General features: G+C 45.4%; 10 protein-coding genes across 21 annotated transcripts in view; 4 read left to right on the top strand and 6 right to left on the bottom strand.

Annotated features, from left to right (window-relative positions):
• Positions 1-5,614, top strand: part of KDELR3 (KDEL endoplasmic reticulum protein retention receptor 3) — an 8,003-nt gene extending 2,389 nt beyond the window's left edge. For both annotated transcript variants that reach the window (XM_062587997.1, XM_062587989.1), the window contains 4 exons: positions 110-210; positions 889-1,047; positions 1,362-1,614; positions 4,781-5,614. In XM_062587997.1, coding sequence (XP_062443981.1) covers positions 110-210; positions 889-1,047; positions 1,362-1,614; positions 4,781-4,821 — 554 coding nt within the window. In that variant the 3' untranslated portion in view covers positions 4,822-5,614. The remainder of the gene's footprint in view (positions 1-109; positions 211-888; positions 1,048-1,361; positions 1,615-4,780) is intronic.
• On the bottom strand, positions 5,615-26,594 carry DDX17 (DEAD-box helicase 17). Its single transcript, XM_062587978.1, has 13 exons — positions 26,255-26,594; positions 22,003-22,153; positions 19,798-19,897; positions 19,514-19,647; positions 18,677-18,742; positions 18,252-18,393; positions 15,703-15,863; positions 15,438-15,610; positions 14,990-15,100; positions 14,448-14,509; positions 14,025-14,084; positions 9,592-9,831; positions 5,615-8,903 (listed from the first exon to the last, which is right to left on the bottom strand). Exons 1-13 carry the CDS (start codon positions 26,296-26,298, stop codon positions 8,380-8,382), a joined length of 1,968 nt encoding a protein of 655 aa, XP_062443962.1. The 5' UTR covers positions 26,299-26,594; the 3' UTR covers positions 5,615-8,379.
• Positions 26,595-29,966: 3,372 nt separating this feature from the next.
• Positions 29,967-41,093, bottom strand: DMC1 (DNA meiotic recombinase 1). Of its 2 annotated transcripts, XM_062569084.1 has the most exons (13): positions 41,037-41,093; positions 40,367-40,411; positions 37,310-37,456; positions 36,932-37,014; positions 36,284-36,336; positions 35,335-35,376; positions 34,389-34,461; positions 33,594-33,685; positions 32,631-32,704; positions 32,418-32,532; positions 31,399-31,459; positions 30,705-30,821; positions 29,967-30,036 (listed from the first exon to the last, which is right to left on the bottom strand). In XM_062569084.1, exons 1-13 carry the CDS (start codon positions 41,091-41,093, stop codon positions 29,967-29,969), a joined length of 1,029 nt encoding a protein of 342 aa, XP_062425068.1. The 2 variants fall into 2 exon arrangements, with proteins under 2 accessions (XP_062425068.1, XP_062425077.1); XM_062569093.1 differs by lacking the exons at positions 33,594-33,685; positions 34,389-34,461.
• A 22,332-nt stretch (positions 41,094-63,425) lies between these two features.
• On the top strand, positions 63,426-68,027 carry CBY1 (chibby 1, beta catenin antagonist). Of its 3 annotated transcripts, none has more exons than XM_062569063.1 (5): positions 63,426-63,506; positions 64,497-64,620; positions 65,807-65,912; positions 65,992-66,107; positions 67,180-68,027. In XM_062569063.1, the coding sequence occupies exons 2-5, from the start codon at positions 64,543-64,545 to the stop codon at positions 67,258-67,260; spliced, it is 381 nt and encodes a 126-aa protein (XP_062425047.1). In that variant the 5' UTR covers positions 63,426-63,506; positions 64,497-64,542; the 3' UTR covers positions 67,261-68,027. The 3 variants fall into 3 exon arrangements, with proteins under 3 accessions (XP_062425047.1, XP_062425039.1, XP_062425056.1); XM_062569055.1 differs by lacking the exon at positions 63,426-63,506 and adding an exon at positions 63,632-63,747; XM_062569072.1 differs by lacking the exons at positions 63,426-63,506; positions 67,180-68,027 and adding exons at positions 63,632-63,747; positions 67,053-67,172.
• A 335-nt stretch (positions 68,028-68,362) lies between these two features.
• TOMM22 (translocase of outer mitochondrial membrane 22) lies at positions 68,363-70,704 on the top strand. Its single transcript, XM_062569043.1, has 4 exons — positions 68,363-68,499; positions 68,583-68,701; positions 69,019-69,136; positions 69,990-70,704. Exons 1-4 carry the CDS (start codon positions 68,389-68,391, stop codon positions 70,062-70,064), a joined length of 423 nt encoding a protein of 140 aa, XP_062425027.1. The 5' UTR covers positions 68,363-68,388; the 3' UTR covers positions 70,065-70,704.
• Positions 70,705-71,004: 300 nt separating this feature from the next.
• Positions 71,005-81,036, bottom strand: JOSD1 (Josephin domain containing 1). The gene is made up of 4 exons (XM_062587964.1): positions 80,640-81,036; positions 75,303-75,431; positions 74,994-75,188; positions 71,005-73,486 (listed from the first exon to the last, which is right to left on the bottom strand). The coding sequence occupies exons 1-4, from the start codon at positions 80,822-80,824 to the stop codon at positions 73,387-73,389; spliced, it is 609 nt and encodes a 202-aa protein (XP_062443948.1). The 5' UTR covers positions 80,825-81,036; the 3' UTR covers positions 71,005-73,386.
• Positions 81,037-83,712: 2,676 nt separating this feature from the next.
• GTPBP1 (GTP binding protein 1) lies at positions 83,713-103,436 on the top strand. 4 transcript variants are annotated; one of them, XM_062587943.1, is made up of 13 exons: positions 85,325-85,381; positions 86,652-86,799; positions 89,561-89,672; positions 92,084-92,264; positions 93,271-93,619; positions 94,074-94,197; positions 96,103-96,217; positions 96,647-96,791; positions 96,928-97,110; positions 97,935-98,070; positions 98,656-98,834; positions 99,363-99,560; positions 101,173-103,436. In XM_062587943.1, exons 3-13 carry the CDS (start codon positions 89,567-89,569, stop codon positions 101,263-101,265), a joined length of 1,809 nt encoding a protein of 602 aa, XP_062443927.1. In that variant the 5' UTR covers positions 85,325-85,381; positions 86,652-86,799; positions 89,561-89,566; the 3' UTR covers positions 101,266-103,436. The 4 variants fall into 4 exon arrangements, with proteins under 4 accessions (XP_062443909.1, XP_062443927.1, XP_062443936.1 ...); XM_062587925.1 differs by lacking the exons at positions 85,325-85,381; positions 86,652-86,799 and adding an exon at positions 83,713-83,910; XM_062587952.1 differs by lacking the exon at positions 86,652-86,799 and having other exon boundaries at positions 85,342-85,381.
• A 2,023-nt stretch (positions 103,437-105,459) lies between these two features.
• SUN2 (Sad1 and UNC84 domain containing 2) lies at positions 105,460-119,721 on the bottom strand. 2 transcript variants are annotated; one of them, XM_062587912.1, is made up of 18 exons: positions 119,610-119,721; positions 117,828-117,991; positions 117,303-117,475; positions 117,063-117,209; positions 116,863-116,958; positions 116,194-116,287; positions 115,894-116,036; positions 115,429-115,565; positions 114,898-115,116; positions 114,708-114,785; positions 114,073-114,116; positions 113,366-113,531; positions 112,953-113,180; positions 111,354-111,438; positions 110,910-111,025; positions 109,801-109,968; positions 109,249-109,341; positions 105,460-108,879 (listed from the first exon to the last, which is right to left on the bottom strand). In XM_062587912.1, the coding sequence occupies exons 2-18, from the start codon at positions 117,953-117,955 to the stop codon at positions 108,766-108,768; spliced, it is 2,229 nt and encodes a 742-aa protein (XP_062443896.1). In that variant the 5' UTR covers positions 117,956-117,991; positions 119,610-119,721; the 3' UTR covers positions 105,460-108,765. The 2 variants fall into 2 exon arrangements, with proteins under 2 accessions (XP_062443896.1, XP_062443887.1); XM_062587903.1 differs by lacking the exon at positions 119,610-119,721 and adding an exon at positions 119,446-119,564.
• A 2,641-nt stretch (positions 119,722-122,362) lies between these two features.
• LOC134136831 (extracellular serine/threonine protein kinase FAM20C-like) lies at positions 122,363-134,085 on the bottom strand. Its single transcript, XM_062569033.1, has 11 exons — positions 133,687-134,085; positions 132,025-132,587; positions 130,293-130,468; positions 130,112-130,190; positions 129,298-129,390; positions 128,677-128,792; positions 127,992-128,172; positions 127,566-127,675; positions 123,088-123,169; positions 122,850-122,909; positions 122,363-122,726 (listed from the first exon to the last, which is right to left on the bottom strand). Exons 2-11 carry the CDS (start codon positions 132,501-132,503, stop codon positions 122,468-122,470), a joined length of 1,635 nt encoding a protein of 544 aa, XP_062425017.1. The 5' UTR covers positions 132,504-132,587; positions 133,687-134,085; the 3' UTR covers positions 122,363-122,467.
• Positions 134,086-137,419: 3,334 nt separating this feature from the next.
• Positions 137,420-138,521, bottom strand: part of DNAL4 (dynein axonemal light chain 4) — a 5,004-nt gene continuing 3,902 nt past the window's right edge. For all 4 annotated transcript variants that reach the window (XM_062568996.1, XM_062569012.1, XM_062569022.1 and 1 more), the window contains exon 4: positions 137,420-138,521. This exon is cut by the window's right edge and continues 20 nt beyond it. In XM_062568996.1, the coding sequence (XP_062424980.1) occupies positions 138,377-138,521 (145 nt within the window). In that variant the 3' untranslated portion in view covers positions 137,420-138,376.

The raw sequence follows: 138,521 nt of genomic DNA, 5'->3' as shown, positions 1-138,521 counted from the left end.
AATACACATGTATACCACAGTTTTCAAAGAAGATGTAAGGGAAAACCTGCCATCCTAAAGATTTTTCCCCTCATCTACCTTACCTTACTTTCTTCTCCCTGTGCTGCAGGTATCTCCGGGAAAAGTCAGATTCTTTTTGCCCTTGTCTTCACAACTCGCTATCTGGACCTGTTCACAACCTTCATATCTCTCTATAACACCGTGATGAAGGTAAGGAGAAGGAGAATTTCTAGTGCAAGCAGCCATATCAGCTCATCATGGTTCCTTAGGGAAGGTGACAGTAAACATCCACTAAGTCATTTTTTCAGCCAGTGGAGGGAAAGAGCAATTGCATCTTCTTCACTTATCTCTCACACGTCTCATGAGGCCACTGAAGCCGCAGCAGGCTGTACACAGGCAGGTCAGAGAAAGACTCTTCCTTCAGGGTCACCGTGCCTCTATTGACAAGCCCAGCCAGCAGAAAATCTCTTTTCCATGGTAAATGAACAAGCTGACCCCACTATGCTGTACTACCAAGACCAGAAGCAAGATACTGAATCAATCTTGAGCGTCCTTCCACAGCAGAAGCATTAATAGTTGGCTGCCACCAAGCTAACATCTTCACATAGTGCCTTAAAGAGCTCAAATGCGCATGATTCTCATGGTGGGACTGAATGCCAATCTTCAGTTAACTTGACCACGGGGATACCTCTAGCAGTAGGAGGGAGGGAAAGGAATCTGCAAGTCAGTGTAGAGCAAGAGTTCACTCCAATCTCACCTCAGCACAGGCCCGCCAGAACCAGGTTAACAGATTTTGACTTTGGCAAAACTATGCTAAGTCAGGCCTCTCATCAAGCACAGAAGATGTGATCAAAGGTAAGATCTTGCCATCTTCCTTCTCCCTCTCAGGTCATTTTCTTGATATGTGCCTACATCACTGTGTACATGATCTACGTGAAATTCCGGAAAACATTTGACAGTGAGAATGACTCCTTTCGCCTTGAATTCCTCTTGGTCCCTGTCACAGGCTTGTCGTTTCTGGAGAATCACAGCTTTACACCCTTGGAGGTAAGGAAAACACGGAAGGGGATGGGGAATGGCAGTCCGATATTATACAGCAAAGTTAGAAGGATATTCAACAGTTAAGATTTTTAACAGTAAAACCATACAGAAAAGGCAAGGTTAGCAGTTCTTGAAGAGCATACTACAAAGAGCACCGTCTTCTCTCAGTCTCAACAAAGCAGGTTCATTTTTTACAACTCTAAAGGCACTACTTGTCCTGCTTTGCATATCAGTGCTCTGATTGCTAAATTAAATCTTTAGGCCCTACTGCAAATTAACCAGCATCAAGATTCTCCACTGTCTCATTTTTCATCTCACAGATACTCTGGACTTTCTCCATCTACCTGGAGTCAATAGCTATCCTTCCTCAGCTCTTCATGATCAGTAAGACGGGGGAAGCTGAGACCATCACAACACACTACCTTTTCTTCCTGGGCCTCTACCGTGCTCTCTACATTGCCAACTGGATCTGGCGCTACCACACAGAGAAATTCTATGACCAGATTGCAGTAGTTTCTGGGGTGGTACAAACCATCTTCTACTGTGATTTCTTCTATCTCTACGTTACCAAAGGTAGGTATAGGATTTTGTTCAAAGTTCACAACATGCATTCAACATTCTTGCAATATATGGTGGAGCTGCAGCTTGCCATTGGTCAGTCCTTAGATTACTTTACTGATCCTGTATTGTATTTGTGATGTGTATTATCCACCTAAAATCCATTTTAAAAACACATCTGATAGAAGCAAATGGTTATCTCTGTTCACAAGGTTCTAGCTATGCATGTGAAACAAAATAGAAATTTAACCATAAATAAGTCTGCTTTAACTCCCCCCCCAGGAAGTTAACGATTTAGGTATATTTATTTCCAATTACATTTGAAAGATTATGAATCATACAAAAAACCTTAGAGGGAAGAAGAAAGTAGTGAGAGGCAGAAAACATACCTGAGTAAGCAACTACACACATTCAGAGATTTTATTAAGACTACCTTTTCTTTTGGTGGGAAAGATAAAACATTCTCAAGAATTGATTCTGTAGAAAGATAGAAGGGTGTTTACAAGTACAAGACACCTCTTTCTGTTTTCCAAAACAAGATGCCCCTTCCTCTTCAGTGCTGTGTTTTGGTAAATGGTTATGCGCCAGTGCTCACAGACCTAACAAGCTCATCAAGAGCATAAAATTATATAGAAAATGCTATGTTTTGTTTAAGCTAAAGTATGCTTTAAAATGCTTTTATGTTTAGTAGGATGGAATACGATGAAATCTAGCTGAGTGAACACTTTCTTCCTTCTTCGCACTCCTGAATTGGTCTGCCAAAACCAGTGGTGACAGCATGTGTTAGTTGTTTAGATAAATGGATCTTTAGCAGCTTCACTCAATACACCTGCTGATAGAAAGATGACAGGAGCATTGAGCAGGTGGCTGGCCTTTATGGATTAAGTCTTCCTTCTGTCACGAAAACACATCTGTAGCCAGAAGATTACTTTGTAAAACTGCCATCATGGTGCTCCACATCAATTCTTTTATTTACTAATTCTTTTTTTCAGCTTCACTCAGTTAATGTGTCCTGTGCCCTTCTATATTCTGTTAAAATTCCACACCCCTTGCAGCTGTGGAGAACAGGGAACAAAAGGGAAAAAAAACAAAACTGCTGGCTTTCAGTCTTGCATCACTAGTAGTAAGATCACAAAATTTAGACGATAGAGAAGGCAGAAGAAAAAACATTTATCCTGGGATATCACAGCAGGAAGAGAACATTTTTTTTTCTCTTCCACAAATGTTCTGAATCACAGGAAAAAAAGGGGGACTGAAGATAATGCAAATGTTTTGCAGTCATTTATGAAAACTAGCAATATTTTAGCAGGTTGCATCTATCTTCCATTCTTGTAAAAATTTCAGCTTTTCAATACATTGTTTACATAGAAGAACTCAGACAAAATCCCAGTGATTCTCGTAAGAAAAGCAATGCGTTACCTAAGTAAATATATTTAGTAAGACTTCGGCACCTATACCACGTATAGGTATTGTTATATAATGCAGCTTTTCTTGTTTTCAAAACTCGCTGAGCTGCTTTCAGTTTAACACAAGAAGGGCCTGAAAGATAATTCTGTGGAAGTTTTCAGCCCACACAAGTTTGTATTCTACAGAACTGCTGAGGTTCAAAGGTACCTTTGAAGACTGTCTAGTCCAATGCTCCTGCTCAGGGCCTTGCCCAGTCATGTTCTGAGTATTTCTAAGGATGGAGACTGGGCAACCTATTCCAGTGTTTGACCACCCTCCCAGTGAAAGAATTTTGTGTTTAAATGGTATTTTCTGTATTTCAATCTGCACCCATTGCCTTGTCCTGTTACTGGGTGCCACTGAGGAGCCTCGTTCCATCCCCTGTACTTCCCCCATCAGGTATTTATACATTGATATGATTCCCCCCCCCAAGCCTTTTTCTCTCCAGACTCAGTAGCCCCAGCTTTCTCAGCATCTCCCTGTACGACAGACACTCCAAGCCTTTAATCATCTTTGCAGCCCTTCGCTCCAGTACATCCATGTCTCAGCTCGGAACTGTAGACAGCACTCCAGATACGGGGAAGGATCACCTCCCTCGATCTGCTGCCACCTCTCTTCTTCCTCATGCAGCCCAGGAGGCTATTGGTCTCCTCAGCTGCAAAGGGACTTTTCTGGTTCCTGTTCAACTTCCCATCAGGATGCCCAGGTCCTTCTCTGCCCAGCTGCTCTCCAGCCAGTTGGAACACAGCTTGTACTGCTGCCTGGGGTTGTTCCTCCCCAGCCACAGGACTTGGCATTTCCTTTTGCTAAAGTTCACGTGGTTCCTCTCTGCCCATTTCTTCAGCCTCACAAAGTCCCTCTGAATAGCAGTACAATTGTTATCAGCCACTCCTCCCTGTTTTGTACGGTCTCCAACGTTGCTGAGGGTATACTCTGTCCTGCTGTCCAGGTCATTAATGAAGATACTAAACACTGTGAGCCCCAGTGCTAACCCCCAGGGGACACCACTAGTGACTGGCCTCCTGGATCACCACCTGCCCAGGCAGTCTCCAACCCACATAACAAACCAGGCCCACCCTGCTTGCTTTCCAAGATTAGGTGAGATTGTGCATGTCCAGTGCAGCTACAGGCCCTTTGTTTGTGTAATGCTCTTTCTATACAAGGAGAGCGGAGGTTGCTCTCCCACTGTCAAAGGCACAACAGCAGACCTCATATTACAGCATCAAGGGAAAACTGGGGTAATTAAGTCCATGCATGAGCAAGAGCAACTACACAAGAGCAAACATTAAGTACTTCAGGTTACCTTCTCCTTTTGAGTCTCCCACCCTTAGAAGCAATGCTTTAGACATCATCTCCTTCCAGGGATCAAATATAAATGCTTCTCTTCTCTGGGCTCTTAAATTTTACCATTCTCACTGAATTCTTCTATATACTGTTTCCACAGTGAACAAAGCAGCAGCATTTTCTGGAGTTATTAGCATACAGTAGTAACTGAGGACTACTTTCTTACCTGAAGACAACATGACTTTATTCCTATTTCAGTAATAAGGAACTAGTATCACAACAGGATTGCTTGAAAATGCCTCATTTGGTATTTGTGATTTCACCATCCTTTGCAAGCCTAATAATCCACTATCTAGCACTAAGTAGCCATCTCAAAAAAAAATATTTGCTGAAACAATGAAACAGTTTAATTCCCCGAAGTTCCTTCATTATGTTCTCTTTCTTTGCACAGTCCTAAAAGGAAAAAAGCTAAGTCTTCCAATGCCTGTTTGAAGATGTTTCCACAAATACAAGAAACTCCTGAAGATGAAGCTCTGAGATCGCAGCTTTCCTTTCCTGCCCCTTGTTGATCAAACGAATGGCTCAGCTGAGTTTCAGTTCCATGCCAGAAAGACACTGAGGCTTGGAAAGCTGGCATGCTTTTGACCTGTATGGGATTTGCCTCAGTTTCCCCCCTCACCCACTGCTTTTCTTCTTACCTGAATCTAGTGCTAGTAAATAGTGCTGGCCAATACTACAGTACCACAAGCTATTCTCTCCCCACCTCTCTCCACAGCACCCACCTCCAAAACATGCCTCTACCTTGGCCCCGAGACACTACAAGGAATAAAAGGGAAGCTGTCACTACCCGTTTAGCCCTAAAAACGGCCTATGGTAAAGGGAACATGGTATTATCAAGTCTGGTAATACACAAAGGCCACTGACCCACTTCATGTGTCACCACGTATGATGTGGCAGACACTACAAACTATTGCCTATGAACTACTATCCACCTGCAACTTAAATGGTGCCTTATCCTCATTCTGTTCAGGTCCTGTAAGATTCAGGAAAAATGCAATCCCTTCAAATGACAAGAATCTTCCAATTCTACAGATACTCACACATCTTATCACTTGTTTTCTTTCAGTGACAGTTCTTAATGCTCTACAGATGGGCAAAGTTTTTACTAAAATTCAGTATGTTGCCAATAGATGTTTCCAACTCCTTCAACTTGATTTTTATATTAACTGGGGAAAACGAGTTAAAGACTTGTTTTACGCTCCAAAAATAAAGACAAAGTTCACAATTTATTGACAACAGTGTTTTTATTTATACCTACAAAAGAAAACAAGATGGTATCAAAAGGACAATTTACAAACTAAGAATAGTAACATAGCTCTTAGTATCCTGTGTCTGAACACCACAAATCTATCAGTCGCTCAATTCAAGTCTTCATTAATACAACAGGAATGTGTTCAGAGACCAGCAAATGTGTGAAACAAAATGCTGATCCCACACAAAGCCACTAACCTTTCCATTGTTCAGAGAAGTCCAAACAACAAATTGCTTCAGGAAGTGGGAGGGGAGGAGACACCCAACTCATATGACATTCCCACAAACTTTTACAGATTGGAAACAATGCAAACAATACTAGACGCTAATGCTTTATCCATAAGGGCCCTTCAGCTGGTATATGGAACAGAGCAGCGAGCACCAGGTGGGACAGGGGCAGCACATGCCATGGTGCACTGATGCCTTCAATCTGGTTAACACTCTCAACTGAATATGAGACCCTGGGCTTCAGCTGACCTCAACTTACAATAAAGCACTGCTAGACTTGGCATATATGTTTACATGTGCACAAGTCCCCCCAAAAAGAAGTGAAAGCTGTAGCAGACTATAAGGCAGCCTTGGTGGTCCAGAGACCCCTTCTAAAGCCATCTAGCCAGATGTCCCACTCCTACATCCCTCAACACATTTCTGCATTAAACTCACAAATAAAATAAAATAAAATGAAATAAAATAAAATAAAAAGATAGCCCCACAACTGCTTGTGAGGGAGGCCAAAGACACATCAGTCAGTGCCTGGCTAAAAGAAGTGTTTCTGGCTTTCACTTAACACAAGCAAAGAAACTTCCTGCTCAAGCCCTAGAATTTGAAGATGGGATGAGGGAAGCAAGGTTCTGAAGATCTCTCCCTTTTCCCTCTGATGCTGTCAATAACCTACCTGTGTATCATACAAACAATGCATTCATCCCCCAAAATTATACTGTGGCAAGAAATTAAAAACAAAAGACCCTCTGCATAAGCAAGCTCCTTTCCTGGGCTGTTAGAAGTTCCACTCTGCTACAAAAGTAGGCTGCCTTGTTCATCCATATGTAAGAACACCAACAGAAAAAATCTGCACTTTCATAATGCAAGGATTATGCCTCCCAAACCAGGAGATGTATCCATTCTTTTGCCACATTATTAGATCAAGAACAGCCAACTCCTATTACCATCTACTGTCTCTGAACCATCTGCTATTAAGAAATCACAAGTCGACAACATGCTTTACTAAAGGGGAAAACTCTTCACATCCACCTTAGCCTGTAAAATAAACAAATTTTATTTATTTACTAAAATTTCACTCTTTTCTAAGATTTTCTAAAATGCTACCTACCTGCAAGAGATGAGCTCAAAGGGACCAATGGAATGGGGAAATGCATTCAAAAGCCAGGAAAAGCAATAGTCAGATCAAGGTACAAAAGAAAGCAAGCTTCAGAATCAAGATGCACTAACCAGCTCACTCCTTACCTCATGAAGAGGGGATTCCAGGCAAATCTCCTCCTCTTCCATTCCTCCCCTTGCCCTCCCCCCACAGCTCACCCTATTCAAACCTCTTAAATTTAAGTGTGGAAAACTCTGTAACATTCTTTTCAGCACAGCAGCATTCAGAACATTCCCCATGGCAAAGCTGCTATGTTCATGAAGGACAGACAAGTGATAACCTAACCATCATCTCAGTTACGGCTAGTTTCTGGGATCTCAAATGAGAATAATCTTAATAACCCCAACGACAGGAATCTGAGAGCAGAAACTAATTAAAGTGTAACCAGACTCCATACACTTGTGATGTTACAATTTAACAATCACTGGGGGGGTGGGGGAATGGGGGGTGGAGGGAGGGAAACAAAAAAAACCCAAAAAATTATCTCCCTAAACATTACAGCAGTAGTTTCTACAGCGACTTTATCTGATTTTCAAACATCAAATCCAAGTCAGGTTGGTCTCTGACACCAAAGATTTTAATCCCATTTTTTCCTACTGCAGGCTGCTACAGGTACCTTTAAGGTCATCTCAGAAGAGGGACTGCTGCTTCCAGAGCTGCAGAAAATGACAGCCAGAATGTACATGGGGCATTACTTGGAATGCTGCCAAGCTGAGACAAATGAGCAGACTTTTCCTGTAGAAAGTCACCTATGGTAGATTACAAGCAACAGTAGTGAGCTATTAAGAAAAAAAGAAAAAGAAGTAAGATTATGAAAAAAAAAAAAAAAAAAAAAGAAAGAGCATTGCTCCCTTGCATTTATCATGTTAAATGAAGTGCTTTTTGGCTTCCCAAAGTTTCCCACCTCTCTTGATACTTCCTGAAATTAAGTTAAAGTATTACAGAATAGAAACTTCCTCCCCTCAAAAGCAAGTTTTCACACAAACCTTAGACACCAAGATGATCGAGCTGGGACCTATCTGCCTTATACCCATTTCTTTTAGCGAAAATAAAATTTCCAATTTCCTCAACATGCAAGACAAAAAATAATAAATTTTCCAGTCAACTATATATATCTCTTAAAAAAAAAAAAAAAGAGAGAGAGAGAGAGAGAGAGAGAGAGAGAGAGAGAGAAAAGAAAAAAAAAGGAAAGAAAAAAAGGGTCAGTAATGTGGACTAGGGGGCATTTTTGACGGGCTTAAGGAATTTGAATAGTGAATTCTAAATCTAACCTGCATGAGACATCACAATGGGAAAGAAGAGAAAGAAAAGGTTCCTTTAAATGCAAGAGGTCTACACTGGTCACCAGCAGGCGAGTGGTCTCATTTGCGTGAGGGGGGTGGGGGAGGGGGTGGGGGTGGATACTGGTAGGTGGCAGTCTGTCCCATATAGCCCATCACATTAGTGGCAGGAGGCTGAGGAAACTGTTGTGACATGAGAGGCTGTGGCTGCTGGCCAGAGCGCCCCACCATCCCTGCATACTGCTGTTGGGTAGTGCTTTGTGAGGTTCTCCCAGCGGTGGCAGCTGTGGTGCTGGCACCATAGCCACTAGCACTGTACTCTGCAGTGCCATAGCCACTCGTGCCATAGGCAGCTGCTCCATAGCTCCCTTGAGTGTAGCCATACTGGCTCTGTGCTGCCCCAAAAGCAGAATTTGGGCTCCCATAGGCACTGCCATAGGTCTTGTTGGCTCCGTTGGCATAACTGTCACCACGCTCACGGTCTCTGAAGCCACCTGAGTCTCTCCGGCCTTCCTTCACTCCCCGAAGCCTCCTGTCACACTCTTCCTGGTACATCAGGTTAGGGTTGTTTACTGAACTGCTTGTACGGTAACGAGAACGACCTCCTGGTGATGGATATATCAAGATTTACTACCACAAACAAATCTCAAACAACAAACTCTCGTAATTGTGTTAACCTCTCTCACCCTTCTACTCATTGCATCTACAATTTTGCCCATAAGGAGCAAATTCTTACGAATGGTTATAAGTTCCCTGCACAGCTGGGCATACATCTCTTCATTTTATTCAAGATGTAGATACCAAGTTCAAGGAATACTCTTAATGCAAACACTCAGCAACACAGAAACAGAAAAAAAGCCAGTACTAACTTGCAAGTTTATCAACACTTATTATTCCATCAGGGAAGCAGGAGGAAAAATAGTCTCAACCCCTAAAATTAAGTCAATGTATCACCTCATGGACTTCAGTTTTGCTTGTGCATGCACACACATCTCTTGCCTATCTCCAGGAAGGAGCTGCTAGCAATTAGTAACTTGAGCAAAATCAGCTCCACGAGGAGTTGATGAGATGTAAATTTTTTTCTGAGATAAAACAGTGATCTATCTCTCAGTTGGAAATACTACATTTATGTAAGGTTTTGAGACCTCAGGTGCAAAAAGCTTTATTACTAATCTATTGTTTATTACCTTAGACTTGTGCATATTGAGATCATTTCCTTATCCTCTTTTAATCCTCCATCCCTCAAAATAGGAAATCTATTCCCTTTATAGCCCTTCTCCCATGTGCCTTTACCTCCACCACCACCTCCACCTCCTCTGTGGTCGACAAGTTGCATCAGTTTTGGGTTGATGGCTTGATTGGCTTCTTCCAACACTTTGATAAGCTCCCTGGCCTGTTTCAGGTTTCCTGGTGTGAAGAACGTGTAGGCAGTACCCTTGTTGGTACTACGTGCGGTACGGCCAATACGGTGGACATAATCTTCAGAGCTGTTCGGATAGTCGTAGTTTATCACAAATTTAACATCTTCCACATCTTGTGAGGCGCCCAGGTGCGAAGCACAGTGAAGGGGTGGGGTTGAGGAAAGGGGAGAAGAAGAGAGGACGTGCCAACGAAAGGTGGGGAGCACGAATGCAGGTGACAGTAATAAGAAAAAAAAACAAAGTTAGTAATTGCATGGAATAAATACAAGACTGACTCATCCCAAAAGAGTAGAAGACTGAAATTTAAGATCATCAGGAACAAAGATCAGTGTCCTGAAAACCAGTGGTAATTTTAAAGCAGTTCTTCCCTGCATTCAAATTCATCCTCCCCGGAATGCATTTCTCTGTCTTCATCTGTTAAAGACATTGCTGTTTATGAACTAGCTAATTGAATTTAGTACTCTTTTTCAAAGCACAATCTCAGAAGTGAAAATGCCACCATCTGATACAGCAAACTGGGGTGGAAGAAGGGTAGAACTGCCATAGTAAGAGCTTTTACTCTGTTGGGAGAAGTCTAGCAAGTAACAACAGTAATGAGATCACTTACCTTCCACTTCGTAACATGAAATAAAATGCAAGCCTTTAAAATTTTACTTTTCTTTTATAATCCTAATAAAATTCAACTACTTTCCTAGCCTCAAGCTGACAACATCTCAATTAAAGTAGTAGTATTTAACCAACTTATGAAAAATTCTTCAGATCAGAGCTAGAGCATCTTTAACTTGGTTTCCTAGTTATCACAAGAACGCATTGCACTAACATTTCACCATGCTGTTCAGTCCAGCTCCAGAAAGCTTTCGTACTCTGAATAATCCTAAATTCTATCAGCAATTCCCTACTTCCAATATCAGACACGAGGAAATTAAATGCTCAAACTTGCTCCAGTGTGCAAAATAATATTAAAATTTAGAAGAGATTCAAACTGCAGGCCTTTAAAGTCAGACTTCATAAACTTATAGGACTGAAACAAAGTAAATGTTAGTGTAACACTTCAGTGAAAGCACCTAAAGTACAAAAGCACCTATTTGCTATAAAATGCCATTTTTTAAAAAAGCATAGTATTACAGTAAGTGCCCTAACTCATGAAAAAAAAATCTGCATTTTAAGAAGAATATTCTGAAAATATCCAAGATAAAACACAGATTTTTGAGATTTTTTTTTTTTTTAAAGAGAGAAACATTCTCTGTTTGTTACCAGACCGATGCACACTCCCTCCTCCTGTGGGAAACCGCTGCAGCCGATCCCGTCTCTTTGCCTTTTATTTTTGGCGGCCTCCTTTCGAAAACTCCGCCCTCTGACACGGGACCACTGGAGCGCGGGGAGCATGCATCAAGGGTCCATGGCAGCGAGAAGTCCCCACACACGCTCGCTCTGTGAACTGGCTTAGACGCTTCTCTGTAGCCCCATTTGGTTGTGAAGCGCCGGAGAACCTGGGTTCAGGTAAAAGTTTCAGGTCCTCCAACGCTTTTTGTCCCCTATTCGGGGTTCTTTGGGGCAATTGTCAAAAAAATGAAAATACAAAAATTACATCCAAAGGGTCAGCTGCATCTATTGCCCAGACTGTATCAATTTCAAAGGGGATGTAGGAAAAATAAAAACAAGAGGGTCATAGTGGCAAGAGGGGGACTTTATGTCTGTTTCTTATTACAGCAAAGGGGGGGGCTCCTCAGTCTTTGCTGACTCCAAAGTCCTGAATCACACCAAAAAAAGGGAGTGAGAAGGCAGGTTTCACAGGGGGCTGCGCGAGTCTCCAGCTAGGGTCCTTGGTACAACAGGTTTTTGTAAAAAGGGGAAAGTAAAATAAAGAGAGGGGTACATATGACAGATTGCATCTTCACAGCCGAGGTGCAACTAGTCTGACAAGCAGCAGGCTAAATGATCCTTAGACAGTACCATTTTGCACATTCATCAGTAGCAAAGTAAGCTGAATTACCACAGAGGATACAAGGATGTACTTTCCTGGCAGAAAGCACAAGGAATTGCAGCTACCAATGTAGACAGTACTGACTTGACTGGGGAGGAGTGGGAAGAATGCAAAGGCAGGAAAAGGAAAATGGAAGGGTGTTTTCCAGACTAGGAAGTGGTCCTGGTAGAGTACATAGCTGGCTGAAGAAAGACCAGCGCAAGTACAAGATTTGGCTTCTCCAGTCTAGCATGCTCCAAGGTGCGTGTGCACAGTCACAATTTTCCTGCCCTTTTAGAAGATAATGTAGCAGGATCAGGAATTGAAACTATAAATCATTTTTGAGAGCTACCGGGGAAACAAGCCCTTTGGCAGACCATCAAAACACCCTACGGCACGGACAGTCTCTGATTATTAATCAGGAAAGATATAAACTAGCAAACATGCTAGTCTAGAGAGCTGCTTCGACCATCAGTGTAGATATGCCCCCACCCCTGCACTGAGAATGATCTGCAGCTGATATCAAAGCTTCTGTTAAAGAAAACAAAACAAAAGAAATTCAATGTTTTTAGTTTAATAGAGTGAACAAAAAATAAATAATTAAAAAAAAAAAAGAAAATCAGTGCAGAGACAGGACCTCACTCCAGGGAATTATCACAAAGAAGTCATTATGGGACTCAGAACTTACCTGGAAGAAGCTTTTTTGAAACCAATGTTCCATTAGGAAGAGGGAAAGCCCTGGTGACTCAGCCAAAAGGCGCGCGCCCCTGTTTTATGTTATTTAGGTAGAAGCCTTCACTTTCCAGGATCTTGGAGGAAGTCGTCCAGAAGTTTGCCAGTTAAGTGACTTATTTTAAGAAGCAGCAAACTCAGGGCCCCAAAACAAGCAGAGATGTTGTTCAGTAACAAGAAACAGACTCTGGTACCTTTTCCCCACAGCTCAGGTGAAGTGGAGAATGGGAAGTGGGAGACTGTTTTCTGGAGTGTTATCCAATCGTGTAGTTTTGGGGGAGTGTTTTTTGGAAGGGGTGAAACTGTTTTAATGTCTAGGCAAGATGCACAAAGAAGCTACCAGCACATAGCAAGCCTGTTTAAAAAATGCTGCTACAGAAGCAGCTCTCTTTCATACAAACTTGTTTCAGGCCTCAGTCCCTTCTCCCAACAGGCCCAAGTTCTAACTGCACAGGTCCAGACATGACCCTAGAGGGCAGAGACTGAAGTCCATATAAGCACCTCTCCGAGGAAGTGTTTGGACATTTTTTGAGGGGGCAGGGGAAGGAGGGGTGAATATTATGTGAAAAAAAGCTGCCAAGTCTAATAATGGTCTGCCTGTAATTAAGTGATCATATGATGCACAGTGCAGCCACCCTTTCAAGCATATGTAAAAATAGAGCTCATGTAAATGAAAACTTTAATAAACTAAAGATTTTCCTGAGCTTATTTGCAATGACTTGCAGAAGTTTTTTCTAAAGTTTACCATAACAACACATCAAGCCCCAAGTAGTAGCTTCTACCAAACTCAGGTAGCACGGTATATTCAATGCTCATTATTAAAGTCAGAGCACTTTATAAGTCACCTTTCTCTTCTACAGTGGGCAGATGTATAAGGACTGTGATTGGCACACAGTGTTTCACAATACAAATATGCTTATTTAAAGAAGGGGGTACAACTGATGCATCCAGACAGATCATTTTCATCCACCAAAATAAAACTGTGCAATTTTGATTCAATTACACATTTGGGTAGTATTATGTTAAAGGCTTATATAATCTCAGTGGTCCTGCCTAGAAGGAACACAGAGGAGGGAAGGCTACATGTCAAGACCAAAGATCTGGAGTAGTGCTTTCTCAGATGTGAATACATCTGCTGGGTAAACACACGTGCACATTGGGGTTTGTATGTACAAATCTGTGATGTAGCATACAGGGAAAATATTAACTATTTGCTGTTGAACTGCTCTATCACAACTTATTTCAACTTTATCTGACACCCTCTGAACTGAGAGCAATCCATCCCTACCATCCAGCAACAAAAGCCGGATTTGGGGAAGAAGTGAGTGTGATGGAAGGATTGGGTTGCATAATTGGACGTCTCTTCTCCCTCTTGGCGATCGATTAGTCATGCCTAGGCCTTGCTGCAGACCAAAGCCTGTTCATTAGGAGCAGGAAGAGACTTTGAATATGAAAGAAAAAAAAAAGATTAATGTTAAAAAACGTATTTCACATGTGGGGGAAAATCACGCTTTGTTTTTTTTTTTTTTTTTTTTTTTTAAAGAAAACATATTTCAGTCCAAAGAAGAAAAATATGCAGCAGTAGGCAACAGTGGTCTATGGGTACAAACCTAGCCCACGAGATGCCACGTCGGTAGCAATGAGGATGGGAGCCTTTCCAGAACGAAATTCTGCAAGACAAAGCACGCTATGAAGCAAGACTTTTTAAAAATATAGTTATCTAAACCTGATTTATGCTAAATGCTCATTTTCCAGAATTTAGATTTCAGAACCCCAGCAAGTCATCATATAAACTGTCAACGATTTTGAAAAGTATGTTTTTCTGGGTTAAGCAGTCTTTAGAGTTTCCCATTGCATTTTTGCCAGAAAAAAGTCAGATACAAATATTGAAATTAACAGTACAAAAGCAAAAAAAAGTTCTTTGAAGTGTCTGCAACTTTTATAAAGTACGGGGTAGAGAAAAAAGACTGCAGAGAAGCATCACAGTAAACTCTGTACAGTAGCCTGAGTTATTCTTCCATTACCAGACTCACCATTAAGCACCCAATCTCTTTCTGGCTGACTCTTGTCTCCATGGATACACATAGCTGGCCAACTGCCAAACAGAAATGCACATTAGTATAGACAGAAAGTACATACATTAAAGGCAACAAAATGCCTTTTACGTTTTGGCATTTCTGTTTAAAAAAAAAATATTCCCTGTCCTCTGCCTTACACCTTCATCTAAATACAACATATGCTTTTCACTTCTGTACATGTTAAAACCCCTGGCTATATAAGAAGCATCTAAGCCAAACTGCACCCACTTTATTCATACAGTCCTTATCACTTCATTTGAGTCGTTTTATATATATTCCGACATACTGAAAGTGTCACTGCTCACAAATATACTGTCTTGCACTAATGCTTTGATGCACTGGAACCTTCCAGGAAACTAAGATTGAATTCAGCCAAAGAAAAGAGCGGACAAGTTGTTCCCAACAATAGCATTATTAACATTTAACCTTAGTGCATTTTACTACCATTTCTGTTTCTCACTAGAAACAAATGGGGAAAGGGAAGAGGAGCTATTCACCCATCTCTGCGCATCCTTCGAGTGAGATCATCACATCGCCTCTTTGTCTCCACAAAGATTATAGTCTTATTTTCCTTTTCTGCCATGATCTCTTCCATCAGCTGTATCAGTCTAAAACAGATACGAAAACTAAGATGTATATCCACATATACAAGAATGTAGGAGTACTGTCTCAACTTGCATTGAGAACATATACAATAAGTATCCACGAATATAAAGCCAGTATCATTTGTACGGAATTTAAGTCTGTTGTACAGTGTTATGGTTAGAATACATGTAATTGATTAGATGATTACAAGGTAGACGATTACAGGGCTTAGTTGTCTGGTATGATTCAAAGGTTAAATAATACTGCAACTAACATCACTAATCAGAATTCCTATTTTGCTTTAGGGGCAATTAATATTTTTAAGTGAAGCAAAAAAAATAATAATGAGAACTAGCATACTTATGGTCTTTCTCGCTTTCCATGCACACATCCACTATCTGCAGGATATTGTGGTTGGCACTCAGTTCTAAGTTTCCCACATTGATCTGAACATAGTCCTGAAGGAAGTCCTCGGCAAGCTGGCGCACTTCTTTTGGCCAGGTAGCACTCCACATCAGAGTCTGTCTGTCAGGCTTTAAAAAAAAGTGGGGGGAAAGACTTATTTAAGGTAATGGACTCTGAATGAGAATCTGTAGGAAGCTGTGCTTTTAAAAGGTTCACACACCCTTATCTGGTCAACAATTTTACGAATTTGAGGTTCAAATCCCATATCCAACATCCTGTCTGCTTCATCCAGAACCAGGTAGGTACACCGACGAAGGTTGGTTTTTCCGGCCTCAAGAAAGTCAATCAAACGACCTGGTGTAGCAATGCAGATCTCCACACCTTCAACAAACAATGAAGAAAGAGAGTAAGGCTCTTCATTTGAATGTCATTTGATATTTTTAGTCAGAATGAATCACCTTCCAGAGCGAAACTGTTTAAAAAGAAATAAATAAAAATTACTTCCCCCATCCATACCCAAGCTTGAGTCATTACTTCAGTAGGAGCCCTAGTTTCTTTTAATAATTCATTTCGCTTTCCATTCCAAAATTACTGTTAAAATGCCAAAAGAATAATGAACGTAGTGTAGGAGCTTAAAGCTTACTGACTGAGAATACCAGTGAGAGAAAGCTGTCCAGAATCAAAAGTAAATTACAGTGTCACTCAAGCCTGACCCACACCTTCATCCAGGACTATAAGGTCTAGTGAGCTCTCTAGAAAGATAAGAACGAACTCCAGCTAAATTCTGCATGTTCAGCAAACACAAAGTGTTCTTCTTGTTGTACCCGTCATGTTACTTTAATTTCCACTTCTTTAAAAGATTGCCAAAGTGTGTGCTTTAACGCTGAATAATTACATGCTAACTATGAGAGACATTCATCTTGTACAGATCTGTTTCTATACAGACAGAATACAGATATGCAAAAGCTAGCATCAGGTATGGCAAATTTCGTATTTTTTTTGAAAGGAAGGACTGATTTGCACTAAGATCTTAGAAATGCCCACAGTAAGTTTAAAGAAGTGCAGAGTGTAGGGAAAGGGGGAGGGACAGACAGACAAAACCTCAACAGTTTTCTCCTTACTTTCACATGCACAACATTTTGTGGCAGCCTAGATCCTTTTGTCTGTGTCAGATTAGATTCCTCAAAGCTGATGAAGTTGGGCATACTTTCAGTTTCTATAAAGCTAATACAAGAACAGGATTTCTAATGGAGCCACTGGTCTGCCAAAGAAACTGAAGAAACTGCAGTCTCTATGGTCAATGATGCATTCCTCCAAAGTAAGCTCACTGAAATTCCTGAAAGATCACAACTGAGAGAAAAACATATGTATATACACACACATATAAACATATATATATATATATGTGTGTGTGTGTGTGTGTGTGTGTGTGTATAGTATGCATATAAATACCTAAGTAATATTTTTAATGTATTTATATAAAATCTTCTCTGGACTCTGCCTATTCAATAGTCTTTGCAGCAGGAAATACTAAGCAACTAAAGACAGTAACACTTGAAAGGACTGAAAGCATGCATTCTGCACACATCCTCCATCCAAAGGGTTTTCTTCAGAAGTAAGAGAATATCTGTTTTAAAGCGCTTTAGAAGGGTGTGCAGAAGACCCTTACTGATCTTCCACAAGTCTCTTCATGTCATCTCTGATTTCCCAGTTTAAAACACTGCTTTTGTATTAGAACCATTTTCTTGAACAGAGCTATCCCACAGTCTTACACCACGTAGGCCTTTATCCCATTACTGGAATTTTCAACAATGACTCTTTAAACCGCAGTGGCAAGTAAAAATGTTGATTTTTTGAGCAGATTTGTTATCAAGGTATTCCTATATATACAAGGTCTTACATCTTTCCACATAATACTGTTACATTTTTAGCCTACTGAAGATGGTTAAAAAAAAAAAAAAAAAAAAAAAAAAACACCATGTTCCAATGTTCAAAGTTACAAGTAACTAACCCTAGATATGAAGGTGGAGTCACTCTACAGCACTACCGCATTACAATGGTTCCTGCAGAACTGTGGTTCCTTATAGTTCCTAACTCTAGCCCCCTGTTATATAAGGAAGGCAATTACAAGACATTATGGTGTACATGAACCAGAAAGAACTTAGCTTTTAAGAGCAAAGTCTCAGAAAAAAAAAATGACTCTCTGAAATAATGTCTATAAATTCAGAAATTAAAGCTTTATTTCAACAACTCTAGGACAGAAAATTTGCAGTGTAGCCTGAGGGGGGGGAAATATGTGTGTGTGTGTGTGTGTATGTGTGTGTGTATATATATATATATATATGTATATATATACACATATATGTATATATATGTATATATATATACACACACACACACATATATATATATATACACACACACACATACACACACACACACACATTCCTCAAACTGGCTGCTCCTTTCCTCCTAATAATCTGTTCTGTTTCTGACAAATCTCCTTTCCCCAACTCCTTTTAAAGTCTTGATGATCTTCACAAATGGAAAAAATCAGAGAGAAAAGGGAGTCTAGTATCTGAATAAGTTCTTATACAGGGTAAGTTACCACAAGCACACTACCATTTTAAGTGAAGATGGAGCTAGCCACTCATCCTCACACAGCTCTCCAAACAGACTTTAAGAAAATGCTTTTCCTTTACTGAGATCTTACAAAGCTACCTCCTCCAGAAACAGTCAGTCTCAGCTTTAAAATCTACATTAAATTACCTCTTTCTAGATCTCTGATCTGGGGACCTTTGGGTGCTCCTCCATATATGCAGGTACTCTTCAGTCTTGAACATTTGCCATAATCATCAGCCACCTGCTGTACTTGCTGGGCCAACTCTCTCGTAGGTGCTAGAACTAGGCACTGCAAAAAGAATCCATTCAGGAGAGTCAAGTTGAATACACATCACTAACTTAACGGCTCTCCCCAGATACCATAAGCAAAGCTGGACCATCTATTCTCTACCAGTCAGAGCATTTAAGTATCTTGAGACATCAACAACTGCACAAAATTTCAACAGTGTTCACATCATGGTAGTAAACAGTTCTCTACTTATTTTCCTGATATACCAACTAAATAAAGTACAAATTTCATCAGTAATACCATGTCATGCACACAAGAAGGAAGACAATGGAAACGCACTTACAATTGGGCCATCCCCTCTCTCCAAATATGGCTGGTGGTTGATGTGGACAATTGCAGGCAGCAAATACTATATTTAAAAAAAAAAACCACTTATGTTAAGTCAAGACAAAAGGCTTCAATATTCAATGTCAGTAATCATTTACTATGATAACTGGATCGCTGTAAGCACCCATTTAGCCTAACACCCCTTTGAAAGCCTGTACCTAACATTTCAGAGATGGCAAGAAACCTCAGCTATAGAAAATCAGGACCTTACAAAACTAGATATTCGCATTTATCCAACAAAAGAGAAGATGGTTTTCAGAGCTGCTGAGCAACCAAGTTTCCTTCCAATGCGAGTAGAAAATAAAGCTGTACATCATCTCTGAAAGGAAAGCCATTTAGATTTGGAGCTTAAATTGGCAAATTTGCTTAGTTCTACTAAGCTTTTCATAGAGGAGAGAATTCCCTCTTGATCACTGCAGATAACTAATGTACATCTTGAACCGCAAGACTCAAATGTCTAACTTGCACAGTTAATAAAATAAACATGCTAAAAAACATACACTATTTTTAAACCATAATATAAGCAAGGACCAAATAAAGAGAAGTGATTAAGCAGCCAAAAAAAAAAAAAAAGGATGTTATGCACAATGCATGCCTGTCAACGAAGTAGGCTTGTTGAGCTGAGACTTAAGTCTCACCCATGATGCAATAAGAAAAGCTTAAAAAAAAAAGTAATCATCTCACTTTATTCTTGCTGTAGCAACAAACACAAAACCAACTAATAAGAAACCAAGAAGTAATTTCCACAAAGCAATTGGAAACAAAATATGATAAAACAGAGAGGAATACATACCGCTAGAGTTTTCCCAGAGCCAGTCTGAGCAATGCCCACCATATCACGACCACTGAGAGCCAGAGGAAAGCCTTGGCACTGAATTGGAGTGGGTTCTGTGAAGTTCTGATCCATCAAGGCATCCATCACATACTCTAAGATTTTATGAAAAGAATAATTTTCTTAAAGGGTAACTGAGGCTACATGCAGAGTTCTAGAAAACAAATAGGTCTAAACAGTCACTGCTGTTGAATGAGTCTCAGTTCTTGAGGGACAAAGCCTATCAAGAACAACAAAATACTTACGTGGAAAGCTACACTGGTGGAACGCAAACACAGGTTTGGGGCAGCCCTCCATTCCTCGAATTGTTATTTCTTTCTTTCTTCTCAATTCTTCAACTTCATACTATTCATGTGAAAAAATACAAATGCCAAGTGGTCAACAGCAACCCAAAGCATACAGTTCTATCAACACATTTCACACCTTTAGCTAACAGCTTAGTTTCAGAGATCTGAATTGACAAGGAGAGCTAAAAAAGTGCCTTCCTAAGGATTTTATCTTGAGATTGAGCTATCATGTAGTCTCTCCAACATCCAAGAGGTATGAGCTCTCTCTGTAGTCTAGGAGGATTAATAAGATCTCTCTTCCAGCCACCTGACTTTCATCAAAAGTGTACAAATATAATATATTTAGGACTTTTACCCTTCTTTTGGAGGCCAAAAATTATCAACACATTCAAAACTAAGTAGACACAGAAGAAAAGAGAAAGACATGCTCTATGCTCTATGTGACAGTGCTAAGAGCCAAATAAATTAAACAGGCCCCAATATACTACAACTACGTAGAAGCAAGCAGAAGGCAGGATATTCCCTCTCCTTCCATTAACACAGTCCAGTGGTGGCTAAAACCAGAGTTCTTGCTGTAGAACTTGCAACTTAGAATTGTTGCTTTGTAAGATTTCTTTTTTGCATGAAAGACCACTGAGCAATGTCATAACGATATACTGAGGGCCCAATTTTTTTCTTTTTTTTGTATAATAATGGAATGCCTTAAAACATTTCTGAAATGTGTATCCACACAAGATAACCTAGGATTAGGAAAAACGTTAAGTTTATGTTTTTCTAAGATTTTACTTGTGTGTCCAACAGCACTTTGCAATATGCTTCTGCAATTCATGACCTTACTGTAATGCTTATTAAAAAAAAAAAATCCATCAATACTCAACAAGCACTTTCTCAAAGAAAGCAACTTTGAGAAAATGCTAAAAACATTCCAGTTGACTAAGGCAATCAAAGACATCTCAACACCTAAAGCTAACTCTGGTTCAGTAGCAAAGGTTGTTATCTCTAGAAAAAGTCTCTCAACTCCTTTATGCTGTGTAAATATCTCATGAATTTTACACAGTGGTTTTAGATGCATGTAATTGGATAACAGAGGTTTTTTTCTTTGTTGCTTTGTGTTAAAAATGGCATCTCTTAGTTTATAAACATAAAGAGAACTAAAGATGAAAAAAAGGATCTAGATTGAAATTGCGTGGGAGAGGGGAAGATTACCGTAACTATACGGTAGATATAGAGTCCAGTTTTGGACTCTGTAACTGTGTCCAGTTTTGAGGCCCCAGTATAAGAAAGGCATTGACCAAGAAGGCACACCCAGTTATGGGGGAAGCTAAAGGCTGGAGTAGTGTCTGTATGAGGAAAGGCTGAGAAATGAGTTCACCTAGTCAGAGGAAGAGAGGATTAGCAAGGAGGATCTATCTGCTATCTTCAACTACTTCATCGGTCGTTATAGAGAAGGTAGAATCAGCATCTTGAATTTCCAATTAGTTATTAGGGAAGAAAAAAAAAATCTCATCATGAGTAATACTAAGCCCTTAGACAGCCACTCAGAAAGGACTCTCCATGCTTGGAGATGATTCAAACCCAAATGAACAAGGCCCTGAACAACCTGCTCTAGTTTGAAGTTAGCCCTGCTCTCAGCACACGGTTAGACTAGAGACATTCAGAGGCCCCTTTCAACTTCAATTATTATGATGATACTTTATTATTATAACACTATATTATTTCCTAACATTTTCGTGCATTCATGCCACTAGCTGTTTTCCAACAACTTAATACTATCTCAATGTATTCACTGTTTCAGTTTCCTTCAGAGCCTTTCCTGTATTACAACTCTGAAGTTCTCTAATGTGCATCTACACTGATAAAATATGACAATTCACATTGTTTAATCTCACATAACTTGATCAGGAAAGCAAGACGATGAATTGCAAATGACCAGATGTAAAATGTCTTGTATGAAAAAACAGATGAGAAATAAGCTTCATTTTTGCTAATTTTAAATACTGAAAGCAACTAGAACTGATATTCTACAGATATATAAAATACTAAACAAGCTTAGTAAAGAGACAGTTCTATCATATGCAGCCCAAAACCTTCTAGGACAAGTTTTTTCAACTGTGAAGTTTTCTGTTCTATGCAAAATGAAAAAGATAGAATCTGAAAACTTACTGGAGTAAGCCTGGCCACTTCTGGATGTTCCACATAAAAATTCTTCTCAAACTTGGGCAGCTCATTTAAGTCCCACTTCTTTTTACGCAGGCGTTCCCCCGGATTACCAAATTTCTTTGGAGGAAGAGGACCTCCACGACTTGCTCCAAACCTGTAAGGATCAATGTCAGTTTTGAGTAAAGTATTACAGAGGTATTTAATTAGTCTGGAATTTGAAGCTTTATTAAGTATTCTCCACTATCAATTTTCAAGTTAACCTGTTGAACACATTAGCATAATATCCTAGAAAACCCACTTTCCCTAAAGAAATCCCTATGGTGGCACATAATCTCTTCAAATAACATAAACTTGCTTTACCTCCATTTTAAAACCCAAAAGGATCTTCCTAAAATGTACTTTCAATACAGCCATTTTTAAGTCAGTGCCTTAAAGCTCCTGTCTCCATTTCCAATCCAAGGTTCCCTCTCTGGGGACAAAGCTGTTGAAGGGTTACAATACTTCTCATTTTTTGAAACTGACAGTGTACTTAAAACACTGTTAGATGAAAGGCATAGAGTCTTCTAATGAAGACTCCATCTCTCATTGTTTGTTTTACATAAAATTAACTTTTTATTTTTTTTTTTTTTACTTTCCTCCTCCTACTTCTTTATTCCTTTCTTATCAAGCAGTATGTCCCAAATAAAAAAAAAATGAAAATATGAAGAGAACGGGATATAAACAAGCCAAACTAAGATCCACAATTCTGGAACAAAAGCAATAAAAAACAAGCTTTTCTTTTTTAACCAGAGTCTACTAGAAAAAAAAAGTATCTTGGAAAAATCCTCTCCTCTCAAATGCTTTTGCTGAACAATCAAGACAGAAAGAACTTAATGTTTATTCTGCTAAAAAATTCATAGGTGATAGTACCACTCAGAAATTACTGTTCTTTCTCTCTCACCTAAGTTTTATTCACCCAAACAATTTTTAATACACTTAACTGTAATGACTTATTGATTCATCAGGCAAAACACGGGTTTCTGACAATAATATTTAAGAGTATCTGAAAACTGAACAGTATCAAGTGATTAATTATTGTAAATATAAAATGCTTAAATAATGTATCTTTACAATTCCCCCCAAAAGCTAGAATTCTTTCATCAGCATGACATAAACACAGTAGAAGCTACTTTTCCAAATGCTGTCAGGTCAAATTTTGTCCTAATTTGAAATCTGGTTAGTAAAGCCACTTTTTTTTTCCCCAGAATCTCAATTTGTGAGAGGTGCTTTGTTGAAAACAATTTTATTTATAAAGCAAAGCCATAGTGTCCACAGTTAAACTGGGCAGTTTGCTCATAAATAAACGCTGTTAATGAAACAAAATCTTACACTGGTAAGTGAGGAGAAAGGGAGTTGGTAAAAACGGAAGTAGATTTGAAATAAATTTGTGTGTTAACTTAATCATCGTAAGAATATCTGCTCGGTCATTTAACTATATTTGCCCTTTAATCTGACTTCCCAATAGAAACTACAAATGATACACTCTAAGATATCAAAAAAAAGCAGAACTTGAATTTAATATACAAATTGGAAGAAGATATTTATGTTGTTGGTAAAGCTAAGCATGGTAGACATAATTTACCTTAAAATCAGCTAAGTAAGTTTCAAATTGTTTGCTTTGTTCCTACTGTTTCAGCAGTCTCTTCCCTCTTTTATAAATATGGCTTATCTTCCCATTAGTACATCTATCAGATCCCCAAAACGGTCTGCATAATCAGTAATTTTTGTCATATGACAAGACCGTAAAACACAACTTTGAAATTTAATTTAAGGTTTAATTATTCTTTTGGGACAAAGTAAGAGAGTCAGATTATCAGTTACATTCATCTTCATGGAAGGTATCTGCCACTGTTCATGCTTACCTGAGATAAAAAAAAATGCCAACTATTTGTTTATCTAAGTAACTCTTAACAAAATGAATAGTCTCACTGAAGTCAATTGGGGAGCCTAAGTGTGAAAAAGTTTACATAGAACTGACTGCAATACTTGTCCAGTACTGGACAACAATAATATAGCTGGGTATTACAAATATTTGCTCCTTAGCTATCCAGAAGAATACACTGTATTTTGTATAAAGGCCTCATAGTTTCAGTTCTCCATTCGTCTATACAGTATAGCTGTATGTCGCCCTGAAAGAAGTGAGCCCTACAGCATTCCTGCAACATAGCCTCTGATAGTGGAAGTAACTGACACTTTACATTCTCATTACAAATAATAATCATATTCCAATTCTAGATAAACTGATTTGAATCTAAGGATACTTCATTGATTTACCAAGATTTCTCACTTCAATTAAGTGGAAATTTAGCCTGACCCAAACAATCTCCTCTGATACTACTGTGCTATTTTTCCTGGGACAGAACTAAATCAATTTATTCAATTCTGAAGTATAACAGTATAACCTTCCTGAAGAGTCCTCTGCAACTTGTTCACCACAGAAAGAAAACCTGAAAGCCTGTTAGTTCGCTTACAAAATGAATCAGCACTGAGAAAAAGGTAAGCTTCCAAATTGTGTTTGACTAGCAAGCTGGGTTACCAAAATTTAAGAGGTATTTATGATAGATGATGGTTGTTACTCATTACAAATACTTCCAGAACTTAAAATAGATGGGTATTAACAAAGTGAACCCTGACACATTAAAACTTCCCGTATAATAGCCCAAGAGTAAGATTTTTTCATGCAAAATGTCCAAAATCTTTACAAAGAAGTATGTAAGCACTGTTTTTACTTACGCAATACCTCTGTGTAAAAGAGAAACATCTGCCTACAATTACACAAATCTTAAGGCACATTTAAGTACTGTGGCAGTGTTTTCAACAGTGTTCCTTTAAATAACTGTATATAAATCTACATACTCAAATTTAGTCACTGAACTCCAAAAACAGCTGGGGTCTGAACTATCTCAGACCAGTCAAAGTGTTTACTCCCATGTCCTTGTGTTAATCTAAGCTGGAAAGCCTGTAGTGGAAAAACACCAGAACTCCTCTCTGTAAAAAAACTAAAACAATCTTTTAATTTCAGAATATGAAATGGTGGGTGTAAAGATACAAGAATACAACTATCTCCACAGACAAATCTGTATATTAAATTACGATTCAACATATAAACAAAATATTCCTGATCTCCCAGTGGGAGGGAGAAAAAAAATACCTCTAGTATGACAGACTAGATCTTGATTAATAACAAAACCTATATATGTTTATCCTTATCCTCGAGAATGGAGGCCTCACTATTTGTGATTTAAAGGACAAAAAGGGTCAATCTATCCTAAATTTAGCTCTTAATTTTCTCTTTAAAAAGGCTTGGGATAGAAGCTTTTTTTTTTAAGTGTTAAAAATAATAAAGAAAAAGAAAAAGTCTCAAGACATTTATATATTATTATACCAGCCCATGTATGTTATGTGTTATACACTGAAACATACCCACAGCACATTGTATTTGTTACTACCATCCTCAGACAAAAAATCAAACTTGCATAAACCTTTTCTAAAGCAAACTTTCTTGAGAGGATAGTATCAAGAGTATTAAACACCAGAGTTCCATAGTGCCATACAGACAATTCCTGTTTGACTGCTACCTAAGCTTGGTTATGCTCTTTAGGTGTAGTCCAGAGCCATGTATACCGAGATCAGCCTCCTGAGTACACAACTCCCCTGCATGGTAGCAGTTTTCAATTCCATTTCCTCTCATTATAAGCCTGAGTGCTACTGAGAAAGATCTTTCAGCAACTGCCATCTTTCTGAAAAGTCCAGAAGGAGCAATGACAACCAGAAGGGCAGAATATCCAACTACCCTTTCCAGGGCCACCAAGACGCTCATGGTTTGCAGGGGGGAGTACAGTGAAGAAAAACATGGGTAGCAGGAAAAAGAAAAAAAGGGAGGGGGAGGGGGGAGGAAAAAAGAAGGCCTTAAAATTGGAAGAGAGGCACATGGTTACACGCGAAAACAGGAAAACCAAAATTAAAACAATAACCACCACCCCTTGCTGCCAGAACCTTTGTAAGAATAACGTTTCCAGCCCCCACCCCACCCTGAAACAAAAAGATACAGGTGAAAAAATCCGCTCCCCAATACCGCAGCCACGACCACCCCTCACTGCCCCACGACTCCCTCCTGCCCTTCCTCCACCCGCCTCCCCCTCGCCGGGCTCGAAAGCCAGGGGAGAGGAGCTCCTTCCACCTCCCCCCACCACGTCGCGCCGCGCCCCCCCCTTACCCGCCGCGGTCTCGGTCGCGGCCCCGGTCTCCGAAGCCTCTCATAGCACCCGGGGGGGTGGGGGAGAGGCAGCGGAATGCTGGCCGTGGCGATGGTGAGGGACTAGGGGTACGGGGAGAGGGGCCAGCCAGGGGCGGCTGTGTCTCGGCGGAGTCGCTTTGCGCCACCTCGCTTCTTGGGAGGGCTACAAAAGGAGAAGAAGTGGTCAGTGGGTCAGAGACCCGCTGAGCGTCGGCGGACGGAACGGCGGGGTTCTCGGTAGGCTCCAGGGCCCGTGAAGTGTGGAGACACCAGCGTCTTCTTCCTCCGGGCTCCCGGCACAAAATGGCTGCCGCCTCTCCAACCCGCTTCACTTACGTTACAGGCGGCCCGACGCTGCGCAAATTCCGGCCCTCAAAAAAAAATACCTGCGCCTATTCTCGGAAGCCAACTACGCCCTAAGCGCACTTTGAGAAACACTGCTCCGCACGGCAGACGGGTTACGAAAGTTACGTAGTGGTCCGTACTTGAGCGGATCCCTTGCGTAAGGACGGGAAGGAGGAGAGTTACGCTCTCTCTATTCCTCAAAGTCCGCTACGCGAGGAGTCGATCTTGTAACCCCTTCTGGACGGTAGGGGAAACCTAGACCAAGCCGTACGTTACGTAAGTGTACAGCGTACGCAAGTTGCGTAACTCGGGTTAGCGTAGGGAAGGAAAAGCCCGCCTGCTTTGCGTAAAATTCTTCCGTAGGCTTTGCAGGAAGGGTCAGCGGATTACGTTAGCTTTGCAGCGTAGTCGGGTTTGGAGAATATGGCCTTTTGCCGACGCAGCCGGTGTCCCCGTGGAAGGTGGCATCGGGGCTGAGAAGACAATAACGGAAGCGCCGGTGTCGCCGGCGACCGCCGCGGCTCTGCCGGGAGTGCGCGTGGCCGGTTATTTATTTTGTTTCCTCTTGCCTCTTCTTTTATTTATTTTTTCCTCTCGCAGAAGACTAGAGGGGATCTTGGCGCAGCGCACAGCACTGAACCCATAACAGGAATGACAGCAGCCATGATGTTTGCTTTCTCCTTATTTCCAGGAGGCTGAAAGAAAATGGTGTAATGCATCCCAAAATTGCTAATACTCGGCCCTAGTAACCCTGTTGCATAACTGCAGGAGCCTCATAGCAACCTCTCCAGAAAATAAACGGATAAAGAATTCAGACTTGTGCTGACTGTAGTGTTACTCCATGTGGTGATAACAGTGTTGAAAAGCTTACAAATGTACTTACAAAATGTAAATCTTAATAAACTTGATGTTGTCTTCTGCTGCCTTTTCATCCTAATTGGCTAAGTACGTGTAATTTTGTTTAGATAAATCGTTTCTTAAAGGCATGTAGATGAAACTAATTGGCTTTGTTGACTGCCTTCAAACAGAAACCAAAGGAATGATAAAAGCACACATTTATTAAATAAATGCTTGAATACGTATAAATGCAAACTATAGCAGCAAATCTACCATAGCATTCCAATTTTACTATCCCTATCATGCCATCTTTACAAACTGCGTTAGTGTCTGTCTGCAAATTCACTATGATCTTCTGCAAAGCAGTTCCTTGCCGCAGAAGGAGCTCCGCGGGGGAGCCACGCGCAAGGCCAGTCCTGCACCCCGAGGAGAGGACGGAGGGCATGGCACCAGCGCTGCGAGGGCACACCAGTTAGCATTTGACTCCCCCAAAACACCAGAGACTCTCAACTAAATGATAAAACAAGCCGCAAGGCATCTTCATGTTGTAGGCCTTGAACTATCTGTTAGGAAACGGTCAATTTTACACTGAATTGTGCAAGAGAAAGAGCTTACGGTGGCAGCAGTGAAATGGCCTTTCGAAGGGAAAGGTGCTTGTGCCTGGCTTTCTCGCACCTCTGGGCAAGCAGCCAGCCCACCTGTCCTGGTACACGAGGTTTATCGGGTGGGCGACCTGCATGCGCCAGCCAAACGGAGGCCTCCCTGTGCCAAAGCCACACCATCAGCAGTGCTTTCCAGGTTATCGGATAATCACAAATCAGACAGCAGAAGAGCAAGCGAGTTCCCCCTTCGCTTTCAGAGCCTTGGCATTAACAAATAACTTTGCCCGGAACCAGATACAAATTGTTTACTGCTTTAATTTATTCTTCTTGCATTATAGTATGGCACATGTGAGAAGGCAAAAAGCAAACCTGGTGCTTAATGCATTGAAGAAACTTTTGCCTCCCAAATAGGTGGGAGTGAATCAAGTAACACTATAAGCTCATGCTTACACTCTGCTAATGGAGAGTAGTAATGACTGCCCAGGGTGAGAAAGACTGGTATCTGCAGAGAATTAAATGAAAACCGCTGATCCATTACTGCGTATCTCTGGACAGCTGACCTCCCTAAAACTGCCTTTGTCTCTTTAGACTTCTCTCCACTGTGAAAAATGGTGTTTTACCTCTGAAAAATTAGCAAATATAAGATATGCTAAGAAAACACTCAGCAAAGGCCAATTCTTTACCTTTATCACAAGTAAACTTGCTGCAGTTAAATCCTGGCTACAGTGTCAGGCTTTTCTTAAACAATATGAAGTGGTGACCAGAAATTATCTTAAATTAATGAGATCATCTGCTTTTATGAGCATGGACAAGTTCTCTGACCAGACCCCCCAAAGTTAGACCCATTTTCTTCAGCATATTTAGACAAGAAGAAAAATGAAACCTTTTCTTAAAGCATTTAACAGTTTATTAAAAAAAAAAAAAAAGGCAATGTCATGATCATTGGAGGTAAGGAAAACATTTTTTCCCCTAGTCCCCCATTTGTCTTTACTCACAGCTAGTGTCTTTCCCTCAGTGAAAACACTAATGTTAGTCTTTCTCCTCTATGCAGCCACTGCTTCTTTTCCCTTCTGCTTTTTCGTTAACAAAACTCATCTCTACTGTTCTCATTGACGTTAGGAGGAGACTGGCAAGGCAATCACACAGTGCTTGTTTTCTTAGGGAACCAGACTATGCGTTAAAATACTGGGTTGCATCCTGTTTATTTTCCTCATGAATGTTCATGGAAATTAATGAGAGTGGAGTCTGAGTTAAAGCACCCAAACATAAGCAGAGTGCCATTCCAATTTATTATTTTTATTTTTAGCTTTAATAAATAAAAAAACAGATTTAAAACAATCCCTCCAAAAGTATAAGCGCTAAATAAAAAGACAAAAATAATCTAGTCAGGATAAAAATGCCTAAAAATGTGTTTTAAAGCAACTCTACTGTTCCTCTACTGAGATTCCATCAAGTTCTTGGGCTCTCGCCCTGCCACTGCCTTTTACATCTGTATCAGTCACTTAAAACTATGTTTATTCCAGTTCTGTTCCATTTCACACCATTCAATTCTACTTCATAGGCATTCATTTTCAAAGCAACTGAAAAAAAGAGTACAGAAAGCTGATGTGAAAAGACAGCTTTAATTTTCACAAAATATAGGGAAAGGGTTCTTTGAACAATTCACAAGTTTATTTTTTAAATCTTTGCTGAAAGTTCAACTGAAGAACAAAGATCCTAAGATTAACCAAATTCTATCAAGATCAATAAAACTGAACTGTACAGAGCTCATTCCAATGTCCTCCAAAAGTATCTCAAATGATCCCCAAAAGATAAAAATTAAGCCAGAGTTTCAGTGACCTCACACATGTACCTCCATCCTAGCTGCCCATGTTGTTTGCAGCTGTACATTTGCATCATTTTTCTGCCTATTCTTTGGCATCCCCAATCCCGCCAGCAGTTATTGCAAATGTAGCTTCATTTTCAGGCATCTCAGGGCTGCAGAGAGATGAGAAACATGAAACTATTTTTCTCGCATGTTAAATGCTGTTGTGGCATAGTGCCCAAAATGATGTAAGTATGAGAAGCAACGTGGAATACTTCAACACCTTATGGCTGTGTGAAAATTGTAGAAAGTGATCAAGGTCATCAAGATCAGAAAATGTGAAAGGAGGAGGTGCAGAAGCAAAGATTCTGTTTATGTAAACCTTCACTTCCATTTCTTAATTCCTGACCGGGAACGCTGTGTCTCTATCAATACACTAATTCCACTAATACAATTTATAATGACTAGTGTCTGTCACAGCCTGCAAGGTAAACTGATACTCATCTTGTCAGCAAAACTTCATGATTAAACAGCTCTGAATCTTTCCTGCCAAGGGACCCTCAATTTTACCAAACTATTTGATGATCTTCTTTAGGAGATGAGCATCTGTTAGGATTTATGATGAAAGATTATATAACTTAATATGCTTGATATGTTAAACAGAACTTTAAGTCTGTTAATTGGTTTGTCTTTTCACATTTTCTCTCAACATACCATACAGAAATAGTCAATCTGAAACAATGAATCAGTTGTCAAGTTATTAAATTTCAGTACCATGAGCTTCATCACCTGAACCTTGCTCATAACATAGCTTCCTTCCTGTAAAGAAACAGTGATTTACCTGTCATATATCTTTGCAATACGCAGCTCCCCTCTCCCTTTCCTCAAACTAATCCTGGTAGTTGAAGCATGTGCAAGGATGTGGCCCCCAATGGGCTTCTTTGGATCTGCCTGAAAGCTAAATTAGCAAGAAAATATTGCTGATTCAATGTGCAGATTCCATACGCTAAGATTGTGATTAACTCTCAGACAAGGCATATTAGACTTAGTAGTGAATAATAAATAGGTAAATTAATCAAAAGAGGACTTTTACACACCTGTCTCAAGATAGGATGTTCAAATGCTCAATGCTAACATTATTTTGCTGTCATAAAGTTCAAGAGCCATAAGAAATAAAACCCTTAAACTTTGTTTATAGGCTGCTCCAAAAGAAAATCTGGTGGTTTTTTTTTCCAATAATTTTTATGGTTTGCTTTCTTAGTTCAAATCACAATGAAAAAAGTCATCATGTCAAACAGCTGATGAACATGAAAAAAAAATCAGTAAGAAAAGTGAGAGAAACTCACAAGTGTCATTTATGAATGATAAATGTCCAGAAAGACCAAGGACATTCTAGTCTGAAACAGTTTAAAAATGAGGAAAGTACCGTTATATCTGTGCCTCTCGCTCCATACAATCTAATTTCCCATCTCTGTTAAATATGTAAAACACAAGAGAGGAAATTTTAAAAGAAAGCGAGAGAAAAAGTATCTTACGTCATAGTTGCTCCTGGATCGGCAGTCATCTGATTGGTCACAAACACAGCCACGTTATATTCTGCAATAGAAAACAACATCAGGAAAGAAGAATTTATCAAATTATAATTTAAACATATTCTCACATGCATGGTGAAAGCAAGGTTGCTGCTGAAGCACTTCAAATGAAACAGAAGCAAGTATTTTTTTGTCTCTGATGGCAGGAGTTAATCAAGGGAGGGCCTAACTTTACTCCTGTTTGACTTCAGCTGTAGTGCTTATGAGTCTACACCAACCTGTCTTCTCATTTGGGAATTCTCTTAAAAGTATTTCTAGGAAGATTCTAAATATTGATTAATTTTCAAGAGTTCTTAGCCTGTGACCTTGAAATAATTTGTTTTTTTCATCAGTTTGATGTTTTTTATTTCTTTTTGGTAACCAATTGAAGTGTAAAGCGTGGAGAGATTTTGTAGTGGGAACACCTGCAGATTTGGCGAGGAGTCAGTGATTGGCAAAGTACATGATAGCATGCCCAGCGTGTTAGACTACACATTGACCAAGTTCCCACTGGAACCAAGCATCCATATTCTGTTTTGTCTACAATGTCTAGCTGCTTCCCAGGCAGTAGTTTCTCACGGTTAGCACAGCTGAGATAAGGAAATAGTTCTAGTAGCTTTAAGGGGCCCTTATGAACCACAGGATGGGGAGAATCCTGCCTGTGTATCCAACCTGTGTGTCTGAACTGTGCCTGTAGCAGCCAGAAATATTGTTTCCATTGGCTCCTCCTCACAGTTGCTAGGTCTCCCTGACCAGCTTGTAGTGTAAGTCTTTTATTAAATCTATCCTGTTTAACCTCTCACGAACTTTGAGTGTCTCTCCGCCAGCATCCAACCCTCTATTGCCCACCTTGCGGTCACAGATTCCTAGGTCAATGCCTGATTGATAATACACTGAGGCTACTAGGTTGTTATGCTGGGCTATCAGCAACTGTTGTTTCAGTAACTCCTGTTCATGTTTTTCATATTTTACATTTCCCCTACCTTCTGATATTTTCTGGAGCCTTGACAGCATCTGTGCAAGTTTCTGTTGCCGTTCAGCCAACTCTCCACGACCACTAAAATCCACACGGAAGAGTGCCATAATGGAGTCTATGATCTGCATTGTAATTATGCTAGATAAATATAGTGGAAGAAAATAGGAAAACCTATTCTGAAAGCAGTAAGAAACAAAAGAAAAGTATTGAAGTCTTGTACCAATAGCTTGAAGATACCAGCTTCCTCATGGAACTTGGCTGCTACATAGTCAAGCAACTCCATCTGATGTTCACCTGGTGGGAAGTACAGTTGTCAAATTAAATTAGGATCAGAAAGAAAAGCTATGAAGCAACAAAAGCCAGATTTCCACTCTATACTATAAAATTCTGCTTTAAATGTCTACACTGCTTATTGTTTTACTGCTAACAGTTTTAAAACGAATGTCTGACTAATGAACTGCCTCTATGATACCCAGTGCTGCCTACCAGTTACCCTTTACCTAACTAGCAAAACTTCTCCATGAAAAGTTGCACAAAATATGCATGAAGACAACTTTTGGTTATGTGTAGAAAACTGAAAATCAATATAAACATTTGAATTCCATGTCAAATTAAATAACAGAGAACAGTGTATTACTCACGGTATTCTTGTTCATATTGTATTCAGAAAGTAAAAGCTCTGTTAAGTTTCCTTGAAGTTTTAATGCAATGTCTTATCACAAAGTGCATGAAGCCTTCTCTAAAGTTTTGTTCAGAAAATCATAGAGAATTTCTCAACAGCGTTTATAGAATTGGCTTATATTCAGGCACTCCTGATTACATAAATATTCAGACATTCATGATTACATAATTGATGTTCTGTTACTTCCAAGGAGCAACAGATACTAAGGTGGTATTCTGACACCTATCACATACTGTCAGAGTTCACTTAATGTTGTTGCAAACTGCAAAACTTTATTGTTTATGCAGTGCAACTGAGCTGGAATACTTACACTGAGCAAGTGTGCTACAGTACAACTCCAGAAATAGAAAATGGAAGCAAGGTTATAATTCCTTTTGTTAGCAACAAAATATTCTTTATGATTTTCAGTAGGAAATTGCAGTAAATAATTAGAGAACCATTAAAACAGGAGTCTTAGAGAAAAAAATATGGATATTCTACCAGTTGCAATTATGGTCTTACTGGTATATGCACGTGCATACAGCACATTGTCAAGTACTGCATCATGGTCAACGCTGAAGCGATCAGCAATGTCACGAAGACGGTCCGGTCGGCTGACATTAGTCATCGTTAAGGATTTCTCTTTGTACAAACCGTTATCTGAAAATAATAAACCCCATTCCAAAATAGAATCATGCCGGGGGGGGGGGAAATGAATATTTATTTTGATCTTAGAGAAGACATTGGCTTTTCTCTTCACACTCTCCCACATACCCTAAAGACAGTTTAGGGCTCATGATGATAATTATTTGGGGTTTTAGGGTCTTTTTTTGACATACAGATTTTTGTGCTCTAGGAACTTAGCAGCGAGCAAGAACTACTTATACACAGTCTACCAGAGATATAAAGTGTTAAAAATAGTGTTTAGTGCTTAGACGAATTGCTTTTGAAGTAAATGGAATGGCTTCTATCACACTCTGACACAAAGAAGGTGTATTAGCTCTCCAGAAAAACAGTTAGAATAGAATCTGTATCCTAACCCAAACTAATTCAGGTTAGATTGCATGAAATGACAGAAAAAAAACACTGCCTTCTGGCCACTTCACACTGTGCTGTCCAGGCTTTCAGTGTTGGTCATTTATGATAAGAGTAAACCTAATGGTTTTTCCTCATGTGTAATGAAGTAGATTAGGTACTATTCCATAATATTTCACATGTATGGCGCTATCTAGAACCTTCTATTTGGTTATACTTATAACAAAATGAACGGTCTTTCCAGTTCATCATAGCTGTAGCTTTCAACAGTCTCAAAGATACAAAGTGTTTTCGGTATCAATGAAGATAATCTTCCCACCTGTGTAGCCATCTGGTCCTGGAAGCTGAGCTGTCACTAGAGTGAATTATACAAGATCAAAATAAATAAATAAATAAATAAAAATAAAAAGGGGGGAAATGTTTTCTTGCTCTATTATTATTTTAAATAAAACACAATGACTGCTTATCCATAACAAGAGTGCAAAGAACCACTAGTTTGTATTCAACATGGAAGAGTAAGTTTTACTGCCAGCTTAAGGATAAAGTTGAGCCACTTTTTCTCTATTGGACTAAATGGAAGAAGCCCCATTTTTCCAGAAGGGTCCATAATACCCATTATAATATTTATTTTATTTAAGTGAATGTTTGTCTAACCAGTATCTAGTAACTATATTTCAACAGCATTAGTAGTTACATTAGTTATTATTTACTATTATTTATATGTAGTGAGATAGCACTGAGGCATCGAAGTCCTGCATTGCTGCGCACTCTGCAGACATGGTAACTGCCAAAGTCTTTGTTTATACAGTTCATGTTGACTAGCAGTATGCTATGCCCTTTCAGAATGTCATATTCAGCAAAGCCTGTTGAAACCAGGAAATTAAAATAGTTGCTGAGAAAGAACCTTCCTTTTGCCCTTTTTAAGCAATGTTCCTATCTACGCAGAATGCATATTTTGCTCTGTTTTTTTATAGTATTGCACTGTTTTCTGTAAGACAATCTGTTGCCTTCTCTCTCTTTATGGCAAAACTTGTGTTGATGTGGGCAGTACTCAAAGGAAACCATTCATAAGAGTTCTGTACTCAAACGCAATTAATGAAGACAGGAGTCAGCAAGGTCTGTTTGAATGAATTTTTAGAGATTCTAAAGGATTCTGACTTGTCTCTATCTGTGTTGAATCCTGATACTGTTGCAAAAGAAATTCTCAGTATTAAGATAGTACACCTACCACAAAGAGTGTGAGATAGCTGAGTTTTTCCTGTCCTGAACTCTATTAAATAAAAAAAAAAAAGTTATTTTTTTCTGAGTTTGCCAAATTCATGCATTATTGCAATAAGAAAACATTCTTTGTTATGAAATTCTTGTGCATCACTGTCTTTTGTATCTTTAACCTCAATTAATAGGTCATATTATATACAGTAGAAATATCTTCCATGAAGAGCAAAATCTGAAATGCCTTAAATTAAAATATATCATGCTTGATTGCTGAGTTCATTTCCACTTTTCTACGTGGAAGTTAATAACACAAGGCATCCATGGTAAAGCTGTTAATGAGGGAGCAGAAAAGGGAAACGGTTAATTCCACTAACCAGACTCGGTTTCATTTTTTGCAAAATGATCAAGAAGCTTATGATGATTAATGTCATTTTATCAAATCATTTGACTCTCTAGTATATTTTTTCAAAAGCAAAGATTACTGTATTTCACAAACTCTTATTACCATTGTTGAAATATTAACTACCAACCGATCAAATTTACTATAATTATAGATTAGGTGTGGCTTCTTAATCTTACATTAAATTCAATGCATCCTAAGTGTGCATAAACAGAATATCTTTTGTGGCAGATTCCTTATTGGGAAGGAACAGATAATGTATTGGGGAAATCCTTTGTATACAATACTGTTAATAAAAGTATTAATAATGGTATGATGAATTGAATCAGCATGGCCCCATGTCTAATGATTACTTAGCTTAAACTTAATCTGCAAACAAATCAAGAAAAAAAAAGAGAAAACACTAAAAGTGGATTCTTTCTTCTTGCACCCATGCGGGTACTTATCTGTTATGACTACAGTGAGGTAATTTGATAGCAGAAATCCAGCTTGATTTAAAATCTAAGCTATGTTGCAGTTCTCTATCTGCTCGATAAAATTCATTAAATGAGTTTCTTCCTACCTCCAAAGGCCTCAGTGATTGCCATGCTTTCGATTCCACCACCCAGCAGTTTACTGGAGAAAGAGAGAGAATTATGATATATTTAAACACACAAAATCACAAGAGGAAGGTAAAAAAGAGAAATTTTTGCTACTGTAAGATAAGTTATTTCTGTTCTAAAGTCCCTCACTTGATGCATTAAGTACAGGACACTAAATAATCACTGATATACAAAGAATTAACTCTGTCTCACCTTTCAAGTCTGTGTTCAAGAGAAAAGCTATATAAATTATTACTGGAAAGAAACGAGAAAAAATATCTTTGGAAAGATAAAATTCCATAAAATCATCTCAGAAGAGCTTTTGAGTTACCATTTTGACCTCCGTCCTAGAGATTGTTTCCACTGGGTGAAAAAAATGATGATACAGTCAGAATATTTGGAGACAAACTTTATTTATTTACAATCACTGTATAAATTCCTCAGAAACTCTGATTTTGTTGCTTAGTCGTGCAGGCAACTTTGAGCCAGCACTAGCCCCAAATACAAGGTTTTATAACCTACATGTCCTAGATGAATGTTTGCCGTTTTGTGTCTCATTAGCAACAATAACTTGGATGATTTAAGTAGATGCTATGATTTAAGTATGATCTAAGTAGAGCTAAACTTACTCAAATTCCTGGCTGCCAGTAGTAATATGAAATACCATCTTCCGTTTTTCACTATACTCAAAAGCAGTCAGGAAGCCTGGTTCCTAGAAAACCAAAGAGAACATGAGAGGTTTATTTTGTTTAGCTTTAGGTAGTATGATATTACACTGAAGCATCCTCTCTCCACCCTAGTCTCATTTACACAGGTTGGATATGAAAAGCATCAGAGTATTTGTGTATTTGTTGTAGAGTATAAAATACAGTAACAAGCAGTAACAAGCAGAATCATTTTCAGAATTATCTTGATAATGCAGAGAAAAATGCTTTTAAGAGAAATGCTGGATAGCATTCTGGAGAGGGCAGCCAACATTAAAACTACTAGGAAAGTAATTTGCTTACAATAAGCTTGTTTGCTGCTTCTTTAATCTTGTCCACTTTGGCTTCTGAAAGCCCTTTCACATTGCACAGTGCCCGTCTTGTTGTCATCTGGATTCCTTTGATAGTGCAGATCCCCACTGATTTCAATTTTTTAATATCAGCTACATTCTGTGAAGAAAGTCCCCTTCTATGAGTACTCAAGAAAGTTAACATATAGAAAGCAAAGTCAGTTTTTGAAACATACTATACTCTACATTCATATGCATGTGTATTTTCACTAAGAAAGAAACAGATTTACATTGAACTCTGTGATCTAGTTTAATAGAAGACAATAACACCCAAATAAAGGAAAAATTTGAGTAACATTGGTATGGGGGGTGATGGTGCAGAGACATCCTGATGTTTTTGTGAGAAAGGCTTCTTGGGTCCAGTTGTGCTTACCTGTCTCTGTTCTGTGCATCTTTTTAGATACAAACTGGTAGTAAAGAAGTAAAACAGATTATTTCAAAGTGTGGAGCCTGACCTAAAAAAGCCTATCAAACTCAAGCTGCCCTTGGTACTATAGCACAGATAATCTGTAAACCAGATAATCTGATCAGGGATAGCTGGAAGCTGACTCTCACAAATTGTTGGCAGCTGACTCATGGATCATTCGAAGCCGACTCTAACCACTATGTTGTTTCTGAATGTTCTCAGTAAGTCCAATTTAAAATACATATAACCTGCCAGATCCAATGTACGCTTTGAGATGGAATAAATTTACCAGTATTTTTAATGTATTGGGTACACCATGACTTCAGTCAGAGCCATAGTGACATATTTTGCTGAGAACCTTCCTTTTTATGATTCTGACATTACTGGCAACTTAAAGGCAAAATAGATTACTCACAAGAAAACATACTGTGCACAACTTTTGGGATAATACTTCAACTTACCATCTCCAGCCAAGTTCTTTCTTAAAAAAAAAAGCTTGGTGTATCATCTATTTATCTAGAGTGTGTGGGTGCATAGGACATAAGAGTGGAGTGGGACTATGGGATAAATTAATCACATTCACTAGTAAGTTTATTTCTCATCTTGTGATTTTTTTTTGATTATTTTGAATAAGGATGGGTAATGCAAAATCAGTCATGAATAAAAATAACTTCTACCCCAAAGGATATAATGACCAGTAATATAAAAAGCATTGAGCTTGTTGTTCATAATGTTTTTCCATTAAGATAATAGACTCCTGCTGCAAAGGTCATTTTTCTATACCACAACTTTAAAAGTATTACCCATTTTTGTTTCTTTGCTGGCTTTTTCTTTCCGATCACACCAAACTAAAGACTGTTCCACATTACAGTTCCCTGAGTGGTAGATGCAGGTATAGAAGTTCTTGCTTTTTCCCACACACATACAGCTTTCACCAAGAGCTAATTTACCTACAAAGATGCTAGGATTTACTACTTCTTAGACTGTAGTCTAATACTATCAAGTGTTCAGCAATAGTGCTGAAAATACTGACCTACATCCCTCCCTTACACCTGCTGCTTGTCCTGATCCTCTAACTTATTGTGTCACAACTCTGTCCCAGTTGTATGTTTCTGAAGTGGAAAAGAGCAGATCCAGAATTTAAAAACAAAAAAACATAAAACATTTTTTTTGTTATGATACATTTTGAATGAGCTGATTCACTAATCCAGTTTGCAGGGTGGTCAGAAAAGCAGATGTAACAGAAGAGGAGACAGCGTGCCATAGGGGTGGGAACACTCAGCAAAGGCTGTGGTGTTATAGCACCTTAATTCCTACCAAACACTTCTGGACATCAGACCATTGCCTTGGTTGTGCTAATCTGGCTCTGTTTGTGCTCACACTGTCAGATCTATTAAATAGAAAAAAAATCTAAAATCACAAAAACTATTTCCTTAAGCAAGTTAATTTACTAGCTAATCATATAGTCACACACAGTTTCATGGGCACAGCTGAGTACAATTTCCAAAAGGATGTAGAAATGATCGGTTGGAAGGAAGGAAAAAAGAAAAAAGAAGCAGGAAACTTTTAAACCAGGATCTGTCTCAAAAAACCGCGATATGAAACAGCCAAAGTTTGTCCTGCTTTTCAAGACCTGTCATGCGTTAGTGTCAATCTCTACATACCATTCAATATGTCTGTACATACTTATTCAATACTGACAGGCTCGTGCTATCACCTTTCAACTCTTGAGATTGCTTGTTAATTTTTTAAACAAGCTTTTGTGTAGTTTTACTATGTTGTGCCATGATTGGAGCTCCCTACCTCATTATCCTTCTTCAAAGCCTTCTTTAAAACTCACCATCAACAAATTGCCAATAAAAAGTTGTCAACAATTAGACTGCTGACATGTTGAGTCCAGCAACTGTCATGCTGACTAATGCTGTCTCATTGTGTGTGTCCTCCTTCATGTATCCATCTGTAGTCATTTGCTGAAGAGTTAAATTTTAGATTATTTGAGGCGAAGCCAGCTTTCTTATTCTGCGTTTGTGTAACACTGAACATAATAGGGTTGCGCCAGAGTCCTGGATAAGTATATAGTAATAATAATTCCAATAAATAGGTGATGTTTATATGATAATAATGATGATGGTGATAAAGATTATAGAAAACTGTATCTAATGAAGAAGAAAACTAACCGCCTATTTCTCTAGCTACTGATACTTTTTTCACTCCCACTCTACCCTCTTCTTCACCAGTATTCTGAAAAGAGTATAGTGGCAAATGTCACAGTATAATTTAACAGGCATCAAAAATGCGGGAGATTGGCAGGAGCAGGAAATAATCTATCATACAGTTTTCAAATAAATTGGCATTTGGTTTTTCAAGAACTGTTGGGTGCTAAATACTTTGAGTATCTTGCCATTTTATTTAGGAAATTGATGGGAGTAAGATCATCCGAAACACATCCTTTCATCAAAGACAGTCTGTCCTCAGATGATGCTTATTTAGAATTTATTATGAGAGGGAATTTCGATTATTTTTACCAACATAGTTTTTTAGAAATAACCTTAAAATAGCCTTGCATGGACAATTCTGTGTGGTAAAGGCATTGCTTATACTTACAATTCCATGCTTTTGTAGCAAATCAATATCCTGAAAAAAGGATTCCTAAAAAAATAAAATGCAAAAAAGAAAAACACATTTTGCTTTTTCTTATTTCTTCTATTTTACTATGTGCCCTTTTTAAATTCTTAAACCTTGAAATGATTTTTCCCTAATAATACATAGTCTATTGAACTACTAAAATAAGCAAAGCCAGCATGAGCCAAGAAGGCCTACACATTTCCTATCACCTTCTTTATAAAATATATCTTCATCACCAAGCAATCCTCTACTATGCTAATAAAATCTGTGTTATGAGAATCTTCTTGATTCTTTCCTCCACAGTTTCTCAGCCTTTTCAGGAAGCATAAAATTAACTAATAGTTAAAACTGATAGTCTCCTTGCATTTAACATAAAAGTGTAAAGTATTAAGCAGTAATGATAATCCAGGAAAAGCTGCACATAGTTTTTGAGAGGTTAATGAAAAGTACTTTAACTTGAAGACCAAGACCATATATAGGAACAAGGAGCACAGGAGTTTCTTTGTATTGGACTGTAACAAAATTTTGAATGCATTGAACTCCCTGATGATCTTTGGGGACCTCCTGCCTCTCTGTGATTTCATAACACTATAAAAATATCTTTGGATAACATTTGCTGCACATATTTTTCAGTGAACCATAAATATACCTCATCATCTTGGTATCCTGCTTCTTCTTGGACTACTTGATCCTCTAAGGCCTTCATCATGAAAGAGCAGGCAATAAAGTATTGATCAGTACTGAGAAATGCAAACAAAGACAGTGTTGGGGTGGCAATACGTGTCTAAATGAATGTACTTTTAGAAAAGTCTTTCAACCTTCTCTATGCCATCACATACAGATTTAAGCTCAGATCCTATTTCCAGCTTTTCATTATCTGACCTACCAGAATGAAAGGAGGAAATCCATTGTGTTACTCTCAGGTGAACCAATTTGGCTAGAAAGAGCTTAACAGGTATTAAGAAAAGAGATCTCCTTCCATTGTGAGAATCTTGCATCCAAGTATGAGTCTGGAGGTAGGAACACTTTGAATGATTTCTCATTAGTGGAATTTATTCTGGTAAGAAAGTTAAAGGCAGATGTGTTTTTATAACGAAAGTAAGTAGAGTTGCAGACAGAATGGGAAATAGGCTATACAACAGCTCAGCTTCCCCCTCTTTTTGTGACACAAAGTCCACAAAACAGTGCTATTGACAAGACTACAACTGCTTAGTCATGTATCTTGAGAGTAGACTATAAAGCTCTATCTGTTTTCCAATACTTTGCTGGTATTCACAATACTTAATAGATACTGCAGATATGCAAGTAACGCCTATGATAATGAAAAGAATAAATGAAGGACAATAAAAATCTGGGGGTTTTATTATGCAAAAATACACAGGCAGAGAACTTCATCTTTTTTTCATGGTTAACTTGCCGTGTCAGTATGCGAATACAGCTTCACTGCCCTCTCTGTGTTGCTGTCTATAAGCAAGGCCTAGAACCAGAATAGGTGCTTATGCTGGCATGGCCAACTAAAAAGCAAATTATCACCTCCTTAGATTTTACCAATGCAAGAAAAAATAACACTAAGTAATTTCTTATAATTTTACTACCTGCTATATCAATTTTATGATTTTGTAAACTGATTGCTTCAGTCTCAACTGTGAGCTTGCATTCACTCTTCTAGCTATGGCTTACCAGAAGTTTCATAAATTAGCTCGTCTAGATTTATGTATATGTTTGCTTGTTCATCCTTGTTAATAAAAATCTGTGAAAACTATGTAAGACTGGTTTATTTTGAAAATACAAGATGGGTTACGTCTTACAGAGGACATGGATAATTTAGAATAAATATTTGCAAATAGCTTTTCTCAGCTTTCAAATGGATACTTAAGGCTGGCATAACTTGCTTGTAAGAATATTGTATATACAGAAGAGGGGAAAACAGAGAGAATGTTGTAATTTTAAAATAAGCTTATTTGGTTTCTGCAGTGAAAATAGAATGGGGTCCCTCCTTTTAGTACTTCATGAAAATATTCCTATAAAATTATTTGTTTCTGATAGCGTCAGGATTTATTTCTTCCTTTTTAGAACCTTGACAATTAGGAAATGAGAAATCATGCCTTCATCCCATGCCTTGTATCAATGGGAAAAATAACTGTTTTAAAATATTATTGAACATAAAACATATTTGCTGATGTGATTTTAACAACCTCTTAGCTTCAGACACTCAAGGGAGAAAAGCAAGTGATATAAAAGGGATTACAATTATCTATCTTACAATTCCCTTCTACATTTAAAAACCTTCCTGAAATGCACATAATCCTGCACTCTGAGCACAGCTAAACAGGTCACGGGACTATTCTCCCACTCCCCATCCTTAGGCAATTGGCATCTCACAGCAGAAAAACTAGACGGATTCAGACCTGTGCCTTCCCGCTGGCTAGGGGGGAAGAAGGAGAAATTATACCACACCCCGTTAAAAGCTTTAGGGATGAAGAAAATCCTCCTGTTTTAGGGGAGAATCTTCGTGTTATCAGTGACTCAACACACTGAAGATCTAGATGACTCCAAGCATCACTGACTGCAATGAGCCAGGCAAGAAGATGAAAATCTGAGACAACAGAGCAAGCACGTAAGTGTGGATCCTTACGAAGAAGCACAAATACAGCTCCAATCACCTCAGTTGCCCTGACTCTGCTGTTACCGCCCCAGGAGCTATCCATTACGAGCAAGACCTGCTCGCTGCGCTCCTTTGGGCAGATCCACGCTGTCGGCGGGACTTTGCCGGAACACAATCTTGGAGCTAATAAACTGCTTTTGAACTGACAAAACTTTGCTGCTGACTTCACTGGAGGTGAGTTTGGGCCTCTTGTGCTATAGTTGGAACAGTGATCTGTTCCCTCCTCCTCCTGACCTCCCCTGAGGTGTGTTGTGTTGGAATTTCACATTTATTGATTCAGAGGAAAATAAATGATTAATCATATATCAACATATTATTTGGCTTTTCCTTGCCAGCTGCCTCTTCAAGGGATGTAAATTTACGTTCCAAAAAGGGTCAGACACCACAGAATCTCGCTACCCTGTGGAGCACCAAAATTCCTGCCAAAATCACACGAACAATGAAAGCACGGCTCATCGACAGGCGCCTCTGACAGAGCAAGGCAGCGAGCGATCACACTACCCCGGCGTGTAGGGATCCGAGCTCCCGAAACCAGTTCAGGCTGACGGAGCCTCTCCGCCTCCTCCTCCGGGAACCAACCAGGCGCCTTTCCCGCCGGAGCGCAGGGCGGCGCGAGGCGGGGAGGGCGCTCCCGCCAAAACGAGCTGGCCGTTAACTGACGGCGCGCGCTGCAACGCCCGCGCGCTCGGCGCCGCGGTGCGGGCGCGCGCACCGCCGTCTCTTCCGCCCCCTCAACGGTGCCTGCTGGCGGGCGGGCAGGCGGGCTGCTCGCGTCTTACCCCGCGGTGCGGGGGGCCGGGACTCGCCGCCGCGGCTCTGCCCGCCGCAGGGAGGGGAGAAGAAGGGTTCTGGCAGTGCCCAGGCGGTGCACGTTCGCGCTATGGCCCTTTATTCGCTCGCACGCACAGCCCGGAGGCAGCGCTCGGAGGGCTGTTCCGCGCCTGGCAGCGCCCTGAGGAGGTGGTGCCAAGCCGAGACAGCGCGTTTTCCCGCTTCAGCGGTAAGACGGGCCCTGTTGTCCATCCTGAATTAGGGCTCTTGTGCTCTCCTTCCTTTCCGTGCACATCCACCCGTGCTCTTTCCTTCTTCCTGCTCTGGTGAAAGAGTGACAAAAACCATGGGTCACTTTCAACAAAGGTTGCACCGACGGCATACCATAATGCTGCTCAGGAATAAAGCTGGTGTTACTTTTGGGGGATGGAAGATGCAAGCAGATGGCACAGCGAGGTTTGTCCTGGCAAAGGTCTGCACTGGCAGCCTCACTGGAACCCAAGGGCTGCATCTATAGTGATTGACATAAATCCATATATTCCCTGATATCTATATTTAATGATGAATTATGTTAGATGTTTGTCTTTAATCATTTTATCTTCTAAAATTTATCAACTATTATATTTACCGTCTAAGTTATGCTGCATTATTCTTATTTTACAGTTGGAGAAGAATTAATTAAAAATCTGGAGTGGCTTTGGTTTGCAGGCATTCAGTTTAACACAGTTCACTTTTGTTTTTTCTAGGGTAGTATATACACATCTTTCTAAATAAGAAACAAGATATTTTCAGATTGGACAGCCAAAAGCTGTCAGATAACATCCATTCCTGAAAGCTAGGAGAGAAATGACTTGCCTAAAGTCACAGGAGAAAAAAGATTAGACTGAGTAATTGACATAACTTAATCTGACATTTTAAAAGGATAGAAAAAGTGCATTTTAGAATATAAAAACTTTTATGGGTCTGTAGTCTCATCCTCTTGGATGTAATATTTGAAAAGAAATTCATCTGTTTTAGTTCACCTTTGGTAACAGAGTTGATATATAACTGCATGGAAACATGTTAATGTTGAAAACAGTGTGTTCTTATGATCACAAGAACTGGCTGTATGCCAGCATTGTGAGCCTTGTTTATGGTGCACTTTCAAATGATAGACGTGATTGGAGCAAAATCTCAGTGTGTTTCAAGGTACTTTTGAAAAATCCTCCATGTTCTGCCCTTGGGAATTAACAATGTATGTAGGTATCTTAGTACTTGCTAAATCAGGAAGCAAACAAACAAAAACCCCACAACCCCTAAACATAATCAGCACACAATAAAGCTATTTATGTAAGTACTTAAATACTAGTGGTGACTTTGAGTATACTTTGTCTATATAGAGGAACTAGCTTTTGAAAACTACATTATTCTGTAAGACCTATTCCAGAAGCACTTAGGTAGACACTCTCTTAAACTAAATATGAATTCCTTCACAAAGTATGCTTTTATTCCAGAACAGAGTGCATATGCAGAGAGCTTTCTGGTATAGCTTTACTGTTCTGCAACAGCTAATAACTATGTAAGCAATCCTCCCATCTATTATTCTTCTGGTTCGTAAAATAGTTCTTAGAGAGTCAATGAATACATAGAATTTGAAGATAATGTTCTACCTCAGAGTGTTATTTTGAACAGTAAGTTACACTCTGCATCTTCAGAATGTTGTGTGATCATTAATTAATCATTAAGCTTTCAACAGATACTATGTAACAAGTCCATATACTAAATCATTATGCAGTGGCTAAAAGTGTCAAGGCTTCCCTGATTTATTCCTTCCCTCTCAAAGGTTCTGCTGCTGATCATTGTACTTCTAGCTGCCAGTGGAGGTGTTGGCTATGAGATACATCACTGTGAGCTGCATTTCCTTTCATTTGAGACTAGCTCAATTCAGGTAAAACCCAATGCAAACCCTTACTATACAAATATTAAGTATCCAGCTGATGTTTTCATTCTCAGAAGCCATTTTAATTAATTCTTACAGTAGAGAAATCATGATTGGGGGGGGATTCAGGTTAATGTGGATCGAAGTGACTAGAATAAAATATATAAACTTATTTCTTTGAACTTTCACATTGGCACTTTGCCTATTCCTAATCAGGACAAAAATCTGATGGTTGGCCATCAGAAGATTAAGCCTGAGATATGAGTATACATTTATGTCTGAACTACTGGAGATACTATGCTTTCTGGTTTCCATAGGATAACATTTCACCTAAAGTTGGTTCCAGGCAAAAATATTTTTCTGACACACCTGAAATCTTCTCAGAATTGCAGAATACTATTGGGTGAAGATGCAGCAATTGTTTCAGATTCTTCTGCTCTCTGTTTTCTTGCAGTAATTGCTTTTTTTTCCTGTAAAGTTGAAAACACATGATGGGAAGAGAAAGAAGGGAAGAGAGAAAAAAGAAATATTAAATAGTTCAAAGGCAATCCAAATATTAACAAGGACAAAACTTTTTTTTACATCTCCTAAAGCAATCAAAGATATAATAACAGCCTTGCGCTGCTTTGGAAGTTATGTTAGCTAATGTATCCCCAAATTACCTAGATCCTCAAATCTTGATAGCCTTGTATTTAATGTCTCACTTTAGCTACTCCTGCAGTGACCTCATCAGAACGAACCACTTCCAAAGCAAAATCTGCTGAAAACATTTCCTTGAGGGAGTACTAGGCTGATTCGATCTAAGTCTGTCTCAGGGAAAGGCCATATTGCTTTAATATACCCCAAGGAATTTATATTGTGTCTAACTAACTGCATATATTACATCTCTCTTTCTCCATGTCTGAAAGTTCTTCTAAATACTGACAAGTTATATACCTCTAGCAAAAGAAAAAGGATAGCAGAATTGAATTCACATTATCAGAACACAGTAGGATGAGACCATATAGTCTTTTTGTACCTAAGGAATTCTTGCTTCTCTTTCTGCTGCCTCTGGTCAAAAGCCTTAATTTCTCTGCAGTGTCTGTGGTATACTTCTTTGAATGCAGCATCCATTGTGTGAATGTGCCTGAAGCCCTCTTGGATCAGGTCTGCATACGTTGGGGTAGATGCTGTAAGTTTTACATAAAGGAAAATCTTGCCCGTATTTTCCTTCTCTTTTGTCAGAACTAAAGTGAACTGCAAAAGCTGTACTTGTATGATGGGTCCAAGATGCAGAGAATAAAAAAGTAAAATCAGCCAAGCTTCCTAGTCCAGACTGGAGTAACAGGAGGGCTATACTGTTAAAATGGAGCTACATGGAAGGAAGAGGGCTCACACTGTGGGATTCTGTGAGGTCCCTGTCCAAGTCTGCAGGTCATTAGGCAAGGTCCAGACAACATATTCAATAGTATGCTACTGCAAGTAATTCTGCATTAAAAATATATAAATAAAACAAACCTGACTGGAAAAGGGTTTTGCTACTGCTTATTTATCTTGATTTAATCATTAAGGATATGGTATAGGATTAGAGATCTCTCTTCTGTGTATCAAGATGTCCTGTCCAGACCGTGGTTCAGCATTGCAGCTCTGGAGGAAATGATGAATTAGTGGGCTGCGTCCACTGATATTAAAGAGATGCCAGGTGAAGTCAGGACCACGACAAGCTGGATGTGACTGGAGAAGAAAAGATGCAAAAGAGAAGTTATTAACTATATCCCTCCCTCCCTCCCACCAGCCCCCCTCCTCATCCCACTCAGAAAAGCTAGAGAATTCAGGTATGGTTTTCTCCGTCAAAAAAAGGAAATAATCTCTAAGTATGTAACCTATGCAAATTCAGTAAGAAATAGCAGTCCATTCATCATGAACTTCAATTTCTTTGTGATCATTTTAATAGATTATTGTGAAATAAGTAATTCTTCATATATAATAAATGATGACATGATAAAAACATAAAAATGCAGACTGGAATAAACCAGGCAGCTTTTAAACTTTGCAAAATCTAAACCGAGTTGCAGCCTTTCTGGAATCATGCATCAATATATCATATACAGAGTCCATCAGACAGACAAAGGAGATCAGAAAGGCTTTCCTTTTTCAGAATGCACAATACATTTTTTAAGATAAGAAAAACAAACGAATAATAGATAACAACAGGGCTGCCAGGGACGTCAAGAGATTACCTAGTTCAAAGCAAAATCAGCTAAATTGGGCAAATGTTTGTTTGCCTGCGGATTTTCTTTTACCAGAAGTCTTTGAGAAAGAACCAGACAATTTCAGTGCATAACTATCCTTGCCATTACCCTTGTTTTCCATCATTCACTTCATATTAAATTTTTTTAATATAAAATTTATATAAACAAATACACTTTGAGCTAACCTCCGATTTTAAAAAGGCAAATAACACAATAACACAGTGATAACAGTGCAAGAGCATTACAGGCCTGGCATGATAGCAAAGGTCTTGAGAAGTGAACACACGGGGTACAATGTACAGGAGTACAGGTTTGCAATGATAACTAACGGGGCAAGGACTTGGCACTGGAGACCCCACAGCAGTAAACAAACTCACTAACGGTCAAAGAAATGCAGACCTGAAGCTGGACAAAAATTGTTTTAGAGGTAACAAAGAGAACAAAGAAATAGTATCTACCATGCATAAAAGGCACCATATACCAATGAAGAAAAGTGTGAATGTGTGTTTACAAACATAAGAAAATGACCCCAACTGGATCCTAGAGTAAGGAAGAAGAAACCATAAGCATGAACATCATAGTCTTCACAGCTAAAGACTCTAGATGCTTGACAGCCCTCTGCAACATCCTCCCAGTGCCATCACCAGAATTAAACTGCTGACTTCAGGACCAGCAAGAATAGTGAGAGGGGGTAACACCACAAAAGGGGGTAGACACTAAGAAGAATGTGTGTTACAATTTTATATATGTACTCTTAACTGCATTATTATACTTCTGTGACAGATCTGGGTTAATAATGATGAGACTTATGATTTCAATTAACAGTAAGTTCTTGACTTTACTTACATATAAGGTGTGCTTCTTTGCCTGTAAACAGAATTTTGAGCATAACAATGTTTCACTAACTAGAGGCTGATATACTCACTTCTTGATTTCACTGGTAGCTAACAAATTAGAACAAGCATAAGGAAGACCAGTACCAAGGATAAGTAGACATGGATTAAGCGTATGTCCTGGCTGTAGCTAAAATTCAGTCCTTTAAAATCTTCACTCAGCACATTTCTGATCTATTCTAATACATTTAAAATTTTATTTCTGTAGCATTTAAAGGATTTTTTTTTTCATTTTTAAGATGATAATTCTTCATTGCTTGCACTCTGCTTTAATTCTTCAGTGACAGATCTGGTTCTGTGACATTCTACAATTTATCGATCTCAAGAGGGAAATTCCACACAAAAATCTCTGTTATAGGAAACCAAATGAAGCTGGAAAAATTTATTTATCTGAATCATGAAATGTATGCATTGAAAAATATAGGCCTTTTCTATACAAGGAGATCTTTCTAAATGGCTAGGTATTTCAGAATAACTGTTTTATTAACTCAACATAAGGACATTTTTGTTCTAGAATAAATGTACTGTGTTCTATTTAGCTTAATCAACTTTACAATAAACAGGAACACCAGTCTAATTGTGGAATAAAACTGCTGACATACATAGTTATATGGGAATATTAATTGCACTTACATTTATCTTTATTTACCTTAACATTTAAGGTCAGACAAACTTAACTATTGCTTTCTTCATCCTGTTTTATTTCCTCTGAAATTGTTACCGGTCTTTAAAGTCTATGACAATGCAATCAACAAGCCTGCATTTGAATTAAAGCTCAGTCTCAGGTGTGGTTAAAGTCCATGAGTGAACAATCTTAATTTCACTCACGCAAGACAAGAACTGACCAAGTACTTCTCTGTTCACAGACAGGTAAGGCAGGAAGCTACCATCCAAGGGGCTGAGGCACATTATAAGGCCAATCAGACAGTAAGGCTAGGTCTGAGCGGACTGCAGAGCATGGCCCAGCTCATGTGCTCTACTTGACTAATGTCTCCTGTTACCACTTTCAGAGTCAGACCTTTGGGCTAAACCAGCAGGCCATTTCTTAACTAAATGGCTTTGTATTTCTACTACTTGTATTCGTTCTGCTGCTCATCTGAACAAAAATGAAGACATGAGATCAGGCAGCTGGGGGGACTGGAAAGAAAGATGGGGAAAAACTGGCTCAGCAAGGTGTTAGATCAGCTTTGCCATTTGGTGGACTCCCACCATTCCTGAAGATGGAGAGACTTCTCTGGGGCTGAATGCAAATACAGAAAGCAAGAGTTTGCCTAGCTCCAGCTGCGTATGTTGGTGCAAAAGGAAAGAAAAGAGAGAGGAGCAAAGAGAGTGCTGCTTTAGGAGAAAGGTGAAACAGAAAAAATAATTTAACCACAGTACTCACCAAAACAGAGTTAAAATAAGAAAATTTCTCGATGGATGGATCTACTATGCTGTGGAACACAAGACTGTATGTACATTCCTGACACCAAAGAAATTCTGACTCCTAATACAAACAAGCTGGCAATACTGAAAATATTTTCTTAACTGTTATGGCAAAAAAGGCAATGCTCTTCATACACCAGAGTTGAAATATAATGTAAAATAGGCACAAAACAAAGCAACATTACCACCAGAATATAAGAAAACAGTCTTCAGTGTTACAATTAAAAAAAGTGTAATTAATGGAATGTTATCTAATATAGTCCATCTCACAGAAACTGAGTGCTTCTACTGTCAAGTAGGTTGAATAATGACATGAAGCACACTGATCTGTTTTGTACTCAGGGTAGCATTTTGATTGGAACATTTCATAAACAAGAATGTATTTAAAGAGCAGACAGTAGAAAATTTTTAAATTTCCAGGTTACACCAGAGTTCACTGGCCACATCCAAGAACAGCATTTTACAAGAAAAATATTTTTAAATTCACACTTGAAAGAGGTTTAACACTTGTATTACAGACATTCATTAAAAACCTCCCACCTTTGAGGAACCTGTACTTGCAAAATTAATTATTTTCACAGTTTCTCCACATAATGTTGCGACTTTGGAAAATACAAAGTTTTCTAGCAGTATCTCTCAGTTCATTGCAGCTTTTCTTTTAAGCCAGGCATGCTGCAGAATTGAACATTCTCATCTTTTGGCCAGTTTTCTACTCTTGGCTTTGCCTGCTGCTTTTGCCACCGAGTTTATATGCAAACCACAGAAAAAACAATCTTGCTCCATTTATATTGCCTATGTTTGCCAGGCTAGTGGCCAGAAGAGATCACAAATGATTTCTTTTCCAGTGCCCGAAACTCAGATAGGTATTGACAGCCTCATCACACAATTATTTTGAGCTCTTGAAAGAATCATAGTCAGCTTTAAAATAATGCATTTCCTCGGTTTTGCTACTCATAGAACCTTAATTTGCAATAATGGTCCAGCTAATAAATGATTTTCTTCATTCTTGCACTTTTAAACCTAAGTGATTTATTACCTGATTATCCTTATGTTTCCCTTTCCTTGGATTGTCATGATTTCTTTACTAGCCTTGCTGGAATTGTATCTCTTCCTTTAAAATTTCCTCTGTCTGTAACTGAAGAAAGTTTTTAAGCTCCTCTCTTGGTGCCTTTGCTGAATTGGTGATTATAAATGATATCTAACTGTCTCTGAAACTCAGTGCAGGTACACAACTCCCACTGAAGTCTATATAACATCCTCTCCGTGTTCCCCCCTCCACTCTGGAAAGACTCTCTACTGCAAGTCTTTCCTCCTGTGTTGCCTGTGGTCTGCGTCCATTGTTCTTTTCCCACGGGGTCATTAAGGCAGCACTTGCTGCTGTAATGGCCAGGCAGTATAAGACAAAAATTGCTCAGAGTTTCTGAGACCAAATTTCATACATGACGTCCTTTCTTAGGGAAAATAAACACGCGACAGGTAGGAAACCACATGACACACTATTCTTAAATCTTGGATTTCAAAATACTATTTGGTATTATAGTTGCAGCCATGAGATGTTTCTAGCTGAAAAGCTGCTATTCCCCACCCCAGCTATCACAATGCTAATGCAGCAAAAGCAAATGGAGATAAGAAGCTGGTGAGTCTAACAGTCACCTTTCATACCAACCATTTGTAAGGAATGACTGAGTGGCCTTGAAGGCACTCTCTCTTTAAAGTAAAAGTATCTGCAAATCATCTCAGGAGTCTGAACTCTGTGGGTGAAGGATTTTTTTGGTGGTTGCTTCAGGAAGAATTTACATATATTTGATAGAAGAAAGGGAAAGGAAATTCCAGACACAGAATAAATAAGCACGCAGTACATAGTTTGTCACCAACACTGTATTAAAGTCTCTAAACTGCCAATGCTAAAGGAAGCCTGTTGAAAAACACACAAAGCTACAGATTTCAAAACTGATTTCAAAACTGTCATCAGTATAAAACTAGTTACATATCCAAAGCACTAGAGTTTAGCAGTTGTATTTTTCAACAATTCAAATACAATGGAGGTTGTTTAAACTCTTGTAGGACCTGCTCCAGAGAAAAGAGCATGTCTTCTCATACATTCTTCTTAGGAGGATGAAGGTTTTAACAGGACAGCGGAAGGACCTTAATGGCTTAGGGACAGAAAACAGTATTTAAGTAGCCCAAAGCAAGCTTGCTCCTGTACTCCCTTTACACCGGCAACTGCCCTTAAGATATTGCAGGAAATTAAGGTATTGCAGGAAATATGTGAATGCCAGCAAGACCAGCTATGTCTGCAGAAAAGAGAAAAGGTCACTCAGCCTACGACAACACATCCCATTTTTTCTCCAAACACTGCATCACCTCTCTAGGATGAGGTGCTATTTTTAATCTCCTAGTTTTCAGCATATGTTGAGACTCCTTCCAAGCACTTTCCATCTGATCCTTTTCAAGCTTTGCATCTGGAGTCTGTAAATCTGAAATAAACAAGTATTAGCAATCTGGTAGCCTCTGATGTAGCACATGTCAGTGAATCCAATACACATGGAAGTATGTGCACTTATTACACACACGACCACACACATAACATACATACAAGCAGCTATGATGGGTTCCAGCTATCTGGGATCAATGAACATATACACATATATATGCACATCTTGTAAATAACACACCCACCCCCTCCTGTTTTGCATATGGGGAGCACATATTATTGCATAGAAAAGGGCTGTGGAACAAAAAACCTGCAAAGTCTTAGTAAAGTAAATGACACTTTGCCTTTCTTCCTAGTCATATACCTGGAAAAGTCACTGCTTTAAGTTTTGCTTGTTTGGACTTGATGACTTTGCTTGTTTGCTGAGGTTGGTACTTGATAGAAGCCTGTCCATGTTTTCGTTCCTTCAAGCAAAAAAAGAAAAGCAGAAAAAAAGTTTAAGTCATTTATCATGTTTGTAGGATTAATACCTTATTTTTCATGTATTCTCTTGAAAAAAAATCTAGCTCATCCACAAGTGAAACGTTCCTAGGGTAAAATATAGTAGCCACTAGTGCTACAAAAACCACATTGCAGTCACAGGAAAAGGAAAAACATATTTTCCAGCTGCAGTTGCAGAAGAAATGTCAGGGCGATAGAAGGTAATTATAGATTAGGAAAATAGCTATGATACCAAGATAATGCCTTTAACTAGTAAAAAGTAACTGACTAAACTGTTCCATAAAATGCTCAAGCCTTTGCTGAAGCCAGCTGTCTTTAACTGAAGCAAGTTTGGAGATTGCTTCTCAAAATTTATCAGCTCTGTAAATTGCTTCAACAAAATTAATAAAACACAACACATTCCCACTTCCAGATCTCGGGGGGGGGGGATGTCTCTAACATCACATAGTTGCTAGATTTCCCTGAAATAGTTCATAAGCAAGTATCTCCCAAATATCTAGTCCCTGAATAGTTACTGAGTGAAATATGTTTCCTCCTGGCCATTCCACAATGGCAAAGCACTATTGATGAAGGGTCCTTTTCCTGACATTTTGTAATGGGAAGACCCTGGCCTGTGTTGAGATAAATGAATTTGCTGGAACTAACTACACAAAGACAGGTACTCCAAAGAATAAAAGTGATCTGGAGGCACCCAGTGGGGACGTTAAAAGCAAAAATATAGCAAACTCGATCGAGAGAAACAAGTTATTGCCTGCCTGCACTTGTTGACAGACATGTCACAACATAAATTCTCATTACAAAAATAAGTAGAAATCAGCAAGATTTAAGCTGCATACATATTCCATGTTATGTTGAGATAACTAAGTAAATATTTGATATATCTAATTTCAGATTTTACAGAGAAAAACCTACTCTCATGCCAACTTGTATTCCAAGGGTCTAGATTTTAACAGAATGGGCAGATCTTTGCACTGATCACCCAGTCCTTTCCCACTTCAGCACACAGTACAGGAAAAATCAAAATCCAATTTAAGAAGGATATAGCCCAACTTATTCTCAAAGCATTTATGCAAAATGGCTGACAGTATAAGTAGCAACTTTGAATGTTCTCAGTGGCCTCTGTATCAGGTTGAGTGTTCCTAGCCTCCCATTAAATCTAGCCTCTGTCTACATTTACCATTACTATTCCTTCCATGGTTCATACTTTTTTTCCATGCTACTTTGTCCAAATATACTTCTCTTGCTCTTCTCCTTCTTCCTTACTTTTTCTGCTCTCTATGCTTAGAACTTTTCCATTCTTTGCATGAGAAATAACCATCTTTTCCTTCCTCCTAAAACACTAACATTTACCTGATAGAGAACGATGAACTTCTATTAGACATTTTAAAGACATTTGCTATTTTGTATCCACAACAGCAGTGATGCTCTTGCATTAGCCCACTACCTAGGTCATTCAGGCCCCAAGAACTAAAAACAGCAGTTCAGTCGAAGGCTCACAATTAAAGCTTAATCTAAAGTAGCTGCAGTGCATGGACTGCAAAATGTGTACTTGCTAGGGAGTATTTTTGAAAGCATAATTCCTGTATAGGTGACTAAATACCAAATTAGGAGACTTGCTTTGCAAACTGCAATCCCCATCATTTCCTGACTAAATCAGCCTGATTTGCAGCCTGTGAAACACAGGCTCACCTGCCTCAGATTGAAAGTTTTCCCACATTCTGCACAAGGTTTGACGTACCAATAGAATCTCTGATCATAAGTTATCGCAATGAGTTGTTTAACCTGAAACAGTAGTATGTTGCTTCAGTAGTAAATTAATGAATTGAATAAATAGTCTGTCTGCTGACCCATGAAAACAATTTAGCTTTCTTTTGAACTGACAGTTTAAGCCTTTGGGGACTCAGAGTTTCATCTGCTTTTATTTCCAAAATAAATCAAATCACATAGATGTTTGAGCTGGGAACGAGTTTCTAAATATGGCACCCTTTCCCTTTCCAGTAATGTTAAAAATATGAAATTCGTCACAATATTCAAGCCCTTGTTGCATGTATCAAAGTTGAATATGGTTCTGTCTGTTCCTCCTTTTCTTCTTTGCTGAAGGATGTATCTGCTTATTTTTGCTTAGAGAGTACATTATAGACAACGAGCACTGCCTGCGGAGTGATGACCTATGATTAGTGGGAGTCCGTAGACAGCAAGGGAAGCATAAAAAATGTTTTTGGGGCACATGATTGGAATTAGTAAGATCAAACTTAGAAAATCCAAAAACTGTTAGCAGATTTTAAAGAATATCTTCCTAATGGTGAAGGAAAAGCCTCTTTTTCATGTAATTTGACAGACAAATTGATTGAAAAAAAAATCTGGTCAGTAACAGGATCAAGAGAAAAGATCAGCAATGAATACTTTAGATTAAAGCCCTGGCTTCTGTGACATGTCTGCCTGATGTTTTTTTCATCTTTTTGAACATACTTTCTACCTTATATCGAGGCAGGCAGTGCCTATTAGCCTTCTCTGGACTGCTGTTGGCCTTGAAGAAATCTGGGGAAAGGAGAGAGAATGAAAAACACAGTTCATCAGTTTTGAATCCAGGATTTGGAATCAGTTTTATGCAGAGACAGCACCCTTCTCAAGGCTCATTTTACTTGGGCATCTTGATTTTGGATGCTTTATTCATAATTATATTTTCAAGGTTCTCTCTTATCCCTTTTAAATGCAACACCACTATCCAGCTATTTATGTAATAACAGCTCAACTACCAAGACCACTCTTATCTGGTCCTAGTGAGTCCTGATGAGTAGAATGAGCTACTTATATTTGCATTCCTTGCTACCCCAGAAAACTATGGAGCATTAAAACAGGGAGAAAAAAGTAAACAAAACATACATGCAGTGCAGTTGCTGCTATAGCACCTGGCCTTTGCAGGTCTCATAGGAACGGATTCTAAGTCTCTTGCATATCCTTGCATGGCTTTTACCCCAGTCTAGTTCTAGCCGTCTGTAAGCACATCTGCATTCCTGAAAAGCCACCTCATTTGCATACATGCTAACAGCAGACACCCAAGACTGGAAACAACTTTTGGAAACACACAGTCCATTTTGCTGTTACTGTAGATACCACATCGTGTAACTCTCATCCTATTTCTGATTTTGCCTTTCATGAAAGGCAGCCTGCAGATACATCTTCCTAATGCAAAGTATCAACATGGAGAAGACCTGCAGATCAAAGCATCCTGGGAAGAAAAACGGCCAGCTAGTTTGGATACTAAACTCCTATTTAGCTTAGCTGGAACTAGAGAACTGGTTTCATCAGTGTTCTTACGACTCCTGTGTTTCCCTTTTGGTGCCTGTAGATTGTTTATCTTGAATCTCTCTGGTTCCAACTGGGAATAGTTCCAGTTAGTGTAGCTTCTTGGGACTGGTAGTGTGCCTGAGTGGAGAGTAAGAAGAAATAGCAAAAAAAAAAAAAAAAAAAAAAGAAAAAAAAAAGAAAGAGAAAAAAATATTATTAAAATAATATTTAGTGGGTTTTTTACATCTTCAGAGTGTGCTATACCTAAGCTTTACAGTATTCCATATGATGCTGCATCACTTGTGTGTACAGACGCAATACAGTTGATGTTCCTCTAAGACATCTGATAAAATAAAGTTAGAATTGGGATTTAGAAGGCAGGCCCTATTTTCTTCACTTATAAAAGAAACAGGCTTATACAGAGTGATCCCTCCCCTAGTATAGTCTTGAATCCAGTAATTAGGAGTCTATAGACTAGAAGTTTAATATTTCATAATTTCCTAAAGAGCAGGTCTTAAGTCATTCACAAAAACAGAAACAGAAGAAGAATGTGAAAGTAAGAGAGAGAGAATGAGAAGAATGAAATCACAGATGTGGAAGCAAGCAAGAGGAGCCAGGTAATAGAGTGTGGAACAAAACAGAAGCTTAAGCTCTTTAAGGTTAGCACTGTGGTGAGGACAGTGACAGGATGATTCAGAAACATCTTCAGAGGCATGTAAACTGTCTATACAGCACATCTTACCCACTTTTTCTGTTTGTGAGCGCATGCATTAGGGGTTACAATATATTGTTTCACACATTAGTACATGTAAGAGATAGCCAATAAATAAATGTAAATGTCTGAAAAGTATGTGCATGAATTCAGGGCAGAAGGGGAGTTTGAAAGACAAGGGATAACTCAATTTTGAGGCTACAACTTACACAAGCTGCATTTTTGGATAGAAACAAAACCTCTCTCACCTGCTATCCATTCTGAAATTACATTGCAAAGCTGTGTCTTGAACTCATCAGTATTGAAACATGATTTGGGAAAACCAGAGCAGAAGCAGATGTACAAGGCTTGACTCAGCAATGAAGGGAAAACCTAGGAGTTGAGCAAAGAAAAATCACAACTCCATAAACTTTTTAGTTAAGAGATCTTTCTTAGAACAGACACACTGTTCTTTTGAATGACAGTCTACATTTCAGGCAAAGGAACAACTGCTGCTTTGAATACTTAGCTCAAATATCAAACACTGTTACCAATACTCCAGTTCCCTAGTTCAAAGAAAACTCTTATCTTACTATCTATGTAATCTGAAAGTTTACATATTCTTTATTTTGGATTAAGGAATACCCAAAGTTTCAATTGATGCAGGTCCTGCCATTAAAAAAAAAGTGCAATTTATTTTGGGGGGGAGGAAAAAAAAAAAAAAAAACATTTCCCCTTCCCTCTTTCTTTATAGAAGGTCACATTAGCAGAAAGAAAGAGAAGAATCAGACTGTTAGTGTAGACATTTGGAACTTTTTAAGGCAGTAACTGTCTGCTATGATGCAAAGAAGTTGAAGAAAAGAAAGAAAGAAGAAGAACCAGGGAATACATAAATAACTAAAAGTGAAGGCAGAGGTAGATTAGGTGAAGGCATAATCCTTGGATGAAAGAGCAGAAGCCAGTAGCCAGAAATGAAAACGGTGTTTTTCCACTATATATTTTTATTAAAAGCTTTATAATTCAAAAGACAAAGGCATGAACTTTCCTGGCTGTCACTGGGTGATTCAAACTGCAAGGGTACCACCTATGATGCTCCAAGATCCACAAAAGTTACAGTCCAACTGAGAGTTGGATATCAGGATTCCTGCAAAAATCAATAGATGCCTGTACAGCATCTCAATTTATAGGATAAGTATTAGTTTCAGATTACTCATGTGGTGATGGATTTCTCCATCTTATCTCACTGTTTGAAATGCAAATCTTTTTGTTTTCTCTGGCTGTCTATACGCACTTTAAGGCAGGCCTCCTGGTGGTGAAATCTGTGATAGTCAAGCAGGAGGAAAGCATAATTCTTTGCAATACGATCAAACAGCTGTTCTTCTATCTCTTGATCTGGCTGTCATGAAAAGTAGAAACAAATGGAGAAAAAGAGATGATTATTTTCTCAATAAAATATAGCTGGGAAAGAATCTAGGATACTGTAGGAAGGGACTTAACTGACTTTAGAGCACTGAGGAAACAAAGTATCTCATGTTGAAGAAATGCACTGGGCATAGAAGTAATTTCACTATGCAAAAAAAAAATCATTTTTTAGTTTTTAAACTTGGCTTAATTTAGCCCATCAGTGAATGCATCAAATCTTAAGCACAGTAATTAAAATAAACATTATTTTTGACATTGGAATAAGCCTGGAGTAAGTCTATTGAATTTGCCAGTCATGGGAATTTCTCTATTATTCTTGTTATGACTGAGAATAAAATAATCTTGCAATTATATGAAAAAAAGCCAATTGAAATACACTGTTGACTTAAAAGCAGCTCTAAGACCATCTAAGCTACAGATTCTGGATTGCTTTTGGACTGAAAAAGCCTAAGGAACTGCAAGTCACCAAGAGCAGTGATGCTCAATCTCTTCCAGAATTTCCACAATGCCATGTGCTACAGCTCTATCTTTGGTCCTGCCATACTCTCACCCCTCCACTAGGGTTTGCAAAGGTGTCTTCATAAAAAGATAGGCAGCTTCCTTGCATGGTTACTGCAGCACACATTGTCTGTTTAAGGATCTTTTATAAATCCTAAGTGGTATTGATAGTTTTTGTACTGGGGAAGACTGCACTGAGTATTCACTTCTCTACAAAGTGATGGGCATAGAAGAATGCACAATGTTACACCATGTAATGCTTTCAACATCACTTAATATCACAAGTCTCTGGCAGGACAACCCTGTTTACCTGGAAGGAAAACAATGCAATATACTAAGAAGCAATGCTAGAAATAGCAATGATCAGCTTGGCTTGATAGCTACCTGATATAAGTGGAGAAAGAGCCACCAAAAACTATCCACCAGAATAGCCTGGGAGACTGGCGCAAGGAGGAAATTCCGCAGCATATTTCTAGGAAGCAGAGTCTGGCAAGAAATGAAATTTAGTAACATCATGCAAAGGAAGAAAGATTCCTGAAGCAAATCACTCTGAAAAACAGATACTGAGCCTCTTTCACTTGCTCTCAAACTTCTGGAGAAGCTTTCTAAACTCTCATTCACAACCCCTACCAAGTGTAAAAGCATTCAAATGCATATCAGCATTTGTGGGCACAGCAATCAGGCATATACAAGTACGCATTCACACCAAGGCCCTGGGGACAGACTGCCTGGCTTTTTCCAAGTCATAAATATACCTTTCCACTTGATGACTTTCTCTGGGCACGCAGTGTTTTCTCCACAACATCTGTAAGCTCTATCCCACTTGGCAGTGGGGTCAGTTTATCCTTATTGTATCCTGGATATTGGTACATTTCCACTGTGCCCTGTTCTGAAGTACTCTGGCATTTTGGGGTTGAGATGGTATGGAAAAGAAATGACACAAAAAGGAAAACATGAAAATTTCTAACAAGTTCTAATAACACATACTCTTTCTTTCTTCTGTGTCTTGCAACAAGACTCTGGTGAGACTTGTGAAATAAGTGACAGTAAAATTAACATGAAATGCCCTTTTTAAGAGCATAAATTACTATTAATCTCCAGAATGCATATGGAAGGGAAAAAAAGCATTAGTCATCTATTGCATCTTACTAGATTGCTAACAAGCACATCACTTGGCAGTCAATGAGCTGATACAGTTCTTGCACCTTATAAACCCTTCTCCAAAAACAAAGTTTAGGCCTCAGTTGTCTTCAAAGCATCTCCCAGAAAAATGGACTCAGATTTTTTTCCAAGATGAATCATATACATAAGGAGGAGGAAGGACTCTGTCTTCTCTTAAAGACAGGTTTACCACTTGTGAAGTGAACCTGACCTGAGGCAGCACGTCAACATCTGACTCGCGCAGAGCGTGGCCATACTTTTGCATGAAGCCACATGTCTCCCTTCTGCTTTTATCTGCAAAGAGAAAGGAAAGACTGAGGTTACTGAAGAGACAGCAAAACACATTAGAGAGCAAATACAGATCAACCACAAATAAGGCAGAGTCTCCATTCTGCTATACCATATGCCTATTTTAAAATATAGCAGGGAGTGTTTAGGGAAAAGGGGGCAGAATACTGAACTCACCAATCTCTTATTATTAAAAAAACAAACAAGCAAATAGGAAAGATCTTTGCTAAGGTGACCTAGCCTGGTATTTCAACACACAACTTGTATATAGTATTTGATTATTTATGACAAGCGTCAGCTTACACTGTATAAGCTGCTAGATTTTGTTATCTCACCCTGTAGTAACATTTTTTTTCCTCAAAGCTTTTCCAAGCAGGATTAAATAGCAAAATTAATACATCAAGATTATATGATAAATAATAACTATCCCAATACTACTCAGGACCATTCCAGCAACATACAGAACAAACATGAAAAGTGACCAAGCTCCGCCTCTGGCTTTGTCACTGATTCACTGTGAGACTGAATAGATGAGAGAGTTTGTAATGTATTACTACAGTACTTATCCTGCTTGCTGCAAGGAGAACTCAAGCGCACAACTATGCTGATCACAGAGATCCTGTTGGCTTATTCCAATTTGGAACTAGGCAGCAGAAAGCATAATACAGGATTCCTCTAGGAAGGTGAAGATAACCCTGTATAACAGGCAGGGTTATGTCCTGACCAGAGATGCTTAAGGCTTCTTCATTTTTTCAGTAACAAACCCCTGAAGTATTTATATAGGAAATACATGTGCCTTTTTCTTTGGGCGTCTCAGGGAATTTCTTCTCTTGTCTGGAGCTCTTCTGCTCTGAGTATCTCTTTGAAAACTCAAGATGTTTCAACGCCTTTAACAATAGTAAGAAAAAACATGAAAATGAGCCTTAAGAGCTCAGTTCCTTAGTGATGTGAGATCTATGACTCGCAAAAGCACTTAGGTTAGCAACATTTTTTTCAGTTCAAAACCATAAATCTACATTCTCCCAATCTTTCTTGCCCTTATTTCTAGCCATTCATCTTTTTATCTTTGTTATCAAATATATGCACACACATAGGCATATAAATACTGATAAGAGCCACAACTACCACACAAAATCTGTTTAGAGCTCCAAGTTTTTCCTCTAAGATTTTTACTATAACCCCCTTACAAAAATGATGCATTTCCAGTGCACAGATTTTAATACCCAGGCTCAGAAGCACATATGTTCTAGTACATGGGGCTACTATTCTTTATAGTGCTTGTCTGGGAAGATTCATATTGTTTATTTTGACTACTAGATGACACTTCAGCACTGGAGATTTTCCTTGTCTATAGTCACCATATTGGCACTGTGGTATTCTTCAAATTCTTGTTCCAAGGAAACAATTTTCTGGTTCACTTCGGTCAGAGTGCCCATCAAGCACTCTGAGAATGAAAGACTGTTAAGGAACATTGTTGTGGAATATTAATAAATATACAAACCAAATCAAAAGGTTTGGTGACCCTCCTTTCATATTTTCTTTTTTCTGACACTTCTATTTATTCTCTCTCCCTCTTTTTGCCTTCATTATTATTCCCGTTTCACACAGGTCATTATCCTAGTATCTCATTAATCTAATTTTTTTCAGGAAAGCCTACTTTCTCAACAGGAATGTTTTGAACAATGAAGCAAGTAATTTCAAATCACCAAATTCCTTTGAGATCAGGAAAATATTTTAAAACTTTAAAAGGGAAGTATTTTGCTTTTGCAGTATGAAAAAAAAAGTTGGTGATACTTCAAATAGCAAGATCATGTCATGTGTATTATCCAAACCAATTACCACAGCCACTTCCATGGAACAAAAGAGAGTAAAACAATAAAACAAAATTTGCTCCATCATCAGCTGAGAAGGGAAAACTTTGTAACATGCTTGGAAAGCCAGGACATTGGGACTGTTTCAGAGGACAGCTTATGAAAAGTGCCTGCTGTTCTATCCCCAACTTTTAACTTATCATTCACTAAACTTGTGGAGTCCAGTACCCCAGACACTTTGAAGTTCTCCACCTCTTCTTCCATCTTCCCAGATAAGGAGAGATTGCCTACAGAAGGCCATTTCTTTAGCTCTAAAAAGAATGACAAAAAAATGCTTCCAGTGAGTTCCAGTATTTTAGGGGACATGTGAGGTATCAGTGGGCAGAACATAACAGCTTTGATGTAGCCTGAAAATAAGAGCCTGCATCCACCACACTCAGCTGCTCTGATCTCCACCAAACCCAGCGGGTGCCAGAGCTGAGGCTTTGGAGCCGGGGCCGGGGCCGGGCAGGGTGAGAGCTGGGGCGACATGGGGCCCCATCTCCCTGCGCCGCAGAGGATACCCGACGGTGTGTCCTCCGGGCCCTCCCGTACTGCCTCCACAGGCTCCCACGGCGGCTGTCCCAGGAGGTCGCCCCGCGAGGCCGCCAGGGAGACACTGCTGGCCGCCGTGGCCATCCTGCTCACGGCAGCCCTCAGCCACGGCACCAGGGCGAGCCCCGCACCAGGCAAGCTCGCCCCACGGCCGCTGCCGCCACACGCCGCAGCGGCGGGGAGGAGCGGGGGGGGGGGGTGTTGCGCCGTCGCCATGGCAACGCAAGGGCCGCAAACGGCTCCCGGGACGCGCGGCGGCCGAGCCCACGCGGGCAGTAAGGGCAGGGGCTGCCTGGGAGCGGGGCTCGGGCTCGCCAGGGAGCAGGCCACTCCCTCCCCCCTCCTTAGTTACAGCGAAACTTCAGTGGAACAGTCTAGTTTATCCGCCCCCGCAGTCGTGGCTGACGCTACCACGCGAGGACGGGGGGGATGCCCTCATCTCCATTCTCTCGCTGATCCCATTTGCTTCTCGAGTAAGGCGCCGAGAGGGAAAAGAGCTTGAGAGAATATTCCTAAAGCTGCTGCTGGGTAGAGTAACTCTGACCCTGCTCGTCGTCCCCATCCCCTTTTCCCAATGCGAGACCGCCAGCGCTCTCCCCCCCAGGGTGGTACGACCCTCCGCTCCCCCCCCCCCCCCCTGCTTTCTCCCCCATCCCGCGGGCGGACTGTGCCGCGCCGTTCGGCGGGCGGCGGGGGGTAGGGGAGGAATGCGCCTGCGCAGAGGCAAGCCGGGGGGCGCGAGCGAGCCGGCGCGCGACGTTGGGTGCCGGTGAGAGTCGCGCGCGCCCGCGGGCGGCGGGAAGTGCGAGGAGGGAAGTGCGGGGTGTGTCGGCCTCGCTTCTGATTTAAAGCGGCGTAGGGGCAGAGTGACGTCAGGGCCTCGCGATGCCCCCTCCCACCTCTCCCGCGCGGTCACGTGGCGCGGCAGGTGCGAGGGGAGCCGCGTGCCGGCGGCGCGAGAGGCGCGGTGCCGTCATGGCGGGCGGGCGGCGGTGCCTTTCCGCGCCTCCCGGCCGCCCTGGAGGGGGGAGTGCGCAGGGGTTTTCACCCAGGGTAGACCTGGTCTCGACCGCTGCGTTTCTGCCTGGTGCCCACTTCTAGACACAGAGCAGATAAACAAGTAGTATTGTCAGCAAGTTGAGCACTCGTGGAAATGTGTGGCTTTTTATAAAGTGCTCGCTGAAAAATTCATGGCCGTTTTTTCACCAGAGGAAACTTTGCTAGAGAGGACCAGAGAATGAAGCAATACTGTCTCACTACAAAGGGATGGCTGAGATGTTAAAGGAGTACATCCTGTCTCTTGAAAGAGTCCATTAACTTCTTTTAAAGTAGTGGCTTAAAATTTTTTGTGTCACCTAATTGTTTTCAAAGGTATGATTTTTTGAAGAAGTAGTGATTAAAAACTGTGAATATCAGAATTTTAAAATCCTGACAATTCTAAAGGTAATTGCCGGCTTATAATTCTGTTTAAGACTTAACACTTCTAATCCTTACATTTTCTTTGTTTTTGGAAAACAGAATAAAGCAGTGAGAAGTACCACATACACTCAGAAAGTAGAACACAATGCCTCTTTTTGGTAACACTTTTAGTCCAAAGAAAACACCACCCAGAAAATCAGCTTCTCTCTCCAACTTGCACTTGGTAAGTTCTGGGGACTGTGGTTTGGCTATTAAGTACTCAGTAACGAGCAATAGGTGCTAAGAATGTTGCGTTAAAATCCGTGTAAGACACCCCCCTCTTGGGTGCGCCCACCTCTAGTTCTTTCCTTCTGTGGTACAGGATCCATTTCTGATCACTGGTGACCAGATACCAAGATAAAAATGGAAAGGCTCAGAGCGTTATGCATCACCCCCACCACAGTCCAGAACTATTTCCCCTGAGGTTTGTAACTAATGGTTCTAATCTAGATCCAGGGAGAGTGTTTCCAGCATATCAAGGGAGGTGATCCTTCCTCTCTGCTCTGCATGGGTGAGGCTGTATCTGAAGTGCTGTGTCCAGTTCTGGGCTCCCCCAGTACAAGAGAGAAATGGAGTTAGCAAGATCAAGTGCAACGAAGGCCACAAAGATGCTTAAGGGACTGGAGCATCTGTGATATTAGAAGAAGCTCAGAGAGTTTGAGCTGTTCAGCCTGGAAAAGAGAAAGCTCTGGGGATGTCATTGATATATATATATATATAAAAATATTTACTTGGATTGTGTAAGGATGATAGAGCCAAACTCTTCTCAGTGGTGCCCAGTGACAGGATGGGAAGCAATGGGCACAAGCTGAAGCACAAGAAATTCTGATTGAACAGAAGAAAACACTTCTTTATTATGAGGGTCGTTGAACACTGGAACAGATTGCTTAGAGAGATTTTGGAGTCTCCATCCTTGGAGATACTCAAAACCCAAATGGATGCAGTCTTGGGCAGCCTGACCCTTCTTGAGCAGGGAGATTGGACTATATGTTCTCCAGAGGTCACTTCCAACCTCACTGATTCTGTGATGTCTTTTCTAGCTTTCACTACTAACAGGAATACAGAATGGACCATAAGGAATGAACACATTCTGCTTTCAGAATGTTTCTGCTTAGGTGGTATCTTCAGTTTAGAAATGAAGTTTGTTTGCAGAGCATGGAGTATATGTCTGAGCGGGAGGAAATACAGGCATGGTAGTGAGAGGAGAGGCTCCACTACTGCAGTAGTACATGACTGTAAGTAGTATTTCAGACTGCTGGGACAGTTACACTAGCAATTTCCATTGGAAGGCCAGTCACTGTAAGAGATAAAAGAGTGTGGGAGTGGTTTTGTATTCCTGTAAAAATCTAAGTTGGATCTTCTCCCTGCAGCTGGATAGATCAACTCGTGAAATTGAGCTGGGCCTGGAGTATGGCATCCCCACCATGAACCTTGCTGGTCAGAGCCTGAAGTTTGAAAATGGCCAGTGGATAGCAGGTAGAATGAAGCTCTGTTTGGTTTGATCTGTTATAGTTATGGCTGATAATCCTAATTTTGATCTCCTTCTTTCCTCTAGAGTCAGGAAGCTTCACTGGGGATCGCAGGGAAATGCAACGCTTGCGCAAACGAAACCAGCAGCTAGAAGAAGAAAACAACCTCCTTCGACTGAAAGTGGATATTCTGTTGGATATGGTGAGTCCCTGTAGAACTTTCACCTGCTCATGGCAATGGAAATGCCTGAGTGAAGAGTTCTGAGACCACCAAAGGCAGCTGTTCTCATTGCAGGGTGTGCTCCCCACTCTTTCTACTTTATCCTTCTATGCAAGAAAAACTTTAATGATAAAGTGACTGTAAGAGTGAAGTCTGATCTCATCTGCTTCCTCTGCAAGAAGAGGGGAAGGTTCCCCTAGCAGAACAGCTTGACTTCAGTGGAAACTAGACTGGAATTAGACAGGAGCCCCAAGAGGTGGCATGTTTCCTCTTTCCTTTTCTGCACTGAGTATAGCTGCCTTCCTGCCACTATGGCTTCTGCCCTCTGAAACCAAGTTACAAGTTTTTTGGTCATAGAAGATTAGGGCTCCAGCACCCTCCATTTGGCATCACAGTCTTTCATCTATATGTAAACCTTTGGGTGAAAGAATTCCCAAACCCTATATAAACTGAAATTCAACCCTACACATAGATCACAGCTTTCACACTTAAAATCTGGAGTAAAATCTTCAGTGAAATAGAATCATTGCTCAATTACTAAGCGAGTTAGCTTTTATGTCAATCTGAACAAATGCTTACTTACTCCTTTGTCATTTTCCTTCCTTTACCCTGTGTTTTTAAACTGGGAAGATGCTTTCATGCTTTTCTGGGCTAAGCAGTAAATCTGGCTCTCTAGGCTATCTCAGTTAAGTGTGAAATTCCAGTTTCCCTCTCACTGAAATGGGAGCAAATGCTCACAAGGGCGCTGGTTTGTTGCTCTAAACTTCAGTGACATCTCTGGAAAGATAATGCTGTGAAATCCAAAGTGTTACTGAAAAAGCTTCCGAGACACAGATTGCTTGTTGTGTTCTGCTACAATGAGATAGGTGCTTCTGCAGAAGGAAAGCAATCTCTGTGATACTAACATGCTTTCACACCCCACTGCAGGAAAGGCATGTACAAGGTATGGGAAAGATCACACCCTTGCTTGATCTGATGTTCACCTCACAAATATAATACAAGATGGAGACTGAAGGAGTAGTTTGTTCTTGTCATTGTTCCCTGTACACTGCAGCTCTCTGAGACCACAGCTGAGTCCCACCTGATGGAGAAAGAGCTGGAGGAACTGAAGAATCACAGCCGAAGGAGGAAGTGAGTTACTGGAAGAAGAAGAGGTGCCTAGAGGATAAGAGAACAAGGAAGCTAACTTTGAATCTTCATTGCTCCTGCATGCAGGATTCCTAGAGCTAGCTTGAACAACTTAGCTGTGTTGGTACTATATATATAGTTGTGTTGGTACTATATATGTATATATATATATGTAGTTGGTACTATATAGAGAGAGAGGTACTTTGTTCCACAGAAAAATGAATAATAGTAGGTACCTACAGTGTTGCGTGGTATTGCACCTACTACAGGACTGGTGTTTCAGCACCACATTAAATTATGCCACAACACTATTAATGAACACTCATATTTTTTCTCAGAGCAGTTTAATATGTACCTCACTACCTTTCTTCAGCAATCGAATTGTAGCTACCGTATTTTCTAAGAAGAATCTGACAAAATGCTCCCTTTCCTGCGAACAGTTGGGTGTACGTGAACAGATGATGGAGAAGATTCACTCTTAAGTGAACTCTCAAGTGACGTGGAGTTGCAACTCTTGCTTAAAGACCCGTGCTGTTACCTTCAGTCCCAAAAGGTCCGGATTGGTTGCTTCCTGGTTTCTGTGATTAAAAATAGAGCAAACTCTCTCCACTACCCCCAAAGGACAGTCTTTCCCTCTTGATATTTTTGTGTGTTTTTATACAAACTGTTGGTTTTGCTACTTGCCTTTGGCAAGCAGGATGCTGAAATTGCTCGTTCCCCATGGCATTTGATACTCTGTAGAAAGTTACATTAAAAAACGCGGGTGTTTTGCTATTTTGTTATGTTTTCTGTGCAGTTAAGGACCGTGCCGGGGGCCTGGCCGCCCTGCCCCGAAGCTCCGGCTGAGGTTAACGTGTCGCCGGGCTCGACACCACCTCGGCTTGCACGGAGGAGCGACCCGCGTCCGCCCTGCGGAGCCTCTTGCCGGCACGGGCGTGGCGGAGCGGCGGCGGCGAGGCCCGGGGCGGCGGCGAGGCCCGGGGCGGCGCCGCGCCCTCCCGGCCACCAGGGGTCGCTGCTGCCCCGCGGCGGGCGGAAGCACCGCCCCTTTCCGGTGCCGCTGGGGCCGCACTTCCGGCGCCGCGGCCTGCGCGCCGCGGCCCCCTTCCCCCTCCCCCCCCCCGCGCTGGTGGTCATGGCTGCCGCTGCGTCCCTGTCCGCCGAGGAGCTGCTGCCCAAGGGCGGCTCGGGCAAGGCCGAGGAGCTGGAGGACGAGCTGGAGGAGGAGGAGGAGGACGACGAGGAGGTAGCGAGGCCGGGCGGGCGAGCGGGGTGACCCTGGCGGGCCGGGCCGGGCCGGGCCTGACGCGGTGCCGCGTTGCCCCGCAGCTGGACGAGACGCTGGCGGAGCGGCTGTGGGGGCTCACGGAGATGTTCCCGGAGAGCGTCCGCTCGGCGGCCGGAGCCACCTTCGAGCTCTCGGTGTCGGTAGCGCAGAAGATGTACAGGTGAGGCGGGCGGCGGGCGGCTGCCAGAGGGCCCCGGAGGCGCCTCGGCCGCCGCCGGCTCCTGCCGCTTCGGCCCGCGGCAGCGCAGTGCGCGGCGGGCGGGAAGGGCAGAGACCGCGGCTGCAGCAGCCCAGGCCGAGCTGGAGGGGGCGTCGCGGGCGGAGCGGCCGTGGGCGGCCCGAACCGGGATTCGGGAGTGCGGTTAGGAGCAGGCTCCTGTCCAAAGCGCGGAAAGGAGGAAAGGAAGAAGTCCAGCCCGCAGAAGCAGCACCGGAGAGACCGAAGCTTATTTCTAGTGTGTTTTTTTTCCTCCCTAGATTCTCTAGGGCAGCTCTGTGGATTGGGACCACCTCCTTCATGATTCTGGTTCTTCCTGTCGTATTTGAAACTGAAAAGCTGCAGATGGAGCAACAGCAGCAGTTGCAGCAACGACAGGTGAGGCTAAAACACCAGAGCCCTCTTTAATTGCGATTCAGGTTAATATTCTGGTTATCTGTTTGTCCTGGTAGTTATCCAGTGTTGATGGAGCTTTTGAAACAAAACCCAAAAGAGTGTAGCTTGTTGTATGTCACAGTCCCATTCATCCCACTAGGTGTTCTGATTGGGTCCTTCACTGTACTGGAGAAAATTGAAGTCCTTTTTTTACATTTAGTGATAGTCTACAGATGAAAGCATAAATTTAGATGGTCAGAGGAAGGGGAGTTCCTGCTGTTATCAGAAAGAGGTTCATCCAGAACAAACGGAAATAAAGCCCTTGTGTGCTGCCAATGCCTTTTTTTTTTTGTTTTTCCTCTTCTGTAAATCCACGAGGGATGTATTTGTATCTTCTACCGTTTGCCCGAATGATCAGTTAACACTGGTGCTGGATTTACATAAAAAATAAAATAAAAAATAAATGAGGTAAAGGCAAAAGGGGCTGGAGGTGGAGAGACCATCTTGCTGATTCACTGTGACAGACTATCTGCAAACTCAAACGCATTGCTTTTCCTTGGTCCGAGTAGATGGTGGAGACTGCATACTGGCCTGGTACAGCCTGCAGGTCATGTCCAAATACACCTGTTTTGCATTTGGTATGCTCAAGCATTAAGCTGTGAGCTGTCCTCGCAGAGAAGGAAGTGATATTGCTAAATGCTATTCATAACTTTTATATTTGTCATTTATTTAATCCCTCTAGTGGCACACTTTGTATTTGCAGCGCTCTGGCTAACTGGGAGCGGGAGGGCCGCAAGTACAGTCATTGCTTATCTTTTTAGCTCCTTAACTGATTTGACTTTTTTTTTCCTTACAGATTCTATTAGGGCCCAACACAGGGCTGTCTGGGGGAATGCCGGGGGCCCTGCCTCCATTTCCTGGAAAAATCTAATTTACAGAAGCTGCACTGGATTTGTATCATGTGGGAAGACCTTGAGATTATGATATATTGAACTGTTGATTTGTTGGGCCAGGGCATTTTTGTTTGCTTTTATTTTTGGCTGTACTTTGGGACACTGACCTATTCATAACGTAGAGGAAAGTCCCCTCTCTGGACCTGATGATGGCTCCTGTCTGCATTATTCCCCGGTAGAAGTCATGAGTCTTTTCTTTTATTTGTAACTGGTTATGGCATACTGATCAAAGACTCAAAATCAAGGAGTTCCTCTTTTGGACTCCTGTCTACCTAAAAAAAAAAAAAATCCTGGGGTGCAAGTCAGGCTTCAAAAGTCATCAATCAAAAGAAAATCCCTTCTGGCTAACACAAAGCCTAAGGACATCAGTGATAGAACAAAGAGTGAGTTTCCCAGCAGAGGAAGCAAAGGAGGAGGAAGGGTTGCAGGTATCTGTGCCTGTGGAAAAAAAAAATCTCTGGGAAGATGTTTGTACAAGTAATTTCACTGCAATTTTTTGTGTGTGTGTGCGTGTGTGTGAGTACCAAGGGAGCAGCAGACTGGCTTAAAGATGATCACATCTGTGCTGATCCTATGCATATTTTTTTTGTATTGAATAATAAATAAATTCAACCCCAACAGTGTGCTTTTAATAGACATCTCTTAGAGAGGCTCAGCTCCTTCTTTGCCTGGTGGTGCAATCATGGAAGGTGAAAGAGTTGCTTAAAGTTTTGTTGGTAGATGCCCTTCACTCTGACACAGCTTGGCTGGAGGCTGGCTGCAGGAGCACTCTCACTACTCCTGTCATCCAGGGTTTCTCAGCCACCTGAAAGTGATAATGGAGTTCATGGAAGTGACAGAGAGTATGTTCTGGCACCTCTTTACTGATTCTTCCTCAGTATCAGTGACCATGTTTCAGTGTTTTATAACCAAAGAAAAAAAATTTATTTTTCCTTTACATACTTTGTTACAGAACAATTCAGTTGAACGTACAGAAGTGATAGGACATTTATATGGAAACTTTTTTCCATTTTTAATATTTGGTTAAACAAAATACATCTCTGTAAACAAACCCAGACAAGGCTCTAACAAAACCAAACAAGCAAGAAAACAAACATGAGCTTTTCCACTCCCAAGCAGTGGGACCAGCCTGTTTTGCCCACCCTTTCTGTTAGTGCAGCCTTGCTTCCCAGTGGGATGTGATCATACAGTTTCCCTTTACCTGAGCAGCTGGATCACAGTATTTTCCCCCACAGGAAAGGTGCTGACATCCAGGGAGAGGAAAGTAGCCCCAAAATATTTTAAAACATATTTGCATATTGTGCACTGATCCATTGGCTTGCAGTTTTCATGCAAACGGGTTTCTCCAAAGTGCGCTTTTAATCAACATAGAAAATGTTGCTGTTGAGATTAGTTTTTCTCCTTCCCCTCTTGAAGAAATGGCTTCAAGTCATGAGCAGAATGCCTCCAGGCTTTGCATTCTACTTGTAAAGTGTTTAAAAATTTTGCCAGCTGGTATCAGTCATTGGAATGTGTTAAGAAATAGGACTTTTTGTAGAAATGTTAGGTTTTTCAAACCTAAGAGCCGTTTGCCCTTGTCTTGAGGAGACTGTGCTCAAAAGACTGCAAAATGGTGCTTGCAGGATGTCCAGGAATCAGCATACACCATCGTTGTCCTGTTGCCGCATGGCCTGTTTTCTGTTAAGGTCTGATTTTGGTGGTCTCTCATTCAGCTTCAAACACCTGTTCACACTTTGCTGAGCTTTCAAGATAACAGGAAAAGTAGTTAAAGCCCACCACCGTCCTTTCAAAAGCTCAAATACCAATAATAAGAGTTCTGCACACAATGGAGCAGGATCCCGCAGCTCCATCACTTTTCAGGTATTACCATTTAAAAGAGAAGATATCAGATGTACAAAGGAGGGAACAAACAGCTGGGAAGTGCTAAACATACGAATTCCATTCCAACCTCAGCATTTTCTCATTCTACTGTGGAAGGAATAACTGAACTAAAGATCATCTAGGTTACAGGGAAACAATTGATAGAGATTCCTGTCAGAGTCTCCCTGTCTAGTCACTTTTCCCCACAGGAAGGAGAGGAGGAAAAAGTGATTCAGCTAGTCATGGAATGTTTGTCAGTCAACACAAAGAACTTGGTTCAGCTGCCATGCCAGAGCATCTCTTAACGCCTGAAGATTCAGGTTGGACTCTGTGCATCTCCCACATTAGCTGCTAGTAACTATAAAAAGGGAGAAAATGCCTATTATAAAGGCTTCCATTCTCAGCTGATTTTTGTTCAGAGCTTTAGCTCATTGGCAGCGAGAGCTGCCTTTTGGGACATTCTGTGACACTAGCAACTGTGGGCTAGACTGCTGGAAAGAAGAGAATAAAAGGGAATGACTTCCCTTTAAATTCCCTTCAGTTTTATTCCTCTCTCAGTGGCCATGCAGAAAACAAAAATAGCATCAGATGTTAAAAAGGAAGAAAACACCCAGCACCGCACAAAGAAACCCAAGCAGACTACAGCCTTTCTCAGTTTAGAAACTTGATATTCCTCAATTATTCTGTGCTTACTGTTTCCACATTGCTTTTGCCAGCCACATACTGCCAAACAACCACTCAGCTACATATGTAAATCCCTGGAGACACTGTGGAAGAATCCTCCAGCTACCCAAAGACTTTCTTGAAAGATGACACTATTTTTGTTATTGTCTTCTAATTCTTGGCACACACCATCCCAAAGAAGGAAAGGGCTGTGCTGAGCACCATACTATTCCTAGTGTTTGAGTGTCCTGAGAGACCCTTAGGAACTGTAAATGTCTTCACAACTACTATTCTGGGGGGAGAGGCTTGTGAAGATGAGGCAGGGTACTTGGCCCTGCTCCGCCCCTAGACACATTTCAGCAAGAGCAGCTTGCGTGAGCTTGGGAGGGAGCAGTGAGCAGTGTCTGACCGCATGCAGCCTTGAAAGATGTGGGAATGGGCAGACCAGCAAGTTTCAGACACCTTTGCCTCAACGCCCAGTTTTGGAGAGTTCACTGCATTCTAGTTAGCTTAAGAGCACACAGCTCATTTGCCTTTGCAATTAAAGTGATAGGCTTCCAGTTTCCTCCGCTCTGCCTTTAGTTTTCCTCCCCCCCCCCCACCTCTCCCAATATCCTATGTCACTGCCCTATTGCACCAAGAAGAAAGGAAAGAGTCCAACAAAAGCAAGTTCCAGAAGAGAAGATGGGGGGGGGGGGCACCCATTATCCAAGTTACAGGATGTCAGGAGTTTGGTAAGGGGGAAGAGCTGTAGTGAGAGGACAAAGTTGGTCCAGGTCACACATCAGCTCTCCAGCTCTGATGTGCTTCCACCTCCTCCGGCACTACCAGCAGAAGTTCACAGTTCTTTCCTCTCAGCTGATGTTTCAAAAATTTCCTATGGGAATGAGAAACAGAAATAAGCACTATTGAATGTAGAGCTTTGTCATATTCTACAACAAATACACCCGAAAAAAATCCACATAAAAAATCCACCCTGAAACCCAAACTTTTTAAGGCTCATGTTTACTAAGTATGCAAACACAAAAAGAATCAGGAGAGAACCTGCACAGCCTGTCTTTTAGTTATTTTTGGACAATAAACACATATTAAACTCCCTCTAATGGATCCAAAAACACTTCCACCTGGTTAGTTATTGCAGAATGAGATGGACATGATCTTAACCTCTTTTAACTGAGAGAAAATTATATAAATGTCACTTTCCATTCTTTCAAGGACATTTTGTTCCTTTGAGGTCACAAAAATAGAACAGAATTTAGAAGCTCAGTTTCTTGAGGTCTCCATGTTAGAGGTCTCCAGTCTTCATGTCTTCACTGCATTTCAAAATAATTCAACCAATCTGGAACACTTGCGAGAAAAACATCATCATTTAGATGTTCTTATCACAGATAGCAGCAGCAGCACATGACCTGGGATTTGAATTGGTTCTGCAGTGGCTCTGTAAGCCTTTTTCAATAGCAAACTTGGATTATCTTTAATAATTATGAAAGTCAAATTTTCTCCACTATCTTTCAGCCCAGATTTCTGAAATTCTTTATAAAAAGAGTCTTTATTTAGTGCTGAAAAGTAGTGCACTCAGCACAAAAATCCATCAATAGCTATGCAAATTAAAGAACTGTATTACTTTATCCCAGAAGTTCACAACAGGGTTGCATTCACTTTGTCAAGACTTTAATGGCACGATAGGCTCTGCAAATATTGCTCATGTGCAACCCCTACATTAGCACAAGTCTGTTTGAGATAGCAAAGCTGCTAGTGTACTTTAGAAGGAGATGGGATGAAGTTAAACAACAACTAGGAGTAGGTTAGCTTTTACAATCAAAGCAAGTTACATCAGCAATCCTGTGTTAAGACTGAAGGAGAAAGTGGAGTCAAGCAAGAAGTGCAATGTACACTTATATAAGCAAACGATCCCTAGTCAAGAATAAGGCTGCAATTTTAATTTGGAAGAATTTTTATTGGGAATACACACAAACACACACCCTACCAAAGAGGCAAAGGCTTACTGGTAATCCCACATTTGACAGCGAGAGGCAGCTCATCTAGTTGCAGCTGTCACTCACTGATATCAGACTTAGCCTCTACATTTATTGCTACTGACAGAGCCAGCCATGTAAAAGATGAAGCCAGGCTCTGCTGAGCTCTGGGAAAGTGCTACTAGCTAAAGTATCTCCCTAGATTCACACAAAAGCAGCGTAAGCCTAACTGGAGGCACAAGAATCTTACTACTCATTAATCTTTGTTATCAGAATCCAACCATAAAAGTCTCAAGTGCTAGCTAGCTAGTTAAGGACAGTTTCTCCACCTCTGCACAGAGAAGGGTTTAAGGAAGGCTAGGATAAAAAAGGAAAAAAAAAAAAAAAAAAAAAAAAAAAACACCCTACCTGAGCTCACTTTCACCTCCAATCCACTCGGGCATCTTGAGTTTGGAGTCGAGGTTGTAGTAGGTGCCTCCCACCTCTCGGACGCAAATCCAGTGCTGTCGCTTAAGGGGGAGCTTCAAGGGACCCCAGCAAAGGCTGGAGGGCAGATTCATGATGAAACCCATCACATTAGACAGAGCAATGACATTAACATCTCTGAAAGAGCAGGGAAAACAGACAGTGGTAAGATTGTATTTTGATACTTTAACAGCATCTCTTGTTTTATGAACAGCGTCTCTGGAACTACTCAGATGCACCATTTCTCAATACCTGCGTTTGTCCCACCAAACTGCTTCATAGCCTTTGGTCTGAAGTGCTGCCATGATTACGTTCACGTCATAGTTGCCATTTCCTAGCATGCTCTTCTTGTGTGGCGTCACCATGGTGTTGGGAGACAGCCTGCAAACAGAACAAGAGGCTGCTGCAGCAAGTGTTTATGGAACTTATACACCAATTTCATCTCCCTGTCAGTCCCAAAGTTAGAAGGGGCTAGTTGCTGTATCAATAACTCAGAGCCTGTTTTCAGTTTTTCTTTAAAACATGAACTATTCCATTTCCTCTTTATCCCTCAGGCAGAGGCTAAAAAGGCTAAATAATGCATTATGTACAACTTTGATGTATGAAACCTCCAAAGATCCTGGCTTTGATGTGGAAGAGAATGCAAACAGAAAGCTTTTTTCCTCTGGAACTGGTACTTCTGAATTGATGCTTCAATTATTTTTCCTCTCAATTCATGGTTGCAGTAAATGCCACTTTGCCATTCAGAATAACAGATACTACAATTTGAAGAGTTTAATAGTCAGTATTAGTCTAAGCCTGGATGAGATCATAAAAGCCAGTGTAGCCTGGCTGCAGAAAAAAAGAATAGATGTTCCCCCTGACCTTCACAAACAAGCCTTAAGACACAGCTTTCTAAAGCATTGCCATAGGTAACTTAACAGCTAACCTAATCGCAGACAAATCTTCTAAGCTTTATTCAGAAGCTTGCCTAGACATCACTTACATTACTATAGCATCTAAAAATCCAGAAACACAATCCACCCAGTTACATTCAAAAATATAAGATGCAGTTGTTGCAACAAATGTGGATAATGGATGAAAGACATAATACAGACACACAGCAAAAACTTAGTCATTTGTATTGTTTATGTTTTTCCCAAGAAAGTTTTTAAGAAGGGGAAATGAAGAGGTGAGTTATGGCAGGGGAAAGACACATGGGCTTCAACAGCTAGAAGAACAAGCATAGATGGAAACTATGAGGGTAGAACAGCAATGTCATGCAATGCCAAACTGAAGAAAGTAAATCCTGAGATTGCTTCTGTTGAGATGCATTGCTCTTTTGATTGGCAAGGGCTTCGTTAGCTCTGATGGCATAAAGTTAGTGTGTTTTATGTCTCCAAGCCATCCACGGTTCACCTACCTCCCTCTCATGTTACCTCTGTCCCTCAAAACTCTTGATGTTCCTGCATGCTATTTGCTTAGCCTTTAGCTGCCTTTAGAAAATTGCACATTCTGCAGGCAAGTTTTGTTCACTGAGAACACCTCAGCCCATCTGCATTCCTCCCCAACATCATAACGCATTTGAGAAGAAGAAAGAAACAAATTTTGAGTAGGGGGTTTCAGATCAAGAAAGGGAAAAAAAAAGTAGTGTCTTGTTGCATTAGCCAAGAGTTTTCTGCCAGTTGAGTAGAGTGCAGTAAATCAGTTTGAGGGGTGACTTAACGGCAGAAGGGAGAGGAGTCTGAAACAATGGGGCGATATAAATATCCACCACCGCACACTTCTGAGAGAGGAAATGGGACTCCCTGATTCTCTGTCAAATTTCTACTTTATTTTACAAATCAGAGATGCTACTGTACCTTGCCACAGTGCTTCCAGTATCTCCATAAAGCAAGCTCACTCAACTCCAACTAGTTCCTCAAGAACATTGCCTCCAACTATTAACTCTCATGAGTGCTAGTCAGCTACAACAAAAATTTTCCAATCGACAGAGCTCTTTTGGTTGCACAAGCACCCTCTTGTGGCACAGTTTTCCAGATAAAAGCTTATCTGAGAGCTGAAAGAATATATTTATCTTTGTTCTTTCCTATAGCTTTTAGAGCCCCAGAGCCACAGAAATGCAGCAAAGAAACAAGCAGAGGAAATAAACTCAAAGAGCTGTTACTTGTGAGAAAATTTTCATCGAGAATTGCCTCAACATATTTACACTTGCAAACACATAAATAAAATGCACAGTCACTAGGAATAACTGGAGGAATTCTGATCACACAAGGAACTAGGCTTTCTTCCCAAAATTAATTTCATATCCAGAGACTAAACTGAGAAAGTAAGATTGACAAGTTAAAACAAAATCTCAGGTAGTAATCCTCCTGAGCCTTTTAAGTCAGAAACTTTCATCAGAACTTTGCCTTAATGGAATGAGCTCTGATGTTCTAATAAACAGTTTTCTTGCCCAGTCAGGTCTGAATGCACAGACTCAGGTAAAGTGAAGAGATTTTGTTTGCATGTTCCCAATGTTGCACAGAGTTGCAAACAAACAATTTTGCTTCCTGGAAAGAAAGCCAAAGGAACATCAAAAAGATATTTCTTGTATTAGAGGAAAGAAGAAAGGAAAAACTATCAGAGGAGAGTCTGGACAGAGTTTTGGCATACACAATGATGATGATCAGACTACCCTGGCATTATGCAGCAGGATGCAGTGAAGGGGAAATTAATCAATAAGAAATGTAGTTCAGCTATTCAAGTGACATGGTCAAAGTTACAGAAAGCTTAAACTTATTTGCAATTCTATTACCTCCTCAACACTAGGGTTACATCACAATTCCCAATGTTTTTGTAGCTTACTCAAAAATATTCATCAAATTCACAGAGAATGAGACAAAAGACAGGAGAGACATATGGAAAATGACATAAAAAGGGTAGCTAAGTCCTCCCTAGCCAAAGAACTAGATACAAGACAATCTAAGATAGGCACAATGTATGCAAAGGTAATGGAAATTTTTATCCACAGTTTATAGTTCATCCTTTTCTGAGATAAATTTCTATATTACTTTCAATACTCCTGTAGGTTGAATAAATCCATATATCTTGATCTAAATATTAAGGTAGAACAATATCAGTCCAGAATGAAAGACAAGTTCTTCCTTCTAAGGTAAGAGGTCTGACAAGGTTAACGTTCCAACTCTTTCTGATAAGTTTTGCTTCAAAGCAGCAAATGAATTCCAACTCACCAAACCAAATGAAAAACAACTAATTAAACCATCACACTATCTCTACCACATAAACTGACTTGGGTTGTCTGAGGGCAATAGAAATCCATCTGTGATTATGTTTCTGACAATTGCTACTCTGAAATAAAATCATAGAATCATAGAATCAGTAAGGTCGGAAGGGACCTCTGGAGATCATCTAGTTCTACCCCCCTGCTCAGCAGGGTCACCTAGAGCATGTTAGGCAGGGTTGCATCCAGGCGGGCCTTAAAGATCTCCAGAGAAGGAGACTCCACAACCTCTCTGGGCAACCTGGTCCAGTGCTCCGTCACTCTCACAGGGAAGAAATTCCCCCTCACGTTCAGGCGGAACTTCCTGTGCTTCAATTTCTGCCCATTGCCTCTTATCCTGTCACACGGGGCAACTGAAAAGAGTTTGTCCCTGTCCCCTTGACACCCTCACTTCAGATACTTATGCACATTGATAAGATCCCCCCTCAGTCTTCTCTTCCCCAGGCTGAAGAGGCCCAGCTCTCGCAGCCGTTCCTCACAGGGCAGGTGCTCCAGCTCTCTGACCATCTTCATAGCCCTACGCTGGACTCTCTCCAGTAGCTCCGTGCCCCTCTTGTACTGGGGAGCCCACAAATGGATGCAGTTCTCGAGACGAGGCCTCACCAGGGCTGAGCAGAGGGGCAGGATCACCTCCCTCGACCTGCTGGCAACACTCTTTCTAATGCACCCCAGGATACCATTGGCCTTCTTGGCCACAAGGGCACATTGCTGCCTCATGGTCAACTTGTCATCCACCAGCACTCCCAGGTCCTTCTCTGCAGAGCTGCTCTCCAGCAGGTCAGCCCCCAGCTTGTACTGGTGTCTAGGGTTATTTTTCCCTAGGTGCAGGACCCTGCACTTGCCCTTGTTGAACCTCAGGAGGTTCCTCTCTGCCCACCTCTCCAGCCTGTCCAGGTCTCTGAATGGCAGCACAGCCCTCAGGTGTGTCAGCCACTCCTCTCAGCTTGGTATCATCAGCAAGGTTGCTGAGGAGGCACTCTGTCCCCTCATCCAGATCATTGATGAATAAGTTGAACAGGATGGGACCCAGTACTGAGCCCTGGGGGATGCCACTAGCCACAGGAGTCTTTAAACTGGACACGGTTCTTTGAGACTGCTGCGGGCCAGCCCCACTGTACAAATAGGAATTAAATGTACAATGCTATTGTAAACAGCATTTCAATGTGTTATTTGAAGTTGGCCATTGCCACATTTCTTTTGCCAAAGAAAGGAAAGCATGTACTTGATGAGTCAAGTACCACTTCCATAAACCTACTGATTTTCAGGACAGCAGCTAGATACCCTTTCCAACTCATCAATACAAAACAGTGTGACTGTATCCATGAATACTGCAAACTTTGGTCAATAGCAGAAGGATCTTTTAGCATAACTGCTGTAAAGAAGCACGAGTTCCTATGTCACAAACACAATATGCTGTCAAACATCAGTAATGCCAGTAATGCGTATTCAAGTCTAACTTATGTGATAATTGTAATATCTGTACATTGAGAATCAGAGGAAGCCCATTTCTTACTAGATTACTCTGTTTCACCAATGAAGGGCATGAGAACTTTCAAAGGCATGCTCAGGAGAATTTTCATAGAAGTATAGAAACCGCTTAGCAGAATATAAACTATTCTACTGACTACATTAGATCATTTACATTTAACTCAGTAAAACCCCCAAAATGCTTTTTGAAATTTCTAACAATGCCACAGAAAACAGGGATCTAGCTACTGAAATTAAATCCAATTTGCCAGAGTACACAGAATCTCACTACAGGAAAAACATAATACTTGAAGAACTTTACTTAATTACTTGAATAAGGAGCCACTCTCTTGGCAGAGCTTCTAATTTCCAGCAACTTGGAAGTGCTGTGGTACTACATCAAGAAGTTTTATGATGACCCACTTGTCATTCCTGCCACCTTAATTCTCTCAAACCAATACCAAGACATATTATTAATATCAAAATAACGTACCTACATCAGGCAGGGGCAAAAACATGAAAGCTGGATGCAGGATACATTAAGGGGGGTTGGCAAGAAAGCAACACTGCTATCACATGAGAGTGTATGCAATAAAGCTCTGTTATCCAAAACTGGTAACCTGAATAATTTGAGAAACAAGTGAAAAGAACTAGGGAGCAGGCAAGGATCTCCACATGGCAAACGAAATAAAACAATAAAAACACTACACATTTTAAAAACAGAATAAGAAAGTCTAAAGCCATGGTACACTCTGAACACCTCCTTTGCTCTATTCCTCTGCCAAACTAAGATCTGAATACTCCTCCAAGCAATAGAGCACAAGGGGAAGCTAACATTGCCATAGCAGGGAGTATCCTACCTCTGAAAAATCTCCTGCAGGGTTTCCCTAGTGAAGGCATTGCTGTCCTGGAAGACATTGTTGAGGGCATGGAGGGCACACAGCTCCCTACGTTGTTTCTCATGGTAAATACGCAGTGGTGGTAGCTGGGGTGGTTCTGATGATTCTGATTTAGTCTTGTCACCTTTCCATGGCACGCAACTCATCTTCTCACAGGGTGGATGGAGAGAAGGTGGTGAGAAATGAAGGAGTCTGCAGTTTCTTCCTCCACAGTCACAAAAGCAGCCCACTGCCCCTCTCTTTTGTAGGCTAGCGCTGCTTCCAGCTCAGAAACCCTCCTCTTGTGCTTCAGTTTATACAGCCACTGTCTCTGATGGCTGTTTTTAAAATTCACATAGAGATTTGCAACATATTTTCCCTCCCTCCTCCCATACCTCATAAAATGTAGTATTTCCCTCCCACCCACCCTAAGAAAAAGGAAATATATATCAAAAGATATTAATCCTCTTAGTCTCAAGGTACGAGCCGGAATTTGTCACATCGTTCCTTTTCTTCCATCTCTTTTGGTCTATATTGCCACTAAAAGGGTATCCAGAGCAGGTAACAAAAATGCCTGCCTCCACCGTGCCAAAGTAGAGAAGGTGAAGCCAGCTTCTGATGCTGCCTGTAAGAGCACAGGAAACCTTAAGGATCTATCAATTGCATTCCTCCATTCCCTTGGAAATGAGTGAATCCAGACAAGACGATGCCAACAGCTTGGGAAAGGAAACTGCCTCTTGCTAGGCCACAAAAAAAAAACAGGTCCAGGCTCCAGAGAAGGTAATTCCTCACAAGTCACCCTGTACTTCTGACAAAGGGAAGTCTCCATTAGCAATGAAAAGAACCTCCCCACTTCGACTGGCTTTGGGCCGAGGGCAAGCCGCTGGCGAGAGCAATGAAACAAGCCCAAAGACCCGCCTTATACCTTCCTACCCCACTCCTCCCCACCCCTTGCTTGCACAAGAACAACAAACCCGAGAGGCAGCTGTCTGCCAGAGCTCCTGCAAAGCTCCAGGATTCCCCGTTGGGCAGCCCCTTCCTCAGCAACCTCTCCCTGCCAACATTCAGAGTCCCCTCTCCTTCGCCCCCCGCTTTCCCGTTTCCTACCCGCCAGCTCTCACAGGAACGGTCCCCGATTCCGCTTCTCCCCTCGCACACAACCGCCACGCAACCCCCTCCCCAAGGCCCGGCCCGTAGGATCTCACTGAGCGCTGCCAGGGCGAAGGGGAACCGGCAGAGGGAACGAGGCAGGATCGGGGCGAGAGGTAGCAGAGGGAAGGGGAGCCCACTCTTCCCCTCCAGAAGAGAGGCGAGCGGAGCAGTCAAAGCCCCATTCCCCCCAACAGCAACCCGGCACGGCCCAACGGCCCCAACGGCCGCCCCGCCCCCACCGACTCACCCTCAGCCCCGGCCTCCCCACACCAACAACCGCCCAGGCGCCCGCGCATGCGCAGCCGTGCCCAGCGCGCTCCGCTCCTACATGCCCCCCTTCCTTCCCCCCCCCTCCCCGCCTCCGTCATCGCCCGCGCGGCGCGCGTGCCCCGGGGCCCGCCCCGCACGCGCCGACGTCGCGCGCGCCCCCGCCGCCGCGTGACGTCACCGGCGCTGCTGTCTGCGCGGCGTGCCGGTGGGGAGGGGGGGGAAGAGGTAGAGGAGCTTGAGTTTTTTTGTTGTTTGGGTTTGTTTTTGTTTTTTTTCCCCTGCTGAAAGGCCCTGGGATGCCAACGGGACCAGCTCGCGCTGAAAAACATTTCAGCATTTGAGAGTTCCACCGAACGGCCTCGGAGCCGGCTGAGTTGTGAAAACACGGGCTATTCCATGGATTGCATACTTAATTTTGGTTGTGGAACCGCAAAAGAGTAAAAAGTAGCAGAATGGGCTTGTTAACGAGGCACCAGCCCATCGGCAAGATGTGCTGTGTTTAGCTGGATGTGACACTAGCATGTAATTTGCTATAAGTAGAGTTGATTCTCAGATGTGCTGCTAATTTACTGCATAACCTCGGGCAAGTTAATTTCCCTGGGCTTCAATTTCCCTTCTATTCTTGTCTGTTTAATTAATAAGAGTGTTGAGTCTCACGCTGTGATAAATAAGCCAGGGTAACTGAAGTGGTTTACCGCTTGATGAATAAACATAAATCCTTCCTAATTTCATTTTCTGCCAAACTGGAAGCTGTGGTGGTTCGGGAGTGGATATGTGACCTGGCTGCACTCCTCCAGGAGCGGAACAGGCCAGGCAGCTTCCCCGTACGCGTGTCCTTCATTACAGGTTTATCTGTCATCGAACAATTTGGAAACGCCAAACTCCTTAACCCGAGCTGAAGTTTCCTAGCAACAGCCTGGATTTTCTTATTTCCTTTGTGTAGGGATACAGTATTCAGCTCTTCACTGGCCCGCCCAGCACGGGGGGAGAACCAGTAGCTTTAACGACAGAGCCGGGAACTCGCCGCTCCCGCCGGGCCGAGGCCCCGCCGCCTCCGCGGAACCGCGGGCCGGGCAGCCGGCCCCGGCGGTCGCCAGCCCCCACAGACCTCGGCCGCGCTTTCTTCTCATGCCATTGGCTCACACAGCTGTCTGTGAAAAAAATCTTCTTTCTCAATGGCCAGTGCAGGAGAGTACCCGCCTACAAGGGCACGCCCAGCCCACTTAGGCTGCGGCTTAGTCCCACCCTTTCGCTCGAGCTCTCTTGTCTGATTGGCTGTTGGGGTTGCTTGTCACGAGAGGCCCGCTCTCCTATTGGACAGAATGCGCCGGCCACGTCGAGCGAGCTCTGGAGTGTGTGTGTGTGTATGCGTGCGTGTAGAAAACAAGCCGAGCTGGCGGTTGTCCCCCGCCATTGGCTTCGCGCGCTTCACAGAGGCGTGGCCTTCCTTATGAATAGCCACGACCCCGCCCGTCGTTGTCATGGCTACAGGCTAATTGCCCCCTTCCCTTACCGGTGATTGGCTGGGCGAGCCCGAATCCCCCGCGAGCCGCCTTGGCGGGCTGAGGGCGGGGCAGCCGCGCTTCCCGGGGCGGGGGGGGGGGGGGGGAGGAGGAGGGGGAGGGCCGGGGCAGGGAAAATGGCGGCGGCGGAGAGGAGCCGTTCCCCGATGGGGGGCTCCCCAGTGCCGGCCTGTATGTTCGCCCCGGAGCCCGGCTCGCCGGGCGGGGGGCCTCGCGTCGCGGCGGCCGCCTGTCCGCTCCACACCGCCTTCGACGCCGAGGACGGCGAGGCGCTCAACGGCGAGCCCGAGATCGACCTCACCAGCAAGGTAGGCCGGGCGGCGGCGGCCGGCCCGCCGGGCCCTGCTCTTCCCTCTCGCCGGCGGCCGCCTCGCCGCCTTGCCTCCCTGGCGGGGGGGGGGGGGGGTTGTCCCTCCCCTCCCCTCCCCTCCCCTCCGCGCCCCCTCGCCTTGGGGGGCGGTGCGGGGCCGCGCACACACACCCCCCCCCCCCGGCAGTACCCCGCGGAGGGGGCCCGGCGGTGAAGCCGGCCGCCGGCGGTGCCCGGCGCCCTCTCTCTGGGCCGGGGCGGAGAGCAGAGCCTGCCCGCAGAGCCTGGCACTGTGCGGTGCAGGAAAAAGCAAAATAAAGTTGAGCTGTGAATCGTGCTGGAAGCGAGCTGCTCTCTGTCCGGGAAGGGAGGGTGCTGCCTGGCTCCCTCTCCCTGCCCTTTCTCCCCCTCGGCCTGCTGGGGAAGTGCCTACAGTGGGTGTTACATCCTCTTAGAAAGTGCAAGCTTTGGAGCTGACAGCTGCTTTAATGTCTCACTAACGTTTTTCTTTTATGCTGGATCTCTGTAGTTATCTTTTGTGCCGGTTGTACTAGTTCCCCCGGCTTTTTTCACAATCTTAAAAGCAGGTTGGAGCTTGTAGTTTTTGAGCACAAGAGCTTGGTGACAGGGGTGCCTTACTCTTGCAGACTAGGCTGCAGCAACACAAAAATGTTTGTCCATGTTATGTATTCCTGTGGTAGGATCCAGGTGACAAAACTATGTGAAGGTCTTATTTCTGTTAGAATTAGCTTTCACTTCCATCTTGTGGGAAGGTGCATTGTAATAATATGTGCATGCTGAAGCCTGCCACAAACTACATTGGTAGTCTTCAAGCTGCCTTATATTTTGTCCTAGCTGGCTGGTCTCTTTACCAGTTTGCCCTTTGCTGCCAAGGGTTCTCAGTATCCTGAAGCCACCTACTGCTCTGAAGCTTCCTGACAGCTTGATTTTGTTGACTTGTAATTATGTGCTTTAGAAGTCAGTATGGCTAGTGTTTCCTTGTAGTTCCCTGCCATCCCTCCTCTCCATGCTTCCAGCTGGAGTTGTTTCAAAATCCTGGATTTTCTTGCACTCTGTGGAGAAGCAAAGAGAGAGGCACTCTGGTGTGTGGATGACTGAAATGTTTTTAGTGTGGTGCTGTATTAAAACAAACATTATGAAGATGTCTTATAAGAAAGTAAAGGACAGAAATCAAACCTGCGGTAGCTATTGAGCCACCTGTTCATGTCTTAATGAGCTGGACAAGATTTTGATACAGGATGCCAATATCGACCTGTGCTTTATCTTGGATGTGGCTGATGCGGAAGAGGGCGCAGAGGGACGCTGAGGACTGTTACTGATTGTTGACAGCCAGGAACCTGAACAAAACTCTGAAGAAAAGAAGTGGATGCTTTTCTCCTGCAAACACCACTTTTGTTGTCAGCCAGTCTTCCATTCCTAGAAATGCGCAGGTGCTGTGGAGGTGACAGGTAAGCAGTTCTGTTTTAACGCAACTTGCTTGTGCTCCCTATGGCAGTATACACCTGCAGTCTTTTTCCTGGAGCTCTAACTCATCCCTGTCTTGGATGAGAGCTAAGGCTGAGCTCTGCCCAATCTCCCCAGGTTAGTCCCTTGTTCTGTGCTCAAACCAACAATCTCATATGGTGAGAATGCAATCGTTAGTCTGGCCTTCTCTTCCTCGCCCCCCACTTCTTCCCTCTCCCTATTATCTTGTTCTTCTTCCCACCTGAATTGCTGCCCTTTGTCTTTTCCTTAGAACAGTGGTTCCACTGCAGTTTGTTTGCTAGCTGTTTCTTCTGTCCTGATGTGACCCACCACCATTCTGTTATATACTTTTCTGCCAACCTTCCCTCCTTTTTCCTCCTCCTGCCTGCAGCTCTGCAATGCTTTTGTTGTAAGGTGTGCTCTTTTTAGAGAAGAACACTTTGGGATTCTGTTATCAAGTACACTATGTCGGCTGATCAAGCAAACAGTTCCATTCATCAGCACCAATTCATTATCACATTGATCTTAATAGGTGTTTGTTTTCCCTTCAGTAAAAATACACTGCAGTAATAATCAACTTTCAGATAAAAAGCATAGCATGCAGAACTATTAGTGAGGCGCTATTTTTTTTTTTTTACTTATTAGGTCTACACTGATGACAAAACACAAATAGCGCTTGATGTATGTATGTCCACAGGAAACAGGAAGCAAAATTATAGAAGATGTGGATGTTAGACTGAAATATTGCAAGGCGCAGGGTTTGCCTTTCCCCTAGTTTCCCAGGGCTAGTGATAGCCTTCCAGCCATGCAAAATATCAGGAGGGATGATTCCAACAAGCATCAGCACTACAGACCACATAGTATTTGGTTTGCCTTTAGGCTTTAGAAATACCATGTTGTCTACCTCACAGAGAGGGAATGTATCTTTTGTTAGGACTGCCTACAGAACTGCTGATATGACATTAGTTTGGTCTCACTGGTGTCTTGAAATTGGTGTTAATAAATACTATGGTCTCTTCCTTGCTGATGAGCAGTGCAGAATGGCATAGTCCAGCCAACTACCTGTAGCGTCTGCCCATCTCTGGTACATGGAGTTCACCTAAGCCAGTCCCAAAGCAAATCAGAGGAAAGGTGGGAAGAGTCTCCTTTCCCCGGAGATGGGGAAGGGACTTTAGAAATGGCATCTCAAACTTAAAACATTTTTTTCCTGCTGCTATTAAAACAATAACTGGTTGTTACTTTTTTGCCCTATAGGAAATCTGAGGTTGCTAGACCTGCATGGCTCCTACTGTTAACTGCTCGGTGCCTGGCAAAGTTGAAAGAACAAAGTGAAAAATTTTTACTTTGGAAACCTTTGAAAAACAAGAATACGTAGTGCAAGCATGGAGGGAATTTCTCAAAGGTGAAAAGCAAAAACAAAAAAACAAAACAAAACCTAAAAACAAAAAAACAAAAAACTCAGAGAGGTCAAGATGGAAGGCCTTTCTCTAACCAAGGAGTTGGCAAATCAGGCTCCCACTGTCCAGGGAGCTAGAGGAAAGGGATCCTCAAAACAGCAAGTAAGGTCTTGCAGTGACCTAGGAAACTGCTGCAGAAATGGCTGAGGAGATGCAGAGGCAGCTCTTAGGAATACTGAACATCATTGGAAGCTGTGATCCATGAACTCTGCTACTTGTTCTGCATATTCTTCTCTTGACATCCCGCTAAATCACATCAGCTGCAAGCTTCGTCAGCCTCAGGGTAGGCTTTGGAGGACTCCTGCTGTTAGGGACAGCAGTTTGCCAAAGGAACACCGTTCAGCAGCGCTTTTCTGCGTGGCAGTGAAAGCAACAGGGTGGGGGAGCAGAATTGTGATCAGTGCAGACTGAGCGTGCATGGATGCCATGCTGTTTCAGCCCCCAGCCCTCCTGCCTGGCATCGTGAAGAAAGGCTGCAGGGGCATTTCAGCTGAGCAGCTCACTGGTATTTTAGTCAGCACCCTGCTCACACTCACTGCTGAAGCATTTGAACTCAGAAAATGAAGCTAGTGCTCAGACTTGAAGAAACTGAAGTTAAAGTGTGCATCTACACTGATTACCTCTCTGTTATTTTATTGGTCTTTATGAATACAAGAACCTATTTAATAGATCCTCCTCTGTGCCTGAGCGATGCTTGTGCATTAGCCTAAACAGTGGGCCTGTCTCCTGTGCTTCCAAGAATTTTTGAAAGTGCTCACTAGGCAAAAGAAGCCCTACATGTCTACACACAGGCTCCCATTCCTGTCCTGATCCAGCCTCTAAATTGCTGCTGTTTTTCCTCTCAGTAAATTTACATCCAGTGGTCTCTTAAAAAAAAAAATCGCTACTAAAAGCAAACCCTAATCCTCTGTAGCATCAAAGAGAGACTTATGTAGCGCTGCAGATCAGACTGCCTTGTCACCTGTAGTGCTTTGCAGACCATGTCAAGTAATTCAAAGCCTTAGATAGGGCACACATCTAAAGTAGGTATGTGAAGGCAGTTGTCTCTTTTGTAGCTATATGTCTGGCGTGCATGTTCTCTGTGACTGTTAACAGTTGAGGAAAGTATTGCTTTGGCTGCTTTGAGCCTTTTAATTAGCACTTGCTGTCTGTGCTTTGGTTGTCCAGATGCATGCATCACTACAGTTTTGAAAGCTGTTTAAGCAGTAGGTATGGGCTTTTTGGTCCTATTACACCCATAATTTCTAATAAAGGGCTTTGTCCCCTATGATAGTAGAGGTAATTCCTCTTGAATCAACATTGTGTTGGCTGTGCTAGCAAGTCAGGCTCTTTAGGTAGAGAATATTGGGCAGGCTTGAAGATGCAAACACTCTGAATTGCTGTTAGCCATGTGTTTTAGGAAAATTTATTGCAGATTTCAGACCGGTCTTGGTGCATAATGGAGAGAAGTAAATCTTCGTGGTCTTGATTTGGTAGAGTGTGTGTGCAAAAACAGCTAGTAAAAGTATGGATTCATTGAGTGTTGTGGTGAGCACCTACCTGTACAGCTCTCAGTAGGTGGTAGCTCTTAAAACTGCTGGTGAAAGAGCCTTTTTAACAACAGTACATATCTCAATCACAACAGCTATGAGCTGCTGTACCAGGGTGCTTGGTTGCCTGTAGATTTGTAGACATGGAGGTTGCCAGCGAGCAAATAACCATGGGGTCCTGAATGGGTGATGGTCTCTTTGGTTTGCAGCTGCCACACTGCCATTGTGGTGAGCCGCTGGAGATCTCTGTGTGAGCGTCTTCAGCTGTTTGACGCAGCCTTCTGCCACAAATGGTGCTGCACAGAAAGAGGTTATTTGGACAAAAGTCCTTCCTGAAGCACTACCCTGTTCTCATTTTCTTTGTTTCTGTCCACTTTTTCTTTCTCTTGATGCATCTGCAGGGGAGGGCCAAGGAAATTATCATTGCTGCAGTAACTGCAGTCAAAGCTTGTTGGTGAGACAGCTGCTGGCTTGCAAAACTGCAGCCCTCCACTGGTGAAATGTCTGACTATGCTTGTACAAACTGCTTTATGTGTCTGTCTGTCAGCATTGTGGTGTGAAGTGCCTAAAGTTTTGTTAAGAACTTGAAAAGAATCCTTATTTCTGTTCTCTCCTTCTCCTCTGTCCCCTTGGAAAACAAAAGAGGAAATCATATATGTGAAAGACTTGTAAGACACTCTAGGTTTCGATGCCTAGGAGTGCTGTGCAGTGAGGTCTGACTAGCTTTCTCTGGCTGTCCCACCATGCTTTGGGAAAAAGCAGCACAGTGTGCGGTGGAGGCTGTTTTGAGTACGTAGCTAAGCAATTTTTTGAAGGAGAACACTTCCTGCTTCCCTTGCATGGAAACATGTATTACATGGAAGTAAAAGTGGGATGTTCACTTAAATGTGGGTTTAAAACATTGGTTACCTCAAAACGAGATGCTTGGTATTATTTGCTTTGGAGTAACTCTTCCATCATAAACAAATTCTGAGCTCTGACAAATAACCTCTTGCACTGTCACAGGAAAATAGCTGTCAGCAAAGCAGATATTTAAAAAAAAAAAGTATGACAGAAAGCGATCTTTAAAAAAGAGCCCTCCTTCAGTGAAGTGCATTGATTGCTTGTCCATATAACAGAAGGTTGTTTTGAAACTTTGTTTGTCATCTGCAAATTGAATATTTAATCTTTTTTCCAGCTGGTGATGGTGAGTCCAACTTCAGAGCAGTATGACAGTTTGCTTCGGCAGATGTCAGAGAGAATCGATGAGGGATGTGGGGAGACCATCTATGTCATTGGACAAGGATCAGGTGAGTTTAGCTTCCTCTAGAAAACTACAGAGAACGTTGATGTTATGAGAAAAGCCTAGTTCATCTAGCTGGGCTGCTGATGAAGGTAGGTTCCAGAACTTGGAAACCTCCATGAAATATAAAAGAGAAGATACGGGATAGATTCTTTTTCCATCCCTGCTGGCAACTATCTTATCTGGAACAGCTGTACAGACTTTTCCTGTAAAATCATAAAAGTTATTTTTTGAAATAAGGCATAAATTGTCTAGGCATGCCAAAAGAAGGTGAAGGATCTGAAATTACAGTACAAGTTTGGATATAAGGGAGGTCCTGTTACGTCTGCTTTTGTTCACTTTTCAATTGAAATAACATACTTTTTTTTTTAACTGCACGGGAAGGTTATTTGGAAATACTTCAGACAGCCAAAGTAGCTGCTCTGACTTTCTCTGGTAGTGTTTCCTAGTTTCCTTGTGCTGTGTAGAGGAAGGTTTTCCTCTTCTAAACATAATGTCTTTCATGTCACATTCACTAGGGGGTGACTGCAGTCATTTGCCTTTTGTAGATTTTTCTAGTTTCATTCCGGTTATCTTTTCTTTGTTCTTTTTCACAGTTCAAATATTTGAATTTGATACTGATGAACATACTGAACATGGCCTTGCTTAGAAATAGAAGTTTCTTTTCTGAATGCAAAACAAGTTGTATAAGAATATCATAAGGCAAAATGTATGTTTCAAAAGTATTAAATATTTGTTATTTTTTATAAAACTTGTTATGACCAGCAGTCCTACTGTTGAATAAGTTTGGGGAAGGATACAAAACACTAGGCTTTGGTGCTAGAGTTGGCTGAGGTAATGGTGGGAGAGAGAGACATTATCTCAGAACTGTGTTTGTTGGGTTTTCTTGGTGTCTTGCAAAGCAGCTAATGCAGAAGAGAAGCCAAGATTAGATGCCTAGTGGTCACCCAGCCAGTATCACAGGGATAATGCTCTTGCATCCAAGCAAGCTTCCCATGTGTGCTCTGATTCCCTGGCATTTGGGATAAGCACATCTGCAGGGGAGATCTAGCTAGTTGGGTTAGTAAGTACTTCTAGGATGTCTCATGAGGAGGTTGGTTGATGGTTGTGGTTATGTGCTTAGGAATAGGCATTTATTTCTTAAAATATAAGCTATCTGACTTCATTTCAGGCTACTGAAAATCGGAGTCTTTTCTGTAGATTGAGGCTATTGGTACTGATAGCCTAAGGGGGAGAAAAAATCTTGATGTTCTATTCAAAGTCTCTTTCTCACTATGAATGTCTATGATTTTGATCATCATGGATACCATACTCAGACTAGAGGGCCAGTAAAGACTGCTGGATGGCTCACTGCTTCACCAGCACTGAGCCTTCACTTTCTTACCAGCTCCTTCTCTCTCCTTTCCCCTACTTCTCATTCCACTTCTCTAAACCAGGACCCCAGCCCTGGTGCCTTTTGTTTTCTCCACCATCTCAACTTCCCAGTCTTGCCCAATAACTCTCCTTGTGCAAATTGCAGTTACTAGCTGATGACACAGCCGTACATGCGAATGAATAAGTACACAACGATAGCTCTGGTCATCCAGATGCTGTGTCTGTCTCTGCCTTCCTTTATTTTTGTTTTGTTTTTTGTTTTTTTTTTAACCTAAAGAGAAGATCCTGGTATGAAATATGTGCAGCTTCTTAGCACCTGAGATAGGAGGGCAGCTGAGAGATGTGGCAGTCTTTAAGCTGCCTAGGCAGTCAGTACTGGCTTGCCCTGGCTGTCAGCTCTTTGCTTGGGAAGGCTGCTCAGAGACAGCAGTGGCTCCTTGCTTTTTCCTCGCCTCCTGTGTACTTGGCAGCATTTCATTCAAGTGCTGAGGTGAAAGTAGTGAGATAGGCCAAAAACGTTGTTTTAATTGGGGTGTGGGGGGCTAAGAAATTACTGTGCAGGCCAAACTTGCAGGAAAATGGTCTTGAGTTTTGGTTTTGTTAAATAAGCTGTTTGTTTAAATTGGTCCAATTGCCACAGAGCTCTGCTTTTGTTAATGTTTTTCTTTTTTCTGTTGCAATGGGAGAGGAGATTTTTTATCTGACTATGAAGGAAGTTGCTTACTTCACATATTGAAGTTCACATATTCGTATGCAAATTTAGATCTTTCTTGCCAAGCCCTAAGTTTCATTTGTACTAATTGTAAAGAAAACTCTTTTAGATGAAAGATGGTGACTTTCTAATATATTTTCAGACTTAAAGTGAAGATCATCTTTTTTTTTTCTCTCTTGGGTGAAGGGTGCTTAATCTCTTTACATGGTTGATGTCTCCAGTCCACATATAAATCCTGATCAATGTGAAAGACTCAGATGGAATGAAATTGCTGCCAGCTGCTGCGAGGTGATGTTCACTGTCTATCCTTTGCTTCCTGAACTTCTTACTAGATGGGACTGAATATGGTCTGAGTGAGGCAGACATGGAAGCATCCTATGCTACGCTGAAGAGCATGGCAGAGCAAATTGAAGCAGATGTGATCCTTCTGCGGGAACACCAGGAAGCAGGGGGCAAGGTGCGGGACTACCTTGTTCGGAAACGTGTGGGTGACAACGACTTCCTGGAGGTCAGGTGAGGAGCCGGGTGGAGACAAGATTAGTCAGCACCCTGGCTGCATTTTTACCATGTGAGCAGTCAATGACGCTGAGCCAGCAATGCTGGTTGGAGTCTGGGTGTTGTAGCCACTCCACAAAGAGAATTGAACTTGACCACTCCTTGCTAATTAAATATTTTTGTTGTTGCTGTTTCTTTTGTGTACAAACTGTTTGTAGTTATTTGTCTGTATTTAGCTAAGGGCTATTGTCTGGGTGACAACTTCCTGGTTTGGGGGTCTTTTGTGTGCTTGAATCCTAGCAGGGACTCGTGTGTGTGTGCGCACTGCTGGAATAAAATTCTTGTGACTAATGGTTCAATTCTGTTACAGGATTGTGGTGATTCAAGTCACCTTTTAATGGACATCTTATAGCTTATATAGTGCAACTTAGGAGTCTACCCAGATCTGAATGGAATGAATTTTCCAACATTTGCCAACAGTTGTAATGGCCACCTTTATCGGAGACAGGAAGGAGGCTGCTGTGGGTATCCTCCTAAGAATGGTTCCCTTGGTCAAGGGTACATTGTTGTATGATCTTTGCCATTTCTGGGAACACTGAAACTGAAATTTCAGTGTTTTCCATAGTATCTGGTGCTATTACAACATGAGGAAGATGAAAAAAGGAGAGGTATTATAGGAATACCAAGCTGGAGTTTAGACTTTGCTTTTGAATCGGCACAGTACACATGTGTTTGCGGAGATTAGGAATGGAGGGGATTTATACTGTGTATAGCATTAAGTAATCCTGGATTCTGTCTGTTGTTGGCACCAGTAACATGTTTCTACAGTCTTGATTCAGAGCCTGGGATCTCTCCTGTTGACTAACAACCATTAAAGTATCACTGCTGAGCTTGTGAAGAGCTAACATTTTTGAACCTCTGTTTGAAAGTTGGTGAGAATAAAGTTTAAATATTTGCAGCAGAAGTGGTGTGTTTTCCTTCAGATATCAGATTTTACCAGGTTCCTTTTTCCTTTCTCTTTCAGGGTAGCAGTGGTTGGAAATGTGGATGCAGGAAAGAGCACATTGCTTGGTGTCTTGACACATGGTGAACTAGACAATGGCCGAGGCTTTGCTCGGCAAAAGCTCTTCCGGCATAAGCATGAGATTGAATCAGGCCGCACCAGCAGCGTGGGCAATGATATTTTGGGCTTCGACAGTGAGGGCAACGTGGTGAACAAGCCTGACAGCCATGGTGGCAGCTTGGAATGGACCAAGATCTGTGAGAAATCCACCAAGGTTATAACTTTCATTGATCTTGCTGGTCATGAAAAGTACCTGAAAACCACCGTCTTTGGCATGACTGGCCATTTACCCGACTTCTGCATGCTTATGGTATGTAGCAAGAAAGATGTTTAGTACCAACAGGATGTTCTTCGTAGCTGTAACCCTTTTTCAACTTCTTTCCTATTGCAAGGTGCCTGTGGGGTTTCAGGGGAGGCAGCGACTTTCAGAGGTGAAGAGCAATAGCCACTGTAGGGATGTAGCCAGGACTCAGAGGAAAGTGCCCTAGGATTGTCAGTCACTGACATTCGAGATGTATGATTCTTGAAAAAACACCAAAATGCCTTGTTAAAATTGAAGAGAAGTGAGTCCTTACTAGCTGCCTGTCTTTTCCTACCAGTATGTTCAAAAGCATTTGAAAAGAGCTGGGTCTGTATGCGTAGTCCCAGTGACACTTTGGCAGCCTAGTCACAGCCTACTGCATATCTGACACAAGGCCTTCTCTGTAGCCCAGCTCATTGCAGGAGGAAAACTTGCATTACCATATCCTGTATTCCTGGTGTAGGTTGGCAGTAACGCTGGGATTGTTGGAATGACCAAGGAGCACTTGGGCCTGGCACTGGCACTCAACGTTCCTGTCTTTGTTGTGGTGACCAAGATTGACATGTGCCCTGCCAACATCCTACAAGGTAAATGTAGCTCTTTCAAGGGTGTTTCTTATCTCCTGATGTGCTGTTGCCCCTTGCTTGGATTGAGAAATTATTGCTAGAAGAAAGGCTTGCTGGCTGTTTTTGACTGTATCTTAAATATGTTTTAGAAATCCATCCTTCTCCCCTGCTCATTTTGCAAGGCGTTTCCTTGCAGTTATCATTTCCAAATTATCCAGATGTGGGGAGTTCAGCTGGGTGACGAAGAAGTTTGGGATTAGTGTTTTGCTTTGTCTCTGGGTATCCAAACCTGGGGAGATACTCTGGATATTCATTTGAAAGCTCCTGCTTTTCTCCTTGCCCACGGTTTGAATGTTATCTTAAGCTGTGATCAGACTTGTTCTCTCTGGCAGCAGCTAAGTGAAGAGATGTCCAGGTGAGCAGGACATGACAAGCAGCTGACAGCAGTCACATCACAGATTTTCTGGCATATGTACACATCTGTCCAGCCAGCCAGCCAGAACTCAATAAATCATGGTTCAAAGCAGCTGCCTACGTGGATTTTGGCAATAGAACTGGAAATGGCAACGAGCAACAGGGGCTAATGACGGCTTTGTTTAGCGCCAGTTAAAGCAGTACCTCTAACCCCAGCACTGGCCCCTTGCTTGTGCTTGACATTTTCACAGGCTGTGATCAACTCTCACCTTTGAAATCCTCCTGACTAATTTGTTTCTTACACCTTCAGGAACATATTGTGGTTACTTGAATTAGCGCTTATTTTGAGTAGCAGTCCTGAGAATCGGAAAAAATTAATGCTCCCAGTGCTGTCTGTACTTTGTTCATTTTTGTAAAAATCCTAAGTGTGTTTTAGGTAAATAGAGGCATGTGATCAAAAGATAATCTAAATGTGTCTATTTATAGTAGATGTTTAGCAAATAAATGTAAGGTCTGGATATATGATCAATACCTAGGAAGGAAGAAAGGGGAATGTTTGGTAAAGGATGAGGAGAGAAGAGTTGCTCTTGGGAGAGGCCACTCCAGTGTCATATTCTGTTTAAATTAAATAGACACAAGATTTGGCTCAAATGTATCTGTGAAGACCAGATGGCAAGATTAGATGTTTGTGCTTCTGTACCCAAAACATTACTTTCTCATGGATGTTCGTTAGTTCACAAAAATCATCTAATTGGATGATAATTGCAGAATATAAATGATTTGCTGTTTTAAGTGCTTATTAGCTTTCCCCCCCCCCCATCTGTCGTGAAGTTCTTTGTGGGAGATTTATTTTCTGTTGGTGTATCAGGTATTGCTCCTGCTGAGTGTCAGCTATGAGGCTTAAATGAAATAAATTAAAAAGAAACAAGAAAGCAGAGTCAGGAACCAGGAGACTTGTCCTAAAACAGTTGTTTCTGGTTCTGGCCCCCCTGCATTGTCCTAGTCTGTGGTGATGATCTTTCACCACTTCCATGCTTCTCTAACCTTCTAGGGCAGGTTGGTTGCTGGAAAAAGTATGCTGAGGTTTGTTCTGGCAAACTTAAGTTCTAGTTCACGTGTTCTCAAGTGTTTCAATTGTGAGTGCTGCTGATCTTTGTTAAATTTAATATAAGAATTACTTTATAGGAAGAGAAAGTATCTTGCAACTGCTTAAAGCTGCTTAATACACAACTAAAATTTTGGCTTCGTAGTATTGCAGTTGTAGATGCAAACATGTATGACTGTTCACATACAGTGTCACTTGGCAGTAGCTAGCTGGCATGAAAATGAAGACGTAGAATCGCTCCTAAGTCCCACCTTGGCTGCAGCAAACACCTAGCCTCACTCACTCTTTTAGCCACCTTCTCTAGTCTGGTCATGACAAGAGTACCAGTCGCCCTTGGGGAAACCCAACAAAGGCAATTTTTGAAGAGGAGAGATGCTACCCTAACAATGTTCATTTCACCCTTTAAGAAACCCTGAAGCTGTTACAGCGACTGCTGAAGTCCCCAGGGTGCAGGAAGATTCCCGTCCTGGTTCAGAGCAAGGATGATGTCATTGTAACAGCCTCCAACTTCAGCTCAGAGAGGTAATGGGAGTAGTGGAGAGTCGTTTGTCTTTTGGTCCTACCTGGAGACCGGGCAAGAAGATACGGAAAAACAGTCCCATCATCTAGATATGTTAAAGTTATATTTGCCCCATAGTGTTCTGATTGCATAAGAACGTGTTGATTCTGAGACTGACCTGCTAGCGTTTCCCTGTTTGAAACAGAAATGAGAAGCTGCTTCAGGGTATTCAGCTTCCCTCAATCTTGGAACCTTACACCTTTTTTTCTAAATATCATTAGGAAGATAGAGACAATGTTGCAGGGTTTAAAACAGTCTGACTTTGCTTGCCAGGTTCTCCCTTCCTAGCAGTGTGTTTTGAATTCAATCCAAGATTTTGGATGTCTCCCTACACTTGGAATCCCAGGCAAGAAGGCCAACTAACTCCTTTTCTTATCACTTTTCCTTTTCAGGATGTGCCCAATTTTCCAGATTTCAAATGTCACTGGGGAGAACCTGGATTTGTTAAAGATGTTTCTTAATCTCTTGTCTCCACGGACCAGTTATAGAGAAGAAGAGCCAGCAGAATTCCAGATAGATGATACTTACTCTGTCCCGGTAAGGAGCCTGATGGTAGAAGAATTTGCTGTTCTGTGTTTTTAGTTGAAGAGACTATCTTGCCCAGAGAAGGCGTTCTTGAGCTCTTCTGCTAGCATGGTTGAGTAACCTCACTGATGCTGCTTTTCTGGCATAGGGCGTAGGAACAGTTGTGTCTGGAACGACACTAAGAGGCCTAATCAAGCTAAATGACACCCTGCTGCTGGGGCCGGATCCCCTTGGCAACTTCCTGCCTATTGCTGTCAAGTCCATCCACCGCAAGAGAATGCCTGTCAAAGAAGTTCGCGGAGGCCAGACTGCCTCCTTTGCTTTGAAAAAGGTGAGATGTTCTGCTCTAGACCCCAAGAGTTGGAGCTACTGTCCCGATTTCAGAGTGCTCTTGGAGTTCAGCTGCAGTCAACCTGCTGCAAACCTCAGCTGCCTCATTTCGCATAATAATAAAATCACAAAGAATCTCTGTAGGTCCTGTGTCCTAATCCTTCCACCTGACAGGTGCCAAGTAATAGCAGTGGGGCCCAAAGCAGCAAGGAACGGCATTGGAGATCTCTAAGAGAAAAGGGGCGTTACAAGAAAAGTCTCCCTCCATGCTTACAACTGCATTAGTGTCCTGGGTAGGATAATTACAGTACATGTGTTCTAAAGTGTTAGGACCAGATCTGAGTTTTAAAAATTAGCAAACCTTAGTGCGATTTCCCTTGTGAAAGGCTTTTGTCAGTAGGAGCTGCACTGATTTTAAGATGAATAGCTTAAGCTATATCAAACTCCATGCGTCCGAGCCTATTACTTTGTGTTAGTGAACATTGAGCTTTTGGAAAGTTCATCTATTTGGGTAATGCAGAATGAGGATGCATATTTTGCTTTTAGAAAAGCAGTGAGTTAACACTTCTCTCTGTGTCCAGCATTCTGGAGCATTTTAGTCAGCTCTCTGACTAAAACCGTTTCAGAAACTCCCACTGAACTTAATTTTTGCAACCTAGGTGTAACATTGTTACATGCAACTGAACAGCTCTAGCTTTGCCTTTTAGTGGGCATGAGCTAGTATCTGTGAAATCTGTTGGGATCCTTCTGGATGCACTCAGCCAGAGAAGCAATTTTTTTAACCAGGCGAAACATGCTCAGCTCTTCCATGTCTCTTCTTTTTAGATCAAGCGTTCTTCCATCCGGAAAGGCATGGTAATGGTGTCCCCCCGCCTGAACCCACAAGCATCATGGGAGTTTGAAGCGGAGATTCTGGTACTCCATCACCCCACCACCATTAGCCCACGGTATCAGGCCATGGGTATGTGTCTCACTATCATCTAATATTCTTTGTTTCCCAGCAGTAACAGTTTACATCATCTCTAGCCTGAGGTTATTTTGCTCCTGATGGCTGTGTCAATCTGAGTATAAGCCACAGTTCCTTGTGTTAACTTCCCCAGTCATGTGCTAAAGAGAGGGTAGGGAGCTGACAGAGAAGAGCAGGGGAGATGCTGTAGGTAAAAAGGAGATTGCTAATTCCAAGTGTAATTGGAACCTGTTTGAGCCAGGCCTCTGTGGTGCAGAGTTTCTTCAGCTTCATGCACTAAGAGACTCATTTCGGGGTCCTGCCCTCTAGCCCAGTTGCTTGGTGTGTAGGGTTCTGTTGAGGGTCCCTCAGGAAAGTCTTCGTTCTAAGGCAACTGCTCTAGCTTAGATGTGTTTTCTTTTTGAGGACTGAACAAAGGCAGCCCCGTGACCCATACGGTCTTTTGTACGTGGTAGACTTTTTCATTCCATGCTCAGTGCTGTTAACTATAAAATAGCAAGAGCTGTCTTAGATGTCTCTCTGAAGCTTGTTCCGCTAATGTCACTGGCTGTTGAAAGCCTTTGTGCATTACATTCACAGTGCATTGTGGCAGCATCCGCCAGACGGCCACGATTCTCAGCATGGACAAGGACTGCCTGAGGACAGGGGACAAAGCCACAGTGCACTTTCGCTTCATCAAAACCCCGGAATATTTACATATAGACCAGCGGCTGGTCTTCCGTGAAGGCCGCACCAAAGCTGTGGGTACCATCACTAAGGTAAAGGCTGAAGGGTTCAATTTTTTGCCCATTAGCTACTTTTGGCACTGAGAAGCCAGCAGGAGAATCTGGATAGCTCTGGAGAACTGAGGGAAGAGGCTGTCCTTTGATGACAAATGTCAGTCCTGACGTGGGTTGCAGATGACCAATGTGCACTGCTGTGTGATGACTCTTGGCTGGTGTGAATGAGAGAATGAGAAGGTGGGGGTGTGTCAGATGCCTGTAGCTCTCGGGCTTGGACTCTTTCTAACACCTTATAGCTGGTCACTTTGAGTCATGTCATGGGAGAGCTGAGCATCATCTCAACTGAACGGAGCTTTCAGCCCTACAGGGGTTCTTGAGGGCATCTCAGGGGCTCATTGATGGGTCAGCTTAGGTTCCTTTGAACAGCTGCTGCCTGTGTTGTTCTCCTAATGGCTGTTGATATCAATTCTTTTCAGGCTTTTTATTAAAAAGCAACAATGAACCTTGCCAGACTGCCCCTGCTGTTTTAATGCTGCTTTTGTCTCCTCTCTTTGTAATGTGCAGTTACTCCAGACCACCAATAACTCGCCAATGAACTCCAAACCACAGCAGATAAAGATGCAGTCAACAAAGAAGGGAGCCCTTACGAAACGAGAGGATAGTGTGCCCCCAGTTGGGACAGCAGCTGCGGGACCACCAGCTGGGGATGAGGCTCCCTCAACAGCTGCAGCACCATTGACACCTACTGCCCTGCAACCACCGGTAAGTGAGGGAAATATCATGTCTCTCCTAGCTGTTTGCATCCTGTCTTCCAGCTGTTGGGGGAATGATGCTCTAAATTATAAGCATTATCCCCTCACACCCTTGCCCTCACATTGGAACTCAATGTGTGACAGAAACAAATAGAAGTATGAGTAGTCTCACAGCAAGAATCGGGATTCTCTGTGTGATTTTTTTTTTTTTTTCATAGCTGACCTTTCAGCAGCTAGCAGATTAGGATCATAGATAATTCAGGTGGGAAGACAGACCAACCTTCTGCTCAAAGTAGATTAGTGATGAGGTCAGACCAGGATGCTCAGGGTTTTACCAGTTGTATCTTGAAAACCTCCAAGGATGAAGACTGTACAAGCTCTCTGGGCTGTACCCACTGGTTACACAGTTGGACTGTACAATCTGTTCCACTGCTTGAATGTCCCTGTGGTGAAAGAGCAATCTCTTTGTATCCAGTAGCTGTACTAGTAAAGTATCTAAGATCCAGAGTCACAGAATGAGACTCTGCTGTCCACATGAATAATAGAACACTCCTGCCATAGAGAAACTACAATCTAAATCTGGTGATATCAGGCACTGGTCATCTGCATTTTCAAGGAAGCAAGATGGACATGTCCAAGGTGAAGAAAAGACCTTTCTAGCTCCAAATACTTAAAAATTTGTCTGAGTTGCTTTACTGCTTAGGACTTCTCAGCTTGTGTGAGAGGGATACCCGGCCTTTCTGGTCTGAAATGAAGGGAAAACTTAGTTCTAATTGCAAGCTTTGGGAACTCTTTATCAGCTTTATTGCATGGTCTTCTCCTTTTAGTATACCTACCTAGTAAGCAAAAGCTTCAGAAACTGATTCTGTGAAGCAACTTGATTTCTTAGTCAGTGTTCCTCCCCTTAATTTTAACTGTCTTTCCCTCTGTCAAATCTCACCTTCTTGAGCCAGGCTAGTTGCTGGAAGAGGGCTCTGTGGCAGAGGTTCTCTCCCTTTGCATATACCTGTCATTTCTTTCTGATCCGTCCCCAATTCTTCTTTGTCTTTATTATGGCATCACTGTGGTTGTAAGTAGTGGTCCCAGCTTGCTCTTCGTTTTATACCTTCCTCTGAGAGTATGTTGCTTTTGCTCTTGCTTATCTCTGTCTCTCTCTCCTTGCTGTTCCCCCTCAGCCTGCACTGGATGAAGATCCCCACACCCGTGAGGGCAATAAGGTATTTCAAACCAGCTGTTCAGCTGCTTCAAAAGAGAGTGATGGGCTTGCTGACATGAGTCTGGGAACAGAGTCATGTTAGCAAGAGTCCTGGGCAAGGGATTCTCCTTCCATTCCCTAAAAAGCAGAGGGAATCCAAGGCCTGAATTTCCGAGATGCTGAGCCTCCACTGGCTTTTGTGAGAGTTAAGCATTCAGAACATTGGGAAATCAGTTCTAACTTACTGGACCAAACTTCATGGTGTGTGTGTGTCTGTTTCTTTCCTCCTTTGTGCTGAAGGAAGCTGATCAGTCAAAAGTGTCCTTACAGTTTCTGGATGTGTGTTATAGTCTATTTGAACTCCTGCTGTGCTGATATTCTGATTCAGCGGTCACTGCACACTAAAACTTCTCTTCTTGTTTTACAGTCAAAAGTTGGAGGAGGAGGCCGGCGACGTGGGGGTCAGCGCCATAAAGTGAAGTCTCAGGGAGCCTGCGTGACTCCTGCCAGTGGCTGCTGAATTTCTTACCCCTCCTTCCTCTGAGGAATTTCTCCCCTTCCTTTCATTTCTTATCCAAAAGATCCAGAGCAGCTTAAACCAAAACCCATCCCAGCTGATCTGCTGCAGAAGAATCTCCTCCCTCCTCCCCAGAGGAAATGATGGAGAGGAACATAACTTATAAGCTAATGAAGGTGATAAGACACAAAGAACTGAGCAACTGACACCTTCCTCCTCCCCCTATCAAAACATTTTTTACATCATGGGCTTAGTTTTTGTTACTAGTTTTTATTATGTTTTGTGTGCATGAAGATGCGAGGAGAGTCTGGATAGAATTGAGAAGAGCCAGTTAGCTGCCTCCCTCCTCCCTCATACCGCTCTGTCTAGAGGACTTGCTGCTCTCTCCTATATGCTGTCTCAGATCCAGGGGCTATCAAACACCTGAAATTTCAGACTTGCAAATTTTAAAACATGTTGCCTAGGATGGCTGCATATGGCCTTGATTCCTCACCTGTATGGTCCTGTGCCAAGTGTGTTCTGGACTCTCCCCATCTTAAACTGTTTGTAAGTGGATAAATTTAATGTTGTGGTGACTGAAGTTTGAAGGTAAGAAAATTCACCAGATGAAGGTTTAAGAGCAAAGTTGGAAAGCAGTTCTTGATCTTAAGTTGAGGTATCTTATACCAAGTATCCTCAAATACATTAACAGCAGTTAAGATTTTTAATCAGAGACAGAATTAAATGGGCAGTCATTTGCCCATCCTGTTTCCCTTTCCACCCTGCTACTTTTCCTGTTGTCTGTTCAGTGCATATTGGAGCAAATCCTACCTGCCTTTCAAGGCTGTGGCAACACAACTAACAGTATTAGGAATGTGGTGCAGGGACACTCAGTCTGTCCCTTGAGCCAGAGAAGGAGTATTCTCACCGTGACGGAGAGCGATCACAGATGGGAATATACCTTTGGAATAGAGGCAGCAGGCAAATGTTACCTTCCCGTGGCTTTGCCTACTCCAGGATTTCCCACCTCTCTTCTGGAACTCGCTGGCCAAAGCATGCCATGACTGATCCTGCTTGGGATTTGTCGTCTCTCCTCTCGGACAAGGAGGGCAATGATGAATTGGTTTCAGACTTCAAAAAAAAGTACTTTCAGCTTTGGAAGTACGTGGTAATTTTTTTAAATAAGTTCTGGCTTCTTCAGGAAGACCCTGCAGGGATGCTCTATGAATTGACTTGATATCAGTATCATGTCTTTTAACCCCAGCCTCTGTGAGTGATCAGTTCTCTGCTTGTTCTTACCTCTTTTCTTCTATCCCTGCCTATTCACTTTGCTCCCTGAAGGACAAGACTTATCCTCTGTAGCGATAAGTGGGAGTGTATCAAAGTGTTGAGGGAGGAGATGGTATTGTAAGCATATTGTTGCTCTCCATTGTGTGTGCAGTCAGCCTCAGTTTCTCTGTTTGAGGGTCTCCTCCTCCAATGAAATGCTTTTGATTAGGGGAAGACTTTAAAGTTTCTGCCCCTCTTTTCTACAGGGTTGTTCCTGTTTCCCTCTGTGGCAATTACCAGAAATAGGGAGTTCATTCCCTTTTGCCTTGTGATTTGAGCTAGGTTTTAAAGCCAGCTGAACAAGAATAGGTTGTAAGGCTCTGGGGAGAAAGAGCATGTCTTGATGCTGGTATAGCAGCACTCCAAAAGGATTAAGCAGTGTGGGAGAGGTGAGGAATATGGATTGGAGATAAGAGTACTTTGCCTTAGAGACTGTAGTAGCCTGAGTGTCGGTGGAAGCGTAGGGAGGTTAGACAGTCCTTTCCAAGCTATGTGCCTAAATACCAACACTTTCCTGGGGAGGAATTATAGGCAGCTACAACACTAATAGCACCCACATTCTGAGGGGGTGTGAAGTGTGGCTAGCAGAGCATGAGGGCCTGGACTGTTCTGGCTCTATAGCAGCATCACACTGCATCTGATTTCACTGCCCTCTGCTTCTGCAGGGAGCAGAGAGCTCCGGCAGTTTTTTTATTTCTCCATTCCTTGTGCTCCAAATGAAGGAGACTGCTGAGACTAGAAAAGGATTTACTTCAGTTCATGTGAAGGAGGTGGTGTGATCTCTCTTTTGTGACCAGCATTCAAAGATCACTCAGGCTGATGTGATCTATAAAATAAATTTTAAAAAAGTTTGTTCAAAGTTAAAATATGTCTTGTTGCTTTTTGTCCTGTTGGAAAAACAGCGCTTGCAGGCTTCACACTGAAAACCAGAACAAGGGTGTGTGTTTGGCACCATACTCCTCTGCTAAATATGAAAGGAGGCTGCATTTGTTGTGAAGGCAAGGGAGTGACTTCAACAAGAGCGTTGCAGCTGATCCTCTGTACAGTCCTTACAGCTTCTATTGTGTGTCAGGTTTAGTGCTTCGAAGTAGTGAAGTGGTGAAATGAGAACTCCTGCATGCTGTGTGTGTGTAAAGCACTGCTTTAGGAGATCATTTGGGGCCAGCTCCAGCTGAGGCACTTTGGCTCACTACAGGATGTAGGTTTCTGCACAGCATTTTCACTGCCTGCATAAACTTGTGCTCGCTGGGCCCTTGTAGTGATCTGCGCCTCACCTGTCTCTGTAAATACAGAGGGACTCTCCAGAGCTTGGAATTGGCCTTTTCCTGCTTCCTCGGTTGATCTCAAAGCGGTTCACGAAGGCTTTTCCTGCCTTTCCTAACGCAGGTAAGTGTTGGCCTGGGAGCTGGTGGTAGCCAGACTAAAGGCCCGTGCAGCCCCTGTCCTCCTGCTGTATCTGGCATTGCAGGCACCTGTGGGGAGGGGAGCACACCTCCAGCAGCACGTCTGCTATTTCTGGGTGCTTGCACTTGAGCCCTTGCTCTTCTCCACCCAGTGCCCCATCCCTTTTCATCTGTTGTCTGTATAACCAGGTGTCCTTCCTGCTCCCCTCTCCCTGGGGGAAGCCAGTGAGGACAGTGGCCAGTACAGAATTAAGCCTTCCTCTAGCATGGCTTTCCTCTGAGGAGCTGCTGGAAATCCCTTGACATGGAGTCTGCTTCTGGTCCATTCTGTTCCAGTAGACACAGGTGGGACTCCCCTTGCCTCCTCAAAGTCTGACTGATCCCCTTTTTGTAACCATTTTTATACTCCTGGTTAACTTCCTTAATCTGAGTATCAAGTACTTCCTTTTCACTTGTTCTCAGCCTGCTGCTGAGTGATTTTTATCCTGTGTTAAGAGAATAACGTATAGCTAATCTTAATTGTGCTTTGTGTCAAGGCTCATCCCCGGCCTCCCTGTTACCCATACCTCACTTACTTATGCCTCCTCACTGCCCAGCTGGGTTCAGCTCCTGCCTGTGACAAGGTGGAGGACAGACTAGCATCTAGGACTGACTCAGGCACTGTGCGATGGATTGACTGTGCGGCATAGCTGGGCCTTTCAGCATGACAAACTCTAAATTTAGCAATTTCTGTTGGGATCACTGCCCCAGATGGGTAAGGAGATGCAAGTACTGCAGGGAATGCCTGAAGAGTGCTGAGTGGAGACCTGACCCTAGTGCAAGAGCTGTGCCTTCACTCCAGATGGAGCATGGTCACAAAGTAAATGAGAATTGCAACCTAGAAACCAAAGCCTGGGGCAGCAGCTGATCAGTGTCATAACTGCTGCATGGGGCAGTCTGTCACAGATCCAGACCACTGCTAGAAGCCAATTTTGAGTCCTCTAGGATGTTGCCGTTTGATTTAGGTGTCCCAAGAAAATCAAGATTGGAAGAATAGGTCTTATTTTCAGCATTCTTCCAAGTACTATTTGCATGCTAGAGCCTGCCAGCTCACAAGGTGAAAACTACTGACCTAGATGCTATAGATAGGGTAAATATATAGCAGTGTTCACCTGAGAATAAAATGCTTGCCTCTTTCACAAGGTAGCTGAACTTCCTTGGGCAAACTGGCATTAGGCAAGCCTGTTTTCTTACGGCGATTTGTAAAAAGCTGTAGGTCACGCTGGAAACTAAGGATTTGGTATGAGTAGGGCAGGAGGTTTATCTGTTTGGGAGGCAACTACTTGTTAGGTATAGGCTTTGCAATAAATTTCAGGAAAGAAATTAAAAATCTTGATAAAAGCAACAGCTGGACTCTTGCACTACTACAAGAATAACTGGGTCTGATGGTTCTGTATCATTCTCACCAGCAAGTGCCCCTGCAGAACACCTAAGAGACTATCAACAGTTTTGATATAATTTATTTTTATTTTTGCATAGGCATAAATTACAATCTGTTGATAAAAAATAAAATGAACAAAACAGTGCAGCATTTGCAACAGGCTACAAAATTCAATACAAATTCATCTCTTACCCTGTAACCACCCACTTACGCAGGGTTAATTTGTAACACTTGTATAGAGAAAACAGAGACTGAGGGAAAATAAAGGAGGCAAAGGGAGTAAATAAGGGAAGTATGCTCCAACAGCTGTTTCATTTCACTTGTCTCACTGTGTTCACCTTGTGCATCAGCACTGGACTCAAATAGCCTTGGGCTAGGAGATGCACCAGGCTGATGTAGCAGTGTTACATGCCCTCTTCTCCCTTGCAGCTGTAGAGCGCAGGAGAAGTGTTATATAAATGCTGCAAGCTGCAGGCAGACCGAGGCAGCTGAGTGGGCACTCCAGCAGGCACTCCCTGCGGTTGCTCATGCTGCAGCCCGGATCCAACACAGAGCGTAGGGACTGAAAAAACTGCACTTGACCTTTCAGTGCCCAAGCTCAGCATGCCCAACCAGGTACCCAGACACAGTCAGCACCGGGAGAGCCCCCAAATCAGCACTAACCACTAAAAAAAGGAGCATAGAAGACAGGCTTTCCTCCCAGTTCTGTCTCCAGGGTGTTCTACCCGCAAATGGCAGTCTGAGCTTTCTCCTGCAGGGACCCACTTTTCCTTTCAGTGCTAAAGGACATGAGCAAGCTCTTTGTGTCAAAGCCTGCAGCTCCTTGCCCCTAAATAGTGGTTAAGACAGCCTCAGAAGGAGCAGGGGAAACCTCTCACCAGTGTGCCTTATTTACTAAAAGGTCTTTTTTTTCTTTGCCCTGTGCTCTCTACCCTGGTTGTCCAAACCGTGTAAGGAAAGAGGCCAGGGAGCCAGAAGGGACAGGAGGAAAAAATGGCTCTCTAGCCTAGTGGTTATGGTATTTGCTCTGAAAGATACAGAAACCCTGGTGAAGAGGGAGAGTTTCATCTCTGTGTGCCAGCGCTGTTTCTTACGAGATGAAATACAGAAACAGCTTTGCCAAGCCTAGGTCAGGTCTAGGCATTCACAGAAGTCTAACTGTGTGCACGCAGGGCCCTAGCAGGAGACATGACTCCAAGGCTAAGCAGGCAGTTGTAGACAAATTGAAAATAACTTTAGCTGTAGCTGCCAAAACTTGAGCCTAAGCTCAATACAGGATAAAATTTATCTTCTCTGGGTCTGGCTGCAGGTCTGTTTTCTTCTGGTAGCAGAGGCCTCTAACTCTCTAGGAGAGTTAATAATCTGGGGAGTGGGACAGTGCCCTGACCTTCCACCCGACACGCACGTTTGCTTTCTTGGAACAAATCAACCCCTTCAGAAAGGGCAGTGGTGCCACCTCTCTGAGCCCCTTGGGCGTGCAGGGCTCAACGCCTCTGGCTGCCAGAAATCAGGGTGCGCTGACGGAAGAAGCCTCCTCAGCTCTTTCCCCTCCACCACGTCCCCTCACCTCAGCGTGTTTCAAGCAGAAAGAGCAGAGCAGGAACCAATTCCTCATGCTCCTCCCTGCCCTCTCCGAGCAGTACTTGCATTGCCTGGGGACTACGCTGATGCCAGCAACAAACAGGGCGGAAATGATAAACAGGAGCCCTTGGCTTTTCTTTCAACAATCAGATGGGGATTGTCCCCAAAAGCTACCTACTGCCGGTCAGTCCCCTTGTCCCCTTCCCCCCAGGCCACGTGCAGTGATTGCACCCTGCACAAGGGTGCAGGTGTAATCCCTGGCAGGTGGTCTTCCCTCTCTGCCCCATCTCCCAGTCATCACCAGTATACGTACAGGGAGAGCCGTAGAGAGCGTGGGGGCAGCAGGTCCCGCTCCCTACGTACGGTTGCCTATATACAGATGCATCTACAGACAGGTGGTCACAGACACAAGCTGCCCACACACCTTACAAAGTTACAAACTTGGAGGGCGTCCTCCAAAGTCAGGAAGGCAGGAGCGACCCCAGCGCCCCACTGGCGAGCTCTGCCGGGCGCCTTTTCTCCGAGGATGCTCGGGCAGACGCACAGCAGCGGTTCGCGACGGACGTTGTCTTCTCGAGCCCAGCTATCAAGCCATGTAGGCTTGAGGCCCAAGTCTGAAACAGCTCTGCTCATCTTATTCTAGTTTGTCTTATTGTGCGCACTATTTTCCTATTAAGTCAAGCTCCAGCTCTTTCTGAATCTAAACCGCTCGCCTGAGCGGCACCGCGTAGCAGAACATTCTCTGGTTAAGTAGAAATCGCACGGAAAAAAAAGATTTTTTTTTCCTTTGTTATTACAAAAGAAAGCCCTGACACCCTAACCTCAAACCTCCCCCCCCCCTTAGAAAAAAACCCCAGAACAAACCCAAAAGAGAAAGCAGATGATGGGAGTTTTCAATAGCATCATCATGCTTAGCAACCGGGAGCCAAAGAGAGCGGAGGGACAAGTGCACCGGCACGCGAGCGGCGCGAGGGCTCCCGGTCGCTTCTGGCACTGCGGAGGCCCAGCAGCACCCGCCGGCAGCGGGAGACACTGGGCATCTCCGAACCCGCAGCCGTCGGGGGTCCGGGTCGGACGGATCGCAGCGCCGGGGATCACGACCCATGGATTCTTGGCTTTTCCCGCCCGCCCCCAATCTTTAGTTTTATATTAATACTGCACTAATACTGCGTTATTCCCCCTCTGCCGACCCAGCTTTAAAGGCCTCGGGCTCCTTAGCGACCCAGCGCCGAGGCAGAACCACCGCCCCAAGCAGAAGGGAGGCGACAGCGGCGCGAGACTCTCCCCACCGCTCCGACGGCCACGAACGCTGCAACGCGCCCAAGCCCCCGCGAAGCCCAATACAGAATTGCGGATGCCTTCCCAAAGCCACAGCAAGGCTACACGTGCCCTCGGAAAGGACGTGGGGAAAAAGGGGACACGGGGACTGCACAGACCCAATACAAAACTAGCTTAAAAAGTTGAAGTGTCCGATACGTGCTGAAAATAGCCTCGGCTGTGCTAGGGCGCGTGCAGGACGCTCTTGCCTTACCATCCCATCCTCTGAGGACTAGTCCTCTCCCTAAAAGCAAACTCTTCCCCTCTGCAAGCGGCAGCGCAGAAAAGCTGAAGGGGAACAAATTCTCCAGGGCGGCTGCTTGTGCCTCCCAGGATTTTTACGTGTGAAGCAGCAAAAATAGACAAATTCTCTCTCACTCTCTTCCCAGGCAGTGTCCTCCCTGCGCCATCGTCCTGCGCTGCCCATGGGGGATGCGGGGCAACCGGCCGGGGCGAGCGAGCCGGGGCAGGGGGTCAGTGAGCTGGCTCCCCGTGCACGCGGAAGCGGTAGATGCAGGTGTACTCAGGGTGACCCCAATTGCTCAATATCCGGAGCTCCACCAGCTGGAACGTGCCCAAGTCTTCACCCTTAGCAAGAGGGGAGAGCGGAGATGTTTCACAGCAGGAAGGGAAACCCGCATCCAAGGGGATTGGACCCACCCGTTGAGATAAGGACGAGCATCCCTCAAACTTGGAGCACAGAAATTGCTGCTGAGGATGCAAGCTGGCCAGGAGCCCCCGTACAGGAGCAAAGCTTGCAACATCCCCTCCCAGAACGAGGGGAGCCTGAACAGCGATTCTCCATGGGTGAACCTCCCAAGGACCAATCAACCACATCTAGGATGGCTTCATACCCCTCAAATCCTCCACCCTTGCGTTCCCCAACACCACTGCCCAGTTTTCACCTCTGGGGGCTCAGCCCGGCTGGAGAGCTTCTGCACCATCCCTGGGCCTTACCTCGAAGTAAAACGTTTGGATGGGATCGCCATCGTGGTTGTATATGAACTGCCCAAGGAGAGCGCCCTCCTCTTCTCCTTCCTCTTTCAAGCCCTAAGGGGAGCGAGCAAAAAGGGGAAGGGAGGCAGAAAGGGAGAACGTGAGGCGATCAGAGAACCCAGAGCGGAAGTGGGAGACGGAGACACAAGTGCTCTTAGACATCACACCTGCGCTTCCAGGCCAAAACACACAAACAGGAACAGGGACCAGTGGAGAAGGGTGGGGGAAAGACCAAGAGTTACACCTACTCACTTCCCTCTCCCCCCACGTACCCCGCAGAGCCCCTTGCACCCCAAAACCTTCCCCAAGCATTGCTTACTTATCCTTGCAAGGATAAAATCCATCCCCTCCCAGGGCACTCCACAGCCAGGTTCGGAGTTCACTTCTCATTTGATTTTTGCAGTCTCATCCCCTCCCCTTGTCTCTCATCCTCAAACACATCACCCTCTTGCCACCCCCTGCAGAGTCCTCAAGTTTCCACCTCTTCCCTTGGGTCCAGATGAGGATACTCACATAGACAGTGAAGTCCTTGGGAGCACTGGGGATGGTCCCCTGGGGCGAGAGGGCTTTCGGGATGTGCTCCAGCGTCACAGCTGTGGGACGGATGGGGCTGGAGAGGCGGATGACAGCGAACCCCTGGGATCCACGAAACGCCCAGCAGTTCCCAGGGTTGACGTCTGGCTACGCACATGGCAATGAGACATGAGCTTTTAGGCATCAGCAGGAAGGTCGCTACCATTAACACTGTTTTTCTCCCACTGTTACCTAGGCTGCCTCACCCTGGAGCATTTTACAGGCTCTGTATGGATGTATTTATACCCTACAAGGTGTGGGCACCTCCAGAAAGAGGCACAGCAGCTATCAACTGCGCAGTAGCGTGTGAGGGGGTTGGGCTGCTCCAAAGCCGCTTCCAAAGCTGCTGTAAAGGCAGTCCCCTTCATTAGCAACACACAGGGATGGACGAGGGCCAGGCTAGCCCTCGGCTAGCCGAACGCCCTCCGCGCCCAGCTCAAGGTGGGACAGTCCCAGAAGGGAAGCTGGCAGCCGCAGAGAAGGGCGGCTTAGGGCCTGCCGCTTGCTTTTTACACCTGCACACTCAGTACCTGCCACGGGGGAAACAGCCCTATCTCCCAGCTTAAGTATTGCTCCAGCCTTACACGGAGATCATCACTTCTGCAGGGCTGCAGTGCTGCACGCTGCTGCTCCAGGCAGGCTTGAGCAAACACCGGGACATGGGATGCCTGATTGCACATTGCCTCATGTGTGAGATCAGCACATGTAATCACTGCAATAAAACCCTGTAAAAAGTGCACAGAAACCTGTGCACCCGGTTCCCTCTCTACAATCCTTCCTCTGCCCTCCTGGGGACAGCAGGAGTTTATTCTCCTCCACATGGTGTGTGGAAAACAGGCACTCCCAAGGAGCCAATGCAGCAAAAGGCAAGGAAAAAAAGAGGGGTGCGAGTAGCCCTGGGGAAGGGAGACAAGCTGGGACAGAGAGAGCAGGTGACTCAGGAAAGAAAGGAAAGGAGAGGGCCCTATTTAAGCTCACTCAAGTGACATGACAGCCCAAATCCCAGCGGGGGCGATGGATGCCCCCATCCTGCTCCCTGAGATGCTCACCTGCAGGATGACCCGCGGGGACTGTGAGTGGTACCACAGGGGGATGCCGAACAAGCTCAGCAGCGCTGTCTTGGTCTCATACGTTTCCGAGCAGCGGGTGTTAATGACGCTGGCCCCTGGCACAGAAAGGGGGAGAGAGGAGGTGAGGTTGCAGCTGCCAGCTGCGCGACACCAGGCACGTTGCACGTGCTGGCGCCGCAGGAGGGAAGCTGCGGCAGCGTTTTCTAGGTATGGCTAATACAAGAGACAAAAAACTTCCTGCAGCTTGGCCGAGCTCATCCCCCATCACGCTGCACTAGGTGCACCAGCTCCCTGGCGCGCTGCAGACCAGTGCTCTCCTCCTCGCGAGTCTCGGTGCTTGGCCACGCCGTGGGTCACAGATTGATGCTGGCAGAAACCCTGCCACCACCCTCCCGAGGGGGTGAGGCCCCCCTCCCCGCCTACCTGCCGACTCCAGTGCGTAATCCACCATCCCCACGCGATCCTCACTGTAGCGCTTCAGGGCCTGGTTCACGATGAGATGCACTTGCTGTAAGAGGAGCACAGGACACAAGAGGGCTAAAGAGATGGCAAAGGCACCCTGTCCCCCACCTGCCCCCAACCTGACGCACCCAGGACCAGATGCCCGCAGGCATCGATGCCAGCTTGCCCTATCTGGCAAACCTGATGTTGTCACACCAGGACTGCATGAGGTCAAAGAGGCCACGGCATCCCAGGAAAGAGCCGCCGCCTCTCTCGGATACACAAGCAAGCAACAGACGCATCCTTCAAGAACTCAATCCAAGAAATGGGATCCAGCATCACTCTTTGGGGTCTGAACTTTATAGCACGCATGAGGCCTGTGCGGACCGTGGGACAGCACCTGCTGTTAATCCCCCTTTACGCCTCTCTCTATTGCCCTCCCCAGAGAATTGCCAACAAATCTTTTCAAAGCAAACGGATTCATTTTTTTCAGTAGACACATCAGTTTCCTGGTGTGCTTGCTTTCCTTCTCCACATCTGCCCAGTCCAAGCACTAGTGACCTGAGCACCAGATTCAGGTTTTAAGACAACTAGAGACGTGCACGTGTGCAGATACTGCCACCTCCAACCCTTTGCAGGGCAGGAGGGCAGGATGGGCGGCTGCACAGGCGCAGCCGAGAGCAAGCTGGCGGCAGAGCAGAGAAGGGAGGAACGTCACGTCCCATGGGAGCGCTCTTTCCTCACGGGATCTGCCAGCACAAGCAGAGGCAGAGGCAGACCCTGGCTGCCTCTTCTTCCTCTCCCTTCCTTGCCCTCAATGCCTTTGAGGCGCAGGCTCAAACTCAACAGAACAACCTGACAACCACCACTTCAGAGCCACCCTCTCTTTTGGGGAAGGTGCACAACCTTGTCTAGAGGGCTTCCCAGACCAGCCTTCCCCTTAAAAGCTATGTCTTGAGGGCTATTAATGATGTTTAGGCATCATTAATAAAGCACTTTTAGTAAAACCTAGAGCACATCCTGCCAGGCTCCGTCAGACGCATGCTGAAACAAGCTCCCTGCCACAAGAAATCAGTCTAAAGAGGCAAGAAGAGATGTTTATGGGGGTCAACAGAGGGGGTATCATGGCGACTGAGCAGAGGCCACAAAATTCCTGCAAGGCCAAGGATTTAGCAGAGCTGGGAGTCTGCTCCAATAATGTCTTAAAACCAGCCACCCCCCCCAGCTTTTGATACAGGAGAACTTGCTCGCACTAAGACACAAAAGCAAACAGGCATCTTTGGCAACTACACACCAAGCTCCATCCGAGGTTTCGACAGCAAGGAAAACAGCAAAGGGGTAGGAGGAAAACACTTTCAATTTGCCAGGCCTAATCCCGTCTTCACCACAGCACACCCCAGCCTGCTCCAATATCCACCTGCACACCACGAGTGGCATCCCAGCCATAAGGGCTGTCCCAACGGCTCCACTATTTTCTCAGGCATGTGTGCCAGCCCCCCTCGTGCACACAAAAGGGGGCACACCCCCCCCCACAGGGCCTGTGGGTGCTGCCACATCCCTGAAGCCCAGGCAAATACTCACCTCCTCCGTTACCCCTGCAATTCCCCCTTGCTGCAGGGCCACTCCAACGCCAGCCTGGGCATCCCGTGCCGACAGCCTCCGGTCCTCCAAGACTTTGGCAAGGATCTTGCGCTCCAGTGCATGGAGCTCAGCTTGCAAATCTTCCCGCTGGAGGAAGAGGCCAGCTGCGCCGTCCTGCCGGGGCTGCGACAAGAACTGGCTCACCCAAGCAGGGAACTGCGCCTCCACCTGAAACCAGCAAGGCGAGAGCTCAGCCCCCAGGGAAGAGACTCCTCACCTCGCAGCCCGGGCTTCACGGGGGCCCTGGGATCCATCTGCGAGGGGGCTGGCTCCCCTGGGAACACTGGTCCTAAAAACCCAGGCAGCCCTGAGACGGGACAGACCAGACCCACTGTAAAGGATCGGGGACTCACGTCAGTCCGCACTCCCTTAATCTGCTCCAGCATCACTTCCATGTGCTTTCCCACCACCTCCTGGTCCGATTTCAGGAGCGCCAGCTCCTTCTTCAGGCCCGCCAGCTGCCGCTCCAGTTTGTCCATCTCCTGCTGGAAGCTCCCCCTCAGGCCCTCCTGCGTGGAGCTGCACCGCAGCCAAACAGAGAGGAAACATAACAAAGGTATTAGGGCCAGATGGGCAGCACAGCGGGCAAGATCCTGGCACAGCTCCTCCAGAGAGCCACTGGCGCTCCTGATGGGGATTTGCAGCCTGGCTGCCAGTGACGGACGATCCCAGCTCCCCTCTGCAAACCAGGAGGGGCCTCTACCCCACCAGCTACAGCTCCCAGCCCCGGGACTGCTCCTACCTGCGCTCCCCTGCCTCTGCACCGTGACTCCAGGTGACACAAGTCTTTGCCACCATCACTCCCACGATCTCCCTCGCAGCAGCGCTGCTACCCAGGGCGCTTCCCCTCTTGCCGACTTCACCAAGTGTTCATTCCTCCTTTTCCCGTAATATAGCACCTCTCTTCCCTCCCTCACCAAACCAGGGCTGGAAACCCCTCCTAAGCTCTGCAGTAGTTACTTCACCCTACTATCTGTTTGTCCCTAATACAGGATGCAAATCTATGTTGGGGAGGTCAAGTCGCGGTGAGAAGCAGCTCTGCCCAGACGGCCAACCATACCTTTGCCACTCCGAATTCAGCTCAAACAAGCGGGCCTCCATCTCCTGCCAAAAGGGCCACAAGGGAAAAAAAACCACAAGGGTGAGATCTGCAGCGAGCACATGAAATTAAGCAAAACCACGTCAGGACACAGGAAACGCAGTGCTACATCAGGAACAGCCCATTCCCTATCATTTGGAGCAGCCAGGGCTGCTCCCTGCAGGGACGCAGGGCTGCTCCATTGGGAGACTCAACGGGATGAGACCGGAACGGCCCCATGGCTGCTGGGATCCCCCGACGACCTTCCTCCTCTACTGGTGCCTCAGCACCCCTCTTCCCTTCCCAGGCACAGACGTGGTCTGTGCTGCCCTGTTCCCCAGCAGCTCTGCCGTGGGGAACGCCGCTTGGCTCCCTTGGACGCTTAACGTTAAAAGCCTGGTTCAGACCTTCCCCAGCTAGGGCAAACGCGGCTCCACGTGGTGTTTCCAGCCGGGAGTAGGGCAATAGGGACAGCAAACAACGCCAGCAGCGGGCTCCTGCCGACACCGTGAGTCTGGCTGCCTGCACCTTGCATGGATGCATCCTGCTTCCGAGATACAGTTGGTCCCCTCGGTCTTCCCCAGGATTTTGGGAGGAGCGAGGTTTCAGCCGCTTACCTGCGAGGCTTGAGTGATCTTCCCCAGGCGCCCGTTTAAATCCATCTGCACCTGGGCTCGGAGGGTGTCCAGCTCGCCCTGCGGGGCGCAGAGGAGACGTGAGAGCAAGGCCGCCTGGACCCCACGGCCACCCGCTGAGACAGGGCGGGTGGTGGGCGCAGCTGGCTGGGATGGCCCCCGTGCTCCTCACCTGGATGTGCGTGGCCACGTCGTTGTGGACGTGCTCCTTCAGCTCCTCCTCCCGGCGGCTCACCAGCCCCTCCAGCAGCGTGAGGACATCACCCTGCTTCAGCTCGCCCCCCGCCGCCCTGCTCTGCAGCTCCCACCGCGATGCCTCGGCCTCCAGCACCTTGAAGCGTTTCTCCAGGGCTTGAAACCGCGCTAGGAGCTGGTGCTCGCTGCTCAGCCCCTGTGATGGAAAAGGGAAGCATGGTCTGACAAAAAAAACCCACACATGGCGCCAACCCCCTGGGGTCCTGTCTGCTCCAGAGGGACCAGCACATCCGCTGGGAAAGGGGCATGAGACCTGCTGCTTCCTAGGAGAGGGCAGACACTTTCCCCCAGGGGTGCCCAGACGGCCGAGGGCACCAACATCGCCGTAGCGGGGGCTGGACCGTGCGGCTCCAGGCGTCCCCATGCGGCACTCACTCCCCACCCAGGCTCGTGAGTGGTGGGGAGCCCTGCGCCAGGGCTGCTCCAGCAGCTGCTCCTCAGCCCTTACCTGATCGAAGGCGGTCAGATCCCCACCTCCCGGCACATCAGCTCCCCGAGAGGCAGAGGACGAAACTTTTGCAGAGCGCCACGAAAACACAGGGAAGCTGAGCGCTGACAGGCCGTACGGGTAGAAATACCAAGCCCCTGGCAATGCAGAGAGACGAGCTGGTTAAAGTGGTGGGCCTGGAGCAGGCAGGCTCAGGCTAGCAGTCCGCCACCGCCGAGGGTCCGCAGGTGGCCTCTGGGCAACAGGGCTCCTGGAGCGACGTACCAGGAGCACCGAGCTGGCGGCCCTCTCCCACGCACCTGCCCTCCCCACGTGCCGGGGTTTGGGCTCTGCCACTCACGAGGCAGCAGGATGACGAGGCAGCAGGATGACGGCTCTCCCGAGCCCCCCAGCACGACTGTCCCGTCCTGCCACTTGGGGCAGGACAGAGAGGCTTCAGCAGGGCTCAAACCACAGCTGGCTTACCATAGCCGAGGGCAGCGAGGAGCAGGAGGAGCAGCAGCAGCAGCAGGAACTTCTTCAGACCCCAGTAGCGTCCGGAGAGCCGAGAAGAAAGAGGAGCCTGTTTCACTGCAGCTGCCTTCTCCCATGAGCGGCCTTCCTTCGCACTGGAGCCAGAAACAGGGCATTGCGAGGGAGAACGCCACAAAACCGCCGACCCCGGCCCTCGGAGCGCGCTGGGGGTCCGCGGGTCTCACCCACCCCCACTTCCCTGATGTCCCGCCACGTGCTAAGCCGCTCCCCCACCCTCCCCGCCACGCTCACCTCCTCGAGGCGACGCCGTCCAGGAGGGCAGCCCTGCCGGTGAGGCGGCGCCACGCGGCTCCGACCCACGACAACGACCACCCCAGGAACCGGACTGCAAAGAGAAAGGGAGATCAGCGCTCAGACGGGACCCCAGCAGAGACAGCACCCCCCCCCCCCCAGGGCTGCTCGCGCTCACTCCCGAGGGGAGGCGATGGCAGGAGGACAACCCGCCTCGGCGGCGCCGACTGCGGGCTCGTCCCCACCACCGCCGGCGGAGCGGCCCCTCTCGCTCCCCGTCTGGGTCTGGCGAAGGGCGGGAGGCCCCCAACGCTTCGAGCACGTTCGGTGAGCTCAGACGCTCGCCAGCGCGCGCGGCTACCGCGCGGCGCTCGGCCCTCTCCCTCCAGGCATTTCACAACGCGGTTCATTCGGCTCCGCTAGCGGCCCCTCCACTCGCCCCGCGGCTGCACGCGCGCTTCCACCACCACCCCACCTCGCACAGGCACAAGTCCCTTCCAAAACCCCTCCGTCGATGCACAAATTTTTTAAGCTTCTGTCTCTTTTGTTAGTGATATTTAAGGCGGGGGGGGGGGGGGAGAAACCCTCCACCTGAGCAGGGAACATCGCACGTGGCCACGTGGGGAGGGCGAACTGCTGCGAGCAGCCGGCCCCAGGCCCGGCACTCACCCGGGGAGGAGGCCACGTGCCAGAGGAAGGAGCCCACGCTGGAGGCTGCGCTCCTGAGCCCCGACCCAGAGCTGCTCTGGCCGGAGTGGAGGTGACCTGCAGGGAAAGGAGGACGAGAGGCAGTAAACCACCCGGCCTGCGCACACTTGGGTTTCACCAGCTTCCTCCCCGTCACCGCAGAGGGGCTGGCGCGTCCCTACCAGCGTAGTCATCTTCAGAGGAGTAGCCGGACGAAGAGGCGTAGGTGTCGTACATCTTGCTTTCCGCCAGCCCGTTGATTTTACTGGACTCCGTATCCCCCGTGCCTCTCCTCCTCCTTGTTGTCATCGTCGTCGAGAGCTCCCCACCTGCCCCAAAGTCACGGAGCCCCGCTGAGGGGACCCCGGCCGGCGCCACGTCTGCCGGCCGCGGGGCTGCCCGCCACGGGAGGAGCCGCTCACCCCAGAAACTGCTGCCGTCCAGGCCATCGTCAAAGCCCGAGCTGCCCAGGGCGGAGAGTCCCCTGTCGCCCCCCAGGAAGGACTCGCTCATCACCGACTCGCTGTAGTAGGTGGTCTGGGTGCTGGGGCCGGGAGAGAGGCGCTTCATGCTGCTCGATTTCCTCCTGACCGTCCTGCCAGGGGTGGGAGAAAGACTTGCAGGAGAAGAGACCTGCGCGAGGCAGCTGCGAACGCCCGCGCCGCGCCGGCGCGGGGCACGGTGCACCCGCCGGGGAGGAGCGGAGGACTTGCCGCAATTCCTCGGCAGGTGCCATTTAGCCCGGAGCCCTGCCCGCGGGCCCGTCTCCGCTACCCCTCCGTGCAAAACATGCTCCTCCCTCCCGCGCGCCCTGCGCCGCCAATCCCCGGCGCAGGCAGCTGCGCTCACCTCCGCTTCCTCCGCCGCGGTTTTCCGGCGGGCCGCCGGCGCCTAGCGCTCGCCCTGCACCGCCCCCGCCCCCCGGCCCCACCGCCCTCGCCCCGGACCTGCCGGCGCTGTCCTTGAAGGGGGTCTGCGGGCCCCCCGGCAGGGAGCCGCTGCTGCTGCTGGCGGCAGCGTCGTCATCGCCCTGGTAGTAGCGCGTGGTGACCAGGCGCTGGCTGCGGCGGGACATGGCGGCCGAGGGCGCGGCACCGTCTCACCGCCGCGCCTGGCGGGCACGCAGACGGGGCACAGAGCGTCAGCAGCGGCGTGGGGCGCCCCACGCCCCCCCCAGCCTGGGCCGGGGGAAGGCGGCCCCCGGGCGCCTCCCTGCACCGCACAGCCTGGCCACCAACCCCACCCTGTGCCCCCACACACCCACCCCCAGGCACCCTCCATGCCCAGTACAGCCTGACCCCCCGCACACCCCCGTGCCCCCACACACCCACCCCCAGGCACCCTCCATGCCCAGTACAGCCTGATCCCCCGCACACCCCATGCCCCCACACACCCACCCCCAGGCACCCTCCATGCCCAGTACAGCCTGACCCCCCGCACACCCCTATGCCCCCACACACCCACCCCCAGGCACCCTCCATGCCCAGTACAGCCTGACCCCCACGCACACCCCATGCCCCCACACACCCACCCCCAGGCACCCTCCATGCCCAGTACAGCCTGACCCCCCGCACACTCCCATGCCCCCACACACCCACTCCATGCACCCTTCATGCCCAGGCCAGACTGACCCCCACGCACACCCCCATGCCCCCACACACCCACCCCCAGGCACCCTTCATGCCCAGGCCAGCCTGACCCCCACACACACTCCCGTGCCCCCACACACCCACCCCCTTGCACCCTTCATGCCCAGTACAGCCCAACCCCCACGCACACCCCCATGCCCCCACACACCCACCCCAGGCACCCTCCATGCCCAGTACAGCCTGACCCCCACGCACACCCCATGCCCCCACACACCCACCCCCAGGCACCCTCCATGCCCAGTACAGCCTGACCCCCCGCACACTCCCATGCCCCCACACACCCACTCCATGCACCCTTCATGCCCAGGCCAGACTGACCCCCACGCACACCCCCATGCCCCCACACACCCACCCCAGGCACCCTTCATGCCCAGTACAGCCCGACCCCCATGCACACCCCCGTACCCCCACACACCCACTTCCAGGCACCCTTCATGCCCAGGCCAGCCTGACCCCCACACACACCCCCGTGCCCCCACACACCCACCCCCTTGCACCCTTCATGCCCAGGCCAGCCTGACCCCACGCACACCCCATGCCCTCAATGACCTGCCCCGCATGCACCCTTCGTGCCCAGTCTAGCCTGCCCCCCATGCACAGCTTGGCCTGGCCCCCAGCCCACCCACATGCCCAGCACCCCTCGCATGCCCAGGCCAGCCTGCCCCCCACACCTATCCTAACCACAGCCTTGTCAGCACTCCAGGCCTGCCCCACAGGCCCACCCTCACCTGCCCCACGTACCCACACCTCCCCCCATACCCGCACCCTCACGAAGACCCTGGCCTTCCCCAAGCCCGTCTTCCCCAAGCCCGGCAGCTCCCCTCCTCCGACATGCCCACCCTCACTTGCCCCCCATGCCCAGCCTGCGCTCCCCCATACCCCTCCCTGCCTGCCCCCACGCGCACTCCGTGCTTACCCCCACGGAACCCCCGCGGCCCACTCCAAGCGGCTCCCTCCCTCCCCACGGACCGCAACTTTCCCCGGGTGCGCGCAAGCGGGAGGCCGCGGCTGGCACCGGGGGCTGCTGGGCACCGCCCCCCCCACCCGCCAACCCCGGGTCCCGGTCCCGGTCCAACCCACCGGCGGGGCGGGGAGGGCACGCCGAAGGGGCGGGGGGCGGGGGGGGGTTTCCCCGCCTTCCCTGCCCCGGCTGCGGGCGCCGCTCCGGATCCCTTTTGTTTTGCAAGGCGGAGCCCCCCCCCTTCCCCCCCCCAACCCCGCCGCCGCCGCCGCCGCCCCGCCCCGGTGCGCGCGCGCGCGCCCGCGCCTGCCCGCGCCTGCCCGCGCCGCCGGGGCGGGGCCGCGCGCGCGCCGGGGGTGGGAGGGGGGCGGGAGGCGCCTCGCGGGGCTGCCCGAAACCCGCCGCTTTGGGTCTGTGTGTGTGCGTGTGTGTGGTTTTTTTTTTTTTTTTTTTTCTTCCCCGGCCTGATGCAAAGAAGCGGCGGTAGCGGGAGGGCGGGGGGGGGGGGGGGGGTCATCGCGGCCCACTGTGCCCGACGCCCTTTTCTTTTTTAATCACCTGCGTGCAAACGGGCGCTGCTCGGCCGCCGCGGCGCCGGGCCGGCCGGCTGGGCGCACCTCGCGCCGAGAAACGCAACCCTTCAGCAGCGGGTTGCACAACAAGCCGGCGAAGGGGGAGTAACCTGTTGCAAAACAGAGCCTGAACCTTTTCCTGTTTGGTGCCACTGGCCCAAGCGAGGTGTTTTTTGCCGTAAAAGCAGCCCCTCGGGCACGGCTTCCCGGCGCAAAACCGAAAGCGGCCCCTTAGCGTTTGGCAGGGTCCGGCAAGCAACCGCCGTCGCTGCCAATAGCCAATTCACCACGAAACCTCGGATGCAAAACGTGCCCCGGGCCTGTTGTACGATGAACACAGATCTCCTTTGTCTCTCTCTCTCTCTCTCTCTCTTTTTTTTTTTTTTTTTTTGCATTTTTTGTGCAAAGTGCTTTGCTGCCCCAGGGGGCACGCTCCCCGCACCGCGCAGCTGAGTCATGAGGGGGGGCTGGCAGCGATCCTGCCGCTTGGGATCCTGCCGAAGCTCGAAGCTCGGTGCCGCTGGGGAGGGTTCCCGGCTCCGCAGGACGTTCGCGTTAAGCCCCTTGTGAGTGACACGCAGACTTAGCGTTACCTGCTTACGGCGCTGCCTCCTGGGCCGGCGGGTGAGGACGCCCTAGCTGATCTCTGACCCGTGTCCTTCCTCTGGCCAAACGTGTCCTCCGGGTACCGACGGCTTGACGACGATGATGGGAAACCTTACAGAAGGCAGCGTTCAAGCCTTATGAAACACTACGTACGGTCTGGCTGCTCTGGCAGCTTTTCTGTCCTGCGCTTCCTCCCTCAGTGAAGCTGATGGTGCCAGGAGATTGGTTTCTTGGGTTTATTATGGAGAGCAGACACCACGCCAGCCCCTCTGCCTGGCCATTACACCCAACCAGAACCGCATCACGGTGAACCAAAACTGAGCCACCGAGCCCTCGGCGGCTGTTAAGATTAGCATAGGCAGGAAGTGCAAACTGCCCGTCTGCTGGGGGTTGTCTCTGCTGTGAGGAGCTGGGCAAACAAGCTGCCTCTTTGCAGCCTGGCTTTCCGGCCTTGCAGCTGCAGCTGCTGCTCGGGAGCTGCTGTGCATAATGGAGATGCTATAGCAGCTCCAGCCATCGTTTCCTCCTCCTCCTCCTCTGGCTGGCTGGTGCCGGCAGCATCTGCAACGGCAAAGGCCACGAAGGCTCTTGCATGCCCCAAAGTCACAAACCGAACGGTCCCTTCCCCGTACGGGCTGACCAAACGGGAAGGATTTAAATTCCCATAGTCTCCTGGGGCAGCGGTCTCCAGCGCTGCCGCCTAACCGCAGCAGTGGCGGGGCTGAAGGCACCCGGCCCTGCTGACGTAAACCTGCCGCAGATTAACTCCCCCTGGAAGGATTACGGGATAATCTAGGTGCTGAGCCGCGCGCGGGGCACTAAATATGGTGCAAGGCCCCGGGTAAATCTGCTCCCCTGCAAGAGCCGCCTCTGCAGGTGGGCAGGGAGAGGGCGACGTTTCCGGGAGCAGAGGGGGAAGGTGGGTGCCGGAGGAGAGCGGGGCCGGCGCAAAGCCACCGCGGCCAGTCCCTCGCCTCCCTCCGGGCCGGCCCTCCCAGCGAGCACCCGCTCCCACCGCCGTCCCCGCAGCATGTCGAAGCCGCGCTGCCTGCACGCAGCCCCTGGGTTGCCTGCCCTGCCCAAACCGCCCTGGTGACGCGGGGCACCGGGGACCGACGGGGGCTGCTGTCACCGTTCAGCTCAGCCGAACCGCTTGGAGCAATGGGAACCCCCGGTGCTGACAGGGTGAGGGAAGGCTTTGGTGTTTCTAGCAAGGAAGAAAATGCAGAAAAGCCACCAAAGCGAGAGAAGTAGCTCCGATTCAAAGAAAGAGCCCCTGCTTTCCTTTTGGTGTCTCGGGACAGACCTGATTTGGGACCTGCCACCTGCCAAATATCCACATCAGGGGACCCTGGCTGGGATGGGGCAGGTCTCCGCTGGGTGCCCTGCAAAGAGGAGATGAAAGGCAGTCCTGCCCCAGAAGAGCTTACAAACTGCCCGAGTTAAACAACAGACAGAAGCGGTTTGTGCTGCGGACACATGCTGGAGAAAGGCAGAAAAATTTCTGCTCGTTCCTAAAGGGGTTTGGAGAGCTGAGATGACATTCCCGAGCACACAAAGATGGACAGCGACTGGGAAAACAACCCCGGTGGGCAGGATCCGACGGATGCTTTTGCCATTAGGCCAGCCTTTTTATTTAAATTTTTATTTAAATTAATCTACTCCTCTCAGCTACCTGCTTTCCCAGTTGCAGCCCTCAGCCCTGGCCCGCGGGACGAGGTGCCAGCATCGGTCCCCCCCCCCACGCCCGCGGCGCCAGCTTCGGCGGCCGAGGAGGCTCGGGGCGGCCGGCCGCCCCGTCACGCCGGCGTCCTCTTCCCAGGCCGCCGTGGCCGGGCCGCCTCGTCCACCAGCACGTCCCGCTCCCGGCCGGCCTTGGCCAGGCACTCGCCCACCGCCGCCAGCACCTTCCCGAGGCGCCGGTCGAGCGCCCGCAGGTGAGGCTCAGCGAGGACGGGCGCCAGGCGGTCGGAGGCCAGCGCCTCCCGCACCACGTCGCTGAGCCGGTACGGCTCCGTGGCCAGCAGCCGCAGGCGCAGGTAGGTCGACTTCTTTATGCTGGCAAAGCCGAGGAAAGGTGCCTCAGGCGGACGGAGGGGTGACCGGCTCTGAGGAGGGACCCCGGGCCTCCCCCGCTGGATCTCCGTCCCGCGGGAAGGGAGCGGCGAGGGAGCCGCTTACCTGCAGCACTGCTGGAGCGGGGCCAGGATGGACATTTCGTCGTGCGAGTGGGTGCCGAAGCTGCGGGAGAGAAACCAGCCCGCGGGCATCAGGGTCCTGCACGGGCCAGGCGGCATCGCCCCATGTGGCCCCGCAGCGACGTGCCCCAGCCCGTGCCGGGGGCTCTCCCCGGAGGCAGCCCCCCCTGCCCCAGCTTCCCCCCCCGCCGTTGGGACTGCATGGGGCCCTTCTGCTTTACCCTCGGCCGTTGTCCAGGTGAAGCAGGAACGTGTCGTTCCCAAATTTCTCAAAGGTCTCGTAGTGGTGCCGGTCCATGTTGCCTGCAGCAGGGAGAGGAGGTGGGGATGAGCAGAGGGGCGGGTGCACCGGGGAAGGCACGTAGGACCACCACCACCCCGAGCTCTGGGAAGGGGCAGGCGCTGGAGCGCCCTGGGGCTCCCTGGTGGGGACGGCCGCTCAGCACCGCACGCTCACCCTCCTTGGCAGAGCTCTGCGGGGTTTCTAGAGTGCCCACGTGCAATGGGCTGGGGGGGGTCAAAGCAGCTGCTCCAGCTGTGCCTGACCAAGGCAGCGGTGGGGAATGCCAGCTACACTAGCAGGAGCGCAGGTATGTCCCTGAACTCCGGTACAGGCATGCTGGTGCAGAGAGCAGCCTGCTGTCTCGGCCTGACCCTTGCAGGTCTCCTTCCTTTGCCAAAGCTCGGCATGGGAAGACACAGTTTCTCATATCTCTCAGGCTTGCTGCTTGTTCACAGGTGACCTCATGCCCCCTCCCTCTGGGTTCAGCTCTGCAGCCCTTTTTTAGATGAGTGTCTCCTCCCATGTGCTGAGCACAGCCTCCTGTCCATCTCCAGTCCTACAAGTCCTCATCCAGCTGTGGGATCATCCACCTCCTTCCTTGGGGGTGAACCGTTCATCCCAACAGACTCCAACAGCACTGTTTCTTGGGATACAGAAAGATCACCCCTTCCTCCACAGATGCTCTTAGCCACGGGTTTGTGCCATCTAATGGAGTTGTCATCTCTGCTGCATCAAACACCCGCAGCTCGGTTTATCACATCGACATCCCGCTGCTCAGCCAGAGGTCTTTGAAACATTAAAATGTTATTGAAGCAAGACCGATCTGGCTGGGAACATCCTCAGCTCTAAAACCGTCTGCCAGCAACCAGCTACCCAGAGCGACAAAACCGTTAACCCGTTCAGCATCAGTGGGTTGTCTATTTTTGTAGAAGGCAGAGAAAATGTTGGTTTGATCACTCTGATCCCCCGCACGTGCTACACAGCTCTTTTCAGCATCATCTATGGGTCACTGCTAGGGCAGAGCAACTTCACCCACATACACAGAGCCTCTAAAAATATCTTCAGCTCTCCTCCTCCTACTCTAGCCCCAAAATCTGTCATCAGATGGCCAACCAGCACATGGAAGAAGGGAGGCCAAATACACCTCTAGTGAGAAAACCAGTGGGAGCAGCAGCAGGAGTAAGGACCAGGCGATGTTTTTGAGCCCCTGGGTGCATATAACGTGTGCTATGACGGTGGGTGCCAGCTGCATGCCCCCACTGCTCCTCAGTGGCACCAAAGCAAGCTGGATTTTTGGTACATTTTTTTCTCTATGCAAGAAAAATGTCTTTGCAAGTAACTGAGCCACATCAGTCAGTGACTGCACCTCTTCACGTGCCTGATGGACATGATCTACTCCAGTGAACATCTGCCATACAAACCTGCCCAAAGATAAGAAAATTAAGCTATCGTTAAGGTCCATTTTTCCTGATATAAAAATGATCACCCTAGAGCTTGCACCTGCTCAACAGTTCTGCAGACAAAATTGCTTTTTGTATGAATCTGGAAAAGCTGTGATTTACCAATAAATGAGATCAAGGGCCTGGAACTACCTAGTGAATGAGCCCGAAACAAGTCTGGTGATCGGACAGGGGTGAGCTCCAGTGCCTGTTCACGCACAGAAATGTAACTCAGATCTGTGGACTGCTGAATGCTTTGTCATTTGCTTAATTGTCTCAAGGGTTATGGCGAGGCTAGAGAAGGGATGTAATGAAGACTTGGTAAGACCCTTTGATCCTGAGGCCCCCATAAGAAGTGGCCTCAAGACATTTTCAAATAACAGTCTAATTAAAGCAAACAATGGCATTTAAAAATCTTATTCTGAAGAAAGGATATTTGACAGAATGGCTGCAGCTCTTAAGGGCTCTGTGGGAGAGGATTTGCATACCTGCTAGGAAAGTTTGCTTCCGATTCTGCTAGCCCCTGGAGAATCCAACGTAGGGAGAAACTACGAAGAGAGTTGTATATCTTGCACCTGGCTGACAGATTTACAGGGTGACAGCCCTTACCTGAGTGACATCAAGAGAAGCAACATCTGATGAATTCTTGTTTAAGGCATGGACTAAAGGCAGCAGAAACCAACCCTGCTCATCTCTGGGACACTAGAATTACCTGTTGGGATCCTTTGCAAAGCAGGGCTGAAAACTGCCAGATACTGTCAGCCGTTAAGAAAAACAGTTGTGCATGGGAGGGAACTGCTAGCCAAGGGGACAGACACAAGAAACCTGGTTGTGGGTACTAAAGCAATGACCAGCCTTGTTGACGATCCAGTGGTCAATGTAGTGCTGCAGCTAAGTGAGGACCATTGGCTTGCTGGACATACCAACAGGTCTCCAAAATCCTTAGAGATCTTTAATCGGACAAAGGCCAGAGAGGGCATGGCTTTCCTGGCCTGCAGAGGGAGGGCCTAAAAGACAAGACAAGGACGGTGAAAAGGGTAGATGCAAAAGAAAAGCAGTTGCTGGTGCAGGACACAAGCTGAGAGTTGTAAGTGCCATGGCAGTGACCAAAGATTGCGTTCTGGCTCTTTGGGGAACAAATGCTGGGTACCTTCAGGGTATCTCCAAAGGGGCATGCCAAACATTGGTCTCTTTCAGAAACCTTGCCCCCGTTTCCTACATTATCCCTGGGAAAGCATGTTATAGAGACATCCATCATATGCTGCAAAGCCCTTGTGAGCTGGAGAATCAACACTCAGCCATCTGCTTCAGGGAACAAACCTCAACTCCAGGACCAATGAGCTGCACAGGGAAGCAGGGGTAGCTTGTAACAGGGCAATCAAGAGAGAAAAACATGTGCTGGGGACTCCCAAGGAGAGTGAGATGGTGCAGTGCCCAGAAAAACACATTTACATGGTGCCATCTCCTCGAAGTGTACCCAAGTGTTGAGGCTAGATAGGCTGTAAGCAACCCAGATTGCCATCTGCAATCTGCAATTGCCCAGACAGCAATCTGGGCAAAAATAGAGGCTGATGGGTGACATAATGAAAAGCAAAGGCAACAAAAGAGAGCTGAGGACACATTTAGGGTGCTCATTTGTTGGTCTAGGCTGCATGGGGGACTTGGAGCAGACACCTGAAGGCCTCCAGCCGTTCTCGCTGCAACAACCTTGGCAACCCAAAAGTCATTAAAGGACAATAGCCATAAATGGAGCAGAAGTAATGCCGAAGGCACCAGCAGAAAATTGGCCACATTGCTTGCATCAGTGATGAAAGATAAGAAGGGAAACTCTCCAAGTTACATAACTGGGTGGAAAAGCTCAGAGTCAGCAGAGAGCGAATGAAAAGCAACGATGCCAGGTCATGCAGACTCCTGCAGCACAGGGCACCGTGAATGGTGCGGAGGTAGCACGCTGGAGCAGCTCCAGAGCCAACTAGCAGGTTAAGAAACAGAAGGGATGAGCGATGAGAGTAGGAGGGAGAAAACTGTGTTCACTGGACCCCAAAAACCTCTGTCACGTGATGCTTCCTCTGACCCAACACCGTGAAGCTGCACAGCGCCTGCAGGAAGGATCAGCCCCAGCCTAGTGCTCTGGAGATGCCAGAGAGCTCAGGGAGCATCAGGACTAACAGAGGTTGGTCTCCCAAGGGTCTGTTTGTGGGAGCATGGCTTGAGGCACTTCCCACACCTGCGATGTTTAATAGGGATCTCTCCAGCACAGATGAACAGGCACACCACAACATGGGGTTTGTCTGCTGGTTTCTGCCCTGGAGACCCGAGTGGGACAGACCTTTGCTCTTGTTTTTGCTAAGAAGAGCATAGCTCTGTGCAATACACAGATACGCAATGGTTTGGCCAACAAGAGTGAACCTAAGAGAGATACAGAGCTACTGGAGCTAGTCCAGTGAAGGGCTATGAAGGTGATTAAGGGATTGGAGTATCTCTCATATAAGGAAAGCTGAGAGACCTGGAAGTGTTCAACTTGGAGAAGAGAAGACTGGGGAGTGTGTATGTGGGATCTTATCAATGTGTAGAAGTATCTGAAGGGAGGGTATAAAGAGGATGGGGCCAGAATCTTCTCAGTGGTGCCCAGTGATAGGAAGAGAGGCAATGGGCACAAAGTGAAACACAGGAAATTCCACCTGAACATAAGAAAAACTTTTTTACTGCGAGGATGACTAAGTACTGGAACAGGTTGCCTAGAGAGAGTTTGTGGATGTGGAGTCGCCATCCTTGGAGATATTCAAAAGCCATCTGGACAGGGTCATGGGCAATGTGCTCTAGGTGATCCTGCTTAAGCAAGGGAGTTGGACTAGATGATCTCTGGACTAGATGATCTGAGCCTTTTCGTCCCAGATCCTGAGCAAACCCCCAAGCACTGGCATGGCAAAGACAGCACTGAGGGCCAAGCCGGGGGAGGAGGAGCACCAGGACTCACCCATAAGGAAGTCAAGCACGGTCATGTCAATAAGGTCAAGAAGGCGATGACCTCTGTTGTATGGCGGTGTCTCTCTCACCTGAGCACAGTAGTTGGGGTTCAGCTCCCACCTGTGAGCAGAGGCCAAGACAGGGCAATGAGGACGTGAGAGCAGCTACAGGGAGACCTGGGCTGCCCCCTCTTGCCCCAGATAAGGGCAGTGCTCCCCAGTACCCCTCTCCAGCACCCACCTCCCCCCAGGTGCAGGAGGAGCAGCCAGAGGTATTGCCTGGGGCTCCACAACCAGTATGCGTAACCTAACCAGCTTCCTCTCCCCTCGCCCTGGCAGCTACTCTGCCCACCTTGCAGTACTCCTCTCTGGCCACCCCTGCCTGGTGGCTGTCCCCTCATCCACCCCAAGGGTGTTCCCGTTGTGGAGCCACTCACTCGGCTTTCTTGCTCTTATGGTAGGAGCGTCGCCAGGGGCTGCGCCAGGAGCGGCGTTTGGCCAGGGACTTGTCGGGTAGCAAGGCTGCCATGGAGCCCTCCAGCTGGTCGGGCTTGCCACACAAAGCATGCTCCGTGGAGCAGTAGTAGGAGCACTCACCGTAGAAGCAGACATTGCCAGCTGTGAGGAGAGGATGGGGGACAGGGAAGAGCAAAGGTGCCAAGCAGCTCTTTTGTGCCACCCCTCTTGGACATGCGTGAGGAGATCGGATAGGAGGGGTGCAAGTCTGCTCTATTTGTGCAGGTAGATCAAGTAGGTGTTTTGGTGTAGGAATAGTGATGGCAAAGCAAGGACGCTATTTGCACTGTGGCACCCAAAACCTCTGGCTAGGGAGAGAACTTGGAGCCACCAGGCCACATGCATCAGGTAAAGTAACCAGGAAAACAGCCTTGAGGAGAAGAGCACTGAGGTAGGGGACTTTGTAGGAGCTGGAGGACCTGGGCAGGTGACTGCCGCCAAGACACAGTTGCCAAGGGGACTGTTTGCCCAGATGCATGATAACCACAGAGAGCAAGTCGGCAACATCTGGCTCCAGATACGCTCCACATTAGCAGTTAATCATGGGTAGCATAGGGAAGGATGGGAGCAGGCGAGAAGTGTGCCCTGAGGGCATTCCCAGTTCACCTGGGGAGATAAAGAAAGTCTTGGCCAGTTTCTTGTCAGTTGTAATGTCGCGAATCTCCTGTGTAATATTCACCAAACGGCCAGAAACTGGTGGGATTCTCCGGAAATCCAGGATCCTTTGAGGAAGGAAAACCACACAAAGGACACACCAAATTGCAGAACTTGCTTAGAACAATCTCTTGAAGACTGAGTCTACTTTTCACACCAAGTTACTAAGAACACTGGGAAATACAGGTAACCCTCACAACTGACAATATGGCAAGGAAGAAGTGGGGTCCAGAGGGAATTTCTCTGGCACTTTGCTGTCATGGATGGCATAATTAGATGCGAAGGTGCGTCCTTCCCAGGGGTTGCAGACACTGGTGAGATTGCATTCACTGGAGAGAGGATGCTAGGCCCAGTTGTCTTTGAACTAATTGTCTTTGGTTGGGGACCAGGTTTCCGACCGGATCTAGTACAGTCTCTCCTAAACTCCTGCGAATGTCAGCACAGCAGGAACGGCCAGACTTTATCTCATGAGGAAAAATGAGGCACGTTATGTTTCAGGTCAGGAGCAGGATAGAGTTGACCCCAGACTCATCCCCACATGAACGGGGCCTCACATTGCAGCTAGCGACCTACCTGTCCAGGTGAAAGGCTGCTATCTCCGCATTGTGCCGCTCAAAGTCTGAGAAGTAGAAGAAGTCAACGGGAGTCTCCTGGTCTCGTGTCTGCCTGAAAGGAGAGGGAAGGATGAGTAGCAGTGGCCAAGGACTGGATCATCCCCTCCTCAGCCCAGATCTCTCAGCCTGCTCCGAGCTTGGTCTTGGCGTCCAAACCAGCCCTGAGCTGTGTCACCAGTGATGTAGCCAGGCTCAATTTCTTCCAGATGTGCCCTGCTAGGTGGCATGGCCCCAACTACACAAGCTCAGTTTCTCTCCTGCTCCCCGTGCCACATGGGGCCACATGCCTTCACATCCTGAAGGCAGAGGCCACGGCAGGCTGCAGTCAGGTGACTCTTGCAGGGCAGCAAACAAACAAGACACCCCAGATGCGAAGGGAGGACCAGGAAGCCTAGGGACCTCACAGCCCACAGCTCCACACATGCATTTCAGATGCCCTGCAGTTCCTCAGTGCACAGCCTGGCCCAGAGCAGGAAGGTGGTCCTCATGGACCATCTCCTTCTTTCCACCACTGGAGGTCACTACCCCCTCACAAGCGGCGCCCAGCCTTCCTCAAACATTGCTAGAGAAGGAAAAATCTTGCTTGCCCCCATTTGGGGGACTCCAGCAAGGCAGACCACAAAGTAGTGGTAGCTCTCCTGCTCCCCCCTCTCTCTTTTTACTGCCCCTCACCAAATAACAAGACGTTGCAGGGGGACATCCAGGGGAGAGGTACAGGGGTTGGGTGTGGGGGTTATCCCTGGTCCCACCATTCCTCGTTTGGCTCTACTCACTTCATGGGCTTGAAGAGGGCCTGCCCGTAGTTCGGGAATGTCATGATGAGTTTCAGCTGTGTCCCACCAGACTTCTGGACTGAAAGAGGGGACACAAGGGTCAGGGGGGAGAGGGAGGTGGATGGGTGGGCAGCATGGAGGGAAAGCAGAGCAGGGGATGGCACAAGAAAGGAAGCAGTACCTGAGCTGACAATCTTCAGTGTGGCCAGGTCCTCAATGAGGGCAAGTGTCAGGGGGTCTTGGCGAGGATACAGCTCATAGCGGTTGATGCCAACATGGAATTTGAGCCAGGTAGGATAGGTGTCGTAGGCAGTCTTCCCTGTCGGAAGGACCATCTCGGCTTTACTGTTGCTGACCCTGCAGCCCAACAGCCACCACCACCCCCAACAACAACAACAGTGTTTAGTTGGGGCGGGACATGCTCAGCACCCTCAGGTCCTTCCTGGGCACCCAAGGGCCACCTCAGCCCCCCTCCCACACACCGGAGGGCAAGGAAAGGGCTGAGGAAACCTAGCACCATCCCTTGACCATGGTCAAGGCCCTCCTGCTGTGATCCCTGGCTTCTCCAAGACAGTTCTGGCGGCAGATGGTGTTTCAGGGCAGACCACACCAATGGCTGAGAGCCCGGCCAGCTGGCTGGAGAAGCCCTGCAGGCCAAGGCTTGGGAACCACCGCTGAGGCTTCCCTTGCATCCACTGCAAGAAAGGCTTCAGGCTGCTCATTCTCCTCCCAGCCTCCTATTTATTTCCCTAGCAGGCAGCTAGTCTAGTTGTATTTCCCCAGGGGGTTAGCGCCCAGGATGGGAACAAACATTAGAAAACAGCATTAGAAAAGTAGGGGGGTCCTAGCCATTTCTCAGCACCAACCTGAGCTCTGACCCTCAACATCCAATTCACCTTTGATGGATTTTTCAAATACCAAGCACCTCTAGTTTCCCTGGGGCCTTGAGTTCAAGTTATTGCTATCTCCTTCCCTGGACCTCCTGCAAATTTGCATTTTCCTTGCATTCAGAGGGAGTTCTCGGAGGCTGCAACCCTCTATGCCAGTGCCCCACTGACATTGCAAACAAATAAGCCAGCCCAGGGCATGTGTAACTCAAACCACATATCTCTCTCTCTCTCTCTCTCTCTCTCTCTCTCTCTGGGAGAATGCAAATTATGCCCCAATTTCAACAAAACAGACTCATCTCCCACAATTTACAGATGAGGTAGTCCTCATACAGAGCAAATGTCTGGAAAACAACTCTAATGCTTTTTAGTCTCTCTCATTTTTAGCGGCTCCCATGTTTTGAAGGTGCACTTTCCATAAGGAAGCTGCTACTCATCATCAATAATAACTATTTTAATGTCTTCCCTCCTTATTAGGAGTTAGTAGTACACTGATAAAAATAGGCACCCAGCAACAGTGAGATCACCACATGGCAAAGCCTAAAGAGGCCAGGAAGTGTCCTGTGAAATGCAGGACAGAAATGATCTTGTGATTAGAGGTAACCTACATTTTGGAGTTACATGAGATAGTTAGGAGAGAGGAATAAAACTGGTTAGAAATTTCCCATACAGAGGGGGACTAAATATAGCCTTTACGTTTGGGAAGGAAAGGAGAGGAAGAGATGGCTTAAAGGATACCATAGATAATATAACATATAATTCAAGACTCTGCTTTGACTTTGTCTTGTACTACATGGACAAACAGGCTTCTCTGCAGCTTTCCAAGGTAGCAGCCTGGAATTTTGGGGCTAAAATAGGAGGTACAAGAACAGATCAGTCAGCAATTAGGGCCAGCCCAGGGAGGGATGCTGAGCTATGCAAGTCAAGCTATGACTTGCTTGATTTCTGCCGGTCCCCCCTCTCCCCCCCCCACCAAATCCTATCGCATACCCCTAGAAGAATACAAGGGGTTGGCTGGCTCCTCACCATTCATCACTCCCACTGCTTCTCAGGCTGAACTTCTCCATGGGGTTGATGACAAACAGCTTGTCTCTGTCTGTGACCTCTGGAATTGGCACCTTATAAAGAGGATGCTCAAAGAGTGCAGCCAGTTTTGATCCCTTGGTCTCCCCTGGATTCCCATCTCCACGCTGGCGCTGGATCCCTCGGTCTCCGTCCTCTACTTGTGGCCCCACTCCCTGTGGATGGGAGCTTTTCTCCAAAGAACCATTGCTGCCACTGAAATCCTGAAGGATTCGCAGGCTCAGCTTTTTGGGGCCGGCCACCAATGGGCTGCCTGCTGGGACACCCAAGGCTTTTGCTGCTTTTGGATCGCAGCTGCAGGACCTGCGAGTGGAAGGGAGGGCCAAATCCATTGCCAGGTGCATCAGGAAGGCCAAGAGCAGGAGAAAGAAGAGGCCAATTTTAAACTTCCTTTGGAAAAGTGTCTGTAGCCGGCGCCGCATCCTTGCTCTCCTGAGATACCCAGCGATGGCCAGGCACCAATGTGTGGCTAGAAGAGAGCCGGTGCACGCGCAGCCTCGTCTCTCCTCCAAGCAAAAAGAGAAAAGAAGTGTCCTGGATTTAGACCATAGTAGCAAAACCCGACTGATGCAAAAGGGCTGGCAGGCAGAATTACAGGAAGAAAAAATCTGTCTCCACGGTGCCTTTTGGAGTGACACCACTGGGCCAGCAGCAGGACAGGGAGAGGACTGGAGGCTGCCGCGGGGTTTATCGGCGCTGATAAGGGATGAGCTGGCGGTGCCAAGGTTAGAGTGAACGGGGCAAGTTCCAAATTGATAGCAGCAAGTGGCTCAGTGACAGGAATAGCCAGAGGTAACCTGTGCGCTGGAAACCCTCCGGGACCCCTGCAGTGCCCCATCCTTCTGTGCACTCACCGAGATAAGTCCACAGCATGTTTCTGGACATAAAGGCCCCAAAGCAGTTCTGCCCCACTCTGCAGCATACACCCTGCCCAGCACTACGTAGCCCTGCGCAAACACCGTTTCGGCCTCCTCCTCGAACTCCTCTGCACTACTCCCCATCCCCAACGCTTCAGCAACCATGTTTCCGTCTGCTCGATTGTAACCCAGGAGAGACTTTTGCTCCCACTACCCAGCCAGGCTGATGTTACCATCCCCTCCAGCTACACAAGGTCGCTTGTACACAGCCCTCTTTCAAACGCCACTCAGACTGCATAAACGAACAGGGCTTGAGGACTGACATTGTTAGGAGGGAAAAGCCAGGTTGGCAGCTGCCAACTGGGATGAGGTGCATGAGCTGGGCTGCTCTAAGACCTCTGAAGTGGGTGAGGAAAGCCTGGCAGGCAGGAGCAGGGAGGATGCTGGGCTGCCTTGGGGATGCTGGAGGTCAGCATGGAGGTGCAGCAGCTGAGCTGGGAATGGGACCTGATGCTGGAGACATCAAGGCAATACTGCAGAGCTGGACATGGGGGGCGGGAAAGCTGGCCTGAAGCATTTACCCCATACCTGCCACTCACCTTTCCAGTGAGATACAGGGATATGGAGAGCTGGGTTGCCCAGGCAAACATAGTAGGCAACTAGGAAAAGAGGGAGCTTCAGATTTGCTATGGGATAAGGAAGGGTAGGACCACGGGGTCAGTGCAACAAGCCCTGGACTCAGACAAACCTGGGAACTTTGGATACAGAGTTGGGAGTAACGTTTCTCTCTTTTCCATTTCTCCAGTAGCAGAGGCTGCAGGAGGAATGTGAAATCCTGCCTGTCAGGCAATCCGTGCCGTGCATCGGAAGACAAGCAAGGGAGGAGTGGGAGGACTGGCCAGCAGGAGGGGGCACGCTGGAGACCCCCTCCTCTGTCGCCGGTCCTGCGGCACGCTCCTGCTGGCGTCGCCCTCTCCCTGCGCGCTCCGGGACGTGCTGGGCCCCCTCCCACGCGCGTGCGCCGGGCAGGCACGGCGAGAACGCCGCGTTCCCCGCTTGCCGTGTCCCACGGTGCGACAGTTGCCTGGTAACCGCCTCCGGCTGACACTATCGGCCGCCCCAGATTCAGCCAACGCCGTTATTTCCTTCCTCTCACGTTGCGCTAACAACGTGGCTGATAGTAACCAAACCTGTCCGTCCCCCGTCTCATCTGAGGGTAGATGCATCCCTCCCCGGCTGCAGGCGGTGCTCGGAGGAGGAGAGCTTTCCAGCTCGGCAGGCGATCTCGCAGCCCCGCAGACGGAGCCGGGTGGAAGGGAGCAGATGGCTTCCACAGGGAAGGGAACACAGTGTCTTCCACGGGGAGGCTTGCTGGATTCAATCCGGATGTACTTTTTGGAAAGACGCTGCCTTGGAGGGGTTGTGGCTGGAATGCAGAACGGTTAGGTCATTGCTCCGCGAAAACATGGGCTAACCGCTTGCATCGAAGGAGCTGGGCTCAGCTCTGGGAGTAGGGCCACAGATTTCTTTATTCCGGAGCCAGCTTGGGGACAGGGAGGGGGAGATGGAGACCTCCCTCCTTCCAGACCCTCAGAACTGGCTCCAGAGTGGGCCTGGGGGAGAAAGAGGGAATAGAAAGTTCTCTCCCATGTCCTAGAGCCTGACTGGGACAGGTCTGTGAGGGACTCCTCCTTGCCCCAGGGGGGCTGCGTGCATGGGGACTCCACCCTAGAGAACCCTAGACTTATCTCCACTGCATGAGTTGAAGCCACCCTTCTGACCAGGAGTCCGATCCCCATGCGTAATCCTTGCCCCAGCACAGATTTAGCATCACACTGGAAAGCAGAGGAAGAGGGAATAGGTGAGGTGCTTGCCACCCATAGCACTTCAGTGCCAGCATTAAATATTAACCATGAGATTTTTCAGTGAGTCAGATATGGGCCTGCAGCGACAGGAAGGAGATGGAGAGCTTCAAAGCCAGCCCTGACTGCCTGACAGCACGGCAGTGTGCCTTGTTGCCAAGACACCATCGCAGAGAAGCGGCTGATTTTTCCCCTCCACCTATCTCCCCCCTGCTTCCTCTGCCTTTCTAGCTCCTTCCCCCTGTTTCACGGCCGGTTTGAGTCACCTTTGGGATGTAGGAGGAGCCGTACTTCTAAGGACATTTCCATTGCTAGCCCAGAATCACGACTCCCTGCCACAGAATCTGATAACGATGCTGCCCGTCGCCCCTCAGCAGGGGAATAAGTCATTACTAGGCACAGCCCTCTGAGCTGGTACCGCGGCGCTCCAGTTTTCTGGGTTGGACGGAGAGGAAGGGTAATTGTGGCTGGCACCAATGCATCACCCTACGATTTTCCTCTCCTTTTCTACATCTGACTAGTCTGGTGCTTTGATGAGTAACAGCAGCAATATGCAAGTGGCAAAAAATAATATAATAAGGAAAAAATAAAAAGCAGGACATCTGTTACCAACTCCCCTAGCTTTTTGCTGAAAACATGTAAGGTGAAAACCTGCAGCAAGCTGTGAGAAAAACTGCACTTTTAACTGTTTCACAGTCAAAAGCAAGCAGGCCCCACAGGCCCCAAAGCATTAGCTGCAGAGGGGATACTTGCAGGAGAGCACGGCAAGCCGCGGGATCGTCTCTGATCTGCGTCCCGTATTGCACTGCGAACTGCAGACGTGCCTTGAAGTTTACAAGTTCCGCAACGAAAGAAGGTTGAAAGTCGCTTTCTGCCACATGGAGGCCAGCGCAGCATGCTTCAACTCGCAAAGGGCAGTACCGCTGACCTGAGTGAGTACTCGCCTGACAGTAGGGGGCCCGGAGTTACACGGCTCGATTTTGGGAAGCTTGAGGTTTGTACTTGTACTCTATAGCACAAACGACAGGACGTGACAGGCACACAAACCAGCTAAGATGGGTCAGTTCTTCTGCGGTAACTGTTTGTGGGAAAGCTATTGCCCTTGGAAACAGAAATAGCCTATGGTGCCTCTGTGAACCCCCTTACCTTTGAGGAGGTACAGTGGAACAGCTGTCTTGCTGCAAATTCACACCTAGCTCGCCTCAATTTGTTTGCACGTGTGTATTTTGAGAAAGTTGAGAACCAGCCAACACTTGCCCATTGCAGATGCAGGTCATGGAGACATTAGTTTTGCTCAGCTGGCGGCCGAACAGATAACAGGCTGGCAGTGGGGCCAAAAGATTGCATGTTGAGGTAGGCAGCTCCCCCTCTCTATGATCATCTGCAGGTCAGCACGACCCCGCAGAGATGACTGTGACCTGAATGTCTGTGCATATGCACACAGCAGTTAGTTATTCATTAGTGTGAAAGAAGCGTGATTAAACAGGCTATGGAATTGCTGAAGATCATCATCACACTCCTCCAGTGCAGGCATCTCAAAGACTGCTTCTGCCTTACACTCTGGACCTAAGAGTAAAAAATATAGAGGAGGCGGCAAGTCTTAGAACAGAAAACAGGCTTCTCCCCCTGCCAGCTGCAGAAAGTGTTAGTCAACAGTGCTACCTTCATTTTAAAGGCAGTCAGTAGGAGCGAGACAACGAAGTAATCAAGAACTGCAGGGAATAAAAATAAAAAATAATAAAAAAGAGAGCTCACAGAATTTGGACTCTTCTACAACACATAATGAAGTTGGCACCACGGTCCATTGCACAGGGCAGATATCCTGGTTCCAGGTACATTACGATACCAGTTAGTGTGCCCTCCCTGCCTTGCAAGTCCCTTTCCATCCAATCAGCAAGGAATTATGTGAGAGGATACAGGACCCAGCCAGCACAGATGGCCCAAATTTGAAATAATTTCTAGTCATCTTCATATTATTCAATTCCTGGCTTACAGAAGAGCCCCTGACATGCTGATTGCTTTCCAAAGAATGAAGAAAGGACATCTCTAGCACCACATTGAGGTTGGGAGAAAGAACAAAAAGAATTGTAAACCCCTCACCCCTCTACTAGTTTGATCTGCTGCAGGTGGTAATACAGAAGCAATCCTCAGGAACTGAACTATGGACAAGTGCGGGACTTCCCATAAAACATGAATGGTACCGCTTGGTGGCATTCTCAGAAGAGAGTCCGAAAAAAGAAAATATCAAAGAAGGCGCAAATGCCAGACCCTAAATGGCAGATGAGGCACACTGACCAGACAGAGCACACAGGTACCCTGCCTTGCCGCTGCTCAGACGGGTGTGTGGACAGAGGACTTTGGTCAGCAGCACTGTTGACCTGGCAACCATCCTAGGCATCATGGCTTGCACTGATGAAAGGAACTGCACAGGGAAGATGAAAATAATCCTGTATCCCAGAGCTGCCTAGGAAGTAGCATGTGGGGTGAGAGCTTGTCACTGGCCTTTGCCTGAGCTACTGCCACTGCTTACTTATTCCAATGTTTCCTGAATGAATTACTTTTTCTTTTTCTGTGTGTCCCCCACTTCATTACATTTTAGAATATGACAAACACGAAAAGGACATTTTACTGTTTTTTTTATTGTAAAAACAGTTTCCCAGATTTCTATAAATATGTCATATATGTAAAATACAATTACATACACTCCATCCTCCAACACTGACAGCTTTAAAAAAATGAAACAGGCTAAAGGAATGCAAGTCCAAAAAGACATTAAGTCTCTGATGACCAAGTGATATCTCTCATGACACCCCCAAAAACTGACAGAGAAGCAATCAAGCCTTATGAAGAGTTCTCACCCACTCCCCAGACATCATCAACTGCCTGTGTTTTAATGCTATCTCAGTGTGCAGTGGGTGAGAAAAGAGGGGGTAGTTTGCATAGCAACCTCCTACACCCAGGCAGCTCAGCTGTTGCACCTTCCCAAAGCAAGCGGGGAGCGGGGTATGCTAAGTCTGCTTTTCTGTAGCTAACACCTCCATGGATAACCCAAAGGGAGATCCTTGACACAACCAGTTCTCTACGGTCATCTTAGGGAGGAAGAAAATGCTGTTAACATTGGAATTCAGAGGAGAGACAGTCATTGGTCAGAGCCATTCCATGCAGTAGTAGGGAAGGCAGAGAAGAAAGAACACAACGTGGAACAAGTGGGAGGAAAAACAGAGTGCTAGATAGCACCTTTTCTCTTTTACCTCCCCCTCCTAGTGCTGCTATATGGCTGCATAGTGTCTCATGAGTTACCTATTTACCACCTTCTTCCTGCTTAGATTCAACTGCCAAGAAAAGAGCCACAATCAGATGAGATATTCCCTGGACAAGGACTAGATAACTTGGTGCACACACACATGCACACACCCACCCCAACAATATGTATCCCATGGAATTGGTACATCAGTATGAAAAAAAAAATCTCAAAGTTTTACTATGAAAAATAAAGCCCCACCTCCAGATTGTACAAAACCTGTGAAGAGAAGGAAGAATCTCATGTATGCAGTAAGTCTGGGACCCAGCCAGATGTCATGAGCACTTCCAGACACACACAGCCAGGCTGCCACCAAAGAACATGTAGAGCAGATTCTTCACCTCGTGAGTGATCTCAAAGCCAAAACCTTCCCCAATCACCACATGCCAGGAGGACCCAAATTTCTTGTCCATCATCTCT

The sequence above is a fragment of the Rhea pennata genome, chromosome 1 (assembly GCF_028389875.1).
Source record: "Rhea pennata isolate bPtePen1 chromosome 1, bPtePen1.pri, whole genome shotgun sequence".
Taxonomy (NCBI): Eukaryota; Metazoa; Chordata; class Aves; order Rheiformes; family Rheidae; genus Rhea; species Rhea pennata.
The sequence above is the reverse complement of the archived record's forward strand: the minus strand, read 5'-3'. Positions and strand labels throughout refer to the sequence as shown.

Excerpts from the sequence above, each read along its gene's own strand:
- DDX17 (XM_062587978.1), bottom strand. The coding sequence starts at position 26,298 with ATGAGAGGCTTCGGAGACCGGGGCCGCGACCGAGACCGCGGCGG. Across the intron at positions 18,394-18,676 it reads AGAGAGGGGATGGCCCAATT|TGCCTAGTTCTAGCACCTAC; the intron begins GTAAGTGCGTTT and ends TTCTTTTTGCAG. Across the intron at positions 14,510-14,989 it reads CGAAGGATGCGCAGAGATGG|TTGGCCAGCTATGTGTATCC; the intron begins GTGAATAGCTCC and ends TCTGTTTGGCAG.
- DMC1 (XM_062569084.1), bottom strand. The coding sequence starts at position 41,093 with ATGAAGGCCTTAGAGGATCAAGTAGTCCAAGAAGAAGCAGGATACCAA. Across the intron at positions 36,337-36,931 it reads ACTGGCAGCCAGGAATTTGA|TAAACTGCTGGGTGGTGGAA; the intron begins GTAAGTTTAGCT and ends CTCTTTCTCCAG. Across the intron at positions 33,686-34,388 it reads ATTGATACCGAAAACACTTT|CCGACCGGACCGTCTTCGTG; the intron begins GTATCTTTGAGA and ends GACTAATGTCAG.
- CBY1 (XM_062569063.1), top strand. The coding sequence starts at position 64,543 with ATGCCTCTTTTTGGTAACACTTTTAGTCCAAAGAAAACACCACCCAGA. Across the intron at positions 64,621-65,806 it reads CTCTCTCCAACTTGCACTTG|CTGGATAGATCAACTCGTGA; the intron begins GTAAGTTCTGGG and ends TTCTCCCTGCAG. Across the intron at positions 65,913-65,991 it reads AAATGGCCAGTGGATAGCAG|AGTCAGGAAGCTTCACTGGG; the intron begins GTAGAATGAAGC and ends TCTTTCCTCTAG.
- TOMM22 (XM_062569043.1), top strand. The coding sequence starts at position 68,389 with ATGGCTGCCGCTGCGTCCCTGTCCGCCGAGGAGCTGCTGCCCAAGGGC. Across the intron at positions 68,500-68,582 it reads AGGAGGAGGACGACGAGGAG|CTGGACGAGACGCTGGCGGA; the intron begins GTAGCGAGGCCG and ends GTTGCCCCGCAG. Across the intron at positions 69,137-69,989 it reads AGCAGTTGCAGCAACGACAG|ATTCTATTAGGGCCCAACAC; the intron begins GTGAGGCTAAAA and ends TTTTCCTTACAG.
- JOSD1 (XM_062587964.1), bottom strand. The coding sequence starts at position 80,824 with ATGAGTTGCGTGCCATGGAAAGGTGACAAGACTAAATCAGAATCATCA. Across the intron at positions 75,432-80,639 it reads CTGCAGGAGATTTTTCAGAG|GCTGTCTCCCAACACCATGG; the intron begins GTAGGATACTCC and ends TTCTGTTTGCAG. Across the intron at positions 73,487-74,993 it reads GGAGGTGAAAGTGAGCTCAG|GAAATTTTTGAAACATCAGC; the intron begins GTAGGGTGTTTT and ends TCATTCCCATAG.
- GTPBP1 (XM_062587925.1), top strand. The coding sequence starts at position 83,719 with ATGGCGGCGGCGGAGAGGAGCCGTTCCCCGATGGGGGGCTCCCCAGTG. Across the intron at positions 93,620-94,073 it reads CCGACTTCTGCATGCTTATG|GTTGGCAGTAACGCTGGGAT; the intron begins GTATGTAGCAAG and ends TTCCTGGTGTAG. Across the intron at positions 94,198-96,102 it reads CCCTGCCAACATCCTACAAG|AAACCCTGAAGCTGTTACAG; the intron begins GTAAATGTAGCT and ends TCACCCTTTAAG.
- SUN2 (XM_062587912.1), bottom strand. The coding sequence starts at position 117,955 with ATGTCCCGCCGCAGCCAGCGCCTGGTCACCACGCGCTACTACCAGGGC. Across the intron at positions 116,959-117,062 it reads CTCTGAAGATGACTACGCTG|GTCACCTCCACTCCGGCCAG; the intron begins GTAGGGACGCGC and ends CTTTCCCTGCAG. Across the intron at positions 111,026-111,353 it reads TTACGCACTGGAGTCGGCAG|GGGCCAGCGTCATTAACACC; the intron begins GTAGGCGGGGAG and ends TTTCTGTGCCAG.
- LOC134136831 (XM_062569033.1), bottom strand. The coding sequence starts at position 132,503 with ATGCGGCGCCGGCTACAGACACTTTTCCAAAGGAAGTTTAAAATTGGC. Across the intron at positions 122,910-123,087 it reads CACCTGGACAACGGCCGAGG|CTTCGGCACCCACTCGCACG; the intron begins GTAAAGCAGAAG and ends TCTCTCCCGCAG. Across the intron at positions 122,727-122,849 it reads CCGCTCCAGCAGTGCTGCAG|CATAAAGAAGTCGACCTACC; the intron begins GTAAGCGGCTCC and ends CGGCTTTGCCAG.